Below are 141,099 nucleotides of genomic sequence, written 5' to 3' on the forward strand. Positions count from 1 at the left end.
AAAGTTTTTTGTTGGTTTAAAAGTAAAAGAAACTCAGTGGCAAAAACGTAACTACATAACAAAAACAAGAAATATTATTATTCATTGCTGTTCATATGGTATAGACACTTATTATAGTAGAATATATATATTTATATATGTGCTTAATCAATTAATCATAACATCGAATTTATCAGAAAAGATCTACCCAAAAATATATTATTATTCAACAACTCATTTCACAATTCATCAATATTCATGATAGTTTTATTTCATAAAAAGTTATTAAGTTTTTTTAATTTAATGTTGATTTTTTTATTTGATTAAAATTTTGAATTTTACTGTACCTTTTAACATTCACTAAATTGTAAAATAGTTGTAAAAAATATTATGTATGTATTATTAATTTTCTTTTTCTTTTCAGGTCGAACACATTGAGTATGATCTAACTATTGTCGTATAATAAAATAAATATAAATCATATTTACAGTATTAAATTGTGTAAACTTTGCATATTTTTTTTAAATATTTAGAACCCAAGTACAAAAATATTACTATAAAAGAAATAATCAAGTTTTGAGAAATATTTTTAAAAGTTAAAAAAATGGTAGGAATTTTGACAATCAACCTGCCTATTTCTGTACTTTTTTTTTTTGGAAGTTTAATATTGGGAGCTGGAAGGGTGGGAGGCAAGAATGAGTAATGCAATCAAACTACCAAATTTCAAAGCAATAGGGTCGGATGGAATCAATGTCGCTTAGACTCCAACCTAACTATTACGAGATATTTCTCATCTCTACACTTTGGGATATTGTTCAATTTAATTTCAAGCTCAGAAATATTAAAAATAATGATAATAATTATTTAACTAAGATTAAACCCAAAAAATAAAATAAAAAGAATTCTATGTATTAGAAGATTAGGGGCAAAAACTTTTAATTAGCAATTAATACTTGTTGTATTAAAAGATCAAGGGGCAAAAATGTAAAAATAAAAGTAGATTTTTTTATTGGTTTAAAATAAAAGCAACTTAAGGGTAAAAATGTAACTACACAATAAAAACAAAAAAATTACTGTTTATTACTATTAATATGAGATAGACACTTATTATAATAGATAGATATGTGCGCACAAAACAGAATATGATCACGACACTGTTTGCCAAAACCCCAAATCGGCTCCTCGAGAGTGCTGGATCTATATAAATATATATATATATATAAAAGAAATTATATTTACAATTGTGAATGTGTAAGCGCTGTATGATTATTTCAAAAAAAGTTAATAAATATGAAATCTACATGAAAATATATATATATATATATAATAAATGATACTTTCAGTTGTGAGTATACAAGCGCCGCATAATTATTTTAAAAAAAATTAATAAATATGAAATCTACATAAAAAGATATATATATATATATATATAAGATATAAGAAATGACACTTTCAGTTGTGAGTGTACAAATGCCGTGTAATCATTTTGAAAAAAAATTAATAAATATAAAATCCACATAAAAAGAAAATTAATTTTTTAATAATTGATCCTATTTTTTTCAAAACAATTACACAACACTTACACACTTCACCATTCTATATGACATTACATACAATATAAAAATTTATAAAATAAATTACTCTATATATATACATGCGAATATTTTATAAAAATAATTTTATTTGATGTAATAAATTAAATTTATAAATTTACTTTATTAATTTCTCTATCATCTTTCAACCAAAATTAAAAAATAAGGATCCTCTAGATCTCGTACTATATTTTAATAGTAAAGTACATCGTGAATTTATTAATATTCGACTATTATTTTTAATTGAATGGTTTAAATTTTATTGTCTCAACCTACAACTTGGTGAGATACAAATTAAAAACTAAATATATAGAAAAGATAAGGGCCATTATGATAATAAGATCTCAATAATCGAACTTAAAAAAATTATGAAAAGATTATAAAAAATATATAATCTATCATTAGATTGAGAAATCTAAAAGATCCAAAGAAACACAAATATTCTTATAAATTCTTTATGTAACAAGCTATAATTTTAAAGAAAATATTGTGTAATAATTACTAATTTCGTTGCCTAACATTAATTGCTGCGAAATTAATTTGTAAACAACTTATTGAATAATATAAAATAATTATACTTATTATTACTATTTTTAGCAACATAAAAAATTAGAAGCAATATGATCAAATATGATAATGATCATCAGCAAAGAGAAAAGCGAAAAAGTAAAAAGAAAAGAGTGGATGACTTGAAGAAGTGCCAAAGACAATTAAATAGAATCCAAGGGTAGAAGAAAACGACTCGGTTACTTTGTAATAGAAAGCCTGGGGGAGTCTTGCTTAAGACACAGTAGATTCCCAAAGGGTATAATTTTGGCCGTAGAAGATTAACCCCTCACCTTCCACAACCTTCCACACCTATAATTCTATAAAAAGAATCCGTAGTAGGTTTATTAAAATAAAATTTTTAAAAAAATATAATTTAATATGATAGATTATATATTTTTTACAATTAAAAAACTCTACAATAAATTATGGTAATTTATAAATTAAAAATTTTTATAATTTATTTTATAAAAAAATTATTTATAAGTCGGTGTGAATAATATATGTAGTAAAGTGTTTACATAATATAAATATTTGATAAAAATAATTAAAATTTATATTTCAAATCTTTATGCCATGTAAATTTTAAGCTATGTAGATATTATATCCATACACATGATTAATATAAAAATAGAATAACTCTTTTACAAAATCTATCATTTGTGATAAATAAAATTCTTTCGTACACACGAAGCAAAGGCATGGAAAAGAATAAAGATGGAAGCTACACACGAAACTAATGAGTCTACAATATGGTAGCAATCATTCTCACGATCTCAATATCCATATATCGACCATCGACCATTAATGTTTTTTAAGGTTTTTTTTTTTTTTTTTATTCAATTGTTTTTTAAGTTTAACTATAAAATGCTAATTTCTTTCATGATTAAATGTGTGTATAGGAATACTAAAAGTATTTTTACACGTCTTTTCACGCGACATGCATGTGTACAGATTCGTACATGCATGTGGGTACAACTTAGAGGGCATACAACTAAGGTGTTCCCCATGTATCGAGATGAAGATCATGTTTGTCATTATAATTCGTCCTTTTTTAACATTTAAGATAAGTTTAGATAGGGAATTAAAATGAGATGATATTAAAATTAAAAATTAAATAAAAATTTTAATCTCTTAACTTGCACAATAGATTGAAGGGAAAGAAAAAGTCATCTCCAACATACAATAATAATTCAGATTTCAATACAGTATTTTTTACATTTATCCATAAAATATGTAATAAATAAGTAACTAAAAGTAAATAAAGAGATATATAAGAATTTACGTAGTGCAGCATAATGTTTACGTCTACAGGTTATTTGGGAGTAAAATCTACTATAATTAGTGATTTTACAATTTCTCATAACTTCATATATCTTACAATACAATTGAGGAATTTAGTCTATGCATAGAGAAGTGCCTTATCTAGAGGTCTATTTAATTTAAGTGATTGGATTCAACTTGCCTTGTAGAGTTTTTTCCTTTTAAAAGTCAGAGTCTCTTTACTTTTATAAGTTTGACTCTTTGAGTCAACTTGTCCTATATCTTCTTGATTTTATCTCTTAGTTTGATTTTCGATTTTATCCTGAGGCTAAATTATAGGCTACTGATTTAAACTTACAAAAATATTGTTACAATATTATTTATGTTCTAGGATTTAAAAAATGTGAATTATTTATTGAATTTTGTTTAAGAATTTAAAAAAATTATAATGGTTAAATGAGATAAATTGATTTACTTCTTAAAAACAAACTAGGCATAATATAGATGTACGTGTGTGATGCATACTTTTTTACGAGTAAAATAGAAACATTTGATCGAACGGTTTTTTTTTTTTTTTAAAAGTTATTAAATATCGAGAGAGAATAATGGTAGTGAAAGAAAAGATTGTTCAAAGGATAAGGACATCAAAGAACCTGTTGTTTCTAGGTGTTATCGATTTCTCTTTTTATGTTATGCATGCACTTACAAATCCTTGGCTGGATTGCCAACAACAAAATGGATTGTCCAATATAAGTCGTGAAAGTGCAAGTTTGCTTTTAAAACAAGCTTCAAGAAGAAGAAGAAGAAGAAGTAGATTTTTTCTGATGGAGTCCAAAAGACTTATTTTAGACTTGCACGTCAAAACTCATACAAATAATTATTGTAATGAAATAAAAAAAGATCGGCTAAAATTATTAAATCGCCATTTAATGTTACTCCTATTTTCCATTTTTGTCTCGGTTGTGCTTGAATAAAATAATATATATTTGAATATCAATATTTAAATTTTTAAGTATATTTATATTTACAATCATAAAATGTGTAAGCGTCTTTCAATTTTTTTAAAAAAATAAATAAATACAAAACCTATCTTGAAAAAATAATCTTTTACTGATGAATTTTATTTTTTTAAAAGTGCGTACCACTTATACAATTTATAACTATATCTAGCATTATTCTTTTTCTAATATAATCTGAAATTTATAATTTTGTAAAGGTCAAAATCCAGATGCCACAAACTTCATATCTAAATTTGTATCTATAATCTAAACAAAACATTTAAATGCTGACTAAAATTCAATAACTTCTCCCCACATTATAAGTTTGGGTATTAAAAAGTATTGAAGTATTTTATAAATAGTAGTAAAAAAATATATAAAAAGTAATATTATAATATTGAATATTATTAAAAAATAATAAATAGCAGCTAAATATATTAAAAAGTGTTGAGACACCAAAAACACACCAGATTCAAAAAGCATCATAAATTATCGATTTGGGGTATCGAGGAGGAAATGGGTTGCTTAATTTGATTGAAGCGCAAACCCATTGAGGTGTTAAAAAGAATCCATACACAAGTGCTTTTAGAGTTGAATTAGGAATAGCTAGCCAACATCGCTAACTACCAAGCATAATTTTTTTTATGACTATATTTTGTGTTTTAGTTGATGTCTTATGGAATTAATGGTCAAAAAGACAATAAGTCCCTTCAAGAATTTTTATAATTTCACCAACACATGAGAAATGAACACTTGTGAATATAATATAAATATATATATTATACAATCCACGAAATATTTATTTAGACATTTTTTTTTTTTGAGTTTTATACGAATTCTATAATTTGGCGTGAGAGAAATAGACACATATAATAAACCCAAAACATTTATAAACACTCAGGTGAATTTGTCAATTTACATTAAATTATAAATAAATACTATTTAATTTATTTTAAAAAATTTTATGTGCAGTTATTTTTATAAATTCTTTGTAAATTTTATTAATATGATTGATTGTATTATTTTTTAATATAAAATAATTATTTTTATCAATCACATCAATAAAATATACAAAAAATATATAAAAATGACTGTACGTAACAAAACTCATATATTTTATATGTCTATCTATTTGATTCTAAATTTTAGAGTTCAACCAAAAACTCAAGACGAACCAATCCTATCTATACTACCTACCATACTTCCTATTATTATAGTATGAACAAATTCATTCATAATATAATGGTGTATAAAATTATAAGATGAGTTTTGCTACATGTAAGCAAAGTCGCGCACTAGTTTGTGTATCAATACTAATTTATTTATATTTAAAATTTAAATTAACACTATTTTCAATAAATCTACTTTTTGATCAATCATATTAAATTAGTATACAAATTAGTGCATAATTATGTTTGTAACTAGACTTTTTCTTATAAGATAATATAATCGGTCCAATTAATCCAAACTAATAATAATTAAACTCAACGAATATATATAATAATATAAAGTAGCCATTTGTCATTGGGGGATGGGTGGTTTGATGCAATCAGTCTAGCTGGCAAACTGGAATTTCCTTTTAGAATAAAACCTATCCATCTTTGGGTAAAAGTGACATCTAAACCCACTACATTAAACTAATGTACATTAATTTTAATTAGAAAACATATCAAAACCCAAAATTTAAAAGAAATAATTACCATACCTAAACCATTTTTTTTTTAGGTGAACTTTAAGCATTTATAATTTATTCCGATTTCCTAATTGAAATGCTGTCACAATCTATGCATAGTCAAAGTCGTCTATACAATCATTATGCTTATCGGAATAATTCCTATTGATTATAAGTGCTTGACGTTGATATCCTTGAAAGCTCCCAAATAATTATTATAGTTTGATGTAAGTATAATGCAATTTACGGTGCATAAATATCGTGTAGTTATTTAAAAAAATAATAAAGTTTATTATAAAAAATTAATTTGTTAATATATATTTTATATTTATTTATTTTTTTTAAAATGACTGCATGACGTTTGCTCACTCACAATTACAATTATTATTTCTCTTAATTTTATATCAACATTAATTATAATTAAAGAAATTTTAACTTAAATTAACTCATATATACAATGAAGACAGCTGAAAATAATTTATCTGATTTCTAATATGAAAATAAATATAAATTATTTAATCATTGTGACTAAAATGAAAAAGTTTAATACAGTCCAGCTTGGATTTGAGCCAATTCAAATGTCAGCAAAAACTTGGATGGTGGCTGATTCTTAATCAGCTAATTTCTTCTATTAGGGTTCAATTAATTCTTAAAAACTCATTCAAATTGTAGTGGTTAGCTTGTTTTTTTTTTTTTTCAGAGCTAACACCCACACATATAAAACTATACCTAATCCAAACCAGGTTTCCATCTTTATTTACAGAGCTAACACCCACACATATAAAATTATATCTAATCCCATCCAGGTTTCCATCTTTATTTATCACCAGAAAGTCTTTACGTGGAGCAATCACTTCTCACTTACAGCATCTATAAGTTCTAGAAACTTTACCAACAAAATAAGAGAAAAAAATAAAATAAAATAAAAAAATCAAGTGCATATATATCAGTTCTCGTGCTTATTTCAATTTTTTTTTTTTAAATCGTTAGTTTAAATTTGGTTGGTTTTAAGTTGATGAAAAATGGATAACTGGCACAAAGTTATTTAAATTTTTATAAATTTAAAAGTTATTTAAACACTTTAAAGAAAAAGTATAAAGTTCGTCTTTTTTTTAAATAAAAAAATAAAAAATTGCTGCTACTCAATCCCATCATTTTTCTCTTTCAAAGTTACCATCAGCTCAAATTAGTTTTTTTTTATTTGTTTTTTATTTTTATTTTTTAAATGTTAAAGAAAAAAATAAACTAAAGTAATTTTGAGGAGGCAAAATGATGGAACTAAGTTGCTAACTAGCATTATTCTTTTAAAAAAAAATCAAATTGAAGATTTTCCTAAAAAGTTCATAGAGCTAATATTACTGCGTGCATATTTAGGATTGTAGTAAAAAATATATCTTATAATTTTAAGATTTATAACTAATAACTTATATCATAAGTTCTATAATTAAAAGGTTATTTACTGTTTAGTGATTATATATTTAAAGCACTTTCAATCATGTTACAATCGTTTAAAAACAAATTAAAAAATACTTTTTTATATAAAAATGACAATTATTTGAAATTTTAAAGACTAAAACCATATTCATAAAAATTTAAAAGTTGTAATTATTTAAAAATTTTATAAATATTTTCGTCCATTATCAATTTTTTTAAAATTTGAATTACATTTTCCATTATCAAGAAAGCACTTTTGTAAAATTCTACAATTAGTTGTAGGAGTGTAAATTGATCCGGTCTAGGGGGTGATGGATTGAAATCATTTTTCCTTAATCGGACCGGTAGCTTTTGGTCCAGCCATATTTTTAATATTTTTTTCCTTTTTTTCAAATAAATTAAGAAAAAAATATTTAAATTATTAAATTAAAATTAAGTAAATTATTAACATAGATTATGTAACTAACTTATTAAAACAATATTTGATATAGTTAATGATGATAAATCATATCAAAATTACATCATTAACTTATATAATTATTATATAAAAATAATATATTAAATTATTAAAAATATTTAAAAATATATATATATAAGGTTCAGTCCAGGGTCTAAAATTTGTAGAATCTAGGATTGGATCGAATATCAGTCTGTCTACATATTTTGAGATCGAGACTAACGAGTCCCAATTTCGATCCGGTCAGATCCAATTAGTTTCTCCCGTTTGTACCAACCGGTTTACCGCCCTAATTAGTTGTATTATTGAGTCGCAATTAGGTACGTACGTAGGTGCATTATTGAATTTACGTAAAAAGTAATTGGACTGATTAGTTGAAGTGATTAGCACTTAACATGACCCGTAATTAGAAGCGTGTAAAATGTAAGGAAGAGTCAGTTTCATGATGTATTTATTACCCATTACGTGATAAAAATAAAAATCATAGCGCGTGATTTTTACCTTTCGTGAGAGACACATCATAATTGACCAAATATTTATGCCTACTCCTCGCTTTTATTAATGGGTATTTTCTGTTAGTGTAATTTTCACCAAAAATGGAGAAGGAAAAAACTTATCAAAATACTCTATTTTTTGTTGAATATTTTAATCATTTAGCATGAAGTTAAGTGAGATACAACGAATTAATATATAATTAAAAATAACAGGAAATAAGAATTTAATTGAAAATAATGAACGAGATATTAATAATCATAAAAAAAAATTCTAAATAACTTTGCTACTTAATTATCCTAAAATGATGATAGAATAATCACTTTTTTGGTAAAAAATATATATGACTATTTGTTTCTTTTGGGTTATTTGAAAGACAATTGACAAAGAGAAATGTCGATTTTAGGAATTGAAATAATTTTTTTTTTTAAATTTACATCATTTTACATCAAAATTATCTTATTATAAAAAAAATTAAAATACAACAAGTCCAAAGTAATTTTTTTAAGGTTCACTCAGGAGATGTTTGTAAATAATTTCTATCTCATTTCATTTTATTCAATCTCATTTTTTTTATAAAAAAATTATTTAAACAAAATTATTTTTAAATTAATCATTATAACTCTCTCAAACAAAAAATAATTCAATTTTTTTAAATTTTAAAATAAAAATTATATTATAACAATATTTTAATTTTATCTAATTTTATATTTAACTTTTTAACTCTTATTTTTTAAAAAAATATTAAATACTTAATTCAAATGATGTCATTATTATTCAAAAATTATTTATTATTATTCATAAAATTCGCCTATCTTATTTTCCAAACGTACTCTCTGTCTTTCACTGTTCCGCATGTCAAAGGACCTCAAAAGGCATTCTAAGGAATGTGAAGCTCGCATTTGTCAAATAAAAAGTCCAAAATTTTTTTTTTTATTGGGCTGAAAATATGATTTTAAGAGATTGTTTTATTATTGACATCATTTATAGCGTTTTATGCTCTCACTTTTCCCTGCCGACGCAGTCCGACCCGAGGATCAGGGGGTTCTGTAAAACGTGGTTGATTTACCGACACGTGTCCATGAAGGTGTCACTGCGGAGTGGGGAAATGTGGTCCCCACTTCATTGAAAAAGACCACTTAACAGTTAAACGTTGATACTTGTGGGGTGGAGGGGGACCACGTGTCTTTTTTATGTACATCATTGGATGCTGCCCTCTTCGTTTTGGGTACTGTCCTGTTCTGTCTCACAGTGCACTTACACCTAAGCCCCTCGATCAGAAATGATACTTTCTCATCTTTCCAGAAAAGATAAAACAAAAAAAACCAGTCATGTTTGACCCTTCTGTGTTTTTAGAGAAAGCATCGTTATTTACGCTATGTGTATTTATTTAAAAAAATATTATGTTTATTATTTACAAATAAACTTCTTAATATAAATTTTAGATTAACTTATTTTTTAACATCAAAATTATTAATACAAGTCTCGTAAATATCTTTATAAAAAATAAACTTATTTTAAAAATTATAAGAAAATTTTATTTTTTAATAGAATCTACTTTTTTTATAAAGAATTTATACAAAATTTATTGTTTAAAATTTATACTTTACATTACTATTTTAAAAAATGTGCTTATAACTTACATATCCTTAAAAAATATAAATAATAGAATTCGTAAACGCTACAGACTCTATTAGAAAAAGAATGAGTTTTATTACTAAATTTTTTTTATGTGAGTTTTATATTTATAATTTATCTTTTTTTTAATGAAAATACATTATATTTATATATTTTATAAATATATTTAATTTTTCTATATTTATAGATTTAGCATTCCTCTTTAACCGAAAATAGCATCTTGGATATAGGTGTTAGAAGTAAATATTTGATGCCGACAATCGAAACTAATAAATTATATTTTCTCCTTAAAAAATATATAGTGCCATTACAATTATTTGATACGAGACGGCTTCTTAGAGAAGTGGGCACCGTACGGTCCCGTTTGAATCAGAAAGAATATCATTTTATTTTATTATTATAATTTTTTAAAATTTTTATATAAAATACAATAAATAATTTAATTTTAAAATTTTAAAATAATAATAATATTAAAAAATAATATTTTATTTAATTTTTATATTTTATATAAAATTATTTTATTTCTTCCCATCTCTAAATCCAAAATAAGCACCTGTTCTTATCCAATCAATGCGCCATTCAATAACATCAAGACTCGTATCAATAATTCGAATGTGTCCATCAGCTACTTGCCCCATTTCCCGAGGAGTCCAATCCGTCTATTTCTTTTTTTAAAGGGTAGCGGGTAGCGATAGCCTTACCATCTTATTATTATTCATCCACTGCTTAAATGTATTATAAATTTTTTTATTTTTATTTTATTTTTTAAGTATTTTTTCAATATTCTTAATTATTAAGAAAAAATTTAAAAAAATATAATTTTACTAATACTCATTTTCTTAATCATTAAATAAAATAAAAAATAAAAAAAATTCAAATATAAAAAGAGTAATAAATGAATTGTAATGTAGTAGTAAGTATATCATTTTCCTTTTTTTAATACCTTTATATTAAAATTTTTGAATTAAAATTTTATAAATTAAATTATTTACATAAATAGTGTGTAGTGTAAAATTTTTTAAATAAAATTATTCTATATATACTTTTTATTATTTTTAGCTTTAATTATTGACTCATAGTTTTTTCTCTCTTCATAACAAATGATCAAATAATAACTATACCATATTTTGATATGAACAAAAATTTTATGTGCAGTTATTTTCGTGATTTTTTTTTGCATTCCAGTGATATGATTGATTGGATATTAAAAAAAATTAATCCAATCAATCATATCAGTAGAGTGTGCAAGAAGTACGCAAAAGTGACTGTATGTAACATTGCTCTTTGATGAAAACTATTTTAATTATAAAGAGATTTTATAAAAAAATTATAAAATAATATAATTTAATATGATATATTAAATTATAAAATTATTTTTATTATAATATAAATTTAGCATATCACATAAAATGACGTTAGGTTATACTTTATTTATTATATTTTAAAAATCTCATCGTCGAGATATTTAAGTAGCTTTTTATACTTTTTTATCAGAATACGTGACATAGATTTTCAGGTTATTTAATTAAATTGTTTAATGATAGAGAAACTTTGACGAGGTTGGTTGGTTGGCATCTTTTTGCTCATAGATTCTATGGTGAGGTACTTCATTCCGATCAACTGAATAGGGTTGTCCTTTTTGGAGTAACTGGGTACGTACAATATAGGCATCTTTTATTATCGCTGCGTCGCCATTTAGTAATTAGTATGGTTCAATTCCGACCAATTGTTATGGTTTAATTTCCAGCAATTGAGATTCGTACAATTATTTTTAATTTAAACATACGAAATAGATACAAATTTATATTTGTATTACAATGTGGTTCATGTATTTTATCATAAGATGAACCTTATTACATTAAATATTAAAACTTATATTGATTACGGATAGCATTTAATACAATAAGTTTTAGAAATTTTTTTTATATAATATTAAAATATACAAATCTCGCATACTTTATTTATAAAAATAAAAAGAATTTAAAACTTACGTGAAAAATCATTTTTTTTTTTTATAGTAGATCATGCTTTTTTAAAAAAGTATACATATTAAAATTGCAGTCTACATCTAATATTACTCTAAAATTTAAATAATACGTCTATTTCTTTTCAAATTAGTAAATTAAACATATTTAAAGCAAGAAATTATAGCTAATGAGAGTTCTCTAAGATGATATAGACTAACAATTATATTATCTTAGAGCACTTTTATTAGTTTGGCTAAAATTTAACTTTAATCAAATTTAGTTAATAACACACTTAAAACACCCTACATTGAATTAGGTATGTCTATATAAATTTAGAAATTAACTACAATAACTCACTAAATATGTGGGTGTACAGTAACTTAGCCAAACATTATAATATTCATTTATTAGTCATCACACCTAATATGTAGGTGCCCATTTTTTATTGACATGAACAAAGTATGTTTTTGCTTTATTAATTTAATTAATATATAATTATTAATAACATTTAATTAGTTGTGATAAAAAAAAGTTAAATAAAAAACGATTAAATTTATAATATTTTATTGTTTTATAAAAAATAAATAGATAATTTAATATAAAGATTGGATTTAAATGAAATACATAAATATAAACTTATGTGATATTGATTAAAATTTAAATTTGCATATGGCGTCCCATCAGAATGCTCTAACTGGACTATAAGGCTAGGGAGAAAATATGCTGACAGAAAGTCAAAACTTTGATTGACGACAGTGTTTGTCATTTTAGGAACTGAAAAACTGGTTTTCAGGCCAGAACTGACATATTGTTTTCTCGTGGGCATGCAATAGAAGAACCCGCCCCTCTGTACGCAATTAAAGTCCATGAATTCCAATTCAGATGTCATGCTTATCTATGATGAGAACAGATCAAATATCAAAAAACATAAATATATTATTTAATAAAGTTCATATTAATAATATATTGTTTGATCTAATGTTATAAAAATTAATGTTACATATAATTGTAATTGTAAGTCTCGCACACATCTTTAAAAAAAGACAGTTGCTAGAGTCATCGAGAAAATTTACTGATGATTTGTACTGATGGTAAAATTTTATTTTTTAGTTTTTTAAAGTATTTTTCAGGTACTTAAAAATAAATAAAAAATATACAAACATAATACTAAAAAATAAATAAATAAAAATTCTAAAAGTTAATGTTTATATTTTAATTTTTAAAGTTTTTACTGCAAATAATTTTGTCAAGAAATACCAAACGCATGAGCTGTAGTAACGGTGGTCCAAAGTCGTAAAAGCATAATATATAACTTATTATAATATAAAAGAACGGGTATCAGCTCAGCTGTTGCTTCCGCCACAAGGGCCGGCCGTGCGGAACCCCCTCGCCATTACTAAACTTCTAAGGGGCAAATACGTCAAACAACCGAACCAGCGATGATAATATTTATTTTTACTATTTTAGTGACAATTACGGAAAGAACAAAAATCGAATTTTTATTTTTTTATTTTTAAAAAAAGGTGTGGGGGTGGGGGCGGGGGTTTGGAGCTTTTCCAACGTCTTGCCTTTTAAGTGACACCTACCACTGCTACAATCACCTCCGTCGCCAGTTCCATCTCCTCCCCCACCTCTCTTCCTTTCTCTCTCTCTAAAACTGAAACCATAGAGGATCGAAACCTGATTTTTGGATCTCCCATTGCTCTACCTTGGAAAGCACGGCCTTCTCCAATATCGTCCACTCCTTCCATATTATCTGAGAGCATCTCCCGAAGCTGCATTTCTTTCGGTAAGCTTCTTTTTTTCCCCGGACGTATTGTTTGTGTGCTCGTGTGTGAACCAGTGGAGTCACCGAACCGACAGTTTAAGAAGTGGATGTAGAAGCGTCTGATTTGTGTTTTTGTTTCTTAAAAAAAATTAAATTTATCCATTCTGTTTTCCGAAACCATTTACTTTATATTGGAGTTCTTACTTCTCTTTTTTACTTCTTTTTTTGCCCGTTGTCGTCTTTGATTTATTCAGTGGAGATTGAAATAAATTTCTACCTTTTTTTTATTGTTTTTTAATTCAGGTTTTGACAAATATCAATTTTGCTTTGTTATCGTGTTTGTATTGGTGTTACTCGTCTAAAAGTTCTTCATAGTGTCTCTGAATATTTGGATCTCAATTGGCTGAGAAGGATATTAAATCTTCTAAAACTCGATGAGTAAACTAATGGTAATATTTATTATTTAATTTCTCAACGTGTACGATACTGTTTCTTATTCTATACTCATTTGACTGTTATGAAATGTCTTCTGAATTATTGGAGATCTTCGGCAGCAAATTACTATGTAAATAGATCTTGATAACTGACTTCGTTGCTTTGGCATGCGTCCTAATTTGATAAAATGCACCCTTGTTGATTGAGACCTGAGAAAATTCTAAGCACTTCCTCTTGGCTCTGAACCATTCTACTGTTAATTGCATGGATGCCTTTCTGGTTTTTACCCCAGGTGAAACTTTGTAAATTGTCTGAGTTATTTTCCCGAATTAACTCGCAGTTGTGCAAATCTTACTATCTAGATGGACCGACGGAGTTGGCCGTGGAAGAAAAAATCATCCGACAAGGCAGCTGCTGAAAAAGCGGCTGCTGCTTCTAACACTGCCGGTGCTGCTTCTCAGTCTGATCAGGTGAGTTTATTGACATCAATATTGTTACTAGCTTAAACAGTTTTTATCTGTTCTTGTTTCCATCTTTCATGCCTGCCATTTATTGATTGGTACCCGTGGTTGTTTGGTTCCTCTGCTTTTAAGACTATTCCTGAATCTACCTAATCGGTGCTTTTTTATCAGTTTGTGTGCTAATTTTCAACATGTTGAACATCATTGTAATTTTATTTTAAACAGTTCTATAATGACTGAGGGTCTATCTGTTCTTTTTTCCATCTTTCGTGCCTTCCATTTATTGATTGGTTCCAGTGGTTGATTTGTTCCTCTGCTTTAAAGACCATTCCTGAATCTGCCTAATTGGTACTTTTTATAGTTTGTGTGCTAGTTTTCAACATGTTGAACATGTTCCTAATTTTCTTCTGCAAGTTGATCACTAGCTTTTATGTTCTTTGTTTAGTTTAAGTTTCTGCCTTGATATGTTCTCGACTATGGTGAGGCCAAGAAACTATACCTTGCCACCAAGGTCTCTGTTTCCCTTACCCCAACTGTTCTTTTTCCTTGTGAACTTTCTGTCGTACTTTTTATCGTCTCTGTCTTAGGACTTATATTTGAAGCCTCATCGGCCTATAGTTATGTAACATCTCATGAATGTTCCCAAAATAATTCTTATAATAGTTTTATCAACTGCCGAAGTGGGACACGTTTACCTTTCTTGCTCGATATTTTATCTTATTTTTCCTTCTAATGGTTATACTATTAAAGTTGGCAGGAGATATCTGCACATGCCTTTGTGCATGCATAATTGAGTTGAGGATTGACATTGATAGCTATAGATGATGCTAGTCTTTATAATTTCTTAACTGCTAAGCATTTTTATTGAATAACTCTGCAGCTACTCTTTGTGGCTTACTTATTTTATGAAACAGGATAACTACAAAAAACCAAACTATGTTCAAATTTCTGTGGAGTCATATGCGCTTCTGACCAGTTTGGAGGATCAAGTGAAGACATATGAGGAACAGGTGCAGACACTGGAGGATCAGAATGAGGAATTGAATGAAAAGCTGTCAGCAGCTCATTCAGAGATGACTACCAAGGAAAACTTGGTAAAGCAGCATGCCAAAGTTGCTGAAGAAGCTGTCTCAGGTATTATGCTGATCTAATATTTTTTTCATAAATGAATAACTGCCAGTTGACTGCTAGAGGGTATCTCAGTTTATCTTGGATTGAACTTTTCAAATCAATACCTACTTTTCTGCAGGTTGGGAAAAAGCTGAAGCAGAAGCCCTAGCATTGAAGAATCATCTGGAGTCTGTCACGCTTGCAAAACGCTCAGCTGAAGATCGGGCATCACATTTGGATGGCGCTCTGAAAGAGTGCATGCGGCAGATACGTAATCTCAAGGAAGATCATGAACAGAAATTGCAAGAAGTTGTTCTTACCAGAACCAAGCAGTGGGACAAAATTAGGCTTGAGTTTGAAGCGAAGATAGTTAACTTAGAGCAGGAACTCCTAAAGTCTGCTGCTGAAAATGCTGCCCTTTCAAGGTCTTTGCAGGAACGTTCAAGCATGCTAGTCAAGATAAGTGAAGAAAAGTTACAGGCTGAGGCTGACGTTGAGCTCTTGAAGAGCAATGTTGATACATGTCAAAGGGAAATAAATTCTCTTAAATATGAACTCCACATAGTTTCCAAAGAGCTGGAAATTCGTAATGAAGAAAAGAACATGAGTGTGAGGTCTGAAGAGGTAGCGAACAAGCAGCATATGGAGGGTGTTAAAAAAATAGCTAAGCTTGAAGCAGAGTGCCAAAGATTACGTGGTCTCGTGAGGAAGAAGTTGCCTGGTCCTGCTGCAATGGCCCAAATGAAACTAGAGGTTGAGAATTTAGGCCGAGATTATGGAGAAACTCGATTAAGAAGGTCTCCTGGTAAGCCTTCAAGTCCACACCTCTCTCCAGTGCCCGAGTTTTCTGTTGATAATACTCAGAAGTTCCATAAAGAGAATGAATTTCTCACTGAACGTCTACTGGCAACGGAAGAAGAAACAAAGATGCTCAAAGAAGCTTTGGCAAAGCGTAACAGTGAATTGCAGGCTTCAAGAAGTTTGTGTGCTAAGACGGCTAGCAAGCTCCAAGTTTTAGAAGCACAAATACAAGGCTGCAATCAACAAAAAAGTTCACCAAAATCTATCATTCAGGTCACCGCTGAAGGTTCTTCAAGTCAAAATGCAAGCAATCCACCAAGCTTGACCTCCATGTCTGAGGATGGAAATGATGACGAGAGAAGTTGCGCTGATTCTTTGTCTACATCATTGATTTCTGAGCTCTCCCAATTCAAGAAAGAAATGAACAGAGAGAAATTGAACAAGGTTGAAAACGAAAATCACTTGGAGCTTATGGATGATTTTCTTGAGATGGAGAAGTTGGCTTGTCTATCAAATGATTCAAATGGAGCCATCTTGAATTCTTCCAATAATAAGATACCTGAAATCCCAAATAGGGATTCATCAGAAGTCACTACTGAGACAGATCTCCAGTCTGAACAGCATCGAAATTTAAATGCATTAGAGAATCAGGTATGTTCTAGCATGGAATTGTCAGAATCAAATCATGGCTCTCATGTAGACCAGCTGCCGCTAACAAGGCTTCAGTCAAAAATTTCAATGGTATTTGAATCTGTGCACAAGAATCCTGATATGGGGAAAATTTTGGCAGATATTAAGCTTGTTTTGCTGGAAGCACACGAATCTCTTCGTCAGCACCCTGTAAATTGTGCTTCCAAGGAAGTTGACTATTCGGTTGGCACATCTGACCGGAAGTCTCATCCTGCAGTTGGTGTGTTAACTGCAGAGAAGGAAATTTCTTTATCCCAGCCAGCTATAGAAACTGTGAATATAGTTAGCGAAGATTTGGCAGCTGCCATTTCACGGATTCATGACTTCATAGTGTTTTTGGGCAACGAGGCATTGGTAGTCCATGATATCTCACCTGATGGCAGTGGATTGAGTGAAAAAATTGAGGAGTTCTTTGTCACCTTTAATAAAGTCATGTACAGTAAGACTAGTTTGGATGATTTTGTTCTTGATCTTTCTCATGTTTTAGCTAAAGCCAGTGAATTAAGATTCAACTTCTTGGGTTATAAGGTTACTGATGCAGGAATTAGCAGTCCCGATTGCATAGACAAGGTTGCTTTACCTGAGAATAAAGTAGTTCAAAAGGATTCATCGGAAGGAAAATATCATAGTGGTTGTGACCACATTTCTAGTCCCACTTCTGACCTTGAGGTTCCTGATGATGGAAATTTAGTCTCAGGGTTTGAATCAAATTCCACATCATGTAAGTTCTCATTAGAGGAGTTTGAGGAATTGAAATCAGAGAAAGATACGTTGGTGGTGGATCTAGCAAGATGTACCGAGAACCTAGAGATTATGAAATCACAGTTGCAGGAAACTGAGCACCTTCTAGCAGAAGTTAAATCACAATTATCATCTGCTCAAAAGTCAAACAGCTTGGCCGAGACACAGTTGAAATGTATGGCTGAGTCATACAGATCTCTTGAAGCACATGCAGCGGAGTTAGAAACTGAGCTGGATTTTTTGCGAGCTAAAACAGAAACTTTAGAAAATGAGCTTCAAGGGGAAAAGAAGAGTCTTCAGGATGCACTGGCTAGATGCGGGGAACTCCAAGAGCAATTGCAAAGGTTAGCATCAAACTTTTTCTTGTAGTTGATTGGCATCAGTCACCTGTCTTGTCCAAATTGATACACCTTCCTCGTCTTAAGATCAGAAATGAGAATGATTAAGGGCCTTCTTGGCAATTCTGGGTTTCATTCATTAAGGCCAAAATACATTTAGTTTATACTGATTCGCCAATTAAATGGTTATATATGCATTTTTTTAGGATTTGTATTTCACATGTTTCTGATTAAGTTATTGTTTTAGGTCTTTTGATTGCGTGGCATTGTTAATTAACACCCGAATGCATCATATTTGTTTTAAATATTTAGTGAAGCCATGCTTGTCTGGATTTGGATAAATGGATTTATTTCTGACTCGTGAGATACCCTATTATTTTTAGGAACGAGAGCTGCTCTGTTTGTGCTGCAGCAGCTGATATTGCTCTCAAGGCGAAACAGGTAAGACCTTGGAAATTATAGTGCACATTTTCATGAAAGCATCATATATATTTATTTATTTTTTCCTTTTCTGAAAAAAAAAAAAAGAGAGAGAAAGACCCTTGATATTCTGCCAAACAAGTTGAAAGCCTCCTTGTATTTACGATTTATTCAGCATGCAAGCATCGAGGCAACAAAGTTTATTTGCTCATGTGCATTGCTTATTTGAGTGCCTGCCTTTTGTCATAGGTTCGAGGGTAGGGCTAATCAATATGGAAAAAGTAGAAAAAGAAATTTAAACTGGAAACTGTTTATTTCATCACAGGGGACAGAGTTAGAAGCTGCAGCAGAGAAGCTAGCTGAGTGCCAAGAAACCATTGTCCTTCTTGGCAAGCAGCTGAAAGCTTTGCGCCCTCAAACAGAGCTTATGGGATCTCCTTACAGCGAGAGGAGTCAAAGGGATGAAGGTCTCACAGACAATGAACCAACTACTAGTGGCATGAACTTGCAATACTTTGATCAAACCGAAATGGGCACTGCTGCTCCTCCCAATGTGCAAAAACTAGGTGCCGAATATCCCATGGACTTATATAGTTCCCCATGTAGCCCGCCCGATGCTGAAGGAAACCATCACCAGAGTTCACCAATCAGCTCAAAACATCCAAAACACAGGCCCACCAAGTCAACCTCTTCATCTTCTTCTACCCCAACACCAGAGAAACAGTCGAGAGGACTTACCCGGTTCTTCTCCTCGAAAGCAAAGAACGGACTTTAGACTTGCAGCTCGGAGGGAGAATAATGGATGTTCTATTGTTAGAAGCACTAAGGCGGGGAGCTCCATCATCTATGGTATCAGATTCAGATTTTGGAAGGTTTTGTGGAGCTCTTTCTGAGAGGAGGGCTTTCCAAACGTCAGGTAGTTTTTGTAACAACTGGCTGTACATGATATCCAAATATGTGAATTTCTTTTCTTTGATTTTAAATGCCTGGTGTAATTTGGTTAGTGTAACCTCGACATTTTCTGAAAATATCTTGAATATTTATGTGGCAGTTTTTTATAGATATGGTCGAACAAAATGCGGATCTGAGATGTTAAAAAATATGTTGGCGGGTGATGAGTTGGCTATCCAAATTTCAGATAATTTGTAAATATTAATAGAAAAGTAATAAAAAAAATAATAAAATATTAAATAGTGGTAAATAGTAATAAAACTAGTGAAAAGTAAGTAAAAGATAATGAGAAAATATTAAATAGTATCGGAGAAACGCAAATTGGTCATCTTTAATCACATCAATCGATATGAAATATTTTAATTAATTTTATATGTCAATCATTTAAATAAAAACTAATTTTAAAAAAATCATTGGTGCGATTGTAAATAATAAAATGAATGAATTAAAAGGGAAGTTCATAAGATTTTGAAAGGGAAAAGGCATTTACACCGACACATCCATTCGGTATAGACTTTTTCTATCCTTGAGCCCACTGGGCTTTGTCAGGAACTGGTGGCCTTTTAATATCTCACTTATGTGCCACACTTATCCTTTCTACTGTTTTAGTTTCTGGGCTCATAAGTAAGATTTTAATGGATGTTAAGTTGAATTGAAATAAATTTTTTATAAATAATAATAAATTAAAATGATAGAATGAGTTTTATAGAGTCTACTTGATATGAATTTAGATGTGTTCATATATTAAGATGAGTTTAAATGTATTTATGGGAAGTTAAAAAAGTTATGGGTCCAATGTGTGAAAAGATATTGAGTTGAAAAAGATTATGAGTTTCATATATAAAGAGGTTTTGAATTAAGATGAGTTTAGTAATTTAAAAGTTAAGTGTTTCGATATTAAACTTAATTTAAAATTAGATTGAATTGAATTGATCTTAGTTCAGTTTAAATTCACAACAGGGCCTTAATCCACGTGATGATCATCCCCTACGAACGAGTCAGAGTCTGAAAGCACATGGGATCCTTTCTGGTTATATGTCTACCGTGGTCGTCCATGTCATCAGCTATATAGCCGCGTTACATAGGATAAGGAGAAGAGAAAAATAAAATATTTAAGAAAAATGGAAAAGAAAATACATGAATTAGGCTAAACAAACGACTGTAAAGAAAAATCTCACTCATTTCTAACCTGTTTTCAGGAGAATTAAATTTAAGAAAGAAATAATATATATTGTTTCCTTTAGAAATTTTGTTGGGTTATATTTTATTGTATCAGGATGTAACAGTTCTAAACTCTTATAATTATGATATATGTGGGTCCATTGTGACTCTATCTTGCCACTTATTCTTCGAACACAAGACTACTTGCGCGTGCTTGACTTTTGTTTTTGGTTGATGTAGTTTTTATTAACGTTTTCATTTATTGTCTCTCCCTTTGATCAGCCGACAAAATTTGATGTTCACTTTAAATCAATAACATCTATTTTGTGGAACACACATAGCGTTTTGATTGTTCCAATTGACAATTATATATTCATTCTTTGAAACATGATGCTGATCAAAAGATCTTGTATTTCCTTCGGGCTAAATAGATCTTATATTTCTGAAATTTATCTTGGGTATTTATTTTGAAAAAAGAGGATAATTTTAAGATTTTAAAACTATATCTAATATTATTTTGAATTATCTAAACGTCATCCTCATAATTCTCTGACTTTTAAATAACGTATGTTTAGTTTTAAGACTTTTATATTTTATGAGTTTTGCAATATCCATTGGGGATAATATATTATAACAAAAATATTGTTTCTGAAATGTATTTTTCAAACAAAACAACACTTTGATTATGATATTTGTAATGAGTTTAATACTTAAATATCTTAAAGCAATTAGTTGCATAGTCTATTCAATCCTAATGTATTGTAAAGTAAATTCAACATAGAATCTGAGCTTTTTAATGATTTTGTGTATCTTTTAGGCCATTTTAGTCCAAAACAAAGAAACTAACTTCAAAATGATCACATAGAAAAAGGATATTTACAATCGTTAATAGTCTAATTGTTATGTAATTATTTAAAAAAATAAATAAAATATGAGATTTATAGAAAAAAATTAATTTTTTAACAATAAATTTTATTATTTTTTAAAATAATTATGCGATATATATATATTTCACAATTATAAGTAAAATTAGTCTAATATAAGTCAGAAGAGATCAATTCTACACTCATAATATAAAGGGTATCTGTACGTGTCATTCTAGGGGCAATGCTAATAATGGCCCAAGTTGCATACCCTACAAAATAGCCCACCTTCCAACATATGTGACTCACCTTGTCCAAAGGGACCAAAACTAAACCCCCAGAGAAAAGAAACGAATAGAATTAGGAGATACATTCCATCACCAAGAAAATACAAATATCCAACTAACCAGACAAGCCCATTGCTCTTCCTAACAAGTGGTATGGTAGCTAGCTAGGGATGAACAATAGCATGCATGCATAGTAATAATAGATACAATCTTAACATTATAAATAATTTTTTTACATAAATTTTAGATTTCTTTATTTATTTTTTTTCAAAATGAGTATGCGAGACTTGCATATATTAAAACTATAAATATTATTTCTCCTTTTTAGGATAACCAAGTTTCAAAACACACACTCAGATATATGGTTACTTCTTACATAAAAAAGAGAAAATTTAAATGGCATTATTTTCAGAAGTAGGGAGAGGGAGAGGGAAGGAACACTTTTTGCCATTTTTTCCTTCTAGTTGGAGTCTCTTTCGTTTCCATCATTCCATGTCACAATAAATATAATAATGTAACATGGGAGCGACCTAAGATCATTATGATCGATCTTATCTCTTTCATTATTGTTTTGTATTTAATTATATAAGAATGATGTAATCCTTTGTCTTTAATGGCTATATATAGTCTTATTAACAAAAACTCAATTAATTTCATCATTTTTTCTTAAATCACCACTTGGCTCTTATAGATGGGCTCGTATGGGTCCTTGCGGTTTAGGTGATCGATATATGGTATCAATGACAACAACAATAACCGATGGATCATCATAATAAAGAGGTTTTGTAGGGCATATGAGAGCTACTTCTCTATGTATGTATGTATGTATGTATGTATGTTGTACCAATTAGGATATAAGAAAGCCCAATGCACGAGGCTTGAAAAACCATAAAGAGATTTCTTAAAGTTTTTATCTAAATTTGAGGGTGACGGGTGATTCTCAGATAAGAGAGACAGTGAAGTATGAATTCGTATGGATAAAGCCATATTGCCAGATTGGATGAGTGAGATTATAATGGGGAGATTCTTTTTACGTTATCTTCTTCATTTTGAAGGCTTAAGCCTGGTTGATGCAGTAATAATTCATTTAGAAGCATAACACCCAAAAGGCTTGAATCTAGAAATTGGGTCTTTAGTTCTCTACGTAATTACGGCAAAAGTGCCGTGATAAAAGTCTTATTTCGCATTTTCTCTATTTTCACATTCCAGGTTTTATTATTTTATTCCCACTTCTTAATATATGTCAAATCTTAAATAGTTGTCTATTTAAATATAAAATCATTTAAAACTTTTAATATTATTAAATGTGAGCCAGAAAGTTAGAATGATGAAATGTAGAATGAAAACTAGAATTACTTTGAGATATGGAATAATGATAAGGACGATAACATGTTGAAGATGATACATTAACATATTCTTTTAGAGTAATACTACTTTCAGTCTTAAGGTATATAAGTTTCGTATACTTCATTTATAATTAAAGAGTGTGTAAATATTATACAATTATTTAAAAAAAAATAAGATTTATTATTAAATTTTTTTTTTATGTGAGTCCTGTATTTACTTATTTTTTTCAAAGAGATTGTACACTACTTTTATACTCCATGATTACAAATATTATCTATCAAAAAAGAGTATGATTCACTATAAAAAATAATATTTTATGAGTTCCGTATTTATCAATTTTTTTTAAATGAATCATATGAAACTTGCACATCTAAAATATCATTTCTTATCCTTTTTATGATTTTTTCAGCTCTTCTTTTTACCTTTTTATCATAAATAACCCTAGTAAGAGGAACTTTATGTTCTAAAGTCTATTCATTAGGAAGAGTAATAAATTTCCAATGAATCATTTTTGAAACTTGAAAATTAGATTTTTTAAGAAGACTGCAGATTGGTTACATTATTTTCAGATTTTGAGAAATGATAGTTCCATTAATATCTCTAAGAGTTTGATTGGTTGCATGTCTTTCTGAGAAGATTCTTCTGCTTTACTTTCAATACAAAGGACAAAACTGACTCTAATGCAATTCACGTGAAAAAAAGTATTTAACCCTGCTAAAAAATGCTTGTACTATTGTACTATTTATTTTTAATGTTTACTTTATTGTACCGATGGCCTAAAGGCTCCTCCATCCATAAAAGAGGAACCTTGTCTTAAGAGAGGGCATATCCTTTCAATAGCTACTTCTCCCATCTCTCCTTCATTATAATATTTTATAAGTTGTTTTACTTTAAATAAATGTTATTATCTCTCTTATTACTTTCTTTTATTTTTTATTTATTACTATTTTTATTTACCTTCAATCATTTGGTTATTGCTTTCATTTTTCATTAATACCAGTTACGTTGTTCTATTTTTATCTCCAGTTATTTGATCATTGCTTTCATCTTGTCTATAACATCAAAAATATTATGAAAAATATTATCGTCACATGCATGCATTATTCTTTAGATAGGATACACGGACCACCTCAATAATGGAAGAACCTAAAACATATTTTTACATTTCAAGCCGCACCATAGTCTGCCATGTACCATGGTTAATTATGAGATCAACGGCCCAACAAGTCAATGCATCGACGATCAAGAGCCTCCTGCATGTTCTCTAAACTAGATTTTGAGAAATGATAGTTTCAGTTATTAGTATATAAATATCATATAATTATTTAAAAATAAATAAATAAATATAATATTTATTTAAAAAAATAAATTAATTTTTTAATAATAAACTCTATTTTTTTTAAATGACTGCATAACATTTACACTTTCCACAATTATATCTACCAACCGTTACCCTTTACCAACTACCAACTCATCTCACATTTACATAATCAAAATTCACTGCGGATCAGAGGCAACGTGGGTTTTCTAAATCTCAACCATCCATTTCGTGGACCACTTCTTGAATTTGCAAATTATCTTTCCTACTAAAGTGATATTGTTTGGCTCTAAATTTAATGAAAAGATAGTGGGAAATTTAATGAATATAGATCCTTAACTTGGGGTTGAGACGCTTAGATTTAGATGATATGTAAATAATTACGAAATAGTTTGTAAAGAATAGTGAATAATTTATTAATAATAAAAAATAATTTGTTAATAATAATAGTCAAATGATTTTCTCAGCTTTAGTTTCAAATTAGGAATATAAATTGTTTAAGTGACACTAAGTATTGAATAATAAAGGTTGGTGATGTATAAGATAACACATTATTTAAAAATTATAAGTTTTTGTTTTTTTTATAGGAGTAATATTATATATAGTCATGAAAAGTGTAAGTAATATGCAATAACTTTGAAAAAATAGTGGGTTCAATATTAAAAAATTAATTTTTTTTTTCATGTAGCTTCCGTATTTAATCACTTTTTTTAAATTAATTATGTAATATTTATACACTTACGACTGTAAATATCATTTCTCTTTTTAGAATAACTTCAATAAAACTTCAATTATATTATTAACCTATCGTTTTGAATTATAAGTCTGGATGTGACTCGTTCGTCCTTTAGGAGTTGTTTAGATAATGAGATTAGATAAGTTAATTTTATATAAAAGTTAAAAATTGAATAAAATATTATTTTTTAATATTATTATTGTTTTAAAATTTGAAAAAGTTTAGTTGAGATTTAAAAAGATTGAATTGTCTATTATATTTTATATAAAAATTAAAAAAATTATAATTATAAGATAAAATTGATTGATATTATTTTTAATTCAAACAACTCCTTAGTACGAGGCTTCACATTGTTTTAGAATGAGAAGTGTTTATTACCTACACTACCAGTTTTAATGCGTCAGAGTTGAACACATCTACTCTTCTTTTCCTCTCCTAAATATTGACTTACGAAGAAGAAAGTATCTCAAACAAAGCACGATGATTCCAATCCAATGTGATTTTGTTTATTTTCTGCGATGGATCATAAATTCTGACGTGATATATAAATATATATTCAGTCATTTTGGGACAAGACACAGTTTATCTATCGGAATCAACTTATAATAGTAACGGCTAACTGCTCAACTGATCAGAGAATATTGATCGCAGAAAATTGTGCGGTGAGCAATGCAAAAACTTGAATACAAGTGCAAGATAAAAACCGTATTGTGTGTGAGAGACAAGAGTAATGAGAAAAGGGGTATAAGCCCCCAAAAATTCTTAATTTATATTCGTTCTCTCACAGGGTACATTAGTACAGCTCCACACCACTGTGAGGAAAATTTCAAACTTCTACAGATTTACAAATGCAAACCCAGATTCCCAATATTCATGGGTTTTTGGGTCAGAGTCTAAAATAAGATCTCTTTAAAATATATGGAAAAAGAGATGAGAAGAGAAAACTGGAACAGAGAAGCAATGAAGCAGCTTCATCTTTAGCCATTTTCTCCAAAAAGAAAAACCAAACAGTGCACGACCTAATCTTCATCCGAGCATGGATGTTAGAGATTGGAAAACTTCTTCTTCACAAGGAATTGTGAGACCCATCTCGTGGTTGAAGCCAAACTCTTCTTCAGCTTGTTGCAGTAGGCTCTGGAACTCAGGACGAGTCAAGTAAGAGATTGGAACAATGTATCTGCTTCTGTTCTCTCCAACATATACAACAAAATGCCCCTTTGGGACGTCCAAAGGAAGCCCTTGTTCATCGTAGTCATGTTGTTTCCTTCCTAAGCTCGAGCACCTCTTGACGATTTGCTTGAGTACAGCTGTTTGAGGCAGTTTGTTTGATTTTCTGATAGCCATTTTTAAGAAAGTAATGAACTTTCTGGGCAAGTAGGGGGAGAGAGTTTCAGGGAAGGATTTGGGATTGAGAAAAAGTGGGAGAGGTCAAGTGTACCGGTGTGGAAGGGCTGAAGGGTATGTGGGGGGGTATTTAAGGCGAGACTTGGGAACAAAATCATGTGCAATTGTGGGGCAAAGGACAGAATTTTGGGGTCTGTGTCTGTGTGAGATCAAGGACATGTAGGGAGCCAATTCCCGTTTGGTTCACTCTGCATTGTTGCCCTTTGGACATCTTGGTCCCTCTTTTCTGTGTGTTCATATGCATTGGGCTTCAAGTAATTAGTGTAATATTTTGTGCTTAGAAGAAAATAATGTGATAGTTTGTCTTTACTGTAATTTTCTTTCCCCTCCCTTGATCTTGTCTTTACTGTAGTTTTCTTTTCTCTTGAGATTGTCTTTACTTCCAAGATGAGGAAGCATCCTTTCACTTTCCTATGATTCCTTTAAATGGGTACTATTATGTTCGGTACACAAATGGTAGAAAATTTACACCAAAAAAAATCTTATAAATTAACGTGATACTTTAAATTTAAAAAAGACTTTTTACAATCCATCGTACTAATAAAGATAGAGTGATGCTACCCATCATCCCATATCATATATTTTATATATTAAAAAATTATTTTTTATTTTATTTTATTCTTGTTAAATTAATTGAGCTGTTCTACTTATCATTTATACACTATATGTAAAGTGGGTGATATGTGATGATAAGTGTTGTGTGTGAAGATAATAAGTAGAATTATTCATAAAGATGATATATGTAGGTTTTTGTAAATTTTTTGAAAAATAAAATTTTCATCCTCAAACTAGTAAGAGTTTGGTATTTTTTAAAAGGAAAATTTTATATATCACACCTCGCTTTTATTTCATTAAATAAAATGTAATACATTTATTATTATTGAATGATCATTTATTAGATACTTATATACTATCCAATTATAATTAATGTGCTATATCTTATTTAGTATGATTAGAATATCATATATAGTATTACTCGATATGATCTCAGCAGTTGAACACAATCTTAATATGTGAGACTTTTACCTTGTGTTTAATATATTTTACCTATAAATAAATTTGCAAGTTCAGCGTATCAAAACTTTTGATCATGTTCCCTGTCAAAGTGGATTACGTTGCCCTGTTGAAGATTCAATTTCAAACTTTACAAGATACGGATTTTCCCATGTTCCCTCTCCTAGGAGTTATTCGACACATTATTCCACTATCTTGTTTCAGCCTAGCCTTGAACTCACCCCCATAACGCACTTTCCAACTATTTCCCACGTCACTCTCTCTCTTTCTTAGCTAATTTAATTCACAGGCAGCATAGTAATTATTAAATAAATCATTTTATTTGCTATTTTTCTGCTAATTTTTTTCTCCCTCACATTTGGTAGCTTTTCTTCCATAGAATAGCGTGCACTAGCTTGGGGATAGATGAATTTCGGCGACCCAAGCTAAAAGAATTGTAAAATTTTTAGGTGTAATTATTTTTAGGTATTTTTTTATATATTTTATTAATATGATTGTTAATGTATTAAAAAATAATTAATTTAATCAATTATATTAATAGAATATATAAAAATTATATAAAAATAATTGTATATAATATTATTTAGATTAATAAATACTCTTATTTTATCTCAATTCATTTTATTTCATTATTACAACTTTCTTAAATTTTTACATAAAATATAATAAATAATTTTATTTTTTTTCAAATTAAAAAATAATATTTTTTTATTTAAAATATCTCATTTTATCCAACTGTACAAACAACCTCAAATCGGTCCTTGACAAGCAGTACTACTAAAAAATAATTGTACTTTCTTTTTATTCAAAGGTAAATAATAGTTGTGCTGAGACGTACGGCCAATATTGATCGTCGGGCCTGCACAGCGAAAGATAAAAGTGCAGCGATTCTGCATATCACAGTGAAAGATAAAGTGCACCATGTGCCATCCACAGATCCAATAATCTTGCGGCTTCCAACGTCTAGATTCGCTGCTTATTATTATAAGAATAAGGAAAAGGCTATCGTGATTATTAAATATGGCCTATTAAATATACATATTAATATAAATGAATTTTTTTATTTTTTAATTATTTTTTAAATATCCTTAATCATTAACAAAATAATAAAATATATATAAATTCACTTATAGTTATTTCTTTAACCATTAAAAAAATAAAAATAATAAAAATATATAAGTAGATATATTTAATAGTCATATTATTATTTTTTTAAGAATAATGCTAATATGATTTCTCATTTTATCTTTTTATTTTTACCACTCATATATATGTATATTTATTTTTACTTTCTAATTAAGGAAGTAATTATTAGTATATTAATTTTTTTTAATTTTATAAAAATATTTAAAAAAAAGTATAATTTGCATTAAAGACATACCAAGTGAACAAATTAAAGAAGCATTATCCTTATTATAAAGTTGGAGGTGTTAATATGATACTTATTGTCATTTTAGAAAAGTTAATTAATGTGAAACAGAATTTAGTGGTGTATCGGTGTGCGACAAAAAAATAATTAATTCGCAAATAAATTCTTTCATGTATTCAGTCTGAGAGCCTGTTTATTAATTCTTATTTCGTTCCTAAGGAAGTAAGAATGTGTGTGGGAGAGTATTTGCAAGCTCAAGTTAAAATTAAGGAGTTCGTAATATCATTTGGGAACGTTTGGAGAATGAGATGAGAGATGAAAAATTTATAAATAGTAATTAAATAATTTATGAATAGTGGTGAAATAATTTGAGTTATGGTGATTTATTAGATTTTGATAAATGAGAAAAAAGAGTTGAATAAAAGTATTTAAAATTAAAATATTAATTTTTAATATTATATTTATTTTAAAATTTGAAAAAAAATGATTTTTTTATGTTTTATCTGAATGTTTGGTTTGAGAAAGTTGTAATAATTTGATGAAAATGTTTAATATTGAAAATTAAAAAATGTTTAATTATATTTAAGTGATGTTTGGGAATGAAATAGGATGAAACTTCTTCCAAGCAATCTTTTAGTATCATGGTTATGTGATTACATACGGACAAGTCCTTTTAAGCTAGAAGATAAGGAGAGTTTCAATTTCACCATATACATGTGCTCAATTGTTTGTAAATATCCATGGTATAACTAATTTTTAATAGTTCGAAGATATAAATTTATTATTAACATGGCTAAGTAAAAAACCACGAAAGTCCGCTAACTTGCCAGTTAATATTCTTAATTGGACGCAAAAAGGTAATATTAGATGACATTTCATTTGCCTAGTTAAGAGTGGCGTTGTTAAGTATAAAATAAATAATAAAATTTATATATTTATATCTGTTTAAACTTTTGAAATAAGTGATAGTTTTATATAATATTAGAATAGATATTTTGAATTTGAATTTTAACTCTACACTCTATTCTATTTAATTAAATATTTTTTATATTAAATTATTTATTAATATAAAGTCTAAACCACATATAAAATAAATATTAAGATATAAAATAAATAATAAAACTTACATCACTGACAGAAAAAGTGGGGCACCCTTAAACTCCTAAATAATGAGGGAATTTAGTGCCAGAGAATATCTAGCTAAATTATAAGACAAAAACACCATCATCAAGATCCCCTAATAAGATGGTGACACGTGGTGCAACAATCTTTGACCTCTCATACTAGACTTCATTTGTATTTTCTTAATATAAATGATAGTTACACTAATGATTATATAAGTATTGTATATTTATTTTTTAAAAAAATAAATAAATATAAAATTTACATAAAAAAATAATTTTTTGATAATAGATTTTTTTTTTTAAATAATTACATAGTATTTATACATCTACGATTATATATAATATTACTATTTTTTTAATATTTTAATTAAAAAAATGATATTTATAGTAATAAAACCTACAAGCATTGCACACTCTATTTTAAAAAAATAAATCAATATACGACCAACATTAAAAATAATAATAATAATTTTTAATAATAAATCACATTCTTTAAAACAAAAAAGTGTAACGCTTAAACAATTAATAATTATATCTAACATTGATCAAGTTATCTACTTTAATTTTCACCCGCACAAAACCGTCGGTCCCCTCCCCTACGTAGGTAGCTACGTTCAGAATTATGGCTCGCATTGCATGGATCAGACCTACGACTAGTACAAATTATTTGATAAAAATACAACTTACTAAGAACCTCAATCAATGTGGTTGCAACGTCAATCAAACAAGCTGTTCTCAGACATGTACTAAGAATGAATAATGCAATTACGTACCCAGCCTAGCTATCTGCTCTCATCATTATTAGGGTCTTAAATTAATGGGCATGCACCTTTCATCTACACTTTCTAATTAAGGACTATTGTCTTATATTTATATTTTGGATCAAATGTTTTTTTTTTTAATTTTAAGTTGTCTGAATTGAAGGGCTATAAATTGTATGACGGACTACTAGACATATATCTATATCTCTTACACTTGAGACCCTCGAATTTAGACAACTACCTGATAGAGCCTTTTTTCCTGTTTTTCTTTCAACACACACACACACACATACATACATATATATATATATATATATATATATGCTTGGTCATGACGAAGAAAAAAGAAGAAAAAATGGGTTCGTGCATGCATGGCATATACTATACGTAGACTTGAAATAAACACAAGCATGTTTTGCACCGCATAGAATTATAACTTGACACCGACTACACTAACTGTTTTTGTGGAACAAAATCCTTCAGTACTACCAATTGTGCCAACATGTCCTGGAACATTAAAAAGGTGGGACACTTTGGCGAGCCTATGTTTTTTGTTCGAGCCACACATACACAAAGAGATGGATCAGAACATACATCATTTTCAAACCTAATGTGCAGATCTGGTATTAATGAGGAAAAAGCATCGTACGTAATAATGGCCCCCCCCATTACAGCTAGCTAGCTCCCTTGGAAGTTTGGAGCAATGGAAAGGACCTTACGGAAGTACCTCAACCATATATAGGTCGATACACGTACATAGCCATGTGCACATGTACGTACTGCATGCTTGATACATGAGATCAGGATCAACGTACCTCGGTGTCAAACTTGAATGGGTTTGCAATTTAACTGATCACCCACGTTAGGGAACAACATTCTGGCTACGAGGGACCAGGCCAGGTTGTATTGTATTACTTTTTTAATTTTGTGTATGACCGGAACCTGCATGCGCGCACACGCGTTTGGACTTTGGGGGCCTAAATATTGCAAGAAAACCTCAATTTAATTTGCTAATTCGTAAGTTTGGTGTATGATACACACCACTTTGCTATAGGATTAATTATAATAAAAATTAAAATATTAATATTTTTTTATAAATAATGTTACTCATCATCTTATGATGTGAAATTAGATAATTAAAAATTATTATTTATTCTATTTTATTTATGAACCTATCATCTAATATTATATTATGAAATAATGAAAAAATGATAAGAAATTAATGAATAATTACTATTTTTTTTATTATCTCATAAATTTAATGTGTTGACGTTCCGCTTGTTATAGGACCAAGTACTATAGTTATAAAAAATTTAAAATATTAATACTTGTTTATCATAATGAGACTCACTTTAATTAGTCGCGTATATACTTGTTGGGCATGTGTTAAATAACAAACTTGTGTATATATTATATAGGTTCTTCAAAGTCTACATTAGTGGCATGCCAAGAATTTTCATCAAATTATTTATCTTTTTTTTTTTGTGACGAAAAAAGAAAAAAAAAAGAAGAAGAAAAACTCAAAACTCAAAAGGAAATCTCACAGAAATGATCTTTTAGACCTGTTTACATGTTGTCAGTGGACTCGACGACTTTCTCGAACCCAAGTTTCTTACTCCAAACATATTTTCTGCCGACACACCATTTTCACAAAACTCTAAAAAAAAAAAAAAAAATATCCATAAATTTATTAAAAACTCTATATATTTGCAGTCATTTTTACAAATTTTTTATATACTCTACTGATATGATTGATTATTTTATTTTATTTTATATTAAATAATTATTTTGACTAATTATATTTATAGAGTGCTCTAAGAATACATAAAAATAATTGTATGCATAACTCTAAATTTATTCTCAAATATTTCATAGAATTTTGTGAAGTCTTGGATCCAAAAAAGTAATTTCAAGAAATAGTTTTTTGAAAACTAAATTACCATTAGAACGAACAAGAAATAACCGTGAAAAATGACTCTCGTCACTCTCCCTTGTGGGGACTGAATTTGATATTCCGATCGACTACTCTATTCTATATAGGATTCCACTAGAGGGTGGAAGAAAATAATAAAATAAAATCAACAATTAAAAAAAAAAAAAAACGTGAATGGTGGGGAATAACAAAGAGCAGGCAAAGGCACACGTACGAGGCCAGTTATCATTTTGGGGCAAACAAACAGAGAGCAGGTCTCTGATTCATTTATATCGCTATATATTAACAGCAGAGCATGAGAAACAGAAGAACCAGAAGGCAAAGAAGTGTTGTGCGCCTCGTGAAGTGGTGAACCATGTCTTGATCCATACAGCAAGAGTACTGGGAAAATGAGATCATGAGTACCATATATGTTGGGTGAGAATTTGAGGAAAGATATATCAATTTATTTAGCATATATCAATTTTCTTAAGAATTTAAATCCATTACATGCATCCTGCTTAAAAAATGAAGTCCAAAACCAATATTCTCAACCCCATATACTAAATTCGAAACACTGCTCCTGCTTGGTCTCTTCTTCAGCTAAAAACTCTGGTTTAGATCTAAGTAGAAAACACAGCTTGCTGCTGTGATGCCTCTTCAGCTTGCATGCTTTCATAATATTTAACGAGGACCTTCCATCCACTGGGGCACATAAAACCATCAGGAGGATTCTCGCCGCTCCTTGCATATGTCCTCATCTGAAACAGTACGGTAAGCCCAACAAATGAGATACAAACAAGTATGAATGACATGAGGTTCCCAAAAATTGGTAAACAGTATCTTAATGACATTCATGAACCAATCCAAGAGAACTACAAGCACAATTTTAATATATAGAGGTTAACATGATAAACAAGTTTTGATACTTTCCAAAGATCTACTTATGATGACAGAATAGGAATGTTTTCAAATGTTGATCACAGTAGAGTTTGATCTAATGGATAGTCAAATTACTAGCTCTCATAAGTTTCCACAAACTACATCCTTGCTAAGACACAGCCTTACCACACAATCACCCCAACCACAGTATGTGACTGATTGTAGATTTACTATGGCAAGGATGCAGATAGCTTCTATCAAAAAGCACAACTCACTTTCTGACTCAGACATTCGGTTGCCCAATATAATTTGCCAATTTAAAGCTATGGAGAACATCAAATCTCATTAGAAAACTAAAACCTAACAATTTAAAGCATTATCTGAAAGGTCCTTTCAGGTCCATAGAGCTTGAGATGCTCCTCAAGCAACTACGAATTGGTATAGAAACTTTAGAGGCCCTTCAAGCAACCAGGAAATAATATACGGTTTCTACCTTGGTTCCTGATATGAAGAGGAAATCTTTAGCACGCGATGGATCAAAAAACGCCATCTTCTTTTCCACGTTGTCATATGCTGCCACCTGCAGTTTATGACGAACAAAGAAGATTAAGAGCGCACACACAACAGAGCCTCTTCACTTTTCATATCACAGAACAAACCCAGCAACAGAAAAGGCTTATGGTAAATCTGCAAGTGCTTGAGGCATGACATACAGAGTTCTGATGTGATCAGACGTATCAAATTGACAGAAGAATACACAGAACTTCCTAACGAGCAATGGTCATGAAGTAATCTTTGTGCTCTGTGATGTGATTGAATCAATCATAGTGTGGGGTCCAGAAGGTTCGATACTCAAACTCTCTTTTGCCCGTACTAATTGGTAACAGCAGTGGCTAGTAGCAAGCATCTCCTAATTAGGCACAGTTACTTCTGAACTTGCTTCAAGTATATTTTGATAAGTAAAACGTTTCAGTGAAGAGAATGCAAAAAAGAAGGAATTGAAGTGGTTGAGATTAAAATCCATGCAAAACCGTCTTCAGGAATACCAGTTTAAGATTGCTAATGGTAAGCTTCACAGTCTCAAAACATTTTGTGCTTTATAAAAAGACAGACACTCAAAACTTCATTAGATTGGCTAGATATAGGAGATAACTGCATAATATGTATTTGTTAGATGTACAGGAGAATCTTTCCTCGCCAGGCAATGAACTTGTGCTAAAAAATAGAATTCGATATCTAGGGAGAAAAGGTAATCATGACAAAAGATAATTTCATATCCGTAGTCAACCCTGAACATCTAGCCAGTGTTTTGACCTTACAAAAGCATAGAATTGAAACAAAAGATAATAGATATATTGCAAGGAGCGATAAGATTGAAATATGCAACAGATCTTGAAAGGTCCAGCCTAAAAGAAAAGTATAATGTTACCTACCCTGAAAGGCAAAATATTTAGCTTCTCCAAGCCAGGAGCCATGCTCAACACCTTTTTCCCGTGATCAGGATCATATAAATCCCTCTTCTCAGTTGGGTGACCCATACCTGCAGGATCACGACCAACAATGTAAAAATTGGCACCAGCATTTATTCGTGCCTTGGCATGCCACTGTACTTCAGTTGGACCCGCATAATGCATAGGTGATGGGAAAATGGATACAATAGTTGTCTCTGGATCAAGGATTCCATCTTCTAGGACCTGGACAGAAATTAAAAAACATGAGCAAAACCTATCTTTTTGGCACTGGTTAAATTTCAGTTATGAAGTATGAGACACAAGTTGGATCTGCAAAGATCATTTCATCACAAAAATGGTTATGGAATTTTGAAAAGGGGACCCTTCACTGAATAACCAAATGTTTCATTTACTTGTAATAAGCATAATTACTAAAAAGCTATGGTCCACACAATGGCAATTAGACTCATTGCAGATATATTCAAACAAACAGAAAGGTATCACTTTAGTGACTGTTTAGCTGTTAAACTCATTATTATTAAGGTTATACAAGACAAGCCATGCAAATAACCTTGCTATGTTGCTCCATCCTAACATCCAAGGGCACATCATCTGCCTTTGTGAAACCTCCCAAAGGATGCAACAATAAAATTGGCTTCTTGTAACCCATTTCCAGAAGTCGCCTTCGTGTGTCGTTCATCAACAAAGCATGCCCATTATGCACAGGGTTCCTTAATTGAAAAGCAAAAACTGCATCGGCCTGTCGCCTATCAAATTCCTTCCGGAGTTGTAGGGGTGAGAGCCTGTAGTGATCAAGCCCGTCACCGTATTTGATGGGATTTAACACTTCCAAATCTCCACCAATTAGCCAATTACCAGCAGGAGTAATGACCTCGTCAACATATGGCAATCCTGGAGCCGTTGTACCCCAAGTTCTAGCAATTCTTTCCTCTTTGTTATGCTTGTAGATTTCAATGCTGCAAAAGAATGAACATCAGAGAAACTTGGGATGACAGCAATAAACTGAGCTAGGTATACGTTTATTGATCTGGTAAGTGCAACAACACGCTATTACAAAATACAAAGAGACTAGACAAAAAACGAAATAATAAAATGGATTACTTCCAGAACTCGAGAACTTCAAAAGTTCCAACTAAAACAAAGATTTGGCCCGTTAAACACAATGTGGTTTTACTCTCATGAACAAGACGCACGGGGATAAGAGAGTAGGGAACGTGTTTAATTATTATTATTATTACTTTTTATTGGAAGCCCCAGCCTAACTTGTTACACGTTGGTTGGTTCCCGTAGAAAAACAACAGGCAGAAGCACCATTAAACATTGGATCCTATATACAATCACTTTTACATATTCTTTTTATATTTAATTGATATAATTGGCTCTATCACATTTTTTTAATATACAACCAATCACATTAATAGAATACACAAAAAAGTAACTGCACGTAAAATTTTTGTAAACATTGTTCTCTCCTTCCAAATCGACCGTCAGCATATTCATTCTCTCGACCAGGTCACGCACGTAATTATGAAAGAGCGGGAGTAAATATCGAAACAGTAAAGAATCCGCAATATGGCATTAACATATGAATGTCGGGCATATTACATTCATTGTGCTCAGGCAACTCAAATGCGTCATTTAGCTAAATTCTACCTATATACGACTACGAATTTCAGCTAGACAACACCATATCTCACAAGGGTATGGCATTGCAAAGGAGAAAGAATATAGAAACAAGAGCACTACTTCAGATTTTTATAATCAGAAAAGACTCCCTTTGACTTTCATTGTAAAATTCTCCTCTTTTTTTTTTTTTTGATAATAATAAAATTCTCCTAATTTATATTGCGGCAACTAACATTCTTTTATTGAGATACCAAACTAACACGTACGATTTTCATATTAATAAGCATGCTCTCATTAATTCACATATTTTAACAAATGACGAACAGAATTCAAAAAAATGGTACTCGCACTCATGAAACCACTGACCTCCGAAGAATACCGACCAAGTCTCCTTTGGGTCCGACCAACCCCACATCGGGAGACGACCCAATCAGCTCCTTGGTCTTGTCATCAATAGCCAAAACAATGGGAAGCGACATGTTCACCACATGCCCATCTGCCATTTTCAAGGAATTAAAATGCAAACTCTGCAAATACTCGTTCTCTCTCATGAACCCTCTTAACGGGCTCGCCCACCCCTCGCTGATCACGTGCACCCACTCGGTGTCAATCTTGGTCAGCCTCACCTTGGGCAATGCCTCCGCATCTGACGTCTTCTTTGCACGCTCGCTCTCCGGCACCACGAGATCCACCAGAGCCCCGCCGTCGGGTTCAATCAGAGAGCTTCTGACGGAACAAGAAGAATAAGAGAAAGAAGAAGCATGCATTGTGGATTTGTACACGGTGGAGATCAATGGGTTGCAGTGGTAAATGGGTTTGGATCGGATCTTCGTGTTATAGTTTGTGGACGTACTTTTATTGATGGTTTGGGAATTGAGCATGGGGTTAAGGTGGGTGGAGGTGATGTGTAATTTCATACTCAGAGACATGTTTTATGGCCTCTGTGGGAGTAATCTGTGGGTTTGGTTTTGAGAACAGGTAGTCGGAAGTGATAGAGCGATCCGACTAATTTGGGGAAGTGTACCTATGCCATAAATCTAGCGAACATCTTGTTTTGAATGGGAGAAAGAGCGGCGAGAATCCACACGTTTGTTTGTGCTCTGGCTTTTCTCCGTTTGTGGACAGCAGTTGGCTACTTGTCCGTGTAATATTTTGGGGACCAATGTCTTTATTTGCCAAGTCAAGGCCTCCAGTTGAAAGCTGAGAGCAACCATACAATCAAAATATCGTAAGTATATACCTACCTATCCCTTCAAAAAAAAAAAAAAGTATATACCTACCTATGAAGCCCGCGTGGAGCTGACATTAACATTAGCAAGAGAATTGTAAAATTATAAATAGATATAATACTATGGCTTATAAAAATACATACTAAGCCTTGCATCAAATAGAATTGAGAGACAAACTATAACTCAAACTTAATTCTAAAACTCAACTTGAATGTGCGCCCAAACGAAGATTTAGGTTAGTTTGGCTAGTGAAAATAGTTGGAAAGAGTTGTGAATATTTATAAATAAAGATTGAGTGAGTTTATAGGTCTTATTGAGATGAGTTTGATGTGTTTAGATATATAAAATATATTGATTTGTTGACTTTTGAGTAAGAAGTTTAAAAAGACATCGTCCCATCAATAATTAATTTTATTAGTAATGATATTGAAATAATAATTTATTTATATGTAATGGTTATAAACACAATTATTATGATAAATAATTTTTAATATATTTAAAAATAAATTTTTCATAAATTTTTTAAGATAAATTTATTTGAATCAAAATTTGAAATTATTTTTACAATATTCTCATGCCTTATTTTGTTTCAAATTTTGACTATATATTATAATCACAATCTACATGTGAGTAATCAAATTATAATAAATATTTTATTATAATAAATATTTTTGCATTCCGAAATTTATTTAATTAAAAATTTTTAAATTATAAAAATATAAAACATAGAGAAGAAGATTGATGGGACAAGTCTGGAAATGACCTATAATAATGATCGCATGGTTTCTGATTTGAAGTCTTCTATCGAGATGTCCCTAACCTATTTGGAGGCTGACTTACTTTCAACCGTACAAATATATTTAATCCTAAGGCATTCGAAACTATCCAGACAGACCCCTATAATATTTTTTAAAATCTGAAGGCACTAATAGTGGGTGTGCTCCAACTCCGACTTTCGAAAAGTCGGAATCAAAATTGAGCTCCGATTTCGATTTCGACTGGAATCGGTCTGACTCTGTTTGGAAGTTGGAATTCCGACTTCTGATCAGAATTCTGACTTCCAAAATCCGAACATGCGTTGGAATTCTGATCGGTGCCGAAATTCCGAATTCCGACTTCTTCAGTATGATAGGTTTTATCTTATTTTAAATTTAATTATATATTAATTTATGTATTAGTTTAATGTGATTAATCAAAAAGTAAATTTTAACTTGAAATAATATTAATTTAAATTTATGATTAATTTACTAATTAAGGAGACTTGCATTATGGGAGATATAGTACTTATATATATATAGATATCTGTGTGTGTGTATATATATATATAGGCGGCTCATGATCTAGCTAGCTCCCTTCGCATTTTCGGCTCATGAGTTTTGTTACATACAAATGAATTTGCATACCGATCTGCGTATTAATATTATTATCTTCATATTCAAAATTTAGATTGATATAATTTTCATTAAAAGTCTAACTATATATTTCCTTTATAGCTAGCTAGGAGCTAATTATACACAATTCAGAAGATCATAAACAATGAATAATAGAAATAACAGCCGAGTTCAAAGTTTGATTAAACAGTCCATAAGAACAAACATTTTGATTCAACCAAAAAAGAAACATCATTTGCAGCATCGTAGTTGGTCATTTGAAGTACCTGAAATTAAGATAAAAAAAAATTCAATCAATAAATGTAACCAAATATTGATTCAGAAAATTGAAACAGAATTAAAAGTAAAATTTAATTACCATTAATATCAAGGACGGAATAAGTTAATTCTGATATCAACTTATCTTTATCCATACTCCATCAGTCATCAACAACTATACTGGGGTTCACAATTACATCTGTGAAATGATAAAAAAATATAAATTAAATAAATTAGTATAATCATAAAAATAATTAAAATAATCAATAATAAAAAAACAAGTAAAATATGGTTACCATCTTCAAGCCTATAGCTCTCATCGTCAATGCCAATGCTATCTAGTCCAAGGGGTGTATCACTGATCCAGTTCTGTATGCAAACGAGGGCCTCCACAGTTGACGGTGACAAAGAACTCCGGAAAGCATCCAACACTCGACCTCTAGTGCTAAACGCCGACTCAGATGCAACCATCGTAATAGGAATGGCTAGCACATCTCGGGCAATACGGGAAAGGATTGGATACTTGACCGAATTAGCCTTCCACCAAATGCATATCTCAAATGCAGGACTAGGTGCCTCGACCTCTTCCATAAAATACCGTTCAACCTCTGAAATACACCCCATAATATTCTTCGACGCAACGAGCTGATGATACTCATTCATGATGTCGTAATTCCTACGGCGTCGAGGCAATACACCTACTGGGCTAAAGTCATCAGAGGGAGGTGTCGGAGTCACGTGTGAGGTACCCGCTGAAGATGAAGGTTGTCCACTATTTTTGTAATTGAAGTACAAGTCATCGAGATCAGTTTTAAGCGATGTAATAAACAATGCAGCCTTCATTGCCCCAAGGACGGAATTTGCCCAATATTCTATCACGGCCAACTTGATTCGGGGGTCAAGGATCACAGCCACAAAGAGTAATCTATTTATTTTCTCAACTTGCCCCCAATATTTATTATATTTGGACAGCATCCTCTGAGCCATACCAGATAGAAGTCCGCTAGGGTCATCACAACCATCTTCCAAGTGGTGGTGTAGTGTCGAGATCTGACTGAATCACAAGTTTGCAGTCGTGTATGCGGATCCAGATATTTTCATTGTAATATCATAAAAAATCTGCAAAAATGTGACAAAAAATTCTACACTCGTCCAATCATGTGTGTCCGACGGACCGAGCCCCTTTCCGGCAGGCTCCAGCAAAGCATACTTAAGGCCTCCATCTTCCACCTCCATCCGCTCAAATATTTTCTAGTACCTCTGTGTCACATCCAACATCATATATGTAGAGTTCCATCGAGTGGGAACGTCCAAGCACAGCGTCCGTGAATGTTTTATCCCAAGTTGTTCTTCTATTGCCCTGAATTTTTTCAGCCGTTGAGGAGAAGCCCTCACATACCGCACAATGTTGCGGACTTTTGTAATGGAATCATCAACCTCTTTTAAGCCCTCAGTCACAATCAGGTTGATTATGTGAGCACAACAACGAACATAGATAAACTCATGGTCCTGGATGACATCATGACATCATCTCTCACTCTCGTATTCCGCTTGAACCATTCAATTGCAGTAACATTGGCACTAGCATTGTCAACTGTAATGCACAAAACTTTCTAAATTCCCCAATCTTTCAAGCAATCATCCATTGCCGCCCCAATTGATGCACCCTTATGATCACTGATTTCTTTGAATCCAATAATCTGTTTTTTTAAAATCCATGAACTGTCAATGTAGTGTGCTGTAATACACATGTATGAAACATTCTGTATAGATGTCCATGTGTCAGTCGTAAATGAAACTTTCTGGCCAGTCCTCACAAACATTTGCCTCATCTCAGCCTTCTCTTTTAAATGCCTTTTCATACAATCCCGCATCACTGTATACCGTGACGGCATTGGGAATCGTGGCTCAATGAGCTTGACAAACTTTCGGAACCCTCTTTTTTCAACTGTCATAAAAGGCATCTCATCTTCAATGATCATCTCGGCAAGCGCATCTCTCAACCACTTCTCACTGTATTGAGGGATAGCCATTTTCTTAACTTGCGTACCATCAGTCACAGTAGAAGTTTCATAACTCAGCGTTGTCTAATCTTTGGCCGCCAATCCCTTCGCTATCTTATACCTCTGGCAACCATTTAGATGTGATATCAATCCAGTAGTGCCTTGTTTCTTTGAATGACATCCAACTTCTTGGCCACAATGGTTGCAAGCCACGTGCGGTTCCGAGGGATCACCGTCAACTTTGGTGAAATGTTCCCACGTCCACGAGCTTTTTTTATTTGATCATGGATGTGGTGGCTTGGCACTCGCGGATGGAGGTGGTACATCCGGCTCATCCCCAATACCCATCTCAGCCTCCTCATTAAATGTATCTTCATCTTCTATATTTACCGGCATTGGGAATCGACTACTTGCACATGAAGTTTGTGTTCTGGAAGAGGGTCTCGATCTCGGTGCTGGGGACGGCATTGTGGCATCTTGATCCTGTTCTGGGGTCCCATATGGTTCTTCCTCCATAGCTTCAAATCTGTCACATATATAAAAAACCAAATTAATAAGCATGGTTTATCGTCTTACATTCAGATACCCAAAAAAACCATGCTGCCAAGTGACATAAAAAATTATTCTATGTAGGTCACCTGATCTAGTAAAAGCCGCAAGAAAGCACCAGATGCTCCAGGCAATGTTACCAATCTACTCAAATACAAATACCTAAAGATACATCAAATTGTGAGAAAGAATGAAGAATGAAACTCCATAGAAGCCCAAAAATGGTGTGTATATATACATACATATATATATATATATATATATATATATATATATATATATTCAACATTCATATTAATCTTAGTTTTTTTTTTTAATTGTTATAATTTTTTACGCCCAATGCTCATTGGTACAGACCATCCTTGTATTTTGATAACCCAAAGGCATATCCACTATCCAGGAATAGAAAGAAAAATGTAATTTCAAAGATTTTTTCTATAAAAAGCTGCTTATGATGGTGAAGTGGGAAACCTTGATTGGTACTTTACTGTAAGGAGACAATGGAAAATGCAAAAGAAATCCTACCAATCTTTGTTAAATCTTGCATCATAATAACATATTAGGTGAAAATAATAATAAAAATTGGCATTGTTATATTTTTGAAGTTCCAGGCACGCAGGGACCCACTAACAGCAGTTTGCCATATTTGAAATGTAAATGGATTTTCGTCTGCAGAGGTGTTGCTCAATGAGCTGATATGAAACGTTTGTATTTAGTTTTAGAAAAATAAAATAAATGAGCTGATATGTAAATGTTTGTTTTTTTTTTTAGAAAAATAAAATAAAAAAGAGTATACAGCTTCTGCTAGAATGCAGTATCCAAAATAAACACTCCTATTGACAAAAATTAAGCTGGTGAGCATCACCACTTAATGAACCACTTGCAAGTAAGATGACCACAACCAAATTACCTCATGCTTGTTAAGATAGCAAGGCCATTTAATTAAAAAAATCGTTTCTTTGTGTAAAAGTATTTTTTAGCTAATGTATTATCAATAATCAATTCACACAGTAAAATTCCGACTATTAAGCCTATTCCGTTTCTTTGTGACATTTCCACAAACAGGTTGCCTTCAATGTCCAAAATCACAAACAAATAAAATACTGAAAATGAAAAACGGTTCCTCAATACATAATCATTTCACAACTCAGTTCACCATTCACAGAAAAATTCCATACATCAGATAATCCCTTTAAAATTTTAAATAAATTTCAGAATACACATTACACAAGAGTCACCAGTTTTTACCTTTTGGAAAAAACTGGTCGGATTCGGCGGACGGAGTAACGGTGGGGGGCGGCGACTTCGTGTAGCGTGCGGCGTGAGAGGTCTGTGGAGCAAAATGGAGATCGGCAATGCAGTGACTCGTGAGAGGCTGAGAGTGAGAGCACTGAGTGAGTCTGTGAGTGTGAGGCTGTGAGCTGTGTCGTCCGGACTGAGGTAAGTCATAAGTGGGAAGTTTCCTCAAAACGGTGTCGTTCCTATTTAAATGGAACGACGCCGTTTCATTTTACTTGCACAAATATTCCAGCTGCAAAACGACGTCGTTTTGCAGCTGGATTATTTTTTAAAAAAAAATCGAAAGTCGGAAGTCGGAAGTCCGAACCAACTGGGTATCGATTCCGATTCCGACTTCTGAATCGGAATCGGAAGACTTCCGATTCCGATTCCGAGTACCGAATATTCCGACTCCGCCGGAGTCAGAATCGGAGCGGAAATCGGTCGGAATCGGAAGTCTCGGAATTTTGAACACCCCTACTAATACGGATACCATTGTGTGACGGATGTCGGTCTAATCTCTAAACATTATAATTTTTTAGATTTATTTTATTTAATTATGATCAATGGATCTATCTTTTTGTTTATCCTCTTACTTGAATTTAGATTTGAGTGATAAAATTAGGTGAAAGAAAAATATAGTTACAAGCATAATTGTGTATTAATTTGTGTACCAATATGATATGATTAGTCAAAAAGTAGATTTTATTGAAAACAGTGTTAATTTAAATTTTAAGTATGAATAAATCAGTATTGGTACACAGATAAGTGCGCAACTGTGTTTGTATGTAGCAAAACTCTTTGGTAAGTATGGATAATGGGTGTTGTAGTTTGTGAATTGGATTTTGGTGGGATGGTATGGTATATGGGATGGTGATGGTATGATGATGGTATGGTAGGCTATGGTAGGCGTCCCTTGAGTGGTATTATGGTAAATATGGAAGTGAGGCTAGGGTTTAAGATTTCCTAAAATATAGGAAATCCTTATGGAGGTTAGGGTTTATGTAGGAAATATGAAGGCACTAGATCTAATGTAGATCTAGTATTTTTATGATGTAAGGGTTTAGATCTAAGATTATGGAAGGTATATGGAGGCTAATATGGTGATGGGATGATATGGAAGTGAAGGAAATATTCCAACAAGGCTAGATCTACTTGGCAAAATAGATCTAGTGTGTTGGGATGATATGGAGAGTGATATATAATGTTAAGTGCAAAAAGAGTAATGCAAATAACAATAATAACAAGAATGAAACTCAATAATGGAAAAGAGAAACAAATTTGTTCATAAATTGATAGATGAAACAATACCCATCTACAAACGTCAAGGTGTTGAATCTCTATTTGGAATTCACACGGGTTGCACCTAAATAACCCAAGTGTCAAGCACCGAAAGAGATCTCAAGAACAAATAAGCCAACCACAAAGGAAATTTGTCAAAAGATAATGAAAAATGAGACTATGGTGGCCTTTATATAGGCTTACAATGGGATAGTCCTAATGGTGCTTGAACAAGGAAATAAATCCTAGAAATGAATTAATTCCTAGTAACACTAGCATAAGGAATTAATTCTTAATTGTACTAAAATAAGGAAATAATGAAATATATAAATACTAGATGAAATAATTAAAATAATAAAATGCTGATAAAATTCTGGTCGTTGGGCCCATGTGGGACCTACGGCCTAACTGGTGCTAGCCAGTGTTGAAAATGGCCCATGGCATGGGTCATGGGCGCTGGCTGGCTAGCCATGGTCTGGCCGCATTGCTGGTGCCATGGTTGCTGGCCGGCTGGTTTGGTCTTGCTACATGGCTGGTGCTGATGGGCAGCATGCATGGCCTGCATACTGGTCAGGCTGGTGGCCAGGCAGGTGGCCTGCCTGGTTGGCTGGCGTGCTGGGCGTGCTGGCCAGGCTGGCTGGGCGTGCACGCTGGGCTGGTTAGCTGGCTGGCCCTTGCGTGTGCATGCTGGCAGGGCGGGGCTGGTAGACCAGCCCCCTAACCTCTGTGCGACACCAAGGGGAGGCCAACAGCCTCACCAGCGTGCTAAAGCATGCTGGCCGAGCTGTTGGCTGGCTGGTCCGTGGGCTTGCCATGGCATGCTGATGGCTTACCATGGGGGCCGACTAGGCATGTCAGTGAGTGTGTCTAAACTTGTCCCAGGGTAACTTTTTTAGAGGGTCTAACACATTGCCATTGGTCAATGTCTATACGTTGGCAATTAGTTCACAGCCCCACCCTTGTATACTGATTAGTCGTACTGAACCCGCAAGTTCCACGGGCCTACAGGCTACAACGTTGAAACTTCAAAGCATGTCGATTGCGGCGGGAATATATACCAAAAGAGAATTACAAGTGAAGTCAGATTTACTGTTTAATAAAAATATAGTATCTAAAGTTGATAATTGTTACATTCAGCAATATTACATCGCCTCCCAAAATCCATTGACTCCTTTCTTCTTTGATTTTTACTACCTCCCCGCAATCTTCAAAATCTATAACATGATCAACTGCAAAAGATAATAAAGAGTAGACCAAGAAGAAGAAGGGGAGGGAGGGAAAAGAGAACTTGATGTTCCATTTCTCATTTAATTTCAAAATGTGTTTCTCGTTGTAATTATATTATATAATTTTTATTATAAAATAAATTTTATATTTCACATCAAATCATGCAAATTTATAGATGAAGGGAGAGTTTGTACTTTTTACTTGGTAGTTGAATGAACAAAAATGTCCTTCAATGCTCGATCTTGCAACTGTAGCGTTTTGGTTGCCCTTTAGGTAACTCTGCATTTTCGCATATTATGTCCTTTGACTCTATTGGATCAACATACACCACAAAATGCCATCACCTTGGAGCAGCAGGATCATGATGATCATATCAACCGTGGCAACAACATTGCACCAGACTTCCAGCTACTACCTCCACATTCAGCACTTATCAACAAAGATTCCATTGTAAGTAAATTACTAGAAAGTCCCTCAAATAGATTAAATGTCATGTACTATTTTGTATTTTCAGAGTTAGTTAATAAATTGTACAAATATTCATTTATTCTCCAGTCTGTCAGCTGGCTATACCTTTTGGTATATATAAATCGCAGTATGTAAAGTTTACTACCACGATTGAATACAAGAAGGAAGAATTCCTTTTTTGTCAAATTCTACTTTTTTTTCTTATTTTTACATGTTATCACGAGCTTGAAAGCTCCAGATTTTACATTGCAAATTTTCTTCCATGACTACTGAATCCACTCCTCCAACCCACCAGTACTTTATTTACAGATTTTACAAACATTCTCAACCCCTATCAACTTGACTATGGGGATAATCCTTCCTTCCCTTTGGTTCCTAACCCTCTTACCACCGACAATTACACAACTTGGTCAAGAGCTATGTGCAGAGCTCTTGCACATAGCTCTTAAAGGCAAAAATAAACTTGGTTTTATCGATGACACTTTGTTAAAACCATAGACTCCCATTGACCCTCTATTCGATGCATGGGATCGATGTAATGATCTTGTTGTATCATGGCTTCAAAATTCAATTAGTCCAACTCTGAAGTCTAGCATTGCACTTGTTGATAATGCTAGACAGCTTTGGACTGAACTTAAAGACAGATTTACTCAGCATCATAGCCATCATATTTTTCAATTAAAGAAGGCCTTGATAGCATTACAGTAGGATCATGATATTGTGAGTTTATATTTTGGCAAACTTAAGACTCTGTGGAATGAACTCACCATTTATGATCCTTTACCTGATTGTACTTGTGGTAAGTTCACTGTTCTTTTTTTTGTAGATATCAAAGAGACTGCGTTACGCAGTTTCTCATGGGTCTCAATGACTCTTACCATGTCACTTGAGACCAAATCATGTTATTAGACCCATTGCCTCCTCTCAACAAAATCTTTTCAATGATTCAATAGCAAGAAATGCATAACCTCATGATTTCAAGCCTACCTTCCCCTGATTCTATGACCCTTGCTGTTAGACAATCATCCCACCTATCTAAACAATCATACAGACCACCCAATCAACAAAAACATGATAGAGCATTTTGCACACATTGCAAATTCCAAGGCCATACTCTTGAAAACTGCTTCAAAACAAGCAATGCACAACCCCTCTTTGCACTCATTGTCATTTGACAGGCCATTTGACAGAAAAATGCTATAAATTACATGGCTACCCACCCGGACACAAACTACATGTTAAGCATAATTTTATTGGTTTCTCATCTGTCAATCTCACCTCAGTTGAACCAGTAGCCTCTATAGATGAGAAATTGACATTCACAAAGGACCAATATTAGCAATTATTGTCTCTATTGTAGCCAAAGAAAGTTTCCGTTGCTAATCACTCGATTAACAATGTTCATACAGATTGTACTTCATCTTCCCACATGAATGGTATATTATGTCCTTTGACTTTCACTTTGCCTATAGAATTCCATTGGTTTTTTGGCTTTTCACTTCTGTTGCAGGTTGTATTGTCTTCTCTAGCGGTTCCATATCATTTGATCCCCAATTTTCTTATTTTTGTCTTTATTTTTCTTGCTTTGTCTGGCACACCTGGTTCCAAGGAAAAGGTAATTTGCATTGTTCATATCGACAGATTCATGCATTCATTATTCTCAAGCAACCCACATCTTTTCCCTTCTATCCATTCCTTCACTTTTGCCAATTTCACCACTTACGCTGATTGCTCTTACTTTCATCACGTTTGAGAAAAACAAACATCCTCTCTCAATTACATCCAGTCTCAAATAGGAATGCCTTTTTCCTTGCTTTATCCATCCAAAATGGTTAAGGATTGACGATCCCGAGAAACTACACCTAAATCCAGTGAGGAAAGCTCTTCTTCACTCCATTTGAGCACGGGTAAGAACCATTGGATCAGTGGACAAATCTACACTCGTGTCTTTTGTCATATGTTACAAGCTGATCTATATGAGATGGCCTCGTCATGGCCATTTGTTATTCCCAACTACCCCCAAAGTTTCGTATATGTAGTCATCTCACATACGGCCGAAGAGTCTCGTAGTCTCGCTTAGTCCTATTCTTGCAACCTGTCATCTCTCATGAGGTGAACAAAAAATGAAGCTTTGCCCAAGGTTGGCTTTGTGGTTTGGTTTCTTGTTCGCTTGCATGTATTCCATAGGCTGTTATTTCTGTAGTGTGCTTTATTCCTTCCATGATTTTTTGAATACTTGGTTTGCATTAGCCCAATTGTTGTATTAGTATAGATGTTTCATGTGCCTCGTCGTTTTAGGAGTACTATTCTATAGCTATCAATAAAATGAGATTTCTTTTTTGGGTATGTGGTTTGGATCGGATTCTTATGGAATTCTAACTGGTTTAGTTTCTTGTGTTGGTGATTTGGGTATTGATAAAATGGAGTTCTATTCTATAGTCTATTGGTTAGATTCTTATGGAATTCTATATGGTTTGGTTTTTTTTTTTTTTTTTCCCTTTTGAGAATGTTGTATAAAATCCTTTGTTTATGTTGTTATAAATCCTAGAAAAAGGCATTAGTTATAACAATGTGTTTATCTTGAAAATTATTTCTTTGGGTTTCTCATTTCAAATTTTTTAATGCCAGACTTCAAAACAGAGACAACCTTTTGAAAGTGCTTGCCTTAGATGAACACCATGGAGAAAAAAGTACTCTTCATTTAGCTGAGCACTATAGAGAGAAAAAGTGCTCGCCATCCATGCTAACAATGCAAGATTAAAAGTGCACATTATTTCGGCGAGCAATAAAGCACAATGATCCTCACATCGATGTGCACAATGAAAGAGCATGGCACTCATCACCTTAACGAGAATCATTAAAAAGCAAAGTGCTCGCCACCTTAGAGAGCAGCACAATGCTCCTCACCTTGTTGAGCATCATGAAAGAACATAAAGCTCGTCACCTCAACAAACATCATGAAAAACATCATGAATGAGGATGTTCACCTGGGTATAGGTATACCCAAACCCGGGTGTCAAATATGGCCTGAGTATCTGTTTGGGTCATGACTTGAGCCTGTACTTGAACGTATATGGATTTCTGCAACTCGGGTAACCAGGTTGTACTCATATTTTAAAATCAAGAAAAAACTTGTTAAAAACATAAGCAATGAAATAAAATAAATCTCATAACATTGAACATTGCCTGTAATAATCAAATATATCAAAATTAAAAATTAAAGTTTTATGTAAAAAATAACTAAAGCTTGAAACAAATACTTACATTTTTTAAGTAAATGCATGTAAAAAAAAAATCAAATATTTATCGTGTAAAATGCATGCTTAGGTGAATTTATGGTTTCTAAAGTAGAGTTTTGACTTGTGTAAATTTAAGCTTTTCAGAACCGATTCCTTTCTTAAGTTTTCAAAATAAAAGCACGTTGCATAATAGAACGAGAGAATTTCCATAGCCATCTGCCGGTAAGGGCCACTACTTACCACTTACAGACCCAACATCACTTTACATTAATAAATAAAAACTAAACAGAAATAACTCCTATCAAATTGAACTTGCAGTTACACACTGAACGGCTTAATTAAAATTCAACACCTTTTAATAACTGCTCGAATTCTGTTTAGTTTTTTAACAGTATTAACTACGAAGAGTGAAATATATTATATGCTTTTTTCCGTTTAGGCTATTTCAAAATATATGAGACTTTCGAAATATGTAAACATTTCGATAAATATGAAATTACATATTTTGCAAATTTGAATTTTCCCTTCTTGCAATAAAAGGAGTGTTCATTTTCATCGAAATGCATACATTTGTCTATTGTGAAAAAAAGAGCATAATAGATGGTAATAATATTGATTATTCCATAAAAACAGTTTTGATGATCTTTTTTTAAAAAAAATCTCAATCCCTCTCTAGCTTCCTTTTTGTTTTGTGCTAAATTGATATAACAAAAAAATGGTGCTGAAGTGTTTACTCTAAATCAACTACTTATGTTCAACTAGGTTTTATTTTGCTTAGCTATTTTCTTTTTAAAGAACAATTTTTCCATTGAAAGGCAAAGTCTCTTTAAAAGGCTACTCACTCCCCCAAAGAGTATTGTAGAAAGCAAAGTGTGCGCACCCAGGTGAGCATTGTGAGAGTAAATGTGCTCGTCCCGATGCAAACATCATGGATAGTAAAGTGCTTGCTCTTAGGTGAGTATCGTTGAGAGCACAAGTGATCAACCCTAAGTGAGTATCGTGAGAGCAAAAGTGATCGCCCCTAGCAAGTACCATTAAAAGGCAAAGTGATCGCACTAAGGTGAGCCTCATGAATAGCAAAAGTGCTTACCCTTGAGCAAGTACTACAAATAGCAAAAGTGCTCACCACCTCAATGAGCACCATCGAAAGTCAAAATACTTATTTCTAGGTTAGTAATACACGAGGGTAGCAATCCATGAATGATCATTTAAAGAAACACAACCCTTAAGATTTTTTTTTTTTTTTTTTTTTTTTAAAAGTAAACAAATTGTATTGATAAATGAATAGCCATAGCCAGGTATAATATAAAAGTGTGCCCTAACTATTTAGGTGCAATAGAGACAATAAAATTATGTAGATCCAGGCCATTAAAGTCAACAGTAATGGCCCAAGTACATAAAGTTCTAATAAATAAAATATTTAGTTCCTCCAACGATTTCTCATTGTCTTTGAACGTTCGATCATTGCGCTCCTACCACAAATACCACATCATGTATATAGGGATCATCTTCCACACAACTTTAATCTGTTGAATGTCTCTTAGATTTGTCCAGCTGGCCAAAATTACCACCACTGTCTCATGTATAACCTAAGCCAAGTCTGTTCTACTAAATACCTCATTCCATCACACTCTATTGTCTCACAATGTAGTAGGAGATAGTCCATAAATTCACTCTTGTTCCTAAACATGCAACACTAATATGTGATGATCACCCTACGTTTCCTTAAATTGTCGGTTATGAGAATCTTAGTCAATAAAGTAGTCTACACAAAGAATGTTGCTTTGGGAGGTGTCTTATGTTTACAAAGCCTTCTCCATTGAAACTAAATATTGGGCTATTGTATGAGAGACTTATAAAAAGACTGAACCAAGAATAAATTTTTACCTGCAAGTATCCACCACAACATATCTTCTTGTTGGTTGCTATGTTTTATGGAGTACAAAAGGCTGCAAAAGTATTCAGAGTTGCTCATTTCCCAATCTTCTACCACCATCACCCAACTAAAATTGATATTTCACTCGATTTGCTCGCCTAATATCACTATAACTTCAGCCACTGAAACATCTTTAGCACTTGTAACTTGGAAAAGTGAAGAAAATAAATCCTTTAGAGCATTATTATCGCACCAAATATCACTGCAGAATTTAATCTTGGAACCCTCACCCTAAATAAATCTTGTTTGTTGAGTAAAGATTCCCCATCATCTTCTTATGTGTTTCCACAACCCCACTCCATAAGTCCCTCTTGCTTTTTTAGTACACCATCCCCCTATAAGCCTCTATATTTACTCTCAATCACCAACTTTTATAGGGCTTCTAATTCCTTATTGTATCTCCACAACCATTTTCCAAATAATACTTGATTAAAAATTCTCATATTTCTAATACCCACACCACCATTGGATATAGGAAAACATACATTCTCAATCATTGTGTCCTATAATGAAGACGCTCTCGAGGCAACCCCCAACAGGAGTCCAAGGTAAGTCATAGGAAGATAGGCAACCTTACATTCCATAATGTTAGCCAACTATCTTAGATAATGAATACCTCCAATTGGCATCATCTCTAATTTATCGAAATTCACTTTCAACTCGAACGCTACTTCAAAACAAAGGAGAAGGGCCTTCAGTCTTCGAACTTGGTTATGATCTGCCTCACAAAAGATAAGTGTGTCATCTGTAAATAACAGATGAGAAATATTAATAACTCCTCTATCTGGGGTTCCAATTGAGAAGCCAATCACGAATCCATTATTAACTAGTGTTGAGGTCATTTTGCTTAGCACCTCCATCACAATAACAAAAAGTAACGGAGATAGTGAGTTATGTTGTCTTAAACCACACGTGCCATTAAAAAAGCCAGTTGGGCTTCCGTTTATCAAAACTGAGAAGTTCATCGTTGATATGCATCAACGGATCCACGAGTGCCACCTCTTCCCAAAACCACACCTCCCAATAAGGTAAAAAAGAGTGCCTCCATCACAATAACAAAAAATAATGGAGATAACGAGTCTCATTGTCTTAAATCTCGTGTGCTATTAAAAAAGCCAGCTTGGTTTCCATTTATCAAAACTAAGAATCTCATTGTTGATATGCATTAGAGGATCCATGACCGCTACCTCTCCCCAAAACCACAACTCTCGATAGTGTAAAAAAGAAAATCCCAATTAACTTGTCAATATTCAAAAAACTAGTCTAATTTATGCTCATCAACAATGATAAGTTATGGGGATGAAAAATTGTATTTATAAGCTGGCGTGAATAATATAGCTAGTGAAGTGTTTATATGAGATAGCTTGATTTAAAAGAAAAATTTTAAAATTTAAATTTTATTATTAAGTACCAGTTTGAAATAGAATAATTCATTTTAAAATAATGGCGATTTATTGGAAAAATGGACTGGGTGCTTCATGTTTTTGTGAGGTCATTAGGTTGGTTCGTTTTGATTGTTTGCCTCTGCTAGGAGGACTATATATTCATGAAAAATTGTATTTATAAATTGTAGTATAGAGCATATAACTCAAAGAGACATTGTTGTATAAATCGTTGTAGGCCCTTTATTAAAAGAGAAAAAATATAATTTTAAAATAGATATTTTAATAATTTTAAAATTTTAAAGATAAAATTATCTATATCTGTATTATAATCCTTAAATGAAGATTGTAAGTAAGATTACTTTTAGTTAAAAGGTTTCTATATTATAATTTAATTTAAAAAATAAATTTTAAAATTAGAACGGTACCAAATAAATCTTAATACCGTGGATGATGTATAAAAGGAAATTAACTCCTTTATAATTTCATCTCATGGGAACGACATTTCGTGTACAAAGTGACTTGTGCGCACCAGAGAGTCGAGGCCGTCGCATATTCTATATCCTTCTGTCTGAAACACTCAATTAGGGTTAGGGCTACTCTCTTTCGTCTTCTCGCTCTTTCTCGTTCGCCTGTGTGGGCTGCGGGATATTTCTGAGCCTGCGAGCTCTTAAGCAGATTCTTAATGGGAGTTCCTGCTTTCTATAGATGGTTAGCGGAGAAGTACCCGTTGGTGGTGGTGGATGTCGTCGAAGAAGAACCGGTTGTAATCGATGGCATTAAGATACCGGTTGATACTAGTAAGCCAAACCCTAACAATATGGAATTCGACAATCTCTACCTCGACATGAATGGGATTATTCACCCCTGCTTTCATCCCGAAGATAGGGTACGATTCAAATCATAGTTGCAATTATCTTGCTTGTAGTTTTGATGCTCAACTACCTGATTAGGAACCTGCAGATGATTTCGTTTATATATATATTTTTAGCAGTGCTGGTTAAATTATAAATAAGTTCCTATAACTTAAGTTCCTATAACTACCTTACAAAATTAAAATCGAGGTGGCTTATGTGGTATATCATATCTATTTCACAATAAAAATTTGTAGAATCTAATATAGTTTTTTGTAACGTAGTCTTTTGTAATTCTTTTTGTGTACCTATAATTAAAATTTTTTGTGGATCTCGCATTTCTCATTCTTTCTTTCTTCGCAGGAGAATGTTAGATTTAATGACCTTTATGTATTTATTATTATTATTTGAATTGGATAATTAGATAATGAATGCTGTTTTGTGTGTAGCACGCGTGCTCAATATTTACTAACTGTATAGCATGATAGCTCAGATAATCGTTATGGTTTACTATACTGGCTTTCAAAAGGTAAAAGGCAACGCAATGAATTTTTTAAAGTTTTATTATAACCATAAAAATCATTTGTGTTGCCTTTTATTGTTTTTGAAATCCAGTATAGAAATGATTTAACAACTAGAGTCATGGTAACAAATAGAGATTTTTTATGGTATTTTTTTTGTCCTGTTAAGCGTGCACACGCAAATATGTATATTAACAAGGAAGAAGCGTAGTTGTGTGAGGGAAAAAGGAAAAATGTAGTTGGTTTCATTTTCATGGCCTTTTTAGCTTGTAGAGGGTGCAGATACATGAAACAAATATAATTCTGCTCATATTCCCTGCTGATGTCCTCTTATAATTACTGACATCGACAGAATAGACTGACTAATTACTTGCTCTATGATTCGATGCATTCCATGATTTGAAAAGATCTGTTTCTGCTCACTTAGAGAGCTTTACTCTTCTATATGCTCTATATTTGTATGTTTTATTCTCTTTGCCTGTATCATCATTTTCTTTAAAATTTATTTCTAACCAGCTATGCCTTTATCGCATTGTTTTATTTATGCAGCCTTCTCCATCTACTTATGCCGAGGTGTTTCAGTGTATGTTTGATTACATTGATAGGCTTTTTGTGATGGTGCGGCCTCGAAAACTGCTATACATGGCTATTGGTGGGTATAGGAGATAAATTTTTTGTTACTGCAAAGTAATAGCCTATTAAATTTCATATGTTCTGTGCATGATGCTAACTTCTGGGGGCTGCTGGTAGATGGTGTTGCTCCAAGGGCTAAAATGAATCAACAACGGTCTAGGCGTTTTAGAGCAGCCAAAGATGCAGCAGATGCGGTATGTGCTTTTGTTAGCCCTTTATGTGTGTGCACATAAAGGGCTTCTTAAATATAGTGTTTCTTTGGGTAACTTGCCACTTTCTTTTTTGTATTAAACAAACTTATTCTCCAAATGCCGTTCTTTTTTGATAGGTAAAAGAAATTTTATTAATGATTGACAGATAGGCATAGCCCAAGTGTATAGCATGTATGCATGAATGCAATTATTGAAAGTGAATGTATATTATTTTACTTCTACAGTTCCAATAGAAAGCCAAGGGGTTTTGTTTTCTTTGAAATTTTTTTAATGGAGTTTTCTTTGTCATTTTCTAATCTTAATAGATAACATTTTTGATAATTAATAAGAGAAATTTTATTCCAAGTAAATAGACATAACCCAAGTACACAGGATGTATACAAATGAGAGCACCTACTTACAAGCTAAAACAGAATACAACCAATGCAAAACACTACAATCAATAGTTAATATGATAACTATTGGACTCATTTTTTATTTTTTTACACTATATGCCCAGAGGAATGCTTCCCATTTATAGACAAAGACAGTATTGATTTTGGGATTAAAAACAGTCAAAAGATCTCGAAAGAATTCTTATTTATATTTCTAATGGAGTGTTTGCATTTGATGTTTTGTTTCATTATTTTGGTGTAAGGGATGATATTTTGTATTAATTATCGGGAAAAGTGGGGTCACATTATGTTACACACCTGCTCCATCTGTCCTCTTAAAATTTTCATTTCCTTTTAGCATGCATGTCCAGTCTTCTCTTGATCAAGTGAGAATCTCATTTTGACCATTATCCAGGGTTTCTTTGATCTCGAGAATTTTTAATGCATATCTGCCATGAGAACAGTTGGGGGAACGGAAATTGCAAGTTACTAGTGGGCATTTGAAGTTGCTATCCCCCTTCCTATGTTCAAGTTCTATAGAGCCCTTATACCCTGTTACTGTATTACGTTCAGTAATGTGCTGCAGCTGCCTTTCCCAAGAAGAGGAAAAAGCACCAATAGGAAATAAAAATGAATAAAGGAAAGCAGAGTATTCTTACTCTTGATGTTGATTCCTTTATTCTGTAGGCAGATGAAGAAGCAAGGCTAAGGGAAGAGTTTGAGAGAGAAGGCCGAAAGCTTCCTCCAAAACAGGAGTCACAAGTTTTTGATTCTAATGTTATTACTCCAGGAACTGAATTTATGGCTGTTCTATCAATTGCACTGCAGTACTATATTCATCTCAGGTTGAACAATGACCCTGGTTGGGAAAAAGTTAAGGTATTCTACTTGCCAAACTCCCTTGTAAATTTTGAATTTTACTTTGGTTTTTTCGTGGATAGAATGCTTGTTTTGCGGTTGCGTGTCTTGCTAGATCGAGTGACTTTTCTTTTCTCTTCTTGGCAAGGTTATTCTTTCTGATGCCAATGTTCCTGGTGAGGGGGAACACAAGATTATGTCATACATTCGCCTTCAAAGAAACCTCCCTGGTTATGACCCAAATACACGCCATTGCCTGTATGGTTTGGTATATATCTTCCTTCAACATATATGTTCAGATATCATAAGGAGTATTGGCTTCCTTATAATTATTAGGAGTTTGTCTTATATGCTTGTGAGTTGTGCCCCGATTATCTCGGATTAACATTAACTGCTCTATGAATTGGTGCCATGACAGGATGCGGACTTGATAATGTTGGGTTTAGCTACCCATGAAATTCATTTTTCAATTCTTCGAGAGGTTGGTATTCTCTTATTTACATGGACTTACATGTACTTTTATGTTCAGTTTTCCTTTCTCAATAAGTTATAATGATGAGAATGAAGGAATCCAGGAGCTTTACTTTTCCTATCATATCTAGTTTTTATTTCGATTTTTAAAAAATAATCAGTGTCTTTCTGAATGGTCCGTTTCAGATTGTATTTACTCCTGGGCAACAAGACAAATGCTTCATATGTGGACAGGTGGGCCATTTAGCAGCAAATTGTGAAGGAAAGGCCAAAAGAAAGGCTGGAGAGTTTGATGAGAAAGGTGATGGTGCTGCTGTTGCGAAAAAACCATACCAGGTTTGATTTCATCCTGTGGAAGACCTTGGTGGTAAAGATCCTTTGTGCATAAATGGTTGTTCTAATTACTAATATAGCACTGGCTTTACCTTCCCGGCAGTTTCTCAACATCTGGACTCTTAGAGAATACTTGGAGCATGAGATGACAATTCCTAACACTTCATTCAAGATTGATCTCGAATGCATTGTGGATGATTTTATCTTCATGTGTTTCTTTGTTGGCAATGATTTCTTACCGCACATGCCCACTTTGGAGATTCGAGAGGTTTGTTAATAAGTGTTTTATTTTTTATTAAATTAGTTTATGAATTTTGATAGGTTTGGCATAAACTATTTTTTTAGTACAATACCACTTTTATTGAATAAAGCGCTAGGGGTGCAACCTAAGTACATGGGGTTATACAAAGGGGACTGGCTAGTTTAAGGAAGGTGTGGGAAACAAGTGCTAGTAAAAACCTGTAAAGGATACCAAACGAGAGTTATTATGATTGCTTTTGCATAAACTATATTTTAGAAGTATATATGTTCATAAAGTTGATTAATTTTGAACACTTCTTTGAGATGAAAACCTTAAAAGTAGGCATTTGGTGATAGAATAAGATAGGATGTTTTGATTTATTTATCAAAAAAGGATGTTTTGATTTATTTGTGTCATCTCATTGGAACACGCAATACTTTGCAACTTGCAACTAAATATTACACGATATATGCAATTGAATTTCCTTATTGACTTCTCTTGGATTTACACAACTAAATATTCAATACCGTGTTATTTCTGTAGGGTGCGATTAACTTGCTGATGGCAATTTACAAGAAGGAAATCAGGGCATTGGGCGGGTATTTGACTAATGGAAGCAAGGTATTTGATTAGTTATATTCATAGGAGCTTCTAGAAGTTGATTCTGTTGCCAAATTGCTTTTTCTCTAATCGTTTAATCTTATTTGTGAGTTGCATATCATTCTTGACTTGTTTTATTTCATAGCCAAATTTGAGCAGGGTAGAGCATTTTATTCAGGCTGTTGGATCTTTCGAAGATAAGATATTCCAGAAAAGAGCTCGATTGCATCAGGTTTGCTCTACACCTGGAGACATTGTCCTAGTTAACCTCATGATATTCTCTTATTTTTTGAGGATTGTATTAAGTATAGAGATGATTCTATGTATCATTTACAACTTTCTCAAGTTAACATAACTCTTAAGTTCTTAACCCCTTTAAAAATCATTTTGTTATGTGAGTCTTAACTATTTCTGAGCCATGACATTGTTTTCAGTTCTGCGTGCATTCATAGTTAAATTATTAAATGAGTTGGGTGTAGGGAGAGGAGAGTTCTTAATGTTTCCTCCCTCCTAAATGTATGGTCAAACTTGCATACCGATATTGTTTTGGGAGAGGGTAGGGCGGAATGTTCTGCTACCTTTTTACTTAGCCATAATGGGGGATATCAGCCATTTGTTAGGATTGGTTATAGTAACTGTCTGCTTGGTGTTATTGCTGAAACTGCTTGCCATTAAAGCAATGATTTTCTAAGAATATTATTGGATTCAGTACTGCTGTGGTTGTATGGCCTGTTGCTATATGTTATACCTATAAACAGATTGATGCAATTTTTATTCTGCTTTCCTTTCCAGCGGCAGGCTGAAAGAATAAAGCGTGAAAAGGGACATGCCAGGAGAGGGGATGATGCACAGCCTCTAGTTCAACCCGAGTCTTTGGTGCCGGTTGCTCGATTTCATGGTTCTCGGCTTGCTTCTGGTCCTTCACCTTCTCCATATCAACAATCAGAATCCAATTACAATTCAGGGAGCTCAATGTCTGCCAGAAATGATTACCAACGTGGACAAGACACAGCAGGGTTGTCAGGGCTTGAAATTAAAAGCAAACAGTCTTGGGCTACAGATGCTAGAGGGACTTTTGCTCGGCCTCAAAAAGTTGCACGCTTGTCTTCAGGTGCTACAATTGGTGCTGCTATTGTTGAAGCTGAAAATAGCCTTGAAATAGAAGTATGTTTTCTTGCTTCAGGAGAGGCACTGTAATATAGTTGACTCCGCCAACCATCTTTTAGAGTAACTTTCTGTGGGCTTGGGTATGAGCCTTGCCTGCAAGGAGTTATTAATATATCTTCTTCTGTATTATCATTTTCGTTTTTCTTGACTGTATGTGATGTTAAAGTGATGCTCATCTAGTCATCCTTTTGTCTTGCTTTTTAGGTAAGCGAAAATAAAGAAGAATTAAAAGTGAAGCTTAAGGAGGTACTTCGTGAGAAGTCAGATGTTTTTAGCTCTCAAAAACCAGAAGAGGACAAGGTTTGATGATAAGTTTACCTTTGCATATTTATAAGTATCAAAAGCTTGACTTACATAATTCAATTAGCTTCTGCTGAGTTTTTATACATGTTATGCTATATTATTAGATTAGATTGGGAGAACCGGGGTGGAAAGAAAGATACTACGAGGAGAAGTTTTCTGTGAGAACTCCTGAGGAGCTTGAAGCCATACGAAGGGATGTTGTGAGTAAAATAAATTCAAGTGTTATCTAATATATTAGTGCAGGTATTTGCTGTATAACTGTTGGTTAAGCTTGTATATTGTCACTTCTATCAGGTCTTGAGTTACACAGAAGGCCTTTGTTGGGTCATGCATTATTATTATGAAGGGGTTTGTTCTTGGCAGTGGTGAGTTTGTTTTCTCTTATTCTTCTTCAAAGTCATACAGGGATGATATCACATTGTCAATAATGTTGATGGAGATTAGAATCGTGCTACAATCATGTTGCAGAGGATGATCCCTATCCCTATAACCTATAGGGTCAATGAAGTTTATAGGGTTGCCTTCTCAGGTCTGCGGGAAAGGGGTGCCAACACCCCCTTCTATGTATTTTCCCATTTAATAGGTTCATAATGGGACACTACCAAATTTAAATTGATCATCTGGTTGAGTTTCATATATTTGGTAAGAAGGGTAGTTTTATTCAAAGCGTAGAGGGACTCAACCCAAGTATACAAGAAGTATCCAATAAGAAACACTTATTAAAAAAAAAAGTATCCAATAGGAAACACCCAACTAGAGGAAGAAAAAGAACACGATCCTATGAAATCTAGAAAGCTAGAGGAGCATGAGCTGTTGCACGCTTCCTAAGATAAAGAGAATTAAATATAATGACTAGTGATTATAATACTGCTTAGAGTTCGAGGATTACATTCCCGCCAAATACACCGCATCAAACACAAAAGGGACCATTCCCAGACCTTTAATTGCTATGGCCACTGAGGTGAGGCTGTGAAGAAGCTATCAAGTCCTCCAACAATTGGTTCATAACCTACTAAATTTTGAAGGTACAAAATATTGGTGTCCATAGATCCCTGGCCACCTTGCAAGAAGTAAAATATGATTGATCCCCCACTGCCAACTAAGGGTTCAAACTAAATGTATATATGGTTTAAGAGCCGAAACCAATTACTAGAGTAACAGCATATGAATCCTTCTGCTCTGAAAGTGTCATTAGGGATACAGATGAAGATGAAAAGATTTTTTCATACGGTTGAAATTCAACAAGAAATTTATTTATTTTTTCATGCAATTTTTTATTTCCTTAAACTCCAACTTGCACTAATATCCACTATGCAAGGTAAAAATATTAATCTGTAAGGCTTTCCCTAATCTTTTTTGCGCTGGGGCGTTCATTTTTCTTTTGTGGTGTGGATTACTTGCTGGTTATCCTTTTTTCTCTCTTTTTTATATGCTTTTACATATTTGGATCTTTACTCTGACTTCAAAGAATTTATATTGTAGGTTTTATCCTTATCATTATGCACCTTTTGCTTCTGATCTCAAGGATCTTGGTCAGCTGGACATAAGCTTTGAGCTTGGCTCTCCCTTCAAACCATTCAATCAGCTTTTGGGAGTATTTCCTGCTGCAAGGTACAGTAGGCATTCCTATTTATTTTATTTCATTTTCACATATTTTGTAAATTGCCCATCCCTAAGAGCAAACTGTTATTCATTTGCAGTGCCCATGCACTTCCTGAGCATTACAGGAAATTGATGACCGATCCAAATTCACCTATTATTGACTTTTACCCAACTGGTATGCTTTTGGCTAAATTGGGAGCCTGAAACTCATCTTTTTTTGAACTTATATTTAACAAGAATTCTTCCCACACAAAACCTTCATTCTGTTTTTCAGATTTTGAGGTGGATATGAATGGCAAACGGTATGCTTGGCAGGTGGGTATCTGTTTTAATCTGTATATGTTGACAGTGTGATGACTGTTTATAGATTTCCTTTTTCTTACACCTGTATTTGCTATTCTTAAGGGTATTGCGAAATTGCCTTTTATTGACGAAGCTCGCCTTCTTTCAGAAGTCCAGAAAATTGAACATACATTGACAGTATGGTTTTTTACATAAACCAGTTTGATATTCTGTCACCAGTTTTGTTTTCTTTTTAGATACAAATTCATTTTATTATTTTTTGCATTATTTTCTAAGGAGGAGGAGGTTTGGAGAAATAGCGTGATGTTCGACATGCTTTTCGTGAAATTGTGTCATCCTCTCTCTGTATGCATAAGTATTCTTGATGAGAAGTATAAACGATTAACAGACAAAGAACGTGTTAAGGTCAAGGAGAAACTCAAGCCGGAAAAAAGGTTTGCTGTTGTCTTTAAATTGTTCATTGAATATTTATATATATATATATATATATTTTAAAGTAATCAATGTGTACATTTGAGGGCTCACCTTATATTTATTATTTATTAGATCCTTGATCTTGGTTGTAGAACTGCTGTCATTTATTGCATAGCACATTTTGTTGGAAACTTTCATTCAAGTTTCCCAAGTTTTAGAATTGGAACATTTGTAAGAGATCCTTTTGTAAGTTGAAAACTAGGGAAAAAGATTTAGCAGCGATTTTTCAATGACAACTTTTGTGTTGAATACTTGTTTATCCATGTGTTGTCTTCTTGCTTTTAGGAGGAACCGAGCCCTTATTAAGCATTCCCCTCCAAAAACAAGGGAGGAAAAGGGCAGAGAAGTTTCTTTACTTATTATGGTTAAATTGTTGCCACCTAGGAATCAACATCTCTTTCTGACAATTTCGTATTTATTATTGTTTTGGTACAAGCAATATTACACAACCTCCCAACCTCCACGCACCACATTTTTTTAATTTTTTAGTATTTGAATTTTTATTGTTATTATTTTTTTTGTTTTTATTCTTCTTAAACTAATTAAATTCTTCTATTCATTATCCATATATTAAATATTTGATAAAAGAAAAAAATTAAAAAAATTAAAAGAAGTGTGGTGTGTGGAGGTTGTGTGAATAGTAGGAGGTTGTGTATCTTTTTTTGATAACCAGGTTTAATTATATCCTTTCTTGCTTATGCCACTGCGTATATCTTGGTTTATGTTGCAAATAATTGCAATACATCTATTAAAATACAAACTTCAATATATGGTGTCGTACTATTTCCTGATTTATTTTGGGCTACATGCAGTGGTGGAATGAATGGTTATTTATCGCCATGCGCTGGAGAACCCCACCCACCTATTTTCAGGTCTCCTGTGATAGGAATGGAAGATATTATTGACAACCAAGTCATGTAAGCTTTTGAGCACTGATTGCTATTCGATTGAATGAACCATATTATTTATGATCACTGTTGCTCATTTTTTTACTTCATTCTCACTGTTCAGATGCGCTATATTCCAACTCCCAGATATGCATGAACACATCACTCGGCCACCTGTGGGGGTTAATTTCCCAGAGAAGGTATGTGGTTATTGTTGAGGCCTTGTTACGCATCTGTCAAGTCTGTTTCCACTATATTTGTTCTCTTTTTTCCCAGTTTTGGTATGGGATCAAATTTTGTTGTGGATAGAGATGGAGACAAATGGTGGTATCAAAAACAAGTTTCATACCACAACAGGTCTGCATCAAGTTTGCATTGGTTATGGATGAGGATTGATTCAGGATGACGGTGCTTGATACATGCTTTTGCAGATGATGTCGTTTTCTTTCATGAGACTGAGCAGGATTTAATATCAGCTTACAAATTTGGAGTGGTACTGTAAAATCTACAGGTCTTACCATCTTAGGTCTATAGGGGACTAAAAGCAAGCATGTGGAATGCTATTTAAGGGAGATTATGGATGGAGGGATGACAAAATTCAATGGCATATGGAAACTAAAAATTGACAGTTTTCATATGTGGGAATCTGGGATCAGTAATTTATAAGGATGAGTACATTGAGGAGGATGTGGCAAGTTAAGAGCAAGATGGATCAAGTGTAGAAGTGTAATGGTGACTGTAAAATTTAAGGGAAAACTCTATAGGATTGGTATGGAACTAGCTATGGTCTATGTTACAAAACGAGAGTTTTTCCAGTTTTCATTCAGTCCATTGAATTCTGGGAAGTTTGCGGTGCTAATGATAAACAATCACGTTTTCTGCAATCACGTTTTCTGCCTATAGGAATTATAAACACTACGTTATTCTTGTTATTCTCTCATATAAACCACATCCATGCGAAGACCGTTGCAGCAAAACCCAAACATTCTGGTGATACATATCGTACCCCACAGAGCTTCTAGACTTTTTCAGTGTATGTGGATCCATGTTAGCAAGGGAGGTTGCTTTGGTGCGAAAGCCTTGATTGTATCATTTCGGATGTTGGATTAATTTCTCAAGCAATGTTTCTATTCTTCTATATCTGGCAAGGGGAAGGTTTTTCTTGAAAAAATCTGTTATCATGGCAACATTCCATTTATTTATTACTTTGCAAAAGCAGATAACATGGCTGAGTGGGGTGTGGTTTTCTAAGCTTGATATGGTGTATTATGGCAATTTTCATGAAAGTTCTTTTCTTACAGATTGTGAATTTGGGGGATCTAAAACCTGAACCAGTTTTGTGGCATGAAGATTCTGGAAGGAGGCCATGGGAGAATGGAAGGTATTCAATGATTGTATATAATGTTGACTGATTCACACCGTTTAGACTAACTTTTTGGAAATTCCTTTTTCATGTATATTTTATTTATTTATTTTTTATTATTATTTTTTTCCAGGCAAAACTCCTCGGGAACCACTTCTGGTCGACAGCTTGGGGAGGCAGCTCATCGATTTGTTGCTAACAGCTTACAAGTGAAGGCAAATCCTAATGGGTATGGCAATAAAATGAATGCCCCACCATCTTACCCCATGCCTCATAATCGCCCACGGATGGCTTCCTACCAAAATGAAAGATATCATGATCAGGCATATAACAGAACGCGACCACCAGGAACATTTCACTCTTCTCGAGGACGCCAATTTTCAAATTCCACTGCTAGTCCAGGTTACAATGAGGATGGGTACAATCCACCATATGTCTCACCCGTGGACCGTTATCCCAACAATAGGTCTCACCCTCAGAACTATGAAAGAAATAACCAACCAGTTACCTACAGTAACGGTCAGTACTCCAGGAATGTGACCTATCATCCATCTGGAATTCATCAGAATGGAGGACCCATGTATGCTAGGGGGCAAATGGCACAAGCTCCAAATGGGGTCAGTGCTCATCCTCACCAAGGCGGTCACAACAGTTATCAGAACTACCAATCACCTGGAGGTTCTAGTCATCAGCGCTGGGGTGCTCGGCCTCCAATGACCAACCAGGGCATTCCGAGGGGTTATGGTCACCCTCAACAACTAGGCAACCAATATTCTGTACCAGAAAGAAGAGCAAATAATCGGCCATCCCCACCGCCGCCTGGATATGGGCACAAGTAGACATATTTGCTGCATGTCGCCCTAACCTGTCCTTGCCAATAAATGTGTACAATAGTCACATTTTTTCATTTGCTGTGAGTTGTAACATTAAGTTATTTTTCTATTTGTTTTTATATCTGTAGGCTTTTTTCTCCGTGGTTCCGTTATCTGTTTTTTCCAATTTAAATAGAAATGAAAAAAAAGGTAAATCTCCCTGAAAAACGGCACGAGTATGCATGTATACTTGTGGAACAATTTGACCGTTGAGGTTGAGAGTCCATTATCTGTGTAAACTACAAATTGGAACGAATTCTTCGTTTCTGTCGCCCTTTTTTCATCTTGAAAATGATGCGTTCGTTATCTGGGCTTGGATGAAACAGATCTCGGCGATTTATAAATGTTCAGACATTCTCATTTGGATACGCGTAGCATAATCCCTGCCTGTCTTTTTGTCGGGTTACTGCGATCGTTGTTCGACCACTGAATAATGGCATATATTATTGGCGGAAGTGGATTTCATTAAAGCTATGCTGAGATTTGGTACTTTTGTAACAAGGAGTGGATGGGGAGGTAAGTGCTCTTGGAGAATGAAGAAGGAAACGCTGTGCTGTGCTGAAAGAGGAAAACGTGGTGAGGATGTGCAGAGGAAAAGTTGACTAGGACTGTAAGAGGAAAAGTTGGATAGGAAAGGAGAAGAGAGTTGGGGGCCGGGTGAGGAGTAGCCCATAAACTCTGTAATAGCCATAAGAGGAGAGTGCCATTGATAGCGGAATAAGGAGCCATGGGTCAGTCTCTTAACCTGCCTGGACTCGACAGGAAGGTGGACCACATTATCGGCTTGCTATGGATGACTATGAGATCACTATGTTCGCAGAAAATGACAAAGCCAAAACCAAAATATTATTTATTTATATATATATATATATATATTTAAAGGTACGTTATTGAGGCTTTGCTAATTGCAGTTCACTTTCTTTAGTTGGTTGGAAGCAAAGTGTGTTTTGGACTTTGGAACGTGGAGAGAGTGCAAAAAAACAAAAAACAAAATAATTAAAGAAGTAAAATTGGGTCCAATCAACCGCACGAGTGCGGCACAATCACATCTTGGAATGGTCGGGTGGTGGGAAGGAACCTAGGGGACCGATTATCTGAATCCTTGGGAATAGGAAAGTGCTGGTGCTTTGATCGTGTATTTTTCACAAAAAAAAAAAAAAAAAATTTAATATTATAATGTGAACCCAATTTAATTTAATTATAGAGTCAAATATTCCTTCATTGAGCAGTAGTAGTATCTAATAGATTTGATCATAAATACCTAAAAATAACAAATTTAGTAAACCAGTAATTAATTATTCCATCCTGTTTTCACTTATAGCAAAGATTGAGTTAATGGGGGCCGAGGCTTCTCAAGTTATTTGAGAGAGATCCCTGTGAGTGCTTTTCCCCAAGTCATGTCAAGCAAGAGATCAGAGCGAAAAACAAAGCAATTATGGGGCCGGGGATACAGAGGGGGAGGGGGGCTTTGATTGAAGGAATTAAAGCGGCATACTGATTGATGACCAAATGATGATGAGTGATTAAAGTCATGGAAAATTATTGTGTACCGCCTGTCGGTACCACTCAAGTCTACTATTTGATAAATTTTATTTTTTTACTTAATAATTAAAAAAAATAAAGAAATGATTTTGAATATATTAATATTTAAAAATATTAATTTTTTTTTAAAAAAAATACTTGATAGGCACATCTAGCTGTAAGAGCTGGCGCACGGTAGCCCGACTCGTAAGTCATCAGTGAGGGGTGGTAGCTAGTTCGTCGGACGTAATGATGTGTACGAAGTCAGTCCACATCCACAAAGACTACACAATTATTAATTATAAAGCAATCATGATCCTTTAATGATGATATATCAATACCCATCATTACAAGATTTGTAATGTTTTTATAACGTTGGTATGTGATTGCTATAAAAATAAGAGTAACGTTACGTACAGTCATTTTTATATATTTTTTATATATTTTATTGATATGATTGGTTGGATTAATTTTTTTTTAATATCTAATCAATCATATCACTTGAGTGCACAAAAGAGTACATAAAAATAACTGCATATAAAATTTTTATAAAAATAAAGCTACACTCAAAATGGTTCCCAATTAATTAAATCGATTCTGTTATATATAATTAATTTTATATATTTTATTAATATGATTTGTTAAAATAATTATTTTATATTAAAAAAATAATACATCTAATTATATTAATAAAATATATAAAAAATACATAAAAATAATTACAAATAAAAATTTTATAATTAAATACTATTTTTCTAGTTCTTATAAAATAATATATAGCCAACTGTCCATGTTGCATTCACTTCCCGTCATTTTCAAACAAAGAGTAATAATTAAAGAGCCATTCAAATGGATCATAAATTAAATTATATATTCAGATAATTAAACTTAAAAAAAAAAAAAGAAGAAGTAGATTGGAGATGCATGCAGCAGCTTGTAATAATTTATCTTAAATTTAAAATTCTCATCTCATCATTACAACTTTTTCAAATTCTTATATAAAATATAATAAATAATTTAACTTTTTCTTAACTTTTTCAAATCTTAAAATAATAATAATATTAAAATATAATATTTTAATATTTTATTTTAAACTCAAAATTTTCATCTAACTTATCAAACAGAACATTAAAATTTTTCTGATTTAGGAAATTTCTTTGATTCTTCACTACTTAAAAAATTCACAAGGCAATTAATTGCACACGTCAGTTCAAACCAGTCATACAATTCGGCGCTCGATGGACAATTATCGATCTCTCTTTTTGCCATTAGCTTTTTGGCAGAGCAAGATCAATCAAAATGGGAGCCAGCCATGAAGTAAATATTGGATATATATGATTTTAAGTAAGTTATTAAGTGTATAAATATTATGTAATTATTTAAAAAAAATAAAATTTATGATTAAAAAATTAATTTTTTTATATAAATTTTATATTAATTTATTTTTTTAAATAAACTGTACAGTACTTATACAACTATAATTATAAATATTAGTTCTTTATAATTTTTAAACATTTTATTAATATGATTATTTGTATTATTTTATTTTAATATAAAATAATTATTTTAATTAATTACGTTAATAAAATAAATAAATAATTATTAAAAAATAATTATATATAATAGAATTTATATATAATATAAACTCAAAAAGATCATGCAAAAATGCCAAATTAAGATGATGATGAACACCTGATGTGTCATTTGGCTCCATGCACAGATTGCGATAGGGGTACTCACACCAGAAATTAATTAGATGAATGTATAATGGCTTTCTTTATGGGAGATAAATCTAAGATATTTAGGTCATTTGAAATTCTTGAACCTTCCAAATAAAAAGCTTTTCTACATCAATCACATTTGCAACCAATCTTATCAAGCACAGTTTTATATTACCTACCATGGATTCCCTTAATTGTCAAAGCCTTCGTATTTAAGGGAAAATCATATCTAAATGCATTTAATGATTTTGTCCACTTCGACTACTGTTTTATCGGCCAGGGGAGGAGTTTGTCATTGTGAAACCCATTTATCTCCATTAATACATGATAAATTAAGAAATTATCATGTTACATCTTTGTGGAAATAAGCCAATTAATGTCAAAGTGAAGTAATTAGGGTGGGTGCATGTAAATTAAGCCGGTTCATATATATAATTTCTCTTAAACATTCATTACAATTTCATCAATGCTTCAAAGCAAGCTGCAAATGTATATCTATTTAGAAAAATTTTAAACATAAGTTTATACACTATATTTTTTTTAATTTTTTTAAATCAAATGTTTGGTATATTAATAGTGAGTAGAAGAATTCAATTAATTTAAGAATAATAAATTTAGTTTTTTTTAAATAAAAAAATATGTGGTATGTGTCGTGTTAGCTTATGTATAGCAAAACTCATCTATATGTGATAAGTATTATATGAAAAATTATAAACATAAGCCCACACACCATATATCATATTGTTTTTATTTATTTTACTAAATATTTGGTATGTAAATAATAAATATAAGCGCTCAATTAGTTTAAAAAAATTAAACTCAAACAAATTTAAAAATAAAAAATATATATGATATGGGGTGCATTTGTTCAAATCTCAATATAAAATTAATATTAAAAAATTATATTATAATTATATTTTATTCATTATTATTTAAAATATTTCATCTCATCTTATATTATATGTATAACTAAACGGATTGTAAATTATTAATTACGTACGGGTCTCTGCGCTTTTATTGTATGAATAATCTCAAACGATGCTACAAAAATATAATTAAAGAAAATTACATTATTTCAACTTTCGTTTTCATGATCAATAAATTAATTAGTGGACTGCTTTTGTTTATTTTTATTTAACTAATTAATTTAAAAAACAGTTCGTACTGTTGGAAGTTGGTAACTGAGATGATCTCTTATATATATGCAAGTGGAGGTAATTAATAAAGCTATTTTTCACGATAAGGATAAAATTTTAATATATATATATATATAAACGTCGTCGTCATGAATATCAACGTGAATTTCATTGTACATACATGCACAGTCACGAGACGGCCAGAAAACGAGAGGTGTGAATTGTATGTATTTTGTGGCTCTGCATGACTTTGCTATATATAATGAATGATATAAGGATTATTTAATAAAAAATATATAATAAGATAAGAGTGAAATAGAAACGTGTTATATAGAAATTATATATATATATATATATATAAGGAATGCTTTGGATTTCGAATTCAAATCCAAATTGTGTCCTCAAATCTTTTTTTTAGTTAGTGATTAAGGATGTATATTTTTAATGATGTTGTGAAATTTTTTAAAATAAATTTAAGAATATAAAAAAATTACATTCTTTGAACATTCGGACTAGATCCCTCTGAAATGTAGCAGTACCCTCTATATACATATATATATATATATATATATTGAAAGGACGCAGGGATTAATTATCACAACGATATGTACCATTTCCCCATACTTTTGGGCTTCGTCTTCCTTTCTTAATTTCCAAGTTTCTTGAACAAAAACACGTTCACGTTTCTCCCTCTCTCAGCACAAAAAATACGAAAACCCAAAAAAGGACGCGTTACAAACTTTGGTGGTGCCATATAACTTTCTATTTATGGAAAATCAACAGCAGCAGCGCCAGCTTCAGCCTGCCATCATGAAATCAAGGTTCAGACGTGTCTGTGTCTTCTGTGGGAGCAGCCCCGGCAAGAGTCCTAGCTACCAGATTGCTGCTATTCAACTCGGCCAACAACTGGTGCCTCCATTATATAACCTCTCCCTCTTTTTTTTTCTTGCTGTGAAACCTGTTTTTGACTCGGAACATGTGGCACGATTTCTCTTTACCATGTTTGCACAGAAGCAGGATTTATGCAAGTTCTAGCCGCTTCTTACAGGAACATTGTACGCGATGTTATTCATGAAAAATGAAAGATTTCAGATACCAAGAAGCACTCTTAGTACCTGATGTTTATGTTTTTATGATGCCGGTATTAAAGGAATTGAAATCAGAGACACCTAATTTTTTGGCATCTTTTTGTCTTATTTAACCAAAATAAGTTCCAAACTCTAGTAGTAACTGTGTTAGTAAGAATTTCGGAGTGTTCGAGGACGAAAACGTGGCAGAGTAAAACAGAGATCAGATACAGTGATCTCTGTTTTGGTATCCCCTGTTTTGTTTTCTCTTTCCTTCGTTGGATGAATACTAGTGGGAAAAGAAGAAGAAGAAGAAGAAGACAAAACATAAGAAATATAAAAATGTATTTGAATTGAATAATATGCATTTGATTCATTATCATATAAATCAAGCACTTCGGTTATTAACCCTAAGAAAACATTGCAGGTGGAAAGGAACATTGACTTGGTCTATGGAGGAGGGAGCATTGGCTTGATGGGTCTGGTCTCCCAAGCTGTACATGATGGAGGTCGCCATGTGTTGGGGTACCTTCTCTCTCTCTCTCTCTCTCTCTGTGATCTCTCTGGGTTTTAACATTTCTTTCTTCTTCTTTTTTCCTCGCAGAGTAATTCCCACAATTCTCATGCCAAGAGAGGTACTTGATGGTCAATTAATATTTCAGCAAATAGTTCATAATTTGGATAGTTGGGGATATGAAAAAGAAAGATGGGTACTGTGGTGGTGTATGATTTCAGATAACAGGAGAGACTGTGGGAGAACTAAGAGCAGTGTCAGGCATGCACCAACGCAAGGCTGAAATGGCTCGTCAAGCCGATGCTTTCATTGCCTTGCCAGGTTCTATCTTTCTCTCTTATATATATATATATATATATATATATATTATATCCTCCATCTGTTCATTTCTTTATTTATTCCCGTATTTGTCGTTGTAAATGCACAATAATATCGTCTAGTGGTCGATAAAATCATTATTCTTTTCTTTACATCATGTATCTACTACATATGACAATCATTCAAGGCTATAACAAAGTAACCTACTGCTGCAGGTGGTTATGGCACCTTGGAAGAACTGTTGGAAGTCATCACTTGGGCTCAATTGGGAATCCATGATAAACCGGTAACATTTCAATTTTCTCTGTATCTGTTCAAACAACATTCGAGCCATGTTATTCACAGTCCTCTACACCACACACTATCTACATGTCATAATTTGATTTATAAGATTTAAATTTTAAATTTTATTTCTTAAATCAAGCATCTCTTTATATATGATTTTTATGTGTGTGTATATTCGATTTTTTTTGGATAAAAATTATGATTGGTAGCAGGTGGGGTTGTTAAACGTGGACGGATACTACAACTCACTCCTCTCATTCCTAGACAAAGCAGTCGACGAAGGATTCATAACTCCCACTGCCCGAAACATTATCGTCTCTGCTCAAACTGCCCAAGAACTCATGCACAAGCTTGAGGTACTGCTATTTTCGACAGTACATAATTTCACGTTCATGGTCCATGAATTGTGGACTGTAAATATTTCCTATATTAGCATTAATGCTTGTATCTATTTCTTTTCTGAATTAAACGAACTAATTGGAACGTTAAAAGATCTCAGTTAATGCAGCAAAATGAACTGGTTTGAGCCGTCCATTCATTCCAGCCCTAAGCACTGATCATCTGGCGTGAGAGATAGAGCAACAACTGGACTGGGCAACAAAGTCAGGATCGAATTTCTCTTTGACCTGACCTTAGACGTTTACGATTATTGTCCATAGGTTTTAGCAAATTTCTCCATCATCTTGTGGATGCATGCCACCACAGTTCTTCAAAATAGCTGTGGATCATAAGCATGACAATGATTTTTATGTCAAAAGGTTCAAAACCAATGGTTTTTAATACAGCTTTAGCATGTCGGTATACATCTCTTGTATCTCTTCTCTTCTCCATGATTTGATGGGTTGTTTAGAAGTAGCTTTCACCGAAAAGAGAGTTTTGGGAATGGAAAGTGACTCAATTCTTATAAATGTTCAAGAAAAAACAATCTGATATTCAATTCTCATATATATTCCTATGTAAATCAAGACATAAAAATAAATAAATAGTAGTAAAAGAGGAATAACAGTCCCTCCTTGACCAATACTAAAGGTAAAGAGATAATAAGAATTTGTCATCTGCTCATTGAGTTACTGTAGCAGTAACATTTTGTTTTATTCATCGAGAAATTTATATAAACGACAATGTTTAGGATCTAATTTTTGTTTGGCTTTTGAATTCAGGTAACTTGGGAAATTTGATCCCACAACTTTCCTAGACCCTACCACAAACTCGAGGAGGACCAGGGAGAAAGTGACTCGTGTGCATGGAGGTAGGGGAAAAGTAATGGTGGAGTTTGGGGAGAGAAGATGGCCCTTGTTTTTATGTGTGGGTGTTGCTCAGCAATTGAAAGTTGTACATGTACGTAAGGGACACTACTGAATATGGCATTTGCAACTTGGAGGTTTGACTTAATTTGGACAAAAAAGGGGAAGGAATCTCTTTTCATTTCTCTGATGTCATTCTTCCTTAAAAACTCCTGTCGGCTGTCAATGTTAATTCTATTTAGATATATAAGCATAATGCCATGGAACTGTTGGAAGGCCTATGTCGGCTGTCAATGTTGATTATTTGGAATTATTGCTTGCAAAACTTATGATCCATTTTGGTACGATGGAAATGGGAGATTGAATTAATCTCTCTGTTTTTCTTTCTATAAGAGGAAAAATAGAAAAAAATTTCAAGAAGTTGGCCCAAGTGGTGAAAGATTTGGTCTTGGGGTATCACTCCCTTCAAAGTTAAAGGTTTAACACCTCATGAGTGCAAACAATCATTCGGAGCCATACCTCTTAGTGAAAAACTAGTGATTTAACCAATTTCGTATAAGAAAACTTTTAAGGATGTGCTGTACGAGACCAAAATTTACTTTGTAAGGGTGGATCCGAAAGTTCCTTGCCTTATAAAGGTCCCCGACATAAAAATTTAAAAACAAGAAAAAAATAAAATAAAATAAAAAAAGAGAGAGGAAAGGAGGGTGATAATATTTTGGTCCTTTTTAACCTTTAATTCTTTTAAATTAAGAAGGAAAAATTGAAGAGTGGCTTAGATTTCCAATTGGTTCCTCAAATTGTTATTCAAACTTAGGATTTCATACTGATGTAACAGAAAAATAAGCACATAAAATAAATCTTACAACATTTATTGTCGACCATGTAAACTTTTGGACAGCATTAGATACTTAATAAATGCTATATCATCTACTTCATGGGTCTATCTTTCTCCCACATATATAAGACTTGAGTTATTGAACAAAAATTTGAAGACAACTTTTCCCGTCCAGATTTTATCCTCAATGAAAGGCAGTAACATGCTAATATTATTGTTTCTTGCATCGTCACATTTGCTGCTCTGCAATCTTTTATGGAAGATGGAACATACAAACAATAAAAAATAAAAACAAAAGAAGACAAAATTACACCAACAACAGATTGATACACAATCACTGCAAAATAGAAGCATATCTGACGCTTACTAAAACAAATGACTAGGAAAGCTCATCAGATTGAGCCAAAAATCACATCTCACCCGTGTAAAGCAACGAATTTAGAACTTTTCAGAGGAACAGGTCAAGTAAACGGCTAGATATAATACAGACATCCAGTAGTTATTATCTACTAAAGCAGCTTTAAGTAAAGGATAGAACTGCTGATGAGGTGGTGACCAAACTCGATAGGAGGCCAACAATGACCGCACTATTATATGTAGTTGGTTCCCCTTGCATGGAGTTGTTCCGGGAGTCGATGTAAGTTTCGTTTTTGAAAGGCCCACCAACAAGTCCTCCAATGGCTAAATTTGGATTGGGTTCATCAGAGACAAGCCACTGGAACCCATCAGTGCAGCCAGTCTTTGCATCAACTGGAATTGAAGCTCCCCTATGGTGCACATATTGCGGGTACTTGTCGCCGTAACCCACAAGAAAACTCATTTTCAGAGGATTGTCACCCAAGACATAATCAGCCTGGTAAAAATGGACAGAATACTCGGATGTAAGCAATTCCTGGAGTGTCATGGTTATCAAGTGCTAAGATCTATTGCCTCTAGGAGATCTCTAGCACAGACAAAAAGGATTTGCATACCTGCGATTTGGCAAATTTCCGAAGATCTGCTGGGGAGAAGGAATCTTTATCGCATGAGAGCTTTGCAGTTCGGGATGTAAGCATGTAATCACTGTAAAGAGCAGCTAAGAATGCAGAAGCGACAGGATGCTGCAAAGAGTTCCATTCACTGACCCATATAAGACGACCGCCTGCATCAAGGAAAGCATAATGGCATCAGATGCTAAGAATGCAATTGGATATTTCAATACACAAATAAGACACCCAAGTTCTGCCTGAAGCATACTGATTACTTCCTAGGAAAACTGGGGTGATGCTCAAAAATCCAAGGCTCATAAATGTTTTCTCTTCCACTCAAACATGTATTTGATAGCTTGGAAATGTTTGGCATCTTGGCTGTCTTAAGCTCTCATGTATCTCTAAGCTCTCCTGTATCTCTAATTCTCATTGCCATAAGGCAGTGAATCACTTGGATGTGTATGACTTAATAATCAAGTTAAATGTTTACAGGAAAAAATAAATCCCAATAATTACTCAAGTCATTTAACAATAATGAGTGCCAATTATTCGCTTTAGCAGTCTCTAGAGCCACAGCCACCAGTTATGCGTTCATTTTTATTTTTTGGTCTATTTCAGAGGTCAATTAATCATCATCCATTTGTTCTCTGATATCTTTCTTCTTAGGGTTCTGGTATTTAATGACAAAAAATTAGATGTCCCACTAAATAGGGACAAGATGGAACAACGTGGGAGGACCTAGAAAAGCCATTGCATGTTTAAGTGATGTAATTGCTGGCTTAAGAAGAAGATTTAGTTTAAACGATTAATCATGATGGAATGAGACCATTCACTTAAAAAATCAATGCAAAAAAAAGGGAAGAGGGGGCTTTTTGGGGGGGGGGGGGGGGGGGGGGGGGGGGGGGTGTAGAAGGATAGAATAGAGAAAATATGTGCATGATTATCCTAAGTCTAATTGCAAATGTGGAGAAGATTACTTTCAGTTCTGCTCTCTGTTGCTGTTGGAGAATCTGGTAGGAGGCCGCACATAACAGCCTCAGCTGTCTTTCTGTACATTTGAAGACCAGATTTCTGTGAGTTCGAGATGTCTTTGGAGCCAAAGAAGCTTAACCTGGACAACAGAACCTGCATCAAAATTGTAGACCCATTTAACAAAGTTGAGAAGAAGAATACGCTATTCATGGCTTTACAATATCTCCAAAGACTAATGTAACTCTGTTTTATATAAAATAGTGCTATTTAGGAAGGTAAAAATAAATCATTGGATTTTCTCAACTTCAACATATGCCTCAAAGAAGTAACGCAAAGCCAAATCAGTAAACACTTTTTCAAAAATAGAAGGTTGTCACATAGATTTCAAATCTCAAAGTACAGTTTCAGAAACATGTCCCATACCACAGTCTTTATTCATTAAGTAAGTGTGTGTGTGTGTGTGTGTAAAGACAACAGAAGGGTTGTTCCAGATATATGGCCTGAAACATCTCAAATGTCAATTTGGTTAATTTTTTATGTGCTTATCAGCAATGTGTTAAAGCTGTTTTAGCTTGCTATTGAAAACTCTCTCTCTCATGGTTCACACATAGTTTCATGCGTCAGTTGATAATTAAGGCTTGCCTGTCAGGAGTTTCTCTCAATCATAGAACATGGGAGATTTCACTTATATCAGTATGAAATGAATAATAGAAAAGGGTGTGTTTCCTCCACAAAATAGCTTTCTTAGACAATTATGATCCCAGATTTTATGAGTTTTGCTGATGGTTGGTTGATCCACTGCATGAATATAGAACTAAAATGATTTTTTTTCATTATTGGCATCAAGTAATGACGGTTGAGACCATGGTGTGCAAACTACATATGAAACTAGAACAGATGTACAAACTTTATGTTATTTTATTTTTTTGATAAGAAGCAATCACATTAACTAGGAAGCGCTAGACAGATGTACAAACTTTATGTCCTACAAAATACACGTGTACATTTGCGTGTGTAATCCTAGCTAGGTATTTCTCTTGTACAGTGTGCTGTGTACTTGAGCTATGCCTGTTTCCTTTATGAATAAATAATCTTGATTACCTAAAGGGAAAAAAAATTGGTCTATACATAAATCTTACACAAGGAAGCTTACACATTGATGTGGTTTAATATAATCAATCATATTGTAAAACTCTTTTTATTGTAAATCACATTACATTAAACCACATCAGTGTGTAAGCTTCTTTGTGTAAGATTTGTGCGTAGACCTAACACTTCTAAAAAAAAATATGCATGCGCGTGTGCGTGTGTACCTGGGTTCCTGCAAGCTTGTTATCCCAGCTAAACCAGGTTGGACTTCCCCATTGAGCAAAGGCTTTTCCATTATGTTCCGTCACATACTGAAGGTATGATTGATCCCCTGTAGCATGATAGAGCCAACTAGCTGCCCATAAGAGCTCATCTCCATATCCAGTTGAATTGTAGTAGGTCTGGACGTCAGGGATGCTAAGACTATAAGAATGTCTATATTTGTCAGCAAAAGTAAATAGTTGTTGGGCATGCTTAAGGAGTTTGTCAGAGTAAGCTGAATCAGTTTTCTTAAACACCAGAGATGCTGAAGCCATTGCTGCTGCAGTCTCAGCTGCAACCTCTGTTCCTGGAGTAGTTGTGTTTATCTGCGTGAGTGGCCTCTTCTCGGTCATGACTTCAGGCCTATCCCAACATTTGTGATCTGCTTTGGAATCACCCACCTGGTCCAAAATTAAAAGTGAATTAAGAGACACATTTCAGACGCTTCATTGTCATTCCAACAGGGAAAAAAATTCAAGCCCAAATACGAGTGCTTTTACAACAATGCTTCATAAGACAGTGAAATGAAACATACTTCTTCAACAAAACATTTGGATCTCATGCCAAGCCATGAGAACACCACCAAGAATGCCAAAAACAAAAGCTACTATGATCTTGCCAAGTACTAAATCAAATCTGTAAAATCTCAGTTTACTAACATGGGATCATGGAAAACTATCACCAATTGGAACTCCAGAACACACAGCTAAACAAAATCACATAGCTTAGAGTTGAAGGTTATAGCAACCTGAATGTAGAGAACATTTTCAGCAGGGTGGGCGTTGATGAAGTAATCTGTGATCCACTTGAGCGAGTCTTTAGCAGGTTCCAACTGATTCACAGTGTCCATTTGATCTCCATACTCGAGGATAGCCCAGGACAACACTGTAGCAGTGAAGGCCATTGGAAAACCAAACTTCATGTGATCCCCAGCGTCATACATTCCTTTTGACAGATCCAAGTCAGCTGCGCTTCCATCTTTCAAAGCCGAATCTCCTCTCCAAGATATCCCGTTATCTACCAACTTGCCAGCTACAAAAAGCGAAGCAGCACACCCAACTCAGATTAGCACCAGAGGAACAAGAATGAAACAGTATGATAATTGGAAATGTAAGGTAATAACCACAACTTACATTTCCGACCCCCGCCCCCGCCTCACCCAAAAAAAAAAAAAAAACAGAGAGAAAAATAAAATAAAGATTGAAAAACATCATAGGAAGCAGACTGTAAGGTGTGAACTTTACCAGTACGGCTTTCTGTCTTAAACAACATAAACACCAATGATAATAACTAAATCTAAAGCTCATGTCAATTTTCAGATCTTCCTGAGTGCTACGAAGTGATTATACTAAAATTACTGAATGTAATGAATAATGAGCACGAAATAATGCTGCCATTGCAATGCGAAACAATTACTGCGTGGAAGGGAATGAGAGAGTAGTCCTCACATTTTTGTACGTCGAAGAATTGCATAGCGGTCTTGAGAGCGTCGGCGTATTTCTTGACAGTCGCGCCTGGAGGACCCGGCACCGGAGCCGCCTCATCTGAGCCACCCTTTTTTTTTCTTACGGTGATTACCACCGCACCGACAACGAGGGCCAAGATTACTAGAACCAGAAACCAACCGCACCAGCCTCTGGACCTCGATTTCTCACCCATTGTTACGCAATACCGGCTCTACAGTGCAATTCAATCACTTATAAAATACGAATATTGAAGGCCTAGATCTGACTCAACCCGAACACAATGTACGAAAGCGTTCTGGGCCCTGGCGGACAATAGAGGTTCTGGAGATTAGAAACAGAGCTTCGGACCACCGAAACGAAGAACCGGACCCTGATCTGAACAATGACTCCTGTCTCTTCTCTTCTTTTTCTTTTTTAAAAACAAAAGTGAGAATATGGTTCGTTGGACAGGACTGGAACACCGAAGGAGGCAGTATTAAAAATTGGTTTTCTATTTTGTTATTTTTCTGGTCTTTTGAGGTCTAATGGAGTGACGGAAATGACCCTGACATAGTTTACGAGGTTGGGTGGAGAATATTGTTCCTTGTGCGGAGAGATTTGTGCAAAAAGGGAAATTTGCTGAGTAGTCGTTATCTAACTGATTTGGACCGTTGAACTGTCCACCGACAAGATGGTGGGTTGACATATACCGTTGATCTTATTCAAAAAGACCCAGTGATTTTCGCTAGTCCGCAAAATAACCCCACCGCAAAGGATTCCCGTAAATGGTGATTTTTTTAATTAAAGTTACGAAAGGAAAATATTCTAGTTATAAAAAAAATTATATAATTTTTTTTTTTTTTTTTATAAATGTTCGTGACTTTATATCATTTACAATACAATAAAAATAATTTTATAATTTAATAAATCACATCAATTTGTAACATTATTTTTATATAATATATTTACGGATGTAAGAGTATTCTGACCAAAATAGTTCTCTCTCTGGCCAACCAGATTGTTCATATGCTCTCCACCTTTTTTTAGGTGGTGGAAGTTGTTTGTTTCATAGATAATGCATCTCATCTTTGCTGCCAACCAGTGTTTTGCAACCTATTTATGCTTTTTTATATTCAACATCTTTTTAACCCTCATCCTTTCAAGCTTTTACGAATGTTTATTGCATCTGATAGTTCTCTCATTTATAACTGAGTTGTAATCAGAATTGTACATTAGATAAGGCATGGAGAACAATTTGGCATAATGTTTAAGAGGTGGATACAAACAAAAGTAGGGGAATGCTGATTTCTTCAGCTTCCTCTTGAGTAATAAGTTAACTAGGCAGTGTATTGAAATCAAAATCACTGCTATATCTCCCTGTGGCTCAGTCATCATCTTTGAATTCCCTGTTCATAGAAAATATCACTCTGTCAAAAATAAATCATGAGTGTTTTCTTCGTAACTTTCTAGGCAAGTAAGCCAGACAGACACCCCAATGGGATTGAACAATGTCCTTTCCGAGGTGCCATTCAGTTCCTCTTTCATAACTGAGAATTGTAATCAAAACTATCTAACAAAGTAAAGTATGTTGTATCCGTTCCATTTTAATGGTTGTGCAGGAGAATAAAAACATCATTAGATGTGTACATTCATACCTGCGATCGAGGTATCGAGGTTGTATACCACTGCCTTGACATGTGGTACATGTCAATGAGCCGACGCCATCACAATTGATGCATCGAGAGACTTCCTTCTCGTCCCCACCAAGATCTACTGTCACTGAGCCACTTCCCGTGCAAAATCTGCATTTCTCTGGGGAGGACATCCATTTTTATGAGAGTAGAGATCTGAAACAGCCATCTCTACTTCAAAAATAACAAGACAATCATATTAACAAACACTATCTGCTCCCAGTGTCATGTCAATTAGCTTAATGTTGCATAAAAATTTGTGAGTTCCATATGGAATTGCAGTTGAATAACTGTCCTTCCTTTTGTAACTATTTGGTAACTAGATTGTGAGTTTGCCCAATTGAGCCAACCTGGTAATGTATTTTAGAACTAAAATCCAGCTTCAAAGAGTGATGTGCCATGTCCATTAAACTTGGACAAGTGAAACAGTTTGTTTAGTCAAAGCATCCTGGGGCATTTACAAATATCCGTAGCTGCTCACTTAAGCATTCAATTGGCTTGAACCGATGGATAGTGCTAGCAAGCTGCTGGGCGCACCACTAGTGCATTTCAATTTCTTTTTCTTTCAATATTTTTTTAACATTTTTTATCCCAAAAAAAAAACAATTATACTAATAGTTACTTCCTTAACCATCGAAATTAAAAAAAATTAAAACACTCGGGCGATAATTTGAACGGCTCTACTAGCATTTTACTGAACCGTTAGTAGACTAGAAAGGAAAAACGGACCGACGAGGATTCTATTTACAATCTCTCCACCCATGTTTTACCAAAACAGACAATTCACAATTCGAATCAATTGACTATTTACTTACGCGCTCCGGTGCCATTGCAGGGAAAGCATGGCTGAGTGTTTTCTCGCTGTGCCTGCAGCCACATAGAAAAGCCTCAAAATTCCATTGGGTCAAAACAAAACAGGATTATCCATTTAGCATAGTGGGCGGGGTAAAAAACACCTACAGCATTATCAATTTGGGTTTCATAGAAGACTGGAATGCCAATCCCAACTGCAACGCTCACAAGCCCAACCGATATTGCCACTACCTGAACCCGATATTTCCCAAGTCACTGCAACGCTCACGTTATAGAGAGAAAAAAGGAACGCCAAGAAGATAACATGAAAGTAGGTGGAGAAAGAACCGTGTTTTGATCGAGATCAATAGCTCGAATGCATGGATAGGACGCTGGGGAGCGTTGATTTCTGCTCGCGGGTCTGTAGGAGAGAAAAGTAGTGGAAGAGAGCTTGAGAGGGCGACGAAGAAAGGGAGAGTGGAAACGAGGGAGCGAAGGTGCTAGTGACATTTCTCAGTTTCGCACTCCAATTTTGTTCTTGCGTCCTGCGTCTGCGTCCCCGTCCCTGACAGTTGACACGCACGGTGCGAGAGGCGGTGTTAAAATTGAAGTCCCGGGGCTGTGGTGTGTGTGGATTCGGATAACGTGGGGTAGGAAGTAGGAGTAGACGAACATTAACGACCAGACAGTTTGTGAGACATTCGCGTATCACTCAAACCACATTTGTGGGCTCAAAATTTATAGGAGCCCAATTTGTTTGTGACCTCAAAGGAGCTCAAGGTTTCATGGCACAGAACTACACCAATACCTAAGTTATATGGTTTCCAACAAGCTGGACCTGGGTTCAGACTTCAGCCCAATGCCTGCCTCCTAGTCATTATTTCGATTTAACGCTAAAAGAAAAAATATTTGTAAACTCATTTCTTAGGTACTAAGTGTATAAATGATGTGTTAATCTTTCACACCAATTAGTATAATTCTTTACAATTATAAGTCTGTAATAAATTATAAGTTTATATATCTCTTTATATATATAAAATGGTTATGAAACGGAAATTTATTGTTTTAACGGAGCTACAGTAATTTTAAATGTTTTTCGTTAACTTGCCGTTAAATCCGCTGGCCATTGACTTCAATTGTCTCATTGGTTTTGGTTGTTGTAAAAGAATATTTATGAGGAAGGAAAATAAGGCTTCCGGCACCGAGTGCCTCTTCGTATTCATCGCTGTTGTTTTGTCTTCTGCATGAGAGTTCCAGTTCCCGATGTGCTTTGTCAATGGCTTTTGCCAAGCCCCATAATCTCCTTCGGAGTGTAGTCTCAAAGAGAGAGAGAGAGAGGACTGAGAAAGCACTAGAAAATTCGAGTTCATTTTTCGGTAAAGTCGTCGTAGAGGAATGGATCTGTGGGCCGTTCGTGTCAATAACACCACTCGAACCCCTCTCTTGCTCAGAAACTCGTTTCCTGAGAAACCCATGTCTTGGAACCTCGGAAGAAAAACCACTTCTTCTGCCAAAGTAGAGAAATGGGGGTTGTGTGAGATCAGAGTTTTGAGGAGACCCAGGCTTTGCACTTCTTCGTCTTTGTTGTCAGAGTTATGGCGAAGAAGAATCACAAAAATGGTATGTGGTCCTTTTTCCCTCTTAATTTTTTTTTTATATTTTATTTCTATGCTCTAGAGTTCGCGTGCAATCAATCCTATTTAGGCTTTGTGTGAAAATTACCTTCTTGTTTTTTAGATATGGATACATGCTGTGAAGTGGGGATTGGAAATTAGGATCTTGATGGGATATGTTTCAGTTGCCTGCAACTCTTTTGGTTATGGAGGTATGTTGTTTTTTAGATGGGCAGCTTTGGAAACCTTGATGGTGCCTCTTTGTTCTAATTCTTTTAGCATTGCAGTTGTCCATGGGTGCTACATTGGGAACAAAGGAGATCATGATTGCAATTTTTAAAGCTAGATATTTGTGAACTAAGCGCCATTGGGATTTGAATAGCACCAACAATGAGTAGTAGAGACGATTTCATTATCATTTTCTGCTCCAACATTGCCAAAGTTAATAGGCCGCACTATCTGGCTTATCTGGATTTTTGTGGAACAGTAGCAACAAATTCTCTTCCCTGTCAGTCCACTGGTGTCTTGAAAATACATTGTGATGCTTTCATTAAGATATTTTCTTTATGAATTTAGGTTGCATTTATAGGCTGGAATTATATATATTGACATGATATTTTTCTTTGTTGAACTGCTAAATATTTATGGCTTTTTCATTTATCCGATTGGATATGGTAACTTTGTGGAAGAGGCATCAAGGGCTCTTGGATCAAATTTGGTAAAAGGAACGTGTGGATTTAAAATGGGTTGTTTCTGGAACTTTTGCAGATCTCGATCAAAATCCAAATCTTCAGTGCCTTCGGTATGTTTTCTATTTCTGTTTGAACAATTATTTTTGTGATTCTGAATATTAATAGGCCGATTAGAAATGTTGCAACATGCCCTCATTTAATGGGTGGCTGGATCATTGGTACAGAGATATGGTACTGGGATATTTTAATTATTAGAGCCTCATCTAACTTGGTAAGTTTTTTAAAATGTTCTTGAAAGTATCGTGATTGAATAGTATCTATATTACCTGCTATTTTAACAGACTTGTTCTATTAATCAATGTCCAGTCCTATAATCTTGGTATTGGATTTAGTTCGACCTTCTATTACATATTTTTTTAAAGAAAACACTTCATCTTACCTCTTTTTCAACGTCTGAAACGAAAGAGTAAAAGCCCAAAGAGGCACAGGGCAAGCAATAGCGTGAGCAAGAGCAAGAGTTTATCCAAGTCTCCTTACCCTTAATAATCCTTTTCTGCTCATTGATGGAACCATATTACTATCTTATGTCAGCATCTTTGTTTTATTGTTCTTTGTATATGTATGTGATATTTTCTACTTGTATATGTAATAGTTTCAACTTGTATATGTGTGTTGGCTTTGACAAGAATGCTTATTGCAAACTTGTTTGGCAGGTGAGATCCGATTGCAGCTGATCAGTCGATTCCTGAAGATTCTATGAGTGTGCCTTTTTATTGTTGAAGAAACCTTTACGAATAAAGTATCCTAGGCAAGGAATAGCAGACCTATCATGGGTAGACTTTAGACTGGATTTTGTGGTTGTTTTCTAAACTGTCAAAATGATTTGTAAATCTTATTGAAGCCTCTAGATTGAAACTTGCACATTCACCATATTTGTATTGCATATGACATTTGCTAAATTTCAACTTTTCATAATTTTAGGGCGTTGGATATTGATACCTTGGCCCCTTTCTTTATGCAAACCATATGCTATAATCATTATCATTTTTAAAATTTTCTGTGTATACAGTTAAGGATTTATTGATTGCTCTAAAATGTTCCATGAAATTACTCTGCTTCGTGGTGACCATGTTTGTCCCAAATATTCTATAGCGTGATTTTAGTGTGGCCATGTTTGTCACCAACATCCTATTTAGGCTTTCAGTCTCCCAAAATAACTTGACCTTGGGACAACAACAATTTTTAGTTCTTCGATCCATATGGTAGACTTCTCTTCATCTTTTGTATACCTAGGAGATTGATTAGATTAGGAAATCTGGTTTCTAAAGGTATTCTTGATTACAAATTAATGAATGAATAAATAAAATCAACCTATTAAGAAGATTGGGCAAGCCAACTAATTTGACTGGTTGTTTGGAATGAGGTACCGAAACTCTCTCTCTTGTTTGGGAAGCCAACCATGGCATAATGTGGGTGTCTACCCATTGAACTGTGTCTACACCTATCAAAAATTTTTACTGTCTCTCACTTAATTTTTTCTAAAAAATCATATTATTTTTACTAAAACTTTTGCCTCACTTAATTAAGCAAACGTGCTTTGCACGTTGTTCCTACCTAGTATATATAAAAAGTGTGTATAAAACAGAATTTATTGTTTTAACAGTTTTTTTTTTTTATTTTTTCATTAACTTTAACTAATGTTCGTCTAAACGTCCGAATGCAAAGTTGGATGAAACTCAAAGGTCAAGTGACTAAAAAGTGATTAACAGTGGTATCCACATTATTAACCCAAAAGGCCCAAATCTAAAAAGTGATTAATAAAAATAAAATAAAATAAATAATAAAAATACTAATAAATAAATTAAAACACACTAATTTTTGAGATCTCACATTTCGCATCGTTAGTCAAATTGTCTTCAAATTAAATTTACCTCATAAGTCAAATAAAACAAATCTTTTTATTTTCTAATCTATCAAAACATGTAATTATTAAATTTCACTAACTTATTATTATTCAAAGATATTTCTTATAATTTACTTTATATATATATATATATTAAATTATGCATTAATTAATTTTTTTTATTAAAAATCATATTTCTTTTATTAAAAATATTATTCCATCCAACTAAATTAACGTGCTTTGCACGTTGCTCTAACCTAGTATATATACAAAGTGGCTATGTAACGGAAATTGTTGTTTTAACTGCTTTTATTATTTTTCGTAATTTTTTTTTTTTAAATTTTCCGTTAACTCCATTTGTTAGCCTCGAAATGTGGTTTGAATTACACTCCTCTTGATCCCATCAATATACCCGCTCGCAAAGGCCACAACAGATATCAGTGACCCATATGAGATGACATCCCTCGCCAAGAGACACTGTCAGTGGCATGTTATGATTTAAAATGGACCAAACAAACAGTTAGATTGTTTAGGAATTAGGACACCTACAAAAGTTTCTATTCTATCTATCCTATTTAATTTGTTATTTTATTTTTTATATTCAATATTTCTTATAAATATCATTTTAATAATATCGATTTATAATTAATATCTATTTATTCTTAGATTTCTTTTTATTTTATTTTATTCTAAGATATAATTCTATTTCTAATTCATTAAAAATATTTAATAATATTTAAAATTAAATAGAATCTATTTAATATAAAAAATTTTGAAAAAATAGAAGGGTGATTAGAATGAATGATTCATAAATAATATTTGGATGTGAAAAGACTATACACCCTTTAACTCAATTTATTGGCAAATTAAATTAATCATGGCTATAATGCAATTGTTTTTTCCTCGGAACCCAAGGTAATGGGAGCATCTCGCCCTCAATCCTCATTCATGTCATGAGCCACAAAGGCACCACATGCCTCCTTTCATCTACACCATCCCAAAATGGCGATAGAGATAAGCTGGTTGGGAGAGAGAAATGGTGAGATTTATTTATTGTGAGAGAAAAAGGGATTGAAAGGGGTAGAAAGAGACGAGAAACAAAAAAATAGGGGGTGGGTTGCAGAACCTATGAGAAGGGAAGGGTTGGGGAAGAAAAAGTAGAGAATGAGAGAGAAATGGCTTGAGGAGAGAGATGTCATGAAAGAGATGGGTTCGTATCATCGTGATGGGTTTGACCTTAAAAAAAGTCATGTTAGTGGGGTGTGGAATAAATACTAAGTGATGTATAATATATATCTTATTTTCATATAACATATGTGTAACACTTGTCTTTTATATAAATTTTATTATTTTATATAACATAAAGACTATTTACTAGAATTCACATTTTTCCCCTATGCCTTAAATTATTAATTGAAATTAACTTTTTTTCTATGAAATATATGATTTTTTTTTAAATAATCATTTTACCCAACTAAGCAAACGTTGTTTGCATGTTGATTGTGTCCTAGTGATAATTAATATGTTTACACATCAGCTGATAAATAGCAAAATTCAAAGGAAAAAAGTAGGCCAAAAATTGAGGATGCTATATGTCTTAATCTATTAAGGCTCCGTTTGGTTTCATTTTCACATATGGTTTTAATTCATCTCATATTATCTCAACATTAAAATACTATTCAAGTACAAACATTTTTCAATTTTAAATTTTCAACATGTTCATCTAATTATTACCACTTTGCTAAACTTTTAAATAAAATACAAAAAAGAATTCAACTTTTTCTATCACATTTTCCAAAATTTCATAAAATATATTAACTTAAACCATTTCACTATTATTTATAAACTATCTACATATTATTCATAGATTTATCATCCCATATCATCTGTTTGATCGCGTTAAATCTTTTAACACGCATGCTAATGATCAAAGGTTTACCCTAAAAGTAAAGTAAAAAGGCATTGAAGTTGCTTAAAATGGAAGATATATAATTATATTTGTTTTTGGTAAGGTTAAAGGTGAGAACATTCCATCATTGTAGGAGTATCAAGGCATGAGCCGGAGGGTCAAAGGAAAAAGGAGTTCGATGAGTGAGAGAGAGAGAGAGTGTGTGTGTGTGGAGGGGAGGAGGAGTCTGAGGAGACAAGAGAGCGACAGGCCACCAACCTATTATAATGAAGGAGCACATGAGATGGGGGAGGGTGAACATAACGTTGGACCCAAAAAAAGAGAGGGGTATGATGCAACGACGCGGACGCGACGCACCTTGACTCGCAGAATGGAGGCCTACCTACTAGTAGCAGCATTTGAGAAACGTATAGAATCCGCATGCTTCGCTTTTTCTCACACAGCCACGGCCCACTTTTTTCACTTTGTATTCCTCTCAGTGTCTTCTTCTCCCTCTTCTATATAGTTTGATTTGTGGGGAGAAATCCATCTCTTCCCTTAATTCTGAGATCAAAGTCTGTTTACAACGAATAAGGGAATCATCTTTCCACATTATAATGACATGTTTTCTTTGGACATGTATGTTCTTGACAAAAGTTGGCAGTCCTTGTTTTTGACTTTAGGGTTTTTTGGGTTTTACTTGTATACCCTTTACTGGTTTGCTCATTATAACTAAGACTTTCCTCTACCACAAGTCAGTACTCAATAAATTCACAAGATATTGTAAAAAATAAAATAAAATAAAATAATTTAACAATTTATTCAAATTAATTCTATTATTCTAGATAGTATTTCAAATTGACGCGACTTTATTAAGATATTTCTTCATCTTTGTTTTTATGGACTTCTTCACGGGTCTTAGGCCCAGTTTGGAACATTGACTCATCCTAACTCATTTAAGTTGAGTTTATATTTAAACATAACTTAATATTTAAATACACAATTCTCAAATTACTAAACATCACTCAACTCAAGATCTCTTTACAAGTGAGATTCACAACTTTTTTCAACTCAATATGTCTTTAGACGTGAGACTCATAATCTTTTTTAACTTCCCATAAATACATCTAAATTCATTTTAAATAGGTCCCACAAAATTTACTCTATTATATCAACTTATTACTATTAATAAAAAATTCAATTCATCTTAACATTCAAACATAACCTTATTAAATGCAACATTCAAATTCATGTGGTTTTTAGCATATAAAATTAAATATTTTGGATGAAAATATACAATTGGAGTGGTGGTGTTTCGGGTAAACCAACCACATGAACTGCGTATAAAAGAAAGAAAAAAGGTCATAACCCTTTTAGAGGTGATGGAAATCACAAAGAACATGCACCATGCAGCATCAAATATAATATATTATTATAAAGGGGGCCCAAATTCCTCGTAAGGTCCAAAAATAAAAAAATAAAAAGAATGAAAAAGATAATTAGATCTGTTGGAGCCCACAATTGTTTTTTCGAAATAAAACGTAACGTTAACTTTTGGGACCCCACCCTTGATGAATATTGACAATTTCCTTAGGAAATGATGTCCTCCTGTATATCCATAACGATCAATTTTCTTTATTTATTAGCCGCTAATCGGCGTCTTATCATTGTCCCTTGCACTTAAATTTTGACCTTTTGTGTCATAGCCCTCTCACCAAATTCACATAAATACCACTCCTATGTTATGAGTAATTAATTCTCGAGAAAGATTCAAATTGATCATGCTAATCATTCAAATTATCATACTATTTCGATCAAATTTAATTTTCAAATAATGGGCTCCATATCATTACTCTTGTCTCTATTCTAATCTTTTCTTGTTTTGGGAGACTTGGATCTTGAAACTTTTGATGAGTGATATGCATTCCATTACAAGATACATAGATAGAGTTAATTGGATTAAAGCTACATCTTTGTCCTTGTGGTCGTCTTTACAAGGATGCATTCTATGTTTAGGTTACCTTGTTCTTTACTCTCCGTACCACTGGTACGTAAGCATCGTGCAGTGATCTCTCTTCTATTTTTTATTGGGAGCCATTTTCATTGCCTAAACTATGATGCAAGAGTTTTTTTTCTCTCTATTAATCCTTATGAGAATTGAAAAATCTAGTTGTAAGTATAACCGCGCATTAATATGTGCACCAATATAATATAATTGGTCAAAAATTAGATTTTATTAAAAATATTATTAATTTAAATTTTAAATATAAAGAAATCTGTATTAGTACGTAAATTAATATGCAACTTTATTTGTACGTAAAAAAACTCTATGAGAATAACCCAATTGCTAATTAAACATAGGGAGTTTTCGCTTTTTCCTCCCATCACAGCCAACAATCACCGCACTGTCTGCATCGACAACAACCATTTTCTAGGGCTTATGAGAATATTATAATTTTAACTAAATAATGTACTTGGATTGTGAGCCAATTTTGCAAAACTTGGATTGGGCGATAAGCATGATCTTAACCTAATTGGTTAGGTTAATTTTATATAAAATTCTCTACGATTCTATGGTTGTTATTGTATCCCATATCAATGAATTCAGTTAATAAATAAAGTAGGAAAAATCCTTTCTTCAAATCAACTTATTAACGCATCAAACACACTCTGATGTAAACACTTGTCACATAACATCAGCCGACAGAAAAAAGCATTTATATTTTAATTATTTTATAATTATTCTAGTTTCATTGGAAGAAGTGCATTTACCACTACTTATAAATAATATAATTTAAAAAATAATAATACATGCATGTATGATTCAAAATAGGAGCCACATAGTTCCATGATAATTAAGTGGTTGTTTGGACAATAAGATAAAATGAAAGAGTTTTAGATAAAAGTTAAAAATTAAATAAAAAATTATTAGAATATTATTTTTTAATATTATTATTATTTTAATATTTAAAATTTTGAATTGAAATTTAAAAAAGTTGAATTATTTATTATATTTTTTATAAAAATTTAAAAAAATTATAATAATAAGATAGAATAAATTGAATATATTTTTTAATCCGAACGACATTTAAGACTTTGGAGAAGGGATAAATAATTACATATTCCGTAACAAAATACAAATAAAAAAAGATAAAAAAGAAAAAAAGAGAGATCCAACCTATCCAACCCACTCTTATGCAATAAAAATAAAAATAATTACTATTATTTGGATCTCACCATAATAGCAATAAACCATTGCTATCTACTGCTATTATTATGAGTTGTAAGAACTGCAATTAAAACCCCTAACGATTCCGTAACATAAATAGAGTGAGAGCGGCGATAAAATGATAGCACCAAAAAACGAAGGCGAAAAATTTAAACCGCACAGAAGCTTGCTCAATCTCTCTCTCTCTCTCTCTCTCTCTAAAATAGACTTAACTCACCGCCGAGATCGCAACGGCCAGCAGTGGCATTTCGGCGGCGCCGATTTGTCCTTACATACCAGTGATCTCCAAGAATTCCTCGGCTTCGTTGTTCGTCAACTGCTTCGGATTAGCTTCCTCATTTCCATTTACACCTTTTTTTTTTTCTTTTAATTTTGTTTGGATTTCACAATTTCTACTCCAGGAAAATAATCAAGAGGTAGTAATCGATTTCTCATGCTCACTCACTCTCTCTCTATCTCTCTGAAATTAAACCGTGGCCCTCGTTATTTTTTAATATTTGAGCGTTTGAAAACAACCTTGGAAGTTGGAGCATATAGTTTATGAGATATCTTAAATTCAAAGTTTCTTGGTATTGTGCATTTCCGATTTATTTTAAGGTTATTAATAGGTTTTTCTGTAAATCGTCTTCTTTTACTCGTCTGAATCTGATTACATTTGAGTTTCTTTCTTTCTTTCTTTTTTATTAAATCTGCTTGAAGTTTGTTTCATACGGTTTTCTTGGTTGTTAGGTGGTTGTTCCGTGTGATTATTTTTGGCTTCGTTTTTTTTCCCCAAATGTGTTATTGGAGAATCTAGTTTTCCATCTGTATAATGCATTTACGCATATTTTGGCTGCTGAGAGACTTGAGGAAGAGTAAGGGAAACGGGATCCTCAAAGGGATTTATGTGGTTTGGCTCTTAAAACGGGCCTCCTGAACTTGGATAAGTTGTTGTGTTAGGTTTAGTGAAACATTTATGAGGTTTATGATCTAGTGAGTGCCAAAATCTGATTGACAAAGCTTGATTTAATCATTTATCTTAGTTGAATTCAGCTTCCATTAATTTGGGGTGGGAGGAAAGAGAGCTTGCTCTAAATTTGTTTTGGGGAATGCAAAACCTGAATTTGTTTGGTAGAAGCTAGGCTGCAAGTTCAAAGACACGGAATATACGTGTTACCTTCAAAGAAATAGAAATTAATTTCTTTGTAAGCAATTCAAGGAATGCTGATACAGAGTTACAAATCTGAGTTACAAGCATTGTCTCTGTCTATAGGGTCTTCATCTGCCATAGTCGCCTTATGTATCAATGTTATATATGCACTGCATTGCTGTAAGACTTCAAACAAATATATTAATAGCAGAATTTCTGCAGTCATGTTGGTATAAATACCTATAAAAAAAACCTATAAAAATGTTGCTATAAATATTGCTCCATTTGCTTTATAGAACAATGAGCTACTATTCTGTTTCTTAGATTTAACAGCTTATTTTTATGATTCTATTAGATGCGTTTTAAGCCGCCTTATTTATCTTAGCTAGTTTGTTTCTTTGTATGTGTTAGGTATCCAAAATGATAGGATCCTTTCTCACTAGAGGACTTGTGTATGTGACTCTGCAACTCATTTTCTCTCTTTTTTTTTTTAGCTCTATTGTTGTTGATTGTCAGAAGTCAATCCCTTGTTACATGTTTGCAGATTGATTTTCGGCTATGCTTATCCAGCTTATGAGTGCTACAAAACTGTCGAAAAGAATAAGCCGGAGATCGAGCAACTTCGCTATTGGTGCCAGTATTGGTATGTTGTAGATTGCCATTTGTGCTGAAAATATTGTGCAAATAATAGTGACAGCTTTTTTTATTCCTGTAAATTGCAGGATTTTGGTGGCAGTTTTGACAGTTTGCGAGAGATTTGGAGATGCTTTTATTTCATGGTAAGATGCTAATGTGGACAAAGAAATGATTTCCATGCTTAGATAAATCTATCTGTATAGTAATTTTGTTTGTCCCAACTTTCTTGAAGGGTTCCAATGTATAGCGAAGCGAAGTTGGCATTCATTATATATTTGTGGTACCCAAAAACAAAGGTGCTCTCTTTTGGGCTCGGGAAATGAAACTAAATAGTTATCTAAATATTTGATTTCCTTTACTATACTTCCCCTCTTTCTTTCGCTGACTATTTTGTAATGACAGGGAACAACGTATGTGTATGATTCGTTCTTTAGACCATATCTTGCAAAGCATGAGACTGAGATTGATCGGAACTTATTAGAACTGAGGACTAGGGCTGGAGATATTGCAGTTTTGTATTGGCAGAGAGCCGCAAGCTATGGTCAGACCAGAATATATGATATTTTGCAGTATGTCGCCGCACAATCAACACCACGGCCTCGTCCTTCTCAGGTAGTTTTTTACAAGTGTGATTTTGGATTTGTTTTGCCCTTTTTTTATACCTTGTCTAGTACCTTGTGTTTGGTAACTATTGCCTAAACTTATAACAAAGTAGAACACACCGTCCTCCCCAATTGAAAGAAAAAGAAAATGAAGTGCTCAGAGTAAAGCAAGGCCTTCATTTTTTATTTTGTTACCAATTTATCATGATTTTCTTGTGGAATGTAAATTTTTCTGCTGGGCAAGTGAATATTTTCTTGGAGTGATATTTATCTTTTACATGGTAGATTCGTATTGTTTTCCTTGATGAGCTGTGACTATTTATTGAAAATACTTTTTTTCTTCAATAAGTGATTTACCGAAAATGGTTGACAGGACACTGTTCCTTTTTACTTTTGTATGCTTATGGTCGCGAGGTTGAAGTGGGTCACCAATACTGTTATGTTTGCTGCTGTTCTAAAAAAAAAGTATCGCACGTTTGTATCATCCATCCACAACAAGTGAATGTGGAATCCTTTATTTTATTTTATTTTATTTATAAGCAATGTTGAATCCAATTTGAATACTTGTATAGTTGAATCTAATTAAAACCCTGTGCAAGATAATCTATTTTTTTTTTATTGTTAATGTTGCCTTTCTGGTTTATCCCTTTAAACTGCATCATAGATTATGTTATTATTCATTTTTCCCCTGTTTTTAACAATTTATTACTTCTAATTACAGCCACAACAACCAAGTGTCAGGGTTGGCAAAACCCCTGCGACCTCTAATGGACAAGCAGCTAGCCCAGTACAACCACAGACTGAAGAACCACCATCTCCCACTTCTAGTACATCTTCCAGCCAACACCAAAAGGAGGTAGCGGAAGAGGTTGGTCGTGCACAAGAGCCTAAAGGACGTCCTGCTGCAGTAGGTGTGAATACGCAAAAAGCAACTGCGGCACCCGAAACAACCAGCGAAGCTACACCAACTGAAGCTGAATCAATGCAGATTGAAGTAGCGCCTTCTTCTTCCAATGATGAGAACACAAATACTGCCCCGAAAGAAACTGTAATGGAAGAAGCCATTCGGGTTACACGTGGTCGATTGAGGAAAGCCCGTTCTGCTGGGAAATCCCCAAAGAATGAAAGTTAGCTATTTTCCTATTTTTATCATGCAGAACTACATTTCATCTAGGTGGACAATAATGGGTATTGAAATGTGATGTGAACCATTATGTAAATCTGTTGTTTTTCTAGCTTCAATTCCATTTCTTGTTTCATTCTTTGATGATTTGTTGACAGATGCAACTCGCGAATGATTGGGGATGAGGATAAAATATTAAAAGGTGATTTTGTTAATGTTATCGCGTGCGTTGGAGGGTTGGGAGGCGTACCAGCTGGCTGATGCATGTAAGTTTGGTCGTCGAAAGTGGGTTGGAAGCATTCGTAGGTTTCGAAAGCTTTTCTAAATTTATTGATATAGCTTTTGGTCGGAAGACTCATTGTTTTAAAAAAAAAAAAATTCTATTTATTATTTCTACACACCGCATACCAGATTTAATTTTTATTTTCCTAAATCAACATAAAATCTTTAGAATGGAAAAACTAGCTGCAACTTGGGGCGGGGGTATTGGGTAATAGGTCGGTGTCGGCCTAAGAGCGCAAAACAAACGAGAGTGAGGAAAGAAAAGATGAGGATGCTCAAACAGCTCAATCGAGTTTTTCAGATTCTGCATGTTGTATAATGATTCAAAATATGGAAAATTATTTACAAACAATATTTTACATAAATTTGGTTAATCTTATGCGTCAGGCAAGTTCAAGATTAAATAGATGCAATCCCAACAATTATTTTCCCTCGACAAAACCTGCACTTGTCTCAAATATAAGACAGTGTGGGACATTCAAGCATCAAGTCCTCTGCTCAGGGGTGTAAATAAAAAATCGGATGAATCAATTGGGCTGGACCGAACAGTTTTGGGTTTGGTTCGGTACTTGTTCATAAAAATCAAAATTGATTTTAAATCAATTTTCATATTTTAAAAATTGGTTTGAACTGAACTGAATGGGTATATATATATATTTTATATTTTATTATATATATTATATGTTAGACTACTAATTAATATAACATAAAATTTTAATCTATTAATCTTATAACATAAAATTAATATAACATTTGATATAAGTTAAACATTATTTATACTGTTTTAATTTTATTATTAATCTCACTAATAAGTTAGGCACTACTTATACTATACTAATATAATTAGATACTAATAAATTAGTAATTAAAAGTTTTCGATTCGGTAATAAATCGACCCATTGATTTTTAAATTTTTAAAACTACTAATAATTTTTAAAACTTCCTCCATTATAGACCTGATATCACATTGACATATGGAGCCCTTGACATATATTTAGAAAGTGTCCCAACTCCGAGTGAAACATCATACGATGTGACCTATCCATTAAAACTCTAAAAGATACGAGATTGTGACCCGGCAATGGTCCACAAGATTCAGGAAAATTTCAAGGGCGGAAGCTTCCCATTCTAGCACTCGGTCTTGACAATCGGTGCAACAAAAACAAATGGATTTGTATTTTCTGGAGGTTGGTTCATGTACTAACAGGACTAAATAATTCACTTTTCTTCGTATTTTTTAGTGAATTTATTATTCATGTTCTTCGATTCTTATTCTCATAAAATCTATCAAATCACTTGTTAATGCCAAAAAATTGCACAACATGCCGAAATAGGATAAAAAGTCTTTCTTGACCTACGGTGACATGTTAGGTCTCAATCGGCGTGGTTTGGAGTTTCTGGTAACAAACTAGTGCAATTATATAGTACGGTCACATCCATGGAATAAAGAATAAAAGAGATAAAAATAAATAGATTTATGTGATTCGACATAATACCTATGTCTATTGGTCATTTGGAAGATAAATTTACTATAATATAATTGTTTTACAATCTCTCATGATCTCTCATCCTCGCTATACAATAGAAGTTGGATAGTAATTTTCTAAAGGAGATATTCTCTCTAGAGATATTATCTTGAGGTTGAAGAATCTATAAAAGTTCAAGAAGAAGACCCATTTCTCGTTCAGTCATAATCCTTTCTAACTTGGCCTTAAGAGTGATGAAGAATGATAGCTTTATTTCACTCCTCACTTGCGTGCTTAACTTGTTTTTCTCTATTTTTCATTTTTCATTTCCTTTCCGTCACCACCTTCTTTTCTTTTGGATATCTTCTTTTTATTTGTTCCCCTCATTGTCTCCGCTTTATCTCTTCTTCATTTCTCCTTTTGTTGTCTTCTAACGAGGCCTTTTAATGGGCCGGACTTGGTTTATCTTAGCTAGGGGATATTTTACGGCACATGAGGAATTTATTTAAATTCTAGAATTTAAAATGGAAGAAAGAAAGATACAGCAGTCTACATTTAATATTTATAAATTATGTACGAATATTTTTTTTTTTTTTTTATGTTGATCTTTATTTTTTTTTAACTTTGTAGAAACTTAGATAAAACTTCTAATCCCGAATTGGTCTGGTATTTCCTTATAGAATTTTGCTATATACAAGCACAATCGCGTACTAATCTGTGTACCAATACTGATTCATTCATACTTAAAATTTAAACTAACATTATTTTCAATAAAATCTACTTTTTGACCAATCACATCACATTAATGCACAGATTAGTGCATAATTATGCTTGCAACTATATTTTTCCTTCCTCACAAGACCACCTTATCTTCTCGCAAATTGGTCCAGTTTCCACTTGTTTTTACCTAATCCCCAAAATGTGGTTTTTTTTTTTAAAAAAAATTTTAATGTGTTTTTCTTATTTCGTTGCGGCCATTTATAAAATTAATTAATTATTTAATTTCATAGCAAAATCGAATGAACAAGCTATGATCTAGGGTTGGCAAAAATTTTGAAATTCCAACTTCGGCTGAATTCTAATAAGGCTCCATCCATCGGAATTCTCGGAATTCAGAATCGGAGTTGTAATGAACTCTGACTTAAAGAACCAAAAAACAAAATTCTGTTGCATTTTTTATTGCTTCTCTGAAAAAAGAAAAATTCATCTTACTTTTAGTGTATTTTTTTTACCATCTCAGTATATCTGTCTATGTCTGTTCTATCACTATCAATCCACCTGTCTTCTATTTATCTGATAAAGAGTCTCTATTGCTTTTTTATGTTTACATTTGGGTTCAATTTTTAGTTCACCGTCCTTTACTTTTTTCGAATTTTTCTTTCATGGGATGCTGTAGAGACTAGTGAGAGTCTACGTAGATATTCTTGTAGAGTTTTTATTTTTCAAATGAATCAAATCAGTGTCAATTTTTTGCTTTATTGAGTTTATTTTATTTTATTTTATTTTTATTCTAGGACTTCGTGAAGAGTGATGGACTGAGTCACTAATATTAGTCTTTTTGAGTTTTCAACTTTGCTCTTTTTGTCAGCGACTCAACTTTCATCTTTTTAAATTTTATTCATTTTTTTATTAGTTTTGGTTTTAAGTACAGTGAATGTTTATTTCGAGATCTGATCTTGAGCGTTGTTCTTTCACTATCAAGTTTTTACTCTCTCTCTCTTCTCAATCCCATTTCTTGTTACATGTTTTTGTGGAGCATCTTAAGGAAGAAATGCATTGGAGGAATACATGTATACTATTGTTCGATGACAGCAGCCAACAACGACTAACAGAGCTCTCTCTCTCTCTCTCTCTCTCTCTCTCTCTGTTTGTCTGTGGCACTGATGTTCCAACATTCCAACTCTAATTTCGAAAACTCCGATCAAAGTTAGAGTCTGCTCCTGATCGGCGTTGGAGTTGCAGCCCAACTTCGGAGTCAGAGTTTGGAGTTGGACTTTCCAACTCTATCAGAGTTGGAGCCCAATCCTAGGAACCAGTATGATTGGATAGAAATAAAATGAATAACAAGAGAGAGACAAAAAAAAAAAAAAAAAAAAAACCAGTTTCTATTATGTTCGTTCCCCAATTTTATTTTATTTTTTAAATTTTTGTATGAAACAATTTTGAAAGAAAAATAATATTTACAATCGTGAATTACGCAAACGTCATATAATCACTTTAAAAAAAGTAAATAAATACGAAAATAATAAAAAAAAACTAATTTTCTAATAATAGACTCCACTTTTTTTCAAAATAATTGTACGGTACTTGTGCACTCCATAATTATATGTAGTATTACTTTACCACTAATAAATTTATATTCTTTAAATATTTTAAATTTACCACTAATAAATTTATATTCTTTAAATATTTTAAATTTACCACTAATAAATTTATATTCTTTAAATATTTTAAAAATAGAATAAATTAATGGTCCCATCCAGCAATAAGATTGGACAGTATAGTAACACGATCCAACAATTTTGAAATAATACTACTCATCATTTTACACCACACTTTACATATTTTAATATTATTTTTTATATTTTTTATTTTATTTTATTATTGTTAAACTAATTAAGTTGTTTTACTTATCATCTATACACCACATATTTATAATAGAAAAAATGAAATAAAGAATTAAAATAAATATGATGTGTAATGTGTAAGGATGATAAGTAAAATTATTCATCCTGAAACAACGTGAATGCCGAATAAAATGCAAGTTTATCTGAACTAAATGTCCCATCAAAGGAAAAACCCAAAGAGAGATGAGAATAGCAATCTTGTTCAAACATAACCCGGCCGAACAAGAAACATGGCAGCCTTCATGAATTGAGCTGTCATTAACTTCAAAAACCAAAGCCAGACCTAACGTGGTTTCTAAAATCTAAAAAAGGAATATTATCAGATCATTCCATTGTACATGGTCCTAACTACTAGACCTAGGGGAGAAAAATGGGGAGACAAAATGTGTTGTACATTGCCGGATAATTCAAGTGCACAACTAAATATAAATACCGGAGCAGCTGGACATTATGATAAGTTGAAACTGAAAACCGCCATAACTAGCAAAGAGAATGTCCACCAGAACGCAACCATGCAAGAAAAAAAATGCAGCAGTTGCAAGTTTATAGAAAATAAATAGATGGAAGCTAGTGTACATTCCACAGATATATGTTTTCCATGCCAGTGACGAAGCAACACGGGCAAATGACCATGAACTGAGCAATTTAGCTTCCTTTGTAGCCGGGATTAGCTGCTACATATTTTAGTCCCGCTAAGGATATATCCGCCAAATGCATTCATTTGCATGCATGGATGAGTTCGTGATGGAAGCACCTACAAAATTGTCAATATCAAGAGGTAGGTCAAAAGGCAGCTTCCTAATCTCATTTGAAGAACTACATTCCACGTATTCCCTTGCATGATAATATCAGACACCAATCATTGCGACAAAATGAGGAAGCTGCCAATGTGTAAAACTCAGCATCATGTCGTACATAAGAACAGCATCTGGGATCTACGTAACCAATAACTAAACAAGATGAATGATGGATCTTTTCCTGAAAGCATTGTACAATTCTAAAAGAAAGACACCTTATTGGGTTCTATACATCATAATATTTTCCGCTACCACAATACTAGGTGACTAGTAACATACAACAAAATGTAGGATACTATTTACTTAAAGCAGCAACATCCCACTCCAAAGAGAAGAACCTAAATGTTAGTCAAAATTCTGCATCCTTCGCTTGTTTTTCTAAAAGAAAGACCCCTTACTGGGTTCTATACATCATAATATTTTCCGCTACCACAATACTAGGTGACTAGTAACATACAACAAATTGTAGGATACTATTTACTTAAAGCAGCAACATCCCACTCCAAAGGGAAGAACCTAAATGTTAGTCAAAATTCTGCATCCTTCGCTTGTTTAGGCCGTGGCATCGTCCTATGGCCATCACACACTTAGCCTGTGATACTCTCTCTCTCTCTCTCTCTCTCTCTCTCTCTCACACACACACACACACACACACACACCCATCCACGCCAACATATAAAAACTATGTGAATTGGGCAATGAAGATTATAATATTAAAATGGATTCTTGCTACATACAAAATCTCCAAAACTTCTTTTGCTCCGGAAGATTTGAACAATGAATATTTAATTCATCACATCCACAATAGATATAGATCAAAACAAGAACTACCAAACTAATGTATATCAAAACCAAACAGAATACCTGATATTCACGCAACCAAGGTTCTGAAATTTGCAAGCCAATTGCCATTTTCCCAAGCTGCAGGTTGTGCATGCAAGTTGCAAGAGGCTGCATTCAAACAGTAGTAGTAGTTTAGATTCTTCTTCTCTCAGTAAATGACTTCCAATCCCTGAATCAAATTAATGTTTTAAGATGACTAATGAGAAATTGTGTGCACAGGATGTGTGCTAATGGCCCATCTAAGAAATGAGAAACCAAATCAATATTAAGGGCGTGCAGTAGCTATAATCTATTAACCCAAATCACTATAAAGCAATTCAAGAGTTACATGCTCATGAGAGGAAGTTGCAGGCTCATTTCATTCATAATAGTTGCAAATGAACTGTTGGTAAACTTTGCTCAAGCCATTCAGATATAAAAATCTACAGAGATTATTGGTGTGCCACAATTATCACTGTAATTAGCAATGCTCTTGTATATGTCCCGTATACTTGGGCCTTTGTCTAATTTATGCTCAATAAAATTTTGTTCAGCAATCAAAAAAGAAAATTATCACTTCAATATTATTCCACATATTTTGGAGTTGATCATGGAAATTCTTTTCCTCAACTACTCCAACTCTGATAGCAGCTCACCATCATGAGAATACAGCTTGGCATTAAGCTGGAGTCAAACAGGGCAACCTGTGAAGCATTCCATGGCAGCTTATAAGATCCTTGGCATACTTCTGCTGAGTAAAATGTTACTCAATATTTTTTTTGGATTACAAGAGTCGGCATCCCAAAGCCGGTGACTGAAAGAACCAACAATATGGTACAAAATTTATCAATACCAAGAGTTCAGAGGACTGACCTGAAGATATTGATGATAAATCGCAAAAGGAGCTGAATTTGATAGAAGCGGCAAAATATCTTGAAGCAGACTCCAAATATCCAGCTCTGGCGCGGCAATTATTAGGCTGCATGTTTTTGAAAGAACCATCAATTAAATGCTTCCTTCGACTAATAAGCCAAAGATTAAATGTATAGATACCTAGAGAAACCATTTTCCTTCCACAACTCAATGGCCTGTTGAGAAGCCTTATTTCCAGCCTTCGTAGATTTGCCCATTTTATTTACAAGAGAAATGGCATTCTCAGGTACAGGAACTGTGATCTCCTTTTCAGATGGAGAAATTTCTTCCATGCTGACTGATGAAGACATTTGAGGCTGCACAAATCAATCTTATGACACAATCAGGGGACTGTAAACAAAATATATGAGCAATATGTCATAGCCACTTACATTTGACAGGCATTCCATGTTAAGTTCATTTTCCTGCTGGTGAATTTGTTCAAGAGTTACAGTCTGGGTTAACGAGAGCTCAGTGAGAGCAGACCGTACAATCCTGGACCAAATAAATTTAATAAAAATAAAATAAAAATGTAGTACTCAGCAACATGGTGCTAACTTTGCATCCAATAAGGGGAAAAAAGAACCACAAGTAATGGCAACTCCAAGATATGGGAGAACTCAAAGCCAAATTTACCTATTACAAACTTCATCACTGAAGTTAAATATTCTTACTATATCCATAGGATAGGGTGTAACTCCAAGATATGTGCCGCAAACATAACCAGTGCCTGTCACACCGATAAATCATTCAACAACCAAGAATATATGCAAAAACAGCCCTCAATAAATGAGTCAACCAGAACAAAGAAATTTCCTGCAGACAGCAAAGACTATATAGATCCAACTCTAAAATGGAGCATGCAGACAAATGTTGGGAGAACTTCTAGCCCGTGCAATCAGGAAAAAGTAGCATTTTGAAATGTTACCAAAGTGAGATGTTAAAAATGTAAACGTATGAATGCAAGTAAATCCAGATAATGAAAGAACTACATGTATTAATGGGAGAACTTCCAGTCCATGCTATACAGATACGAAGATTTTTTTCTTTTCTCTTTCTCTTTTTTTTTTTTTAAGGGGGGGGGGGGGGGGGGGGGTTTGATGGGGAGTATCCAATTAGAAGAAGGAAATCTTTTGGGCTGATATTCATCTAGACTTTTGCTTATTCCACAAATTCCAAATCCAGACAATGAAATCCAATTTAAGAGCATCAGCAGAGAAAAACCTCCTAAACGTTCTGCCACAGCACCAGTTAGAAGGCCACCAACCATATCCACTACGAGAACATCAGAATTTGCAGAAACATTAGCCATGGAAAGCAGAAGAGATAATGTATCCACTCGCAAGAATCTGATTCACAGGAAAACAACAATAAATAGCAAGAAGTATAGAAGAGAAGCCCAGCACCCCTCACCCCCCTCCCCCCCAAAATAAAAAACTTGGAAAGCTAACTGTCACATTAATCAACAGAAGTAAAAAATAAGACAAGAACATGAAAGACATGGTCTTTACAAGTTATTTTTTAACCCCAGGTTTTTCATATATGCAAGTGCTGTAGCTGTTATTTGAGATTCTCAATGGACTATTCCAACTAAAAAAGAACAAAAATAACATTTTATACAATAGTTTTGGAGAGCAGAATATGAAATCCGAAAAGTTAATTTGATTGCCTATTGAAAATATATCATAGCTTCATAGACTAATTCCACAATTTTCATCAGTCCGGTTAGCTACCTTTCAAGATTAGTGGCATTGACTTCAGGTACAAAAATAGTCCACTCATTTTATCATGTGAATGAGGAAAAAACATGAATCATTACCCAATTCTTGCAGGGTATTTCTTGAAATATGCCTCACATATGCTGGGGAAAAAACACAAGTCAGAAAATAGAAATTAAATTAAGTCATCAAAATAATTCTAAAGATTTTTTTGATAGATAAACAATATTAATTGAAACATGAATAATTCTAAAGAAATTAACAGAGCCAATCGTCCCAATCATAAATGCCAATGTCCCCAATATCCTCATCCCAACTAAACAAAAAGCACAAAATGTTTCTTCAATTTCCTAATACACTAGGATAATTAACTTATGATAATTGACTGGTTTATTAACTTATGCTTCCATTTATAGGAAATACTCCACTACAGTTACGAGGAATATGAACCAAGCCACTCAATCCTCAATTTCAAGCTTGTTTTTCAAATGGGTTAAGCTTGAATGTAGATTAGCTTGACTCATCAAACTCACAAGCAGCTCGACGTTAAAGCTTGGCTCGGCTCGGCTCAATCTTAGAGATTAAGCTCGGCTTGGCTCAAAATGTAGATTAGATGAGCTTAGCTCAATCTTGAGATTAAGCTCATATCTTGAGTTTAACTAACATCAAATGGAGAAAAGGCATAGCTGAAGTCAATAACAAGTCAAGCTTGAATACTATGTCTTTTATAAGTTTTTTTTTTTGATAAGTTACTATGTCTTTTATAAGTTAAGCTTGGCTTCGCTCCTCTTAATTGCACAAAGCCTACCATAAGTTTGTTGGCGTTATTCAACGGTTAGGAGGAATTTACTAATGCTAGGTATTCATCTTTTGCCTAAGGTAAAGCCATAGAGTTCAAAAGAAATGCTTGTAGGGAATGGCAGCATGTAAATCCACAAAATATCTTGAACAAAGTGATGTCAGCAAACAAAATATCTCGAACAAAGTGAATACCTTCGAGCAACAGGGCGCCTCAAAAGAACTTTGGGTGCATACTTCTTCTGCTTCTTAAGCCTATATTTCTCCTACAAACATTACAAAATCAGTACTTACAAAAAAGCATTCTAAAATCAGCTTTTCTCCTAAATAAACACTGTTTGAAAATTTCATTCTCTAAATTACCTGTGAGAAAAGTGTTTTCTTTTCAAATGTAGCACTATTAGCAATAAGAGCATCAACTATTTCATCGCCTGTTGCACCCTGTCTGTGAGAAAAATAGTAAGCATTACACAACATTTCTTGAGATAAATATAAAAAACGAAATAAAAACTTGTAACTAGTAGGTTTTTCACTCAGCAGATATCCCTATAGGTTGTTTATCATAAGATCCTTCTATATTATGTGCGACATGTATGAACTCACCTCAGTAGAAACCTAGAAGTAATAGCATGAAGCAACAACATTGGCAGAAAACTTCTGGCATGATGTTCTCACCTTCTCATTGCATCTATATCTTCACCGGTTAGGCTTTGGGCTTTATTATTATCAACTAACGCTCGATTATCTTTGGATATTTCTTGTGATTCAAAGTCCTCTTTCTCCTGAGCATTATTGCCTGCCAAGAAATTTAACCAAAAATATGTACAAAATAAGGCCAGAAGAACGAACAAGGACCTACAGCTAAATATGCGAGGAAATTTATAAGCAACAAAGAGAAAAAGAAAAATATTAAACGTCACAAACATGAAAAACAGAGATAGAATTCTAGACTACAGTAACGAAAAAATATACCTACAATACTGCATCCACTAATTCATAGCTAGTTGTATGATTCGGAGCTTAGTAAGGAGAGTAAGGAGAAGAGAGAAGAATATAATGGCAAAATAAAATGAGAGGAAAGGATATAAGCCACTTCTCATTCTGCTTGAATTCTCCATAAAGAAGTGAAATGAAAGTTTTGATTGAGAAGAGGAAGGAAAAAAAAGGGAGCAAAATACATATTCTTTAACCATCAACTGTCATAGACATGCAATCGTGTACCATACGCTGTGGCTATATCTGAGGACAAAATGGGGTGCTTTCATTCCAGAATAAGACAACTTAAGAACAGAGCATTTTATCGTGTCCTAAACGTCGCGGCTATCTGTTCTTTCTTATATAAAAAGGTTTTTTTCCCTGGAGAACTCGACATCAAAGTGGCAAGTGAAGGACTTAAGATGAAGACCGTAAAAAGGTATCGACTTCATGCTTTGGAGTCGTAAGAAAGTCAATGCAGATTACAAACAAACCTTCCATGGAGGCAACAAAGCGAGACAAAAACGGCCCTTTGTCTCCGTTCTCGATTTGAAAAGAAGAACCGAAAGGACAGCCAATCAGGGGTTGCAGAGAGAAGTTCTTATTACCAATTTTGAGTGTCCTGCAAAATCACCCAAGTGTTTATCGATGCCGAGTAAGTTTATATGGAAAAGAAAAACAACTTTTGTACGAAGAAAGAAAAAATAGGACTTACGCAGCGGCCGAGAGACGAGCAAAAACCAAACGGTCGCCATCATTGATATCGAGCAAGACACTGCAACCTTCCCAGGTCACTCTAGGGTTCTGAATTGTGCCGGCTTGAGACTTATTTTGGGACATCTCGATTCTTTATTGAAGAAAAATCAACTCTTATGGTGAAGAATATGAAAAACAAAAGATACAAATTACAATTAAAATGGAAAGCCGAAAGACTTCACTGCGACTGCAGACTTATTTCCTGTTGGATAACAAATTACGGATTGGTTGAAAGAAACTTGAGGGAAGCGTATCCATATATAAATACAAAGTCCTGAAGGAACGCCATTAGAGGGACCAAAACCTCAGAACCCTGATTCTAGGGTTTAACATACTTTAAGCCCTAGTGTGAAGGCTGATTCGGGCTAACCTTTCCCTAAGCGTGAAGGCTGATTCGGGCCAATGATGATGTTCCACGGTCTTTGTTCGTACCCAAACCTACGTTGGGCCGAAGAATAACAAAGTTGTGATTGTGAATTGAAACTGTTATGACATCTCGTTTTATAGTTTAGGGCCCTATATTTATGGGTCTCTCATCTTGGAGCATGGGCTTCTTCGACCTTTTATATATATATATATATATATATAGAAAAATTTCAACTCGGATATACCATCCAATAAAAAGAAAACACGTAAGCTTTTCATTTTATTTACTGTAGGTACGATTGTAGATTATTATCTAGTGTTCTATCTCTTTCCCCACAATCCTTTATGCATTTAGTTGGTTTTCTCTTTTCATTTGGAAAATGAAAATCCGGTGTTGTAATTGTTGACACGGAGAGATTTCAATTGAGGAGAGAGAGAGGGTGACAAGAGGATACACGGGTGAGGGGAGGGGAGAACAAAGGAATCGGGGGAGAGGGGAGACACCCCACAACCAATTTTATTTTACAGTTTCTAAAATTTATACATGTCAAGCGCCTATGACTGGATGGTGTAAAACTATGGGCTTCTTCGGCCTTTTATGTATATATATATAACATATATACCATGATCTATATAATTTAAATGGTAATATTTAATTTATAATATTTAAATTTTAAAATTTTTATTTTAAATTAAATTACACCAAGTAATTATTTGACTACGTGTTTTATCCACGCCGGCTGTAAATAGAAATGTTCATATATATTTTAAAATAAAACACAGGAGGGACATATCACGTGGCTACAAGAGAACAAAGACAAAGACAACGACACATCTTAGGCCAGGAATCCATTAACCTAGCTATGAATCGGAAGCTACAGCTAGGCAAGAAATAATACAATGGTTTGGTTTGACTAAGAAAATAATGCAATAATTGTAATCGATCGTACTAGCATTATTCCTACGTAATGGATCATTGCGATCGATCGAAGTGATCTTTCCATAATGGATGGTGAGGTACCGAGTGATCATCTGGTCCTGAGTCGAAGGGTACGCATACCGATCGATCTCCATTATTTTTAGGGCAATGATTGGCCAAATCCCTGTCTGACATCTGAGGTTCTAACCACTGATCCCATGCTTGCAGTAAGATGCTGATCATCTTCCTCTTCCTTTTTAATTCCGAGCTTACCATTTTATATGTTTTGATACGTGGGCACGAACAAAACCAGCAAGAATCACATAATTCAACTCATGTTTTGTTAGGAGAAAAAAATACACAGACTCTAAAAAAAATTAATAAAAAATATAGATAATTATTTTCATCTCAAACAACTTTATTAGAAAATTCATAGCAAAATGCCAAATAGGCTACATTTTTTTTCACTTTATTTTGGCTGGTGATGAATGTATTAGGGTGTTAGGACAAATCTTGAGCCCAGCCAAAACAGATCAAAAGGGTACTGCTCATGAATATCATTACGCTACGTCGACTGTACGTCTGCCAAAGTTGATAGAGATCAGGGGCAGTAGAAAACGAAAATTGGTATAGAGTCTCGATCCTTATTCTCTCTCTTTTGTTTTATATGAGGTCTCTTCGATCGGCTCATTTTGCTTCGTTTCGGAATCTGGACCCCCCTTCACACGTGATTTTGTTCCAGAAACCACCCAAATATATATGTGCCCACCATATTTTATAAGAGTAATAAAGTTTTAAGAAAAATAGTCTAATCATTATATAAAAATAATTTTATAAATTAATATAATTTGATGTGATTTATTATATTATAAAATTATTTTTATTATAAAATAAATCTAATAAATCACATAAAGTCACCTTAATTTATATTATTATTTTATGTAATTTTTTTATAACTGTAATATTTTTTAAGTTTTAAATAGACAAATCTTATATAAAAGTTTTGTAAAAAGTGAATTCTAGAGTACTTATTTATTTTAGAATTGTACAAATCATTTCTTGTTTTATAAAATGAACATAAACGGAGCTAGCTGACCCATAATATTTTATCAATTGAAAAATTTTATTTATCATTTCTTACACCACATATCAATATATATTTTTTTATCATTTTATTAAATATATATATTGACGTATAAATACATGTATTTAAATAAAATAAATAAATCACATGTTAATATATAGGATAGACATGATAAATAACATTTCACTTTACCATTTAGAGATCATTTCGGTGAAGTTGCCACCGGCCTGCTTATAAACATCCCCGTTTAATTAATTAGTTGTTAAATGACGTGTCATTATCGCGTGAAAATATCACGTCAATATATATATATAGACATACACGTACATATGTGTGTACACATGCATGGCATGCATGTTAAAATGGTCAAAAGGGGTGCATATGGCGTTGGTTTGGTTTACCCGTAATGACAGTTAACGTACAGTTGTAAGCTTGGGAAACACTAAGCCCCTAGTGTTCTAAGCTGTACCCACAAAAAAACACGTACATACGTACAACGTCCCGAGTGACTTGATCTTAAACGTCCAAACACAGATTAATCTTAGCCCTATTACCGTGAAAGCAGTGGGACATTAATTAGCACCTGGATAGATCTGAACCACACGATGAACTTTACTCTAAATAAATCGAGCCATGCATCCAGTCAACAGAAGGTCAACCATCAAGCTGAGATTATTAGGTGCCAAAGATGGGCACTTAATTCGTAGTGTGTAAGGCAAGCACAGATTGAATTAAGTTAATCCACATTAAGCAGAGGTAGAGAGCGAGACTCGGCCATCTCCATGGAACAATAAACAAAAGCAGACCCACCGCTCTCGCCCGCTTTGCCTCCTTATTACCTCTCTCGGATCCCTCACCGCCATCACACCCCGCTCGACTTTCCAAAGCACCTCTCTCTCTCTCTCTCTCTCTCTAAAGACAGATCGTTTTGCTTTACTTGCCTTCTATTTTCCTGTTTTGCTCTTTTATGGCGCTTTTAACTTCCTTACCAGAGCCCTCTGAGCCTAAAAAACAACAATATCCCAAACACAAGCGAAAAAAGCAGAAAAAACCACCGTCTTCATGGGACCAAATCAAGAAACTCGTCACCTGCAAACAGATCGAAGGGTCCCGAGTGCATGATCCGTCAAAGAACGGCGCCGCCGGCGTTGGGTACTCTAAGCTAGGGTCTTCTTGCAGCTCCATATGCAGCTTTCGGGACATAGTTCATGGGAAAACTAGGGTTGTTCATAGAGCTGATAACTCGCCAGAGGGCAGCATAGTCGGTACTCAGGAAACTGGGCTACTGAGGCGGAAAACTGTAGCCGGCGGGTCTTCAACTCGGCCATTATCAAGTTCAGCAACAGCAAGATCCAACGGTGGATCAACGTACTCGTCTGGTTCAAGAGGCATGCAATTCCGAAAGCTTTCCGGATGCTATGAGTTTCGCATGATCGTTGACCCTAGCAGGTATTGTGCGTTGGGTACTCAGTACCCCAGCTCCCCCTTCCCCCTCCAATGGTTATATTATCATGATTTAATTGTCAAGATCAAAATATGGTGGATGATTAAAATAGAGCAAATAAATCAGGTACCCAACACCAAGGACTACTATTTGTGCTTGCTCTCAGTGCGGGGAAGCCTTTCCGAAGGTTGAAAGCTTGGAGCTTCACCAAGCACTTCGCCATGCTGGTAATAATATTAGAATTCTTCATATCATTCACCATATTCTATATATATGGACTATTATGTATAAATAAATTAATAGTATTTAGTTGGTGAAAAATATAAAATATTTTCATCATTTTATTTGTTGATTTAATCTCTCTTGCTAGAAACGCTATATATATACATATATATTTATTTATTAAAAATATCATCTTCTTTTTCTTTAATAATTTGAAGGTAAACATCGTCGTAATTTTTCCATTACTTACATATTTTGTACACCGCAACCTCTTCATAAAGGCAGGGGGGAAAAGCATTTCACTGGAAGGGTAGTGCTACGGTTACTGTTGAGAGCTATAGTTATAACGTATGTTTTTATTTTTAACTTTTTTTAACAGCGGAGCCACCGCTGTTAGCTCCCATGGGGAGCAACCGTTAGCTTCTTTTTTTCCTTTTTTTTTTGTATACTTTTATTTAATGATTAAATAAGTATTTTTTAATAATATTATAAATTTTTTTAAAAAAATATTAAATATATATATAAATTAAAAATAAAAATACACATTATATCTAGCGGTAGCTCCCAGCTACCAGCGGTAGCCGCAGCGCTACCCTTTCCATGAATCTCGCATGACCAAAATCAGCCCGCTTCCATTTGGTGATCTAGGTAATTTTTTAACTTTTTTGACGCTAAGAAGGATGTAGGGACCATTTCGTACACCCAAACAGCTATCTAATTCTAAAGTGAAGTGACCTCTCCAGTAGGCAGTACATTTCTAAACAAATTTGTGAAGTGAAATTCTTATCCTCTCATCCACACCATTATCACGTATTATTATTATAATAATAATAATATTATTATTATTGTTGTTGTTATTATTGTTGTTGTTGTTTCGAATTTCTTTATCAAAGGAGCCTGAGAGGCATCTGATTTGGGTACAGTATCGGAGCTGGGACATGAAGATTCGGGTCGAAACATCGTGGAGATCATCTTCAAATCAAGCTGGCTCAAAAGGGACAATTCAATATGCAAGATTGAGCGGATATTGAAGGTTCACAACACCCAGAGGACGATACAACGGTTTGAGGACTGTCGAGATGCAGTCAAGACTCGTGCGTTGAACAGCTACAAGAAAAACCCAAGATGCGCCGCTGACGGGAACGAGCTCCTCCGATTCCACTGCACCACCTTAACATGCACGCTTGGGGCAAGCGGCTCATCCAACTTGTGCAGCTCTATACCTACTTGTGGAGTATGCACCATCGTTAGGCACGGGTTCCAAGGTAAGGGAGAGGAGTGCAAGGGGACCACGTGTACCACCACTGCAAGCAGTGGCAGGGCCCACGACTTCCTACGTTGTGCGGACAGCCGCAGGGCCATGCTGGTGTGCCGTGTCATTGCCGGGAGGGTGAGGCGTATGGGGGACGATGCAACGCCAGTGGATGATGAGGACAACGTTTCAGGTGGATTGTACGATTCTGCCGTTGGCTGCGCTGGGATCTACTCCAACTTTGAGGAGCTGACTGTTTTTAATCCTCGGGCTATCCTTCCTTGTTTCGTAGTGATCTACAAAGCCCTGGAGTCTTGATTGACGTTGTTCTTTCCTAAGAATGTTTTGTACCTTCTACAATCAAAATCGCAGTAGCTACAATCCAAGGGCCAGCTAACGTACTGCTGGTCTCATCTCTGTGTTAATTTGTGTATATATTATGTAATTTCTTCTTCTTTTTTCCGAGCTCACATAGTCACATTGTAGGAGTCCATTCGAGTTTAATGGATTTGGCTCAACTGCAAATGTACCCATTTATGAGTATCGTTTAGAATTATAATAATTTGGCTTACATACTAAAAATTGATTTATCATGCAAATAAAAGATCAATTTTTTATATACATTAATTCGTTTTGGAATAGCAATTCAGATAATAATGTACTAAAAAGTCTTTAATTATTTTTCTCTTGAGAAAAGATCGTGATTTAGGAAGATCATTGATCATGCATTTTTGTGATCTTTGAAAAGAAGAAGAAGAAGAAGAAGTGTAAAGTGGACATGTGAAAGGATGAGATTGAATTCCAAGATGACGCGGGCAAGTGCAACTTTTTGAAGTGGAAGCCGCAGGCCGGATGCGTGGGCTTGTCATCTTCAAGGCACATCCTTTAGTACGTACTGTCGGTTTAAAGCACTCATGCCGAATCTCTTTCTCTGCTGGCCTCGGCTCATCTCATGGCGTTCTTTGGTCTTTATTCTGCAATGGCCCTGACGTACATTTGGAAGCTCCACCAAGAATCTATTGAACAACTCCATTGACATCCAATGATTCCTGTACACTTTCTTTTTATGGGCAACTCTTTTTATATATTCAAACGAAGTTTACGATGATTTGAAGTGATAGAGTACAACATATAAATCTCATAATATTAAATATTATATATATCTATAGATAAAATGGATTCCAATCTTAATTACAAGAATAATATTAGATACAATCTTATGGTGTGTAAATCTCGTGTACACTTTTAGAAAATAAGTGAGGTATATCATTAAAAAATTAATTTTTCTTATAGGTATCATATTTATCTTCTTTCTTTCTTTCTTTCTTTTTATCAAAATGTGTGCTTGGGGATTCCACCATCTAGGATTGCAAACGTCGTTTTTCTAATTACAATGGGTTCACATGTTATGTATTTATTTTCTTTATTAAGAAGAATATTTGAGTCAAAGTTTTAGGAAATTCATTTAACTAAAAAAGAACAGCATATTGAATTCTAAATGATTAGTCAGTGAGAGACCGGCCTCCTATATTATTTTCTTTTAGATCGATGACGGAGTTATTAAATCTAATTTTCTATTTTGCTAGTTTTGATAATGTAGCCAATAAGTTGAAAGTGTGGAAAGGATATTTAAGGAAAGAGGGAAGGAGAAAATTAGAGTTTGCTTGACTTTGACCAATTAAACAGCATGACATGGGAAGACAGTGCAGTACTATATATATATGCAGATGATCAAGGTCTGCTAGCTTGTGCATGGAGGAGATGAGTGAGGGTATGATAATTGCGCACACATGCTTGAGCATGTAGATGTGTGCATTTTCTCATTGTTTGCTGTGTTTGGAGCATGGTATAATCATAATAATCGATTACAAGTAGCTATAAGGCTTCCTCAATTAATTATTTAAAATCTTGCACGTAAAACGAGAGAGAGAGAGAGAGAGAGAGAGAGAGAGAGAGAGAGAGAGAGAGAGAGAGAGAGCCCGCATATATCCTTTTTGACTTTGAATATTTTTGGGCTGAGAATCCAACCACCTTGGGCTAGCTGTAGATTCTATTCGAGACGAGGCCGAAAGGTTAATACGTGGGACTGTGGGAGTCACAGCAGTTCATGTCCAATTCAGCTCAATCATGCATGGGTGCTTTAATTACCAAATTTTAGAGCCCATAAGCACAAAACCTCTCAAATCCCTTCTCATTATTGGAGTAAAACTGGGTCATGGACGAGTACTTGACAACAGTACTGTACCTTATTGGAAGAAGGTTGGTCAAAAATCATAATCAAACAACCTCATTGCATCATAAGTCCTAGACACTATAAAATTGACTCGACTTTTCACAAACTCATTAAACTTGATTGAGGCCAGTAGCTGATGAAACAAGAATGAGTTAGACTTAAGTATATTTTGTTTAGTGAGATGAGATAAGATAGTTTTAGATCAAAATTAAAAGTTGAATAAACTATTTCTAGTTAGAATATTATTTTTTAATATTATTATTATTTTGTGGTTTAAAAAAGTTAAATTATTTATTGTATTTTATATGAAAACTTGAAAAAATTATAATAATAAAATAAGATGAAACAATTTCTGTATTCAAACAGAACTTTATAAACTTTTTTGCTTTCTTATTTATATTTTATAAGCTTTTTTAATTATACGCTGATACACCAAACACATCACTATTGTAAAAATATTTTTCACATCAATTAATATAAAAAGTGTCGATATTTGAATTTTTTTTCTATAATTATAACAGATCTTCCTCATCTCTACACATGTCAATAACTGTAGTACTCATATATATTGACTGGAAATTTGACAATTTATCTTGTTAAACATACATGACAGATGACTTTGTCCCCTAAAATGTGAATGTATATTAATATTGAATTAAGGCAGTTGGTGACTTCATCATTGTCCAAGTTTTTTAGTATAAGGAAGAAAGTACGAGACACAATTATGGTGTCTGGCAAATAATTATTATCTCAAGCCATCCATAATAGATCCTCTGAACCTCCACCATCTCATCATCATGTTGTGCTACTTCCGACCATTTGTTTGTTTATATAAACCCAAACGATTTTATGATGTTACGTTTCTTATACTATGGTTCTTTCGGTTTTGTCCTCTCAAATTTTAGAGCAATAATTCATTACATCATATTGCGTTAAACTTAAGAGTCACATGTGTAAATGGTAAACTGAAAAATTGGCTCAGACTAGTTCGAAATTGAAAAAATTAAAAAATTTTAATTTTGATAATGAAGTGGTCCGTATTAATTTTTAAATTAATATATACCGATTCGATTCTTAAATTTCTTTAAAATTGAATCGATTATATCTCTAATTATACCGATGCAATTGATCCGTAACTAATGGCAGGTTATTAGTTTTTCTTATTTATAAAGTGGTCTAATTTCACTTAGAGACAGTCACGTCATATAGATCATTGCACGCATTAAGAATATAAATAATTAAATATATTTATTTTCATCAATTTAAATATTTTAGACAGATAATATTTATTTTAAATAATATTAAAGTAGAGGTTCCGAATTCAAACTTTTAACTTTATACTTTACGGCCTCATCAATTAAATAATTTGCATATTAGATCTATTTATTGAAAGAATCTAACCCACATGTCAGAGAACAATTACAAAGATCACAATTACAATTCAAAGATCTCTCGTGGTGTCGTCAATGATCGATCACTTTGGCTTCTCAGTTCATATAACTCATAGCATTCATCTGAAGATCACTGATATTGTTATGAGAGAAAAGATATTTATAACCATAAATTGTACAACTGCTGCGTAATCATTTTGAAAAAAGTGAATAAAATATGAGATTTACATAATAAAAATTAAATTTTTAATAATAAATTTTTCCGATTACATGATGTTTATGCACTTTATGGTTATATGTAAAATTACTCTTGTTATAATATAATTTTTGTTTTTGAATAATGTTTAAGAAAAATAATATGAGAAATTTTAAGATGAAATGAGATTATCATGTTACCAAACAAGCCTTTAATTAATATCGTTTTTGGCTAACAACCTTTCCATGAAATCAGTAATATACCATTCTCAAACACCAAAAATTTGGTCGCTGAGGATTTATTAGGGGGACAAAAAGGGGTCACTCATCATTCACTTTCACTTTCAAACATTTATTAACAAACTTTGAATCATAAAATTTAACAAATTAAGACCCAAGTGCTCTTAAACTTTGTAGGTACGTTTCTTAAACCTACATTACTTAACTTGAAGATGATCATAGAAATCCAATAAACAAATCTTTCTGTCAGGACAAGGAAGCCCATGCAAATGATTTGGGCACATGAACTTCGCCAACACATCTTTTTCTCCCCCAAGAAAAATATGCTCTTTATTTCGAGTCTTCCCATAGAAAAAATTCCTGGAAAATCTCACCCCTTTTTGTATAAATCCACAGAAGCAAACGACACCCATCATAGCATTACACTTCCCGGAGGCGTCAAAGGGAGATCAATACGATGCAGTACAGGCCTCCCCAACGAGAGAGCAGCTTCATCGTTCAAGTAACCGGTAATTATTGTGAAGCTGATCATCTTCCGGATCAAACCAGCTGTACTAGTGTCTCTCCCAAGTTAATTAACTTTTCTGCAATGAAGCTCTTTAATCGTTTCCGTAAGATTCTCATGCGCCTGTTGTTTTCACTCCCTTCTCCTGGGTCTTCTTCTTCATCAGCACCTACCTCCGGAAGTTCGGCTTCGAGGCAAAAGAGCTGTGACAGATTTGAGCCGCCAAAGACTTCATGCAGCTCTTATTACTCCTCTCACTCGCACTACAACGAGGCCATCGCTGACTGCATCGAGTTCTTCAACAAGTCGTCGCAGGATGGGATTTTGGATGGTCGTAAATCCGATGTTATGGTTTGATATAATGGAAATATATATATATATATATATATATATATCCGTGTTTAATTAACTGCCATGTTCCTGTTTCTTCTTTTATCAGTTCTTTCTTCTCGATCGTTCTTTCTTTGGTTCTAAAGCACATATTCATACAGAAAATGCAAATATGATGAGTTCAGTACTGTTGACCTGTTTTAATTATGTTAATTTGGAAAATGATAGGTTACTATCCTTCTACTATTTATTTATTACTCTTTTTGTATTTGATTTTTTTTATAATTTTTTATTTTATTTAATGATTAAGGAAGTGATTATTAGTAAACTTATATATATTTTTAATTTTTTTAATGGTTAAGAATTAATGTTTAAAAAATACTTAAAAGAAAATGATAGAAACAAAAAAAAAATTCCAATACCCTGCTAATTTACCTGTTCTCTTTCGTTTCTCCAATCTTGACGCCGCCCGGCCTACAATTGATATACATAGGTGTGTGTATATATATATATATCGAGAGCGAGAGAGAGAGAGAGAGAGAGCCGAGGGTTTCATTATTGTGAGTTATGTTGGATATTGATGATAAACCTTAAATCATTATTAGAAAAATGTTTATTTATAACCCGTTATATACCATAAAAATGATGATTTTTTTATTAAAATGAGTTATTTTTTACTATAAATAGTTATATATTCTTATAGTAAATAATTCATTATAAATACTTGTTTTTATGGATACATTTTTGCATGTGTCCTTTGACTTCTCGTTAACCATGTATGGGGGGATATGATAGTTGGCCATATGGAAGAAGGTCCAAGATGATGACATCCTCATGATCGGTTCGTTTACCATTCATGAAGATGAAGATATAATTTCCAGCAAAATCTTCATCGAGAAATAAAAAAGCTTTTGTTTTGGGGCGAGAGGGATGTCTCGTTGATGTATGGCCTCGTCGAAAAAAGCAATTAAAAATGTCGCGGTCCAGTCAATTTAAAGGAAGTTATAAGCTGAAAATCTAGTTGGGCTAATTTATTATTATGTCCAGTCAATTAATATGTCGGGGTCCATTTAAGATTTAAGGAATTGGCCCATTGGGCCACTCCCCTTATCCCCACGAAACAGCTCGATTTTGTGTTTACGAAAAAGAGAGAGCTTGTAGTGTTCATTTTCAAAAGATTGGGATTGAGTATTGAAATGATTTTAAATATTCTATAAATAGAAAAAAAAAATGGTAAAAAAATAATATTAAAATATTAAATAATAATAAAAAATAAATAATAAATAATAATAAAATAATAAATAACAATAGAGTATTCAATATACTCTATTATCTAAATTGGCTAGATTAAAAAAAAAGAAAAAAAAGAGTAAATAGATAATATCTTATGTGTAGATATGAAGCCCTCGGGCCTGCATTGCTGGAACCAGTTCATGTGTGCAAAACACTACATTAATTTCAATTTTAAAAAGTAAATAGATAATATCTTCACGTACTGCTTTATAAGTAGGATACTTAACTCCCTTATTAGATATGAACATATTATATACTTACAAAGTTGCAATTTCCTTCCATTCCGGGCCAACTTTTACTGGCTAGAATAGTCGAGGAAATTAAAAGAAAAGTCGACAAAAAAAAAAAAAACGGTTTGTTATTAATTTTTGGAACCCAAAATATGTACCATGTCGAGTACTTTGAAATGCAGTTAGGGAACTTGAGGCAATGCAACTTCTGGGCTGCCTTTCTTCTTCGAAAAAATCCCTCCGATTAGAGGGATCAGCGTGCTGATCTTCTTCTTCTTCTTCTTGGGAGAAGGGTGCCTCTCAAGTTTTTCAACAACTTGTGGGATTGAAACTTGTTCGAAGGAGGGAGGATTTGCAAAATTAGTCACATATCTTTTCTTTTGAAACTCCATTTCTTCTTCTTCTTTGTGATCAGAGTCTTGTATTTTGACCTCAAATTTCGTAGAGTCTTCAACAAACTTGACGTCTTCAAACTCTGTTTCCATGGGTTGTTTGTCGGATTCATGTTCCTTCAATTGTTGGAGTTCAAGCTTTGTCCGTTCAAGCTCTGTCTTCATAGAGGAGAGGCAAGTTGCCAAAAGCATGCGTTCTTCTTTTGCTTTCTGGAGGCTTTGTTTTGTCTCCTCTAGCTCAGCTGTAACATTTCCGAGCCTTGAAAGACCAGAACATCCATTTTCACTACCTCCATCCTGCATCTATATGACCAACATCTTTTGTCAGATTCAATTAATGCTTGACATAATCTCAAATAAATAAATAAATAATAAAATTTATATTTTCTCATCACTTAAACTTTAAGACAAGTGATAATTTTACGTGATATCAGATCATATGTCTTGAATTTAAGTCATGACTCATGTATTGATGAATGTTGGGGAAATAGAAAAAGAAAAGAATTGTCTCACGATTTCTTGAAATCCAAACATGATAAGAAATTGTAAATTTAATTTGGTTCAAGTACCATACTAATTACATAATCAATATCCGAACATGTTAGAAAAATGTATGCCTATCAAAATGGCGATCTCCAATGAAAAAGAACCGAAATAATCTAAGTGAATAATGTATGTACGTATATATGGTCACCTTGACCTGTCTGAGCTTGCTGGCATAGAGCTCCCCAGCTAAAACTTTGTCTCCAAACAATGAGAGGGCCTCTTTGACAGACCTGAAGGGAGCCGCCGTATCAATCTCCACCCTTTTCATCACCACAATTCCATCTTCCTTATCCATGTTTAATCAGGCACCCTTGAGAGAGAGAGAGAGAGAGAGAGAGAGAGAGAGAGAGAGAGAGATCAGAGCGTAGGATTATTGAATGAAAATTCAAGGATGTCCTTTAAATATTTGGAATTGTGACTGTGAGAGAAAGAGTGTGAGAGAGAGATGCTGAGTACGTGTAAGGGCGAGTGATGCAAGGAAGAGGGGTGAGAGATGCAATAATATTTCATGGGGGGACTTCCTTTCTTCGTGCCCACTTCACTAGATCGAATTCTGTACTTACTATGTAATAGTAGAATTATTCTTAGTAAAAATGGATGCAATTTTTTTTTTTAATCAACGGCGGATTATAAAATTTAATTATACTTTCTATTTTAAATTTCATTATCATCAATTATACTTGTAAATATAACAAAATTTAGAATAATTAATACTAATTTTTATTTAAAAATGCCTACTAATCATGGTTTTGTAATTGAGGTATACCTTGTGGGGGCGCCTAATTATACCATTAAAAAAATAAAAATAATTTTTATGATAGATTCTATTTCTTTTATATAAAAATAAAAAAAGTGCAATCTCTCATAAATACTCGTGAATAATACATTCCATATCTTAAAATACTAAACTGATTTTTTCTTATTAAAAAGAAATTGTGCATATTTTTAAGAAAACTATTTATAAAAAATTTTATATATAATTATTTTTACGTATTCTTTTAAATATTTTATTAATGTAATTGATTATGTATTAAAAAAATATCACAACTAATTACATCAATAAAATATCTAAAAAAATATAAAAATAATTATATATAATATTATTTTTAAATTGATATATAGAACATAATTAATAAAAATATTTATATGATATAATTTAATTTTAATGATAAAATTTGGATATTACAATATACGTGGCATGAGAATTGAATTGGGACACCGTTCCTTCGTCTGCCATGCGCACGCGCTAGATTTTGCTCGAAATCTCTTCGCCTCGTGCAAAGACTAGAACTGAATTGGAAAACGAAATTGTGCCTTTTTAGCTCTATCGAAATTCATTTAATTCCTAGCTGCTCACTGCTTAATTTCCCTCTCATAATTGGGAGAATGGTACTTCAATTAATATCGAATTCATTCTCATCTAGTGTTTGGTCTTAATCGGTTTATATGTTCTTGACCGTATCGTTAACTCTTTGATTTGGTAGATCCGGTTCATACTGCTACAGAACAGGCAGGGAAAGACCCGTCTTGCCAAGTACTACGTTCCTCTCGAGGATTCCGAGAAGCACAAAGTCGAATACGAGGTATGATCTTCATCGTCTTCATTTAATTTTATCGTAGTATAATTGTAGGGAAGGGGCGAATTTTTTAGTTTTTTGAATTTCTTGGCTTTGTAGGTTCATCGATTGGTGGTAAACAGAGATCCCAAATTCACAAATTTTGTCGAGGTGAAATATATTTGTTCTCATCTTCTTTAAAATTTGAGGATTTTTTTTTTTTTTTCTTTGGTACAGGGAATGGTTGGAAGTTGTAATGGAGAGCTTTCATTCTTACATTTCTTGTATTTTTGGCTTAAGAAAATAAAATCAAGTTAATCAACCCTCGGCTACTAAACCTAATTTCCAAGCTTGGATTAGGTTAAATGTGCCGACTTGAAATAATTACAGGCTGGCTTCCTTTGATCTGCTTTGCTGCATTGAAGTTTTCCTGTTGTTACTATGTGCTAACTACCTGATTATATTGCTTGTTGCAGTTCCGCACACACAAAGTAATATACAGGCGATATGCAGGGTTATTTTTCTCGCTCTGTGTTGACATTACTGATAATGAGTTGGCCTATTTGGAGTGCATCCATCTATTTGTCGAGATTTTGGACCATTTCTTCAGCAATGTGTGCGAGCTAGATTTGGTTTTTAACTTTCACAAGGTTTGCCACTTAATAATGAGTTTTCTTTCCCACTTATTTGTAAATCACAGCAACTCAATGCTTCTCTGCTTCTGGTATATAATCTATCAATGCTAGTGTCAAGTAATGGCGCTGTAGTAAAATTATTTTCTTAAATGATGTCTCTAGACAAAGAATTTTTTGTGGATAAAATGGAAGATTGAAATGAAGTTTGTTGATCAAATGTTAATTGTGTGATTAAAAAAAAACAGAGAAATTCTATTTGCAGTCCTCAAGTGGGGACTGCAAGTGTAGACCCTTTATTAAAAAAGAAAAAACATTATTTTATGAGGGATATTTTAGTAATTTAAAAAATTTTTAAAGATAAAATTGCCTATGACAGCATTGCATTTGGGGACTGTATGTAGCATTGCTAAAAAAAAAATGGTGGTTTCTTTCTGGCCGAAGGAAAACTGTGAAAAAGTGGTTGTAACTAGGGCTGAAAGTCGAACGGTCCGGACCGGTCATTTTTGGACCGGACCGGACCGGACCGGACCGAATGAGTCCGGTCCGGTCCCGGTCCAATTTTTAAGGGACCGAAAGTATTCGGTCCGGTCCCGGTCCGGGGGTTTTTAACCCCCGGACCGGGACCGGACCAAATAGATTAAAAAAAAAATTATTATTTATATAATAGTTGAATTACTAATAGTCTAATACTAATACAATTATATAGTTATACTAATTATAAATTCATAATAACTAAATCATTGTAAGTCTATAACTATATTATATATATATTTAGTATCAATGTATTACTATATTCTTTAATATATAACTATTAACTATAATATATAGTACTAGTATAACCGATCAAAAAAAAATATAGTACTAGTATATATATTAATGTATTAACATATTATAAAAGTTATAGTATAAATTATAATATATCATATATTTGTAAATTTATAATAGTATTAGTATAGTTAACTTAATATGTAATATGTTAGCATTAAATCACTATAACTACATAGAATATTAGTAATAAGAGTATTACTATTATTTAATATAATATTACATATATTATCACTATCATTACATATATTTATTAGTTATAGTATTAGTACTAATAGACTAATAGTATTAGTTATTAATATTACATATAGTTACATATATTACTATTATTACTATTATTATTACATGATATAGTTACATATATAATTATCACTATTACTAATAGTAGTAGTGTATTATTAATATATATAATAGTATAGTATATGTATATATATTAAATATGTCACAATATAATTACATAAGTATTAAACAAAATGTCATTGAAAAAAAAAAAAAAAAAACTCATAGGGTGGACCGACCGGACCGGACCGGACCGAATGGGACCGGACCGGACCGGACCGTATGAAGTTCGGTCCGGTCCAGGGTGGGAAAACCCTGGACCGAATAGGTCCGGTCCGGTCCGTAAAACCTCCTCGGACCGGACTGGACCGGACCGAATTCACCCCTAGTTGTAACAGGAAGTAATGTGTTTGGACAAAGATTCTAATAACATGACAAGAGAGCTTATGGGACTTATGCTTTTAGAAATAATTATTTCCTTGAACCGCTATTTCAAGTAACGCCTGTGTAAATTGTTGTTAGGAATTTCTCCTCTTGTGCCATGATGAGTGAATTGTTTGAAGTGATGACTGGAGACAAAGAAATACCATGAAAGCACCATTCCAAATAGAATTTTAAATGTAACACCATATGGTGATCGAGAAAAGTGTGTTTAAAACTATGAGGAAAGCATCATTTTAACTAGTCCTTGAAAGTGAGAAATTTCGGCAAAATGAATGTATAATATTAATTAATATATCATTTTTAACTTAAGCAGTTTCCTACTTAGAATAGTGCTTCTGTAAATATGAATTTTAACAGAAATGTGTTATTTAAAAAAAAAAGTGAATTTTTACTTTTTATAATGATTTTTTTACTCCAACTAAGCTTTGTTTCCATACAACAACCAAATTTTAAATCAAAGTTGCTGTGATTTAATCCTTAGTCTTAATTAGATATATTTTGGTCAAATTTAGGGTCCGTTTGGATACTTAGAATATCTCAGTATATCTGTGAATAATAGTGAAATTATTTGAATTAAGATATTTATTGAGTTTTGGGAAATGAGGGGAAAAAAGTTGAATAAAAATATTATAAAGTTAAGAAATTGTTTGAATATAATTTTTTAATATAATTTTTGTTTTGAAATTTGAAAAAGTTTTTTTGTTTTGTTTGGGAGTTTGAAAAAGTTGTAATGAATAGATAATGATTAAATGAAAAAGTTGAAGATTTGAAATTGAAAATGTTTTGTGCATGAGTGATATTGGGGAAGGAAATATCGAAAAACATCTGAGAAAACTTGAGAGCAGCTGTGTTGATATTTGTACTGCCGTACTGTTGATTGCTACAATGCTGACATTACTGTTAATGGGTTGGATACAATGGGGTGTTTCTGTAGATATAGCATACAATTTCAACAGAAATGTGTGCAAGCTAGATTTGACATCTAGTTTTCTCAAGATTTTCACCTTGTGTTTTCTTGTTCAATTATTCTGAATTGTCAGTTGCTTCAGAGTCAAGTTTGTCTCATCCTTTTATGTACTTTCTTATTCTTTTCCTCTAATACGATTGCTACTTTTATGTTTAGTTTCATTACTCCATTCAATGTTTGATTAAAAGCTCATATTCCCTTGTTTTTGGGACGGAGAAACTAAACTAATTCTATTGAGCAGTCAGAATGTGTTAGAATCTAACTCTCTATTGCACTGAAATGACTGTATATATCTTCTTTCATATGGCTTCCCATGGCACCAAGGAATTAATGCACAGTTCCCATGTATCTATTTCATGTGGATTTGATTTCGTTGGAAAACGATGTTTGGCATTTCTGCAATGCCCTTGTTCATTTACAACACAATCTCTGATTCCCTTCATGTTAGGCTAGTCATGCTGCACAATGCATAGTGTTGGGCCAAGCATGCGTGCACTATCTTCAGGTTATATTGACTCCTGTGGCAAGAAGTATGTATGGAAGATAGGAGGATATTGCTTGATCTTGAAGTTTTAATATATGCTCTACTCCTTCCACGTGTGTGTTTTGGGGAGTATTGTTGTGGTTATTTTATTTTTATTGACTTCTTCTACTGATCCTTTATTTTGATTAAAAAATAATAATACAATGAAGGTTTATTTGATACTTGATGAATTCATTCTTGCTGGAGAGCTCCAAGAAACAAGCAAAAAGGTGTGTGAATTCATTGTGCTTCCCTTGTGCATCTAGAATAGTTTTTTTAATCTTTAAAGCTTGTTTGCCAAGACCAAAGGCGTGCATATTCTTGCATCTAGAGTATGCCAAGACCGAAGCTTGTTTGCCTTTCCTTCTCCCTCATATTGTTCGTAGTAAATGGTTTTTCTAATTTCTGCCACTTTTGTAGCTTCTCTTCCTGCCCCCCCCCCCCCCCCCCCCCCCCCTTCTCCTTCCTTTCATATTGGAAAGGACTACAGCTACAGCACCAACCTGTGTCATATAGTTAAAGTCTGATTCCAATTCACTGGGGTCTTATATTTATAATAACTTAGAAGCAACTAATATTGGTTTTTTCATAAGATATCTATTTGCAGTACCGCGACTGAAGTGTTTGGCTGATTTTTGCTTCAACTTGCAGGCGATTATTGAGAGAATGGGCGAGCTGGAGAAGTTAGAGTGAAAATTTTCTGTGTTTCAGGTGTGCAATCTGTCGCTTTTTTTTTTTTTTTTTTTTTTTTCCTGTAATTATTCAGAAAAATCATTACTGCCAATTTCCCCTTGTATATCAGAAAATCGAACGAGAAAAAGTGTTTCCTTTATCATTACTGTACCGTGGTCCCCCACTTCTTTTCCCACTTTGCTGCCTGTGAATAAAACGAGACTCTGCACGTTCACAATGCATATTGATGTTTGCTGTACTGCTCCATAGGTGGATTACAGATAGAGACATACAAGACATGTTAATTAATAGTACAATATTTATTATTATCATTCGTAAGAATTAAATATTTTGAATAATATTAAGTGTTACCAGCTAGTTTACGAGTTAAAAGATGGACTCCAAGATTCATTTGATAACCTTATTTAGAGATTTTAAAAAAAAAGTTGGTGAAAGTGATGAGAAATAAATTTCACTGTAGATAAGATCATGGACATGTTTATAAACAATGTATAAACCTCTCTAGTAGGTTTTATGAGATGAGTTAGATACATGAATTTCTCCATAGTATCAAAGACTGCTACAAGACGAATAAAGACTCACACTACTTATCCCATAACAAGGATCAGGAAAAATACTGGCTGCACTTGAAAAATGGTATTGAGGAATAAAACTCACATTATATGTGGACAAGATTTGTGTGCATGTTTAAAAGCAATGTGCAAACCTCTTTTAACAGAATCGGTTTTATAAAATGAGTTAGATTCATGAATTTCTTTAAGATGAAAAAGGAAAAAGAACCATATTAGGTGAAATAGGAGAAAAATAGATCCCACACCAACTAGCGTATGAGTTAAAACATGGACTACAATTTTGTAAAATAGAAAAAATATCTCATTTAAATAATAATAAAAATAATAAACTCTTATGTTCACTAGACATTTATTTCAAAAAGAAATTCCAACAAAAGCAAGGTGCTAAAAGAATGTGGCCTCCATTGGACTGTCCGAATGAATCCTGAGTGGAGAAAGTGTTGGGCACCAAATCTTGTTAATAACGAAATGAAAAGCTGCGTGGAATGTGACCTGAAGTTTCATCTTCACAATGCTGTGCTTACATCTTTGGTAGTGCGGGTATGTGCCAGTGCCAGTTGTTTGGAACGTGCTACTTTTGCCTCAACATACTTAAGCACAAGTAAAGAGCTGTTGCGTAAGCCACGCACCCACAATATACAAAGGAAAATATTTGTATATAGCAAAGTCCAGCTAGTCTCTAGCAGTCTATTTGAAAAAAAAAATTATTCATTCCCAAAAGGATGCTCCAAGATTTAATGCAATTAGGCGAAAGTGGCATTTAAATTTTGGGACCAGTCCTTGCTGTTTTAAGGAATTAATTAAAAATTGATTAATGTCTTAACATCCTCATCCAGTACCCTCTAGCCTAATGAATTCTCAAGGAAAATAAAGGTACAAGAAATAAGTACAATGACATTGCAATATCATAATGAATTAATACGAACACTTGCAACACAACAAAATCTTGAAATCACATTTCATGATACTTAAATGCATTATCAAGCAATGAAAATGACATTTATAGTTACATTTGATGGTGCATAATCGAGTATAATCGCATGGTTCTAACATATTTGAAGGATTGATCGCTATCTAAGAACATCCACAAACCATTCTCATCTCCCTTTCATTCCAATAAAATTTGGCACTTTTATCGCCCTTAATCGTCCTCTATTTTTTTAAAGAAAAAATTTAAAGATTGATGAGCAATGCTACCTCATCATAGTGGGATGAAGGGTAGTTTGTAAAATTTTCCTCTTGACAGTCTATTCAACCCCCCCAAAAAGGGGGAAAAGAAGAAGAGAGAGAGAGAGACATCACCATTTCCCTAGCAGAACCCATCTTGTGATAGTGTCGCTGAGCCAATGCCGGAATTCCACTGAAGTTGCTTGAGACCCATATTCTGGTCTCATTCTTTACTGCTTGATCCCTTTTACTTTTTGGCGTTGCCCTTTATTCTTTAAGTGGTTAGCGTGAACCTCAAACCCTAAAGCAGTAAAGCTGAGGCAGGAAAGGTCAACAACAATAATGGAAGCAACCTAAAAAGGAAATTCTGTGGGGGACAGGCAAGTAGAAAGAAGTTTGACGATTCTATTTAGTAATGTTCTCTGTAAAAAGACATCAGTGTGACCGTAGATGCTGATAAAAGGATCATACAACAAAACTTAATTACCATCTCCAGCAGCAGCTGACAGGTCTCAGGTTTTCCCCCCAACATATGCACATGTCCCAGCAATTTTCCTTTGCCTGGACTTGGATGCTCTTCTTTCTCCGATCATTTGATATTATGAAATGCACGGCATTCTTTTTCTGATCATTTGATATTCCATACATGGCAATCAGTTAAACCTTGCATGTATCTGCACTTTTTTTCATCATGCCACATGAAGACTTGAGTATGAACAGAAAGAATTGATGCAATAATGTATTGCCCACCCCATTGCCTTATCAAACAACTGCCAATGCAAGTCACATCAAAGGTGCTCATTACAGAGTAATTGCAATGGCAGCATGCCACCAGTATGGAACCCTCCTTCTGTCTCTCCGTTGGTAGAGGGGAAAACGTTGTCTTGTTTTTTAATCCCGGCTGGGGGCAAGGATGGAGTAATGGCCATAAGGTGCTGCTTTTGTTGAGAGGCTGTAGCATACTTAGGGCCAAGTACTTCTAGGGATGAAAGGGGCGGTGGGATATTGGCTTGGGCACATGGGATTAGCATAGGAGGATCCTGCCTTCCCTGTTGCCAGCTCGAAATTTGGGTCATAGATACTGAAGTTGCCACAGGCCTGTAATGAGCTGCTAGCTGAGCGGCCCAAAGGTGTTGCTGTTGCTCATGTCGTTGATGTTGCTGCAGCCACTGTTGCTGTTGGTGCTGCAGCTGATGCTGTTGTTGGTGCTGCAGCTGCTGTTGTTGTTGTTGTTGCTGTTGCTGCTGCTGCTGCTGCTTTGTCAAGGCTGCAGGACTTACATGAGGAACACTGAATGGATTGCCAAGAAATGGAGCTACCCGCATCTGTACCTACAATGAAGCATGACAACATAGTTTTAGAATTTCTATAGCTTAACAAGACAAGGAAAATCTGAAGTTGTTAGCAACTAAATCATATTATACAACCAGATTTGCAGCTTATTGCAAGTTCGTTACAGTCAGGTGATGGATAGAACACAATAAAGAGAAAGTTGCAAGCAATTGTTTAACTGGCTCGAATGAATTTCTTAACACACTTGTAGATGTGTCCTAAAAGAAAGAATAAAACCTTATTTGCTGCTGATGATGTTATTGAAAGCTGATCAGGGTAAGCAGCAGAGGCATAGCGAGTTTGAGGCATAGCAAAAGGCAAAAGAGTCTGCTGTTGTGCAAGAGATTGAAGATAAGGAACTTGGTGTTGTGACGAAGGATCCAACCCGTTACCAGTTCTATTACCACTATTCTTAACTTCCACCCCACCACCTCCAGCGAACAAGGACAAGAAATCGAAACTCTGCGGGTAACAGAGAATAGTTAAAAAAGAAAGGGGGAGAGAGAAGAATTGGAAGGGAAGAAACCGTTGGCAATTGCAGTATAAGCTTACCTGCTTCTGGGAAGTGCACGCCTCAGATGCCAGAGCAGCATGGGGCTGATCTTGATGGAGTTGCTGTTGGCAAAGAATACCAGTTTTAGCCTCATTTGAATTTCTTTCATCAGTTGAATTGCATGAAGTGGTAGAAGAAATAGTGCCGTTGAAACTAGTCCCCACCCCATGAAAGCTGTTAAGTGCCATACGAGCTCCAAGATTTGGTCCTTTCTGGAGTCTCAATTGATTAGATTGCAGCAGCAACCTCCCTTGGTTCTCTGGCATTTGTAAATTCTGAATGAGATGACTTATATGAACATGAGCAGAGCACCTCTTCCATGTATCTTTTTCAACGGCAACTTTTGAAACCTGCACAGTTGACCATGTATCAATTAGATGATCAAAGTAGCACACAATCATTTGTGAGGAAACAGACAGCCTCATATTAAAGTTGTGAACAACAGCTAAGAAGCATAAACGCGATATAATCATTAGATTACAAGCCATCTTCACCTCTCCCTTTGAAGAACCATTTTCAAATGACCTGTGTCTGCTGGCATTCATATCGGTATCGAGCAAACCTGGAACTTCAGCAGCAGAGGACCTGAGACAGCTAAATGCGTGAGGACATGGAAGCACCCAAAAAATGGCTACATTAACGATTCAAAATAACAAGAACGTAAGAAAATTACAGCAAAGAAGGACCAGGACTCCCGACACCATGTGGCACAACTGAAGACAAGCCTGGCCACAATGCCGAGCCTGCTGATCAAAGAAAAGAGTACGATAAGAGTCACAATATTAATATGATTAATATGCAAACTGTTGGTCAAAGAAAAAGAGTACGATAGAGTCCAGCAACATGATCATTAGACTTCTAATCAAGCTAGAAATTTACCATTTTCCTTGGGCTCCTTGATCATTTTTTGTTGTTCTGGTTCACTTGCAATAGTTATGGCCCCATTTAGTTTAGACTTGGAAATTATATTTACTGCCCCCATTGCCATCTCTGATACTTGCTCAATTAGTGGGGTCTCCGGTTGTGTAGGTAGTTTTAATCTGCTGGGTCAGTTAAAAAAAGAAAAAGAAAATAGTTATACACAAAGTAAAACAGGAAAAAGGACAAGCTGATAAGAGAGCACTTAATTATTTAAAATTTTGGAAAAAAAAAAAAAAAAAAAAGAACGCACCCAGTGTCCAAGCTTATCTCATAATTGCGCAATGGCTTTTCACCGTCACTCTCACTCTTAGACAAGAATGGCATGCTACTTGCATTCAATTGAGGAACAGGACAATCCGACTCCATATGAATTTTCTTTCTGTTAGATAAATCTGGCTGTTCTTGAATACTGGGTTCATTCAAAGAATCTACTTTTCGAGTTTCTTTGGGCAAACTATGCGTATTGGATGAGGGATTGGTAGCCTTAGAAATTATCCAAGGCATTGTACTTAAGTTGTCATTTGTAAGTGCAGAATCTGATAAAAGAATACAAATTAAAACACCACAACAAATGATCTAAATATCATATAAAGAAACTATATGAAGAAACCTTGCATAGACGTTGGACTCTCCCTTGACTCTGTAAATGCCAAAGGTTTTGCTTCTGTATATTCTCTGTCTAATTTACCCTTCTCATTTGCATCATTGTTGAGGAACATTCCAGCCAATGCATACAAGGTCTCCACTACTTCTTCCTCCTCTTTTGTTATTTGCCCAGAGAAAGTCTGTTCTGGGGACCAGTCTGAACCTCCATGTTTCTATAAAAACAACTTGAAGTCTATCAATTGAAATGCTCAATGCAAAAGGCAAAAGAGAGCGATACTGGGATGGTGGTGACTGGTGAGCTAGAGAGGACTAACCAAGTTCAGTTTAGATTTCTTTACACCATTTTTTATGGGTGATTCTTCGACTCCACTGATTGTACGGTTCACCTTCTTTGAATCTGGTAAAGGTGGAGAAACTGATTCGTGATTGCGCTTCTTCATGGCTGTAAATGTTAAAATATGAAACTCCCAAAAATTAATCCAACCAAAAAAACAAAAAAATCACTAAGCATTCTGTTTTAAATTTAATAAAGAAAACCTTTCCGATTCACTAATGCAAAAGTATTTCTCTTACAAAAGTCAAACTCAGAACTTCTTAGGTTGTGATTGGGTAGTGGTTATCTAAAATATTTTGTAAATAATAATGAAAAAAATAATGAAAAATTATTAATAAAATATTAAATGGTAGTAAAAAGTAATGATAAAATAATAAACAGTAATGAAGTATTTTCAAAAGAGAAATAATAATTGTACAAATATCATATAATTATTTAAAAAAAAGTAAATAAATACAAGATAAGAAAATTAATTTTTTAATAATAGATTTTATTTTTTTTTAAATAATTGCATAATATTTACGCAAAGTAAATAAATACAAGATAAGAAAATTAATTTTTTAATAATAGATTTTATTTTTTTAAAATAATTACATAATATTTACGCACGAGAGAATCTTAAATGCAGAAAAGAAAGAAAAAGCAAAAAGCTTCGAATTTGCTTCAGTCCTAATCAAACTCAAAAAGCAAAAAACAAAAAACAAAAGAAACTTCCAAGAAGAAGGACCAAACGCTTAAGTTATCACTACAAACAATTAAAAAAACACTAAAGAAATAATATTGCAGACCCTCGAATGGAAGAAAAATTATGTAGAAAAATAAAAGCAATATTCTACCAGCTTGTTTGATTCACCACGCACCTGAACGCAGCCTTCTCGGAACAGAGGCCTGATCCACACCATTGCAGTCATAAAAAAACTGTAGAGAAGTATCAGGAAAAAAAAAATGCTAAAAAATACAGGACCATGGCCAATAATATAACATCAACTTATCAAAATTATCGACCTTTTTGGGAATCTTTAATCTCTTGCTAGAATCAATACTCGTAGACGGTGCTTGTAAGCGAAGCTCATCTTCTTTGTCGGACAGATCGCAACCCATTTCGTCGTCTTCGTAGCTCGAGCTTGTCCTGCCAACAACTCTCAATCTTCTATCTTCATTATGTCATTCCACATGTGCGAAGTCCCCACCAACACTATCTGACCCTTGACAATCATACACAAATCGAAACACACATAAACAACAAGAGCCCAAAATAAAGGAAATAATAGGGGACACGGGACACGAATAATCGGCGAACCTTATCATAAAGAGAAACAAGGAATGCCCAGATAACGACAAGTACAAGATGGATGGGAGATTTGTTTTCTTTTGGTATATTTGTGTGTGAGTGAAAATTTACCAGAGAAGAGCTTGTCGGGCTTGGCAGGAGACGACTGGCTCCAAGCCTCACGTCTCAAACTTTGTCCATTTCTGACCTCCCAACATCTGAGTTTTGAAAAAGGCTTCGACGGCTCGGAATTTAATCGGACCCAACCAGCCACGAGAAACGCTGAACGCCCAGCTCTTTTTATGTATTTATGATCATTCTACTTTCGAGAATTTGAGTTTCTTCAATCACAGAAGAGAGACGAGTCAGAGAAATCAAAGCTCGGAGAAAAATAAAATTGTTTCCGTTATTGCAACGAAAGAAAAAATGAAAATGTGAATAAGAAAGTGGATGAGAACAGCGCAGACTTTTTTTCTTGTTTTGTTTTAGTTTCTAGCGAAAAGCTCGCCGGAAAGAAAACGGGAAAGGTGGCGTTTGGGTTTTCCAACGAAAGACAAAATTAATTATAGTTGCCACATATCCCTCCGTCTCTCTCTCTCTCTCTCTCTCTCTCTCTCTCTGAGCTCACAGTAGAAGTGCTCGCAAGCATCTCGACGGTGAAATAAAACAAAAAAACAAACACACGAACACAGGAGGCAGGGGCAGAGGCTAAAGGCTGGTAAAGATATGGCAGAAAACAAAGGGAGGAAATTCGTTCCTTGTGTTCAGAGAATCAGGTTCTTCGTGAAATAAAGCAGGGTAACAGAACAGAAAAAGGGCCACAGAGAGAGTGTGTTAGAGAGAGCCAGGTAACATTGGCACTCGGCAGACAAAATAGAAAAGATCATAAATACCCGTAAAAGGACTCCTTGAACCAAAATACTGGATGAATCACATTCATTCACTTGGAGAATCAAAGAAAACCTTAATGCGCGAATCTCCCGACAATCCCAAACCCATCTTCACTGCCGACTCCCCGTATATTATCACTCTTTCTCCTAATTTAAAAAATTAAAAATAAAACCTGAGAGTGGAAATTTAAACCCAGAAAAGAAAGTCAAAAGAAACTCCCAAAAAAGCATTACAGATGTCACACATCACGGCTCTGAAGCTCATTCCTCTCATGAAAATATCAAGCACGAGCTCCGGAATAAAATAATTATAAAAAAAGGGGGAAGAAGACCAAAGGTTTTGGCACCGTAAAATGGCGCTGAGTCGCGAAACTGCCACCACCTTTTCTGTCCCTCTCTCCCTTGGCCTTTTTCTTCTTTCTTCCTCTCTCTAGCATCCCACTTTCTGGATTTATAACACTCGAGCTCCATTCTCACGTCATTCCATGATCGACGGTTCACACTTGGCAGTCACTTGTGGCCGTTAGATCACCGCCGAATGTCCGACGTTTCATCCACCTCAGACAAAGCCCCATCCTTTCCGCTCTCACAAAATGCCATCGTGTAATCTGTCTACGTGGCACTCTATGCGGCGGCCCAGAATCCACGGCTCCGATGCGTCTCTTGGAAAATCTCCCCCTCATTGGCCGTTCGATGTTTTCCTGATTGGAATTACCCTGCTTGTCTTCCCCTGTGATACTGCCAAACGGCCCAAACCTGATTAGCAATTTAGCTGTGAGAACATTTCATTTATTACGTGTAATATACTTTAGTGTTTATTAATTGAGTGATAGATATTTGAGTTTCCCCGTCACACATTTTATTGATGAACTTAGTCAAATCGATTATTTTATATTAAAATAAAAATAATATAATTAATCATATTAATAAAATATATAAAAAAATATACAAAAATAACTATAAATTTTTGTAGATATAACCATACATGATCAGTACATAATATATTACAGCTCTAGATATATTAACAAAATGCATTATATTAGTAACTGCAATGAAAAAAAAAAAGGAGTAATATTGATACTTTCCTTGAGCTTATATGGACATTGAAAATATAAATGAATAAAATTTATTTATTAATTTTGATTGTTCTCGTATCTTCTTTTATATAACAAGATATTCATTTATAATAATAAATAAATAAACCCTCGCTCTACATTTCTTATCATTCCTAAAGATATCTTGTAATTAGTACCCAATATTATAAGTCAAGAAAACTTGGAAAGCTTTACCATCTAAACTACCATCAATACATATCATGGTGATTTCGAAAAATGAGATAAGATGAAAAATTTATTAATAATAATGAAATAATTTAAGTTGAAAAGTTTTATTAAATTTAAAAAATGAGAGAAAAAATTTTGAATATAATATTATAAAATTAAAATATTGTTATAATATAATTTTTAATATAATTTTATTTTAAAATTTAAAAAAATTAAATTATTTTTTATATTTTATTTAAAAGTTTGAAAAACTTGTAATGATTATACAAAAAAATTAAAATTTTAACAATAAAAAATATTTATATTTAAATAATTTTTAAAAAAAAGATAAGATGAAATGAGTTCCTAACAAAGCATTAGATAACCTTCCAAATCAAAATCCCTCCTCCCTCTCTCTCTTTACTGAACAGAATAATATTGTGTACTTTATTTAATGATGATACTTGACTATCTGAAACTTATTACTCAGATGATATTCTTGACATGACACATGACACCACCATACGGTAGTGATTTATTAAAAAAAATCACACACAAAAATGATAAAGAAAACCTAAAATTTCAATCTTCCACTTTTTGTGATTTTAGATATCCTTGTGTTTTGAATTTATTTATTTTTAATAAACCACGTAGCAGTGATGCCACGTCAAGAGGGCCGTCTAAGCTGTAAGCTTCAGATTGCCCAATAACAGTACTCTTTTATAATAATTTGGTGCAAATCTTCCGTTTTTGGTAAGCTTCTTTTATCAATACTGTGAGTAACATGGGCCATCTGCATTGCCTTATGGACAGTTAGATTTTGTGAAAAAATGTGTGTATAATTTATTTTCTCCATAAAGACAGGATACAAGAACAGTTCTACATTTATAAAATTAATCCAAGTGCAAATTCAGAGCTTTTACACACCAGGGGCTTGCAAAAAGTTCGGACCTAACAAATTGAGGATAGCTTCTAAAACATGCATCATGTCAAGAAGAATCTGTCCAAAGTTCACAACTGCTAAATACTAACCCTAACAATATATAATAGTTGACTTGCTTAACTAGATGTATACTGCAAAATTGAGGCATCATCCCAAAATTTACACCACTCCTGAGGGGAGTCGCAGAACAAGTTGTCCGCCGAGAATGCTGCATCCAGAGGAAAATTTTGCAGTGCGCTTACTAGGAAAGTACTGTACAGCATCTAAGGATTTCAAAATCAGGAAATTTTTACCTACCTTTGAACATAGTAGTAGCAAAAATCTGCAAGAATGAAGGTCTGCACAATTTCACAGAGGAGAACCATTGGAGGCCATAAACCATAACCCAAAGCTGTCAGTAAGCGGCCTCGAGTATCCCATACCTGTGTAAAAGAAGGAAACCATGAAGTAAGGAACTCAGAAAGGCAATAATTACCACACCTTAGGACCACAAGCAATGAATCAAATCCCAGATTAGTTCCATCAACATGTTAATGGCCAATGACACGAGGATGAAGAAACTTGGGCGTCCATGCATAACAATGTATCTGCTAGTTATTTGTATAATGTTATAAGATATCGAGAAATAGACTGCTTGCAAGTTTCCCTTCACTTTTTGACACGTGCGAAGTTGGTGAGGTTTGAACATTGTAACTCTTAGCATAGGTTCAATATCAATGGCTTGTAGCTTCCGAAAAGCAACGATGGCTTGTGTAGCAAAATTGAGCTCGCACTCAATTACCAGAATATAGACAACTGAATTGTATCTCATATGTGGCATATATGGCAGTTTTGAGCTTCATTATCAAACCTGGAGAAGCCAATGTGCACAACTCAAGAACCTTGCAACCCCCAGTGCAAATACATAATGTGCAGTGAATGGTTCCACAATCTGAGAGTTTGAAGAAACAAAGATGAGAAAAAAAAAAGATATCAAAATGTCATTTATGAAATTTAGTTAATAAAAAAATAGTTTAAAGTGCCATGCACGATGGACCATCGCAATGGAAAACTAAGAGAGCATGCGAGAGTAACTTTGAAACCATACCTTTGTGTTCTGCATTACCCGCAGCTGGGGTAGCACTGAAACAGCTTCAAGATAAACACAGAAGGCCCAGAAAATCCTGTTCAAGATATGATGCTGCGTTGTAGGATGGATTATAAATGATAGCACAGAACAAGGTATCACCTGCACCAAAAAAAGATGAGACCTTAAATTACCTAAATTGGTTCACTAATCAGAATACATTAATACAGCGAGTTATTTTTTGCTAGATTCTAAGAAATAAATATTTTTGCTTTTCAATACATCACAGAAACTGGGAACTGCCAAGAAATTATGAAAGTGCACATATCAAATCTAATGAAAACCTGTCAGGACAACGATGGTCCAGCCAGCCCAAGAATCTCTGAGAGCAAGGAAATATGACTCTGTTCATGGATGCATAAACAGATTAAGCTTATCAAGTGTTTTCAAATCATCAAGCCATACTTGACTTTTGAGTTACACTTGAGAAGCTTAAATTGGCATGCTTATTTGAGCATAAAAAGGTGAACTGAGTCCTGAACATACAAACCCCAGAAGGGAATCATACAAACTATGACCTGATCAATCTGTAAAATCTATGGAAGTTTTTCATAGCTATGAAACATGCATCATTTATAACAGAAGTAATAGATGAACCATATTAGCAAAACTATGTCTATTGGAATTATGAGAAATGCAAACAGAAATAAATTTTACAAAAATTTGAAGCGTTAAAATGGTTTCACCTTCAACAAACCACAGTGAAGTATGAACAAGTATAATGTTTTACTTTGAATGAGGACAATATGTTTAGCAGTGAACTCAGAGGATGAAATATTTTTTTTTCGATAAGTAAGAAAGAGTTTATTGAACCCAAACAATTTGATAAAACAGCAAACAAATGGATACATGTAGAGAAACAAAAAATCGGTTCCATATTTCAGACAAATAAGCAACATTGCAATGAAATAGCCATTCATGACCAGCAAGAGACACCACTTAACAAACTAGGAAATCAAGTTTAGCTCGCATTGGCAATTTTTCCTACATTCACTTGCTTTTAAAAACATATAAATGCCACAAATGTTAAGATACAAGAAGGAAGGTTACTTTGTTCTGCAAAATGATTGAGGACCCACCACATGGTAAATTTTGAGGTTGTCCTTCTCCTCCATGTAACTAGACTTCAAATTCAAACGAATCATATAGATCACCCAAAGAGTTGTCACCAGTGTTGCTGAATCAAGTACTGTGTGTAAATCAAATTCCATGACAAAACTGCAATAGAGTCTAACCGCCAGAAACAGGGCTGTTAGTTCCTGTGATTTGAGTGAAAGCCCTGCAAATGGTTAATAACATTGAATCAAAAAGGGCATTTCAGCAGTTATAATCTTAACAAGATCTGGAAATTGGTAAAGGCCTTGGTATTGGTGGTATGCTCCCTCCAAGGTCTAAGGTTGGAATCCCAATGGGTGCAAACAATCTACAGTGTGATTTTCCCTTGAATTACCAGAGGTGCATTTGCAGGAAACTCCTTGCCGAGGGCCTGTGCACCCCCGGTATTAGTCAAGAATCTGTTCCCGGACACCTGGTGCCAATAATAATAATTAAAAAAAGATCTGGCAGTTTCCCTAGCTAGAAACTGACGCCAGGGCAAAAAGGGAAAAGAATGAAGGAAGCTTGAAAACCTTTATAGTTAGGAGATCAAGTTCTTACTTTTTCACTAAAAAATGGAACCTTGTCTAGATAAATGCCCATCAAGAATATCTATGATATGCTTGGAGTTCAGGGAAAATACATTTTGCACTTTTGAACTGCCATCATTTTTTTCAGTTTGCACCCTAAGGGCCTAAACTACTAAAAGTTATAATTAGAACCCAAAACCATCAAATTTAGTCAATTTGCACCCTCAGTCAATGATCATATCACGTCCTATTTTTCATTGATTTTGAAATTCAAACTCTAGTCAAGGTGCAAATTGAATAAATTGATAGCTTAGGGTTCTAATTATCAGTTTTAGTCTCTCAGGGAGTGAATTACTTAATTAAAAAAAAAAAAAAGAGTATTTCAGGGAGTAAATTGAAAATAATGGTAGTAATTCAATTTCCCCTATAAATTGAGAACACCAACAAATCAAAGAGCGAAAGGGCATACATAATTTTCCCAATGAACAATATTTTGGGACATAATAGAACACTGACATACAATTTTCGACTTAGTATTGTCAAAAGAATATTATCTTCTATATTCTCCCATAAAAGAGCCACAGAAACAGTTACGCTAGACCAGTTTCAGCACCCAATACCCAAAAGAATTCTGTGGTTAGAAAAAAATAAATATAAAATATAAAAGAACTTATAATTCGAGAACGCAAGAATGTATCACACCATATATAAAGGTAAACGGTAAAAAGTCGCACGGTCATGCAGGAAGGACAGCCATGTGTTTGTTCATATCAATCGGTACATTAATCCAGAGTGCGATTTGCCTCCAAACCGCCGGAAAATAAATCACAAGTCTTTGCCAGATTCCAATACTTCAAAAAAGTCCCTTGTAAAATGTCAATCAGAGCTAGTCTTCTTTCTAGTTGCTGAAGGATTATTCTCAAATCATTATAGCCATTATATTTCACTTTTTTTTACTCCCTGGCAGCCAAACCATTTTGCCTAGAGCTTTAATCTATTTTATCCCTTTATTAGTGTCAAAGATATTAACTTTCGGTATGACCCACAAGGGCCCAATTCCAAATCAAAATGTTAAATTGAAAAAAAAAAAAAAGAAAAAAAAAAAGAAAAAAAAAAAAAAGAAAGAAGAAGAAGTTAAAACAGAAACCGAAGAAGGAGATGAGTTTTTTGCCCCTTACCAGCACAGGTCTTCTCCTTGGTGAGCTTGTAGATAAGGACGGAAACGCCAAGGGCGTGAACGGCCTCGGCTGCGACGAAAAAGTTGTCATGATCGTGAACGACCAGTCGCAGGAGAACGAGAGCGGCCAAGGCCGATACAAGCGCAAGAAACACCTTGACCTTGGGCGGCTGTCTGCGAACCCATGTCGCCACGGCGTGGATTGGCCTTTTCGGTCCCTTCATTGCGTCTACTTTTCCTCTCTCACCCACTCTCCCACTCTATCTATCACCCTACAAGGTGTGGTATCAGCAAACAAACGTTGTATGATCGATTCCACGAAGTTTCAATTTTCAAAGAAGCGAGCTCTCGCGCTGTGCGTGCGCGGCTCTTCCTTTGTTGCTACGTGGGTTTAGATGCGTGTGCAGGATCGAGCCTAAAAGACTTTCGAGTCGTTTGTGATTTTGACACGCGTGGGGAGAACAGTATTTGGTTGGGTTTGGGTATTGAGCGGTTCAACCACTGAGCAACATATTGGTGCCCGGGCCTGGCCCAGTTATCTTCTTCGCGTGGAAGATCTGTTTCGTAGCATGAATAAAAATGGACGCTCCAACTCGTCTACATTTTTTTTTTTTTTATTATCCAACTCCTCCACTTGAGTTTACTAGATGGACCGCTTGACCTGTGTCAACTGTCAGGTTAAAAGAGAAATGACATTGATAAGTTTGCAAGTGTCTAAATCTGAGAATTGTCTAAAAATATAATTTTTTTAATAATAAATTTTACTTTTTTTTAAAAAAAAAGAAAACTGAACAAAACCTACACAGTATCTGACATTACTCTGTTTTAAAACAGAAATAGAACATCAAACTATTTTTTCTTTTTTTTTTAATCACCGGTGTTAATTTGTTGTTATGATGACAAGCATCTACGGAATGATTTATTAACTATAAACGATTATCAAATCCTTTAACAAATCCCAAAATGTATCATTTAATTCATTACCAAATAATAATGATGTCAAAAGTTTTGATCAATCTCCCTTGTTTTCAAAATCATAGCCTATAATTGATGTGCCTTGTTTTATAATCATTGCTCTTCATAAAAAGTAAATAAATAAATAAACATAGAGAATGAAAAATGGATCTAAAGAGAAGATGGCTCACAGTTGAGGGAAAAAAACAATTGTTTATGCTTCTTCTTTTTTCCCCTTTTAATATGACCAAGTGGTAATGTCAGATTAAGCGATCCATTTGAGCGATAAACTCAGATTGTCAAATATCATTTTCCAATAAAAATATGGATAGTGTTTTTCTAACCTGAATCAAAGGTAACTCAACCCATTTAAAAGATTGACATAAGCATGTTTTTTTAAAGAAACACGTGTCAACTTTAAAAATTTAAGAATTGTTATTAATTGAGATTTTACAAAAATAAATTTATAAACTAACATAGATTCATATAAAATATTAGATTTACTTTACAATAAAAATAACTTTATAATTTAACATATTATATCAAATCATGTCATTTTTTTAATATATTTTTGTATAATCTCTTTGACTAAAGTATTTATATTTTAAATTAGACTTTTAAAAAGACGTGCCGATCACATCAACAACTACCTTAGAGCATTCACATTGGCTTGGCCAAATGAGATGCTTGGCCAAATTTTACATAATTTGGCTCAAAAATCTTTCACATTGGATTGGGCAAGTCTAAAATAATTTGAACTTTTGCTACAGTAGTTGGTTAAAGATGGAAGACCACTACTCATTCATCAAACATTAAAATATTAATTTATCATTCCAAACAAATAAATTAAATTAATTAGAATATAATTAACATTTAATATTTAGAATATAATTATTATTAACATTTAATAATATTTTTTAATATTAATTGAATATAATTTAATTATTATTAACATTTAACAATACTTTTTTTAATATTAATTTAATTAGAATATAATTACTATTAGCATTTAATAATACTTTTTTGTAATATTAATATAATATAATATAATAATTATTATTATTAACATTTAATAATATTTTTTTAATATTAATTTAATTAGAATATAATTATTATCAACATTTAATAATACTTTTTTAAATATTAATTTAATTAGAATATAATTACTATTAACTTTTAATAATACTTTTTTAATATTAATTTAATTAGAATATAATTACTATTAACATTTAATAATACTTTTTTGTAATATTAATTTAATACAATATAATTATTATTAACATTTAATAATACTTTTTCTAATATTAATTTAATTAGAATATAATTATTATTAACATTTAATAATACTTTTTTAATATTAATTTAATTATAATATAATATAATTATTATTATTAACATTTAATAATACTTTTTTTAATATTAATCTAATTAGAATATAATTATTATTAACATTTAATTGGTAGAATTACAAAATGTGAGAAAATAAATTAAATAAAAAATTTATTAATTTAATAATATTTTATTATTATATAGATAATAAATGGCTAATTCAATGTGAGGATTGAATTTTGATGGAGTAGGCAAATGTAAAAAAGTGTTGATATTGGCCAAATTTGAAGATAAATTTGATCAAACTAATGTCAATGCTCTTATACCAATACCTGATATTACTCCATGCTCACGGAACTAAATTATAATCTAATTATATGGATTGTTCAATTGTTGGATTTTGAATAAAATCGAGATCACAAGATATCTTGTTAAATTTGTAAAGAAAATTAATAAAAAAAAATATACATCAAATCACTTGTGATGAATTTTCTATGGAGTTTTAGAGTTCTTGTAAAAGAGAAGTGAAATTTGTTTCTATAAAACAATACTACTCTCTGCCCTTTATATTTGTGTGTTTTCAATTCGTGTCTAAGCCCCATTTTTTTTCAAGGAGAAGAGAAAAGGGCCAACAGAACACACATATAACTCAATGGGCTAATTCTATTCAATTGGAGTGAGAGTAGTGGCTTCCATGTGTCTATAAAATAGCACATCCCATTATAAGCCCAATGATTAAATTATAATGCTAATCCATTATAAATAAATACAACAATCTCTCACTTGGACAACATTGTAGTTAATCACAACATAAACACAAACAAGCATCTCAAAACCGAAAACCTTGTTCAAAATGTGCCTTCAAGTATAAGCTAGTGACGATACACCGACAAGGCATGCGACACATGACCAATAATTGCAATCACGTAACTCAGGCCAATGAGATGCAAGTGTATTTTGGAACTAATCAAAAGAGTGACAAACACCTGTTTCCATAAAAAGCCTCAAAGAAAAATCTGAATGTCTTTAAAGCAATAGACCTTGTCCAAAATGCAGTTACAGCACCTAGTCTAGTGACTATATCGACATGATATAGGACACCAAACTTATACTCATTATCACCTGACTTAGACATAGACTAAATAGATTATCTCTAATAGGTAATAAGCCTTGTCTACAGTGCGCGTAACTTAGACACGAGACTAATCAATATGTCTCAGTATATAAAGTATGTCCTGTTTAAAATTTGCGTGACTCAGGTATGAGACCAAATATAATGTCTCATTACATAAACAATTGCCTTGTC

General features: G+C 33.5%; 15 protein-coding genes across 44 annotated transcripts; 7 read left to right on the forward strand and 8 right to left on the reverse strand.

Annotated features, from left to right (window-relative positions):
• The first annotated feature begins 13,631 nt into the window (after positions 1-13,631).
• On the forward strand, positions 13,632-19,864 carry LOC122318725 (filament-like plant protein 4). 2 transcript variants are annotated; one of them, XM_043136309.1, is made up of 6 exons: positions 13,632-13,827; positions 14,582-14,711; positions 15,617-15,836; positions 15,952-18,388; positions 18,766-18,823; positions 19,128-19,864. In XM_043136309.1, exons 2-6 carry the CDS (start codon positions 14,604-14,606, stop codon positions 19,575-19,577), a joined length of 3,273 nt encoding a protein of 1,090 aa, XP_042992243.1. In that variant the 5' UTR covers positions 13,632-13,827; positions 14,582-14,603; the 3' UTR covers positions 19,578-19,864. The 2 variants fall into 2 exon arrangements, with proteins under 2 accessions (XP_042992243.1, XP_042992244.1); XM_043136310.1 differs by having other exon boundaries at positions 14,604-14,711.
• A 6,329-nt stretch (positions 19,865-26,193) lies between these two features.
• LOC122319045 (auxin-responsive protein SAUR50-like) lies at positions 26,194-26,930 on the reverse strand. The gene has a single exon (XM_043136911.1). It carries the CDS (start codon positions 26,807-26,809, stop codon positions 26,492-26,494), a length of 318 nt encoding a protein of 105 aa, XP_042992845.1. The 5' UTR covers positions 26,810-26,930; the 3' UTR covers positions 26,194-26,491.
• A 6,564-nt stretch (positions 26,931-33,494) lies between these two features.
• LOC122274200 (ATP sulfurylase 2-like) lies at positions 33,495-38,157 on the reverse strand. Its single transcript, XM_043083207.1, has 5 exons — positions 37,396-38,157; positions 35,954-36,359; positions 35,365-35,625; positions 34,425-34,511; positions 33,495-33,810 (listed from the first exon to the last, which is right to left on the reverse strand). Exons 1-5 carry the CDS (start codon positions 37,956-37,958, stop codon positions 33,673-33,675), a joined length of 1,455 nt encoding a protein of 484 aa, XP_042939141.1. The 5' UTR covers positions 37,959-38,157; the 3' UTR covers positions 33,495-33,672.
• Positions 38,158-53,752: 15,595 nt separating this feature from the next.
• On the forward strand, positions 53,753-65,700 carry LOC122318380 (5'-3' exoribonuclease 3). The gene is made up of 23 exons (XM_043135667.1): positions 53,753-54,159; positions 55,195-55,297; positions 55,396-55,472; positions 56,552-56,743; positions 56,871-56,990; positions 57,141-57,203; positions 57,380-57,529; positions 57,630-57,794; positions 58,311-58,388; positions 58,513-58,599; positions 59,160-59,531; positions 59,739-59,834; positions 59,942-60,037; positions 60,132-60,202; positions 61,320-61,448; positions 61,538-61,614; positions 61,714-61,754; positions 61,845-61,919; positions 62,019-62,176; positions 63,029-63,133; positions 63,228-63,303; positions 64,405-64,484; positions 64,600-65,700. Exons 1-23 carry the CDS (start codon positions 53,956-53,958, stop codon positions 65,303-65,305), a joined length of 3,321 nt encoding a protein of 1,106 aa, XP_042991601.1. The 5' UTR covers positions 53,753-53,955; the 3' UTR covers positions 65,306-65,700.
• Positions 65,701-70,312: 4,612 nt separating this feature from the next.
• On the forward strand, positions 70,313-73,469 carry LOC122318869 (cytokinin riboside 5'-monophosphate phosphoribohydrolase LOG3-like). 4 transcript variants are annotated; one of them, XM_043136577.1, is made up of 7 exons: positions 70,313-70,625; positions 71,211-71,308; positions 71,388-71,418; positions 71,519-71,618; positions 71,831-71,901; positions 72,110-72,256; positions 73,061-73,469. In XM_043136577.1, the coding sequence occupies exons 1-7, from the start codon at positions 70,485-70,487 to the stop codon at positions 73,076-73,078; spliced, it is 606 nt and encodes a 201-aa protein (XP_042992511.1). In that variant the 5' UTR covers positions 70,313-70,484; the 3' UTR covers positions 73,079-73,469. The 4 variants fall into 4 exon arrangements, with proteins under 4 accessions (XP_042992511.1, XP_042992509.1, XP_042992512.1 ...); XM_043136575.1 differs by lacking the exon at positions 73,061-73,469 and adding an exon at positions 72,400-73,050; XM_043136578.1 differs by lacking the exon at positions 73,061-73,469 and adding an exon at positions 72,409-73,050.
• An 820-nt stretch (positions 73,470-74,289) lies between these two features.
• Positions 74,290-79,209, reverse strand: LOC122318868 (endoglucanase 10). The gene is made up of 6 exons (XM_043136574.1): positions 78,721-79,209; positions 78,021-78,304; positions 77,236-77,673; positions 75,928-76,075; positions 74,954-75,123; positions 74,290-74,835 (listed from the first exon to the last, which is right to left on the reverse strand). Exons 1-6 carry the CDS (start codon positions 78,929-78,931, stop codon positions 74,503-74,505), a joined length of 1,584 nt encoding a protein of 527 aa, XP_042992508.1. The 5' UTR covers positions 78,932-79,209; the 3' UTR covers positions 74,290-74,502.
• Positions 79,210-79,897: 688 nt separating this feature from the next.
• On the reverse strand, positions 79,898-81,854 carry LOC122318067 (protein SPA, chloroplastic). 2 transcript variants are annotated; one of them, XM_043135196.1, is made up of 5 exons: positions 81,549-81,844; positions 81,369-81,452; positions 81,224-81,275; positions 80,373-80,529; positions 79,898-80,123 (listed from the first exon to the last, which is right to left on the reverse strand). In XM_043135196.1, the coding sequence occupies exons 1-5, from the start codon at positions 81,708-81,710 to the stop codon at positions 80,102-80,104; spliced, it is 477 nt and encodes a 158-aa protein (XP_042991130.1). In that variant the 5' UTR covers positions 81,711-81,844; the 3' UTR covers positions 79,898-80,101. The 2 variants fall into 2 exon arrangements, with proteins under 2 accessions (XP_042991130.1, XP_042991131.1); XM_043135197.1 differs by lacking the exon at positions 79,898-80,123 and having other exon boundaries at positions 80,440-80,582; positions 81,549-81,854.
• An 8,781-nt stretch (positions 81,855-90,635) lies between these two features.
• LOC122274218 (putative HVA22-like protein g) lies at positions 90,636-94,154 on the forward strand. Its single transcript, XM_043083231.1, has 7 exons — positions 90,636-90,941; positions 92,066-92,106; positions 92,199-92,297; positions 92,377-92,433; positions 92,523-92,586; positions 92,693-92,902; positions 93,614-94,154. Exons 2-7 carry the CDS (start codon positions 92,075-92,077, stop codon positions 94,022-94,024), a joined length of 873 nt encoding a protein of 290 aa, XP_042939165.1. The 5' UTR covers positions 90,636-90,941; positions 92,066-92,074; the 3' UTR covers positions 94,025-94,154.
• A 4,456-nt stretch (positions 94,155-98,610) lies between these two features.
• Positions 98,611-105,549, reverse strand: LOC122319243 (tRNA (adenine(58)-N(1))-methyltransferase non-catalytic subunit trm6). 4 transcript variants are annotated; one of them, XM_043137220.1, is made up of 14 exons: positions 105,128-105,547; positions 104,907-105,034; positions 104,113-104,233; positions 103,801-103,882; positions 103,633-103,703; positions 102,741-102,782; positions 102,146-102,270; positions 101,558-101,651; positions 101,314-101,416; positions 101,063-101,238; positions 100,883-100,988; positions 100,666-100,713; positions 100,052-100,138; positions 98,611-99,144 (listed from the first exon to the last, which is right to left on the reverse strand). In XM_043137220.1, exons 1-14 carry the CDS (start codon positions 105,250-105,252, stop codon positions 99,058-99,060), a joined length of 1,395 nt encoding a protein of 464 aa, XP_042993154.1. In that variant the 5' UTR covers positions 105,253-105,547; the 3' UTR covers positions 98,611-99,057. The 4 variants fall into 4 exon arrangements, 3 of the variants coding, with proteins under 3 accessions (XP_042993154.1, XP_042993155.1, XP_042993156.1); XR_006245040.1 differs by having other exon boundaries at positions 99,088-99,144; positions 100,666-100,757; positions 105,128-105,546; XM_043137221.1 differs by lacking the exon at positions 102,741-102,782 and having other exon boundaries at positions 105,128-105,549.
• Positions 105,550-108,241: 2,692 nt separating this feature from the next.
• On the forward strand, positions 108,242-111,037 carry LOC122319408. Its single transcript, XM_043137471.1, has 3 exons — positions 108,242-108,986; positions 109,108-109,208; positions 110,127-111,037. Exons 1-3 carry the CDS (start codon positions 108,505-108,507, stop codon positions 110,771-110,773), a joined length of 1,230 nt encoding a protein of 409 aa, XP_042993405.1. The 5' UTR covers positions 108,242-108,504; the 3' UTR covers positions 110,774-111,037.
• A 3,660-nt stretch (positions 111,038-114,697) lies between these two features.
• On the forward strand, positions 114,698-115,530 carry LOC122274257. Its single transcript, XM_043083278.1, has one exon. It carries the CDS (start codon positions 114,972-114,974, stop codon positions 115,374-115,376), a length of 405 nt encoding a protein of 134 aa, XP_042939212.1. The 5' UTR covers positions 114,698-114,971; the 3' UTR covers positions 115,377-115,530.
• Positions 115,531-116,845: 1,315 nt separating this feature from the next.
• Positions 116,846-118,209, reverse strand: LOC122319200 (WEB family protein At1g75720). 4 transcript variants are annotated; one of them, XM_043137157.1, is made up of 2 exons: positions 117,965-118,209; positions 116,846-117,561 (listed from the first exon to the last, which is right to left on the reverse strand). In XM_043137157.1, exons 1-2 carry the CDS (start codon positions 118,103-118,105, stop codon positions 117,055-117,057), a joined length of 648 nt encoding a protein of 215 aa, XP_042993091.1. In that variant the 5' UTR covers positions 118,106-118,209; the 3' UTR covers positions 116,846-117,054. The 4 variants fall into 4 exon arrangements, with proteins under 4 accessions (XP_042993091.1, XP_042993090.1, XP_042993089.1 ...); XM_043137156.1 differs by having other exon boundaries at positions 117,959-118,208; XM_043137155.1 differs by having other exon boundaries at positions 116,846-117,567; positions 117,965-118,207.
• Positions 118,210-119,012: 803 nt separating this feature from the next.
• Positions 119,013-123,953, forward strand: LOC122318338 (AP-2 complex subunit sigma). Of its 4 annotated transcripts, XM_043135607.1 has the most exons (7): positions 119,014-119,199; positions 119,295-119,393; positions 119,487-119,537; positions 119,843-120,016; positions 123,210-123,269; positions 123,691-123,750; positions 123,842-123,953. In XM_043135607.1, the coding sequence occupies exons 1-6, from the start codon at positions 119,197-119,199 to the stop codon at positions 123,730-123,732; spliced, it is 429 nt and encodes a 142-aa protein (XP_042991541.1). In that variant the 5' UTR covers positions 119,014-119,196; the 3' UTR covers positions 123,733-123,750; positions 123,842-123,953. The 4 variants fall into 4 exon arrangements, with proteins under 4 accessions (XP_042991543.1, XP_042991542.1, XP_042991541.1 ...); XM_043135609.1 differs by lacking the exon at positions 123,210-123,269 and having other exon boundaries at positions 119,013-119,199; XM_043135606.1 differs by having other exon boundaries at positions 119,015-119,199; positions 123,691-123,953.
• Positions 123,954-125,232: 1,279 nt separating this feature from the next.
• Positions 125,233-132,112, reverse strand: LOC122318336 (myb-like protein K). Of its 16 annotated transcripts, XM_043135597.1 has the most exons (14): positions 131,612-132,105; positions 131,451-131,524; positions 130,620-130,828; positions 130,223-130,422; positions 130,078-130,135; positions 129,198-129,325; positions 128,888-129,095; positions 128,528-128,813; positions 128,236-128,399; positions 128,030-128,102; positions 127,851-127,941; positions 127,356-127,706; positions 127,041-127,265; positions 125,233-126,802 (listed from the first exon to the last, which is right to left on the reverse strand). In XM_043135597.1, exons 4-14 carry the CDS (start codon positions 130,316-130,318, stop codon positions 126,260-126,262), a joined length of 2,223 nt encoding a protein of 740 aa, XP_042991531.1. In that variant the 5' UTR covers positions 130,319-130,422; positions 130,620-130,828; positions 131,451-131,524; positions 131,612-132,105; the 3' UTR covers positions 125,233-126,259. The 16 variants fall into 16 exon arrangements, 15 of the variants coding, with proteins under 15 accessions (XP_042991531.1, XP_042991537.1, XP_042991532.1 ...); XR_006244800.1 differs by having other exon boundaries at positions 125,233-125,786; positions 125,959-126,802; positions 130,620-132,105; XM_043135603.1 differs by having other exon boundaries at positions 127,356-127,418; positions 127,521-127,706; positions 130,620-132,109.
• Positions 132,113-133,457: 1,345 nt separating this feature from the next.
• On the reverse strand, positions 133,458-137,938 carry LOC122274781 (ER lumen protein-retaining receptor erd-2.2). Its single transcript, XM_043083817.1, has 6 exons — positions 137,512-137,938; positions 135,788-135,987; positions 134,670-134,810; positions 134,433-134,513; positions 133,880-134,004; positions 133,458-133,790 (listed from the first exon to the last, which is right to left on the reverse strand). Exons 1-6 carry the CDS (start codon positions 137,732-137,734, stop codon positions 133,742-133,744), a joined length of 819 nt encoding a protein of 272 aa, XP_042939751.1. The 5' UTR covers positions 137,735-137,938; the 3' UTR covers positions 133,458-133,741.
• Between the last annotated feature and the right edge of the window lie 3,161 nt (positions 137,939-141,099).

The sequence above is a fragment of the Carya illinoinensis genome, chromosome 8 (genome assembly GCF_018687715.1).
Source record: "Carya illinoinensis cultivar Pawnee chromosome 8, C.illinoinensisPawnee_v1, whole genome shotgun sequence".
Classification (NCBI taxonomy): Eukaryota; Viridiplantae; Streptophyta; class Magnoliopsida; order Fagales; family Juglandaceae; genus Carya; species Carya illinoinensis.

What these genes read in the sequence shown, in the direction of transcription:
- LOC122318868 (XM_043136574.1), bottom strand. Translation starts at nt 78,931, where the DNA reads ATGGGTGAGAAATCGAGGTCCAGAGGCTGGTGCGGTTGGTTTCTGGTT. An exon ending in AAAATGTTCTCTACATTCAG is followed by an intron (nt 77,674 to 78,020) that starts GTTGCTATAACC and finishes ATTTTGGACCAG; the next exon opens with GTGGGTGATTCCAAAGCAGA. An exon ending in ACAAGCTTGCAGGAACCCAG is followed by an intron (nt 76,076 to 77,235) that starts GTACACACGCAC and finishes ATTTTGATGCAG; the next exon opens with GTTCTGTTGTCCAGGTTAAG.
- LOC122319408 (XM_043137471.1), top strand. Translation starts at nt 108,505, where the DNA reads ATGGCGCTTTTAACTTCCTTACCAGAGCCCTCTGAGCCTAAAAAACAA. An exon ending in ATGATCGTTGACCCTAGCAG is followed by an intron (nt 108,987 to 109,107) that starts GTATTGTGCGTT and finishes CAAATAAATCAG; the next exon opens with GTACCCAACACCAAGGACTA. An exon ending in CCAAGCACTTCGCCATGCTG is followed by an intron (nt 109,209 to 110,126) that starts GTAATAATATTA and finishes ATTTGGGTACAG; the next exon opens with TATCGGAGCTGGGACATGAA.
- LOC122318067 (XM_043135196.1), bottom strand. Translation starts at nt 81,710, where the DNA reads ATGTCACTAGCACCTTCGCTCCCTCGTTTCCACTCTCCCTTTCTTCGT. An exon ending in TTGATCTCGATCAAAACACG is followed by an intron (nt 81,453 to 81,548) that starts GTTCTTTCTCCA and finishes TATCGGGTTCAG; the next exon opens with GTAGTGGCAATATCGGTTGG. An exon ending in CTGCAATGGCACCGGAGCGC is followed by an intron (nt 80,530 to 81,223) that starts GTAAGTAAATAG and finishes TGTCCTCCCCAG; the next exon opens with AGAAATGCAGATTTTGCACG.
- LOC122319200 (XM_043137154.1), bottom strand. Translation starts at nt 118,105, where the DNA reads ATGGATAAGGAAGATGGAATTGTGGTGATGAAAAGGGTGGAGATTGAT. An exon ending in GCAAGCTCAGACAGGTCAAG is followed by an intron (nt 117,568 to 117,958) that starts GTGACCATATAT and finishes TTGGTCATATAG; the next exon opens with ATGCAGGATGGAGGTAGTGA.
- LOC122274257 (XM_043083278.1), top strand. Translation starts at nt 114,972, where the DNA reads ATGCAGTACAGGCCTCCCCAACGAGAGAGCAGCTTCATCGTTCAAGTA.
- LOC122318725 (XM_043136309.1), top strand. Translation starts at nt 14,604, where the DNA reads ATGGACCGACGGAGTTGGCCGTGGAAGAAAAAATCATCCGACAAGGCA. An exon ending in CTCCAAGAGCAATTGCAAAG is followed by an intron (nt 18,389 to 18,765) that starts GTTAGCATCAAA and finishes TATTATTTTTAG; the next exon opens with GAACGAGAGCTGCTCTGTTT. An exon ending in TTGCTCTCAAGGCGAAACAG is followed by an intron (nt 18,824 to 19,127) that starts GTAAGACCTTGG and finishes ATTTCATCACAG; the next exon opens with GGGACAGAGTTAGAAGCTGC.
- LOC122274200 (XM_043083207.1), bottom strand. Translation starts at nt 37,958, where the DNA reads ATGTCTCTGAGTATGAAATTACACATCACCTCCACCCACCTTAACCCC. An exon ending in TTGGTCGGTATTCTTCGGAG is followed by an intron (nt 36,360 to 37,395) that starts GTCAGTGGTTTC and finishes ATTCTTTTGCAG; the next exon opens with CATTGAAATCTACAAGCATA. An exon ending in GGATGGAGCAACATAGCAAG is followed by an intron (nt 35,626 to 35,953) that starts GTTATTTGCATG and finishes ATTTCTGTCCAG; the next exon opens with GTCCTAGAAGATGGAATCCT.
- LOC122319045 (XM_043136911.1), bottom strand. Translation starts at nt 26,809, where the DNA reads ATGGCTATCAGAAAATCAAACAAACTGCCTCAAACAGCTGTACTCAAG.
- LOC122318869 (XM_043136575.1), top strand. Translation starts at nt 70,485, where the DNA reads ATGGAAAATCAACAGCAGCAGCGCCAGCTTCAGCCTGCCATCATGAAA. An exon ending in TGGGAATCCATGATAAACCG is followed by an intron (nt 71,902 to 72,109) that starts GTAACATTTCAA and finishes TATGATTGGTAG; the next exon opens with CAGGTGGGGTTGTTAAACGT. An exon ending in AACTCATGCACAAGCTTGAG is followed by an intron (nt 72,257 to 72,399) that starts GTACTGCTATTT and finishes AAAAGATCTCAG; the next exon opens with TTAATGCAGCAAAATGAACT.
- LOC122318380 (XM_043135667.1), top strand. Translation starts at nt 53,956, where the DNA reads ATGGGAGTTCCTGCTTTCTATAGATGGTTAGCGGAGAAGTACCCGTTG. An exon ending in TATTGACTTTTACCCAACTG is followed by an intron (nt 61,615 to 61,713) that starts GTATGCTTTTGG and finishes TCTGTTTTTCAG; the next exon opens with ATTTTGAGGTGGATATGAAT. An exon ending in AAATTGAACATACATTGACA is followed by an intron (nt 61,920 to 62,018) that starts GTATGGTTTTTT and finishes TTATTTTCTAAG; the next exon opens with GAGGAGGAGGTTTGGAGAAA.
- LOC122274781 (XM_043083817.1), bottom strand. Translation starts at nt 137,734, where the DNA reads ATGAAGGGACCGAAAAGGCCAATCCACGCCGTGGCGACATGGGTTCGC. An exon ending in GTGCACATTGGCTTCTCCAG is followed by an intron (nt 134,005 to 134,432) that starts GTTTGATAATGA and finishes TCTTTTACACAG; the next exon opens with GTATGGGATACTCGAGGCCG. An exon ending in TGCTACTACTATGTTCAAAG is followed by an intron (nt 133,791 to 133,879) that starts GTAGGTAAAAAT and finishes CTCTGGATGCAG; the next exon opens with CATTCTCGGCGGACAACTTG.
- LOC122319243 (XM_043137220.1), bottom strand. Translation starts at nt 105,252, where the DNA reads ATGTCCCAAAATAAGTCTCAAGCCGGCACAATTCAGAACCCTAGAGTG. An exon ending in CTTTGTTGCCTCCATGGAAG is followed by an intron (nt 104,234 to 104,906) that starts GTTTGTTTGTAA and finishes ATTTCTTGGCAG; the next exon opens with GCAATAATGCTCAGGAGAAA. An exon ending in CTTGGTTGCGTGAATATCAG is followed by an intron (nt 99,145 to 100,051) that starts GTATTCTGTTTG and finishes ACAATTTTGTAG; the next exon opens with GTGCTTCCATCACGAACTCA.
- LOC122318336 (XM_043135598.1), bottom strand. Translation starts at nt 130,318, where the DNA reads ATGGGTTGCGATCTGTCCGACAAAGAAGATGAGCTTCGCTTACAAGCA. An exon ending in AGAAATCTAAACTGAACTTG is followed by an intron (nt 129,096 to 129,197) that starts GTTAGTCCTCTC and finishes TTGTTTTTATAG; the next exon opens with AAACATGGAGGTTCAGACTG. An exon ending in AGTCCTGGTCCTTCTTTGCT is followed by an intron (nt 127,942 to 128,029) that starts GTAATTTTCTTA and finishes TAGCTGTCTCAG; the next exon opens with GTCCTCTGCTGCTGAAGTTC.
- LOC122274218 (XM_043083231.1), top strand. Translation starts at nt 92,075, where the DNA reads ATGATAGGATCCTTTCTCACTAGAGGACTTGT. An exon ending in CGCTATTGGTGCCAGTATTG is followed by an intron (nt 92,298 to 92,376) that starts GTATGTTGTAGA and finishes TGTAAATTGCAG; the next exon opens with GATTTTGGTGGCAGTTTTGA. An exon ending in GGAGATGCTTTTATTTCATG is followed by an intron (nt 92,434 to 92,522) that starts GTAAGATGCTAA and finishes ACTTTCTTGAAG; the next exon opens with GGTTCCAATGTATAGCGAAG.
- LOC122318338 (XM_043135607.1), top strand. An exon ending in AATTCACAAATTTTGTCGAG is followed by an intron (nt 119,538 to 119,842) that starts GTGAAATATATT and finishes TGCTTGTTGCAG; the next exon opens with TTCCGCACACACAAAGTAAT. An exon ending in TGGTTTTTAACTTTCACAAG is followed by an intron (nt 120,017 to 123,209) that starts GTTTGCCACTTA and finishes AATACAATGAAG; the next exon opens with GTTTATTTGATACTTGATGA.